The sequence below is a fragment of the Lutra lutra genome, chromosome 7 (genome assembly GCF_902655055.1).
Source record: "Lutra lutra chromosome 7, mLutLut1.2, whole genome shotgun sequence".
Taxonomy (NCBI): domain Eukaryota; kingdom Metazoa; phylum Chordata; class Mammalia; order Carnivora; family Mustelidae; genus Lutra; species Lutra lutra.
Genome location: NC_062284.1, coordinates 55,123,953 through 55,268,131, shown reverse-complemented (window position 1 = coordinate 55,268,131; position 144,179 = coordinate 55,123,953). Strand labels below are relative to the sequence as shown.

The following is a 144,179-nucleotide window of genomic DNA, read 5'->3' as shown; positions in this document are numbered from 1 at the left end:
CAACAGAGACCCAGACTTGGAGGGTTCTCCATGCTAGATGTCTTGCAGACTGACCAAGAGTTGATCATTGGTCTATTGAACTCCTCTCTAGAAGGGTATATATTTATTATTGGTTAGGACCAAGTAGACAATTTACATTAGTATAATTTTAATGTAATAATAGCTTAACACAGCCAGATGTTTAGAAAATGTGTTTACTTTGGATATAAGAAATAAATTTTTAGCAGAGTAACCTTTTTTCCCTAAATATATTTCTTATCAAAAAAGTATTTTTTTATGAAAATGTGTTTTGAGATTGTATGAACATTTAGATATTTGTACTGGTAATTCCTTTAACACTAGTACTCCTTTTAGGGCTCAGTTCTGAAAACTTCGCTGAGAAAGGAAAAAAATTGCATATATGAGGCAGCAAGAAACCTGTAATTAATCAAGTATTAGGGAAAGGAGTAGCTATGGCTAAGGCAAGGAAAAAAAAAAAAGAGTGAGCAAAGAAAATTGAACAAAATTCCCAAAAAGACAACAACGGTATGTGAGATAGGAAATAAAGAAATGTAAACTATCTCAGAAGTGAAGAAAAAATCTGACACAGAAAAATAATGTATATATGTACGAAGTTACCATCCTGACAACATGATTCCCATTAATCTCTACGCAAACACCTTTCTGCATATCTCACTGGTCATTGGTAAGCAGACAAGGCTGAGCTATCTGCCATAAGCCCTAAGGTATCACAACGTCAGCTTTTGTAGGTGAGATGCTGGAAGTAAATCCCGGAAAAATGGGAGGGGATGCAAACATAAATAAATGATAAGAAAACATATGCCACTTATCTTCTATTAAGTCAGGTTTCCCTTCATAAGAATATCTTATCCAAATAAGCAGAAAATAAGAAAAGAAAAGTAAAAATTAACAAATTACAGGGTTTATACATAAAAACCATTTAAGAGTTTGAGACTATGGAGTTTTATCATTAACATAAAAATCTATAGGCTGAGCTGTATTAGAATATCATATTTCCCTTGTCATTGTTTTTCTCGATTGCTAACCAGTAATTAACACATCTTCCTACTCATTGATGATTATCAGGTTATAGGCATGTGGGTTTTATCTTAAATTACTATCAAATTGTAAAGACCAGAAAAGGGGCAGGGAAGTGATTTTCTGTAATGCACCTGCTTTCAGTTCTTTGAAGATTAGGTTAATTTCCTGCTAATGGGTTTTAGAGCCTAGGTAAGGAACTTCCCTTACTGCCTGTGAGTAACTTACAGGATGGACATTGTTTTTCTCTTAGACAGATTTGACTTGTGTTAGGAACTTTTAATGTTAACTACATGAGAATGGAATAAGTTTATTTCTTTTGCCTCCTAAAACACATTCTAATTAATTAATTAGGATTATATTCACCACCACCAAAAAAAAAAAAAATTGTATCACATAAATCAAAAGTGAAAAACACCCTAACCTTCTAGTAACAAACACTATAGCATGCACAAAGGGCGGATGCATTAAGTGGCAGAGGGAGGGACGGAAGTGGATAATTATTTGTAGCAATGCTTTTACTGTTGTTTGAATGAGACAGACTAACAGTGGCAGCAGTCATTTTGCTGAATCAAAGTCCATGTTAGTCGCATTATACACTGCCACAAAAGGTTGTTAAGGCTGGCATTAGCATATACCACTGAGGACATTGGAAGGACTCGATCTGTCACACTAAATCGCCTTCTTGCCCTCAACCATTGAAGTCTCCAGCTCCTCTGACATGTTCTTTCATTAATGGCCTGGCCTTGACAACTGATCCTAATTGCCTCTGAACCACACTTCATGTATTATTGGTGTCTGCCTGCCCTGGTTCATGTCAACAAGCCACAGCACGCACAGGGTGCCCAGTGCCTTCGCCGAAGCCACTCTCACATTGTCGTGTTCCTCGGAGGGGCTTGGGTCTCGCTGGGAGTAAAGCAGAAAACTAAACCTCTTCCTGTCTCTTCTTAGTAATACTCTAATGTCGATTTGTGCTGTGTACTTACGAAGCTTATATAAGGACTCCCTAGAAACATTAAACCAATTATGCAATATTCCGTTAAAGTACAGATAGAAATGCTGACTGAAATTTTAGTAACTAGGAAAATGTATGTTTATGGTAAAATCCTTTTTCAACTTTAGATAGTACAGGTTACATTCCTTTTTCCTTGATTCCGGGTAATAATTTCAATTTAATATATGATAATGGCCCAAAAAAGATCTATGGTATTATGTAGTTTCCAGGTAGAAGAACACATCAGACCAGAATTCCCCAAAAGCAAATTATTAGAGCTTTGAACAGGCTATTTTACTTCTAACACTTACCAGCAGATTTATATTTACTGCATTTTTTACAGGTAGTTAAAATAATCAATTTTAATCCATTACATGTATTTAAAAATCTTTATTTTGTTCTGACATTTCAGAAGACACTCATAATGGAGAAAACACTATAGATATGTTTTAATCTACTATAAGAAGAGCGATTTATTTACAACAAAGTATTTTAAAATCTAAAAGATAACATTAGAAATGCTCAAGATATCTACGTCTTTTTTTTTTCTTTTCAGAAGTGCCTCTGAGATTTAAAATTTACCTCATTCCTGTGACAATTTTTTACAAGCGCATCTCCGAACAATAATACAAGATTCTTTCAATCTTTTCATCCTTTTTTATTTATTGAAGGCAGTTTTCTGGTGAGCCTTTTAAGCATGCAAGTTCTACCCGTGATCATAAAAAATAAATCATAGTAGCTCTTCGGTGCTAGGTATCATTTAGCCTAATCTAGACAGTGACATTTGGGCCACTAACAGCATAATCATGGTTATTGCTACAAATTGCTCCATGTTTGAGTTTTAATGTTATAAGTAAATTATGCCACTGGATAAAATATATGTTTCTTTGGGAATTAAACATGTTTATTTCAGCAATGTGGCCATGGACTAGCACGTAGACTTTGGGCTTCTTTCATGTAGTAATACTGCCACCTTCTGAAGCACAGAGGGATTATCCTCAAGGTTCGCTCCCTCTTAAGACTTCTCAGGTGGCCATGTGCAGTGAGTGATCCAGAAGCAAAAAACTTCCAACCAAACACATTCAAGTCTGTCTGGTCATTATCATATAATGACCATATAATCAACTTGATCTCCACTCTTCATTTCAAATGGCAGAAAATGAATATGGATATCCAACAGTCAGTAGAAAATACAGTCTCCTCTTTTCATTTTACCACTGAATGCCTTTTTTATTTTCTGGACTTAAAAACCAGCTTGATCGGTGATATGTAGTTTCCTGTCAGCCAGCGCAGCTGATGTGCTGTTAATTCTGGCGTGGAAGTTACAAGAGCAGTTGCCTGGCAGAAGTGGGGCAGTGGTGGCCACAGCTGGGATTGTGAGAAGGGGATGGCAAATGTTGTTTTCCTATCATTCAATCAGACAGGATGCCCTTCAGCAGAACAGCGAGCCCTCCTGATTCTTCAGAATTAGTGAGATTAGCATGAAGCACATAATGCAGGATGATGGAATTTGTCATAATTTGCATTGTCCTGGAAAAATGTAGGTTGATAGAGCGATGTATCTTGGAGCATGTCATGTCCCACGGGCAGGTTACAGAGGAAGCTTGGCAGAAATAATTTTGTGATATGTGCATCAGTTGCAAATGCTTCGTAAACGATTTGTCAAAATAAAATAAAACAAATTAGAAGAGGTTAGGAAGGTAGAGAAAGTAGGGTCATTGCAGGAGCATCCCAAAGAATTGGATATGCCAACCTCCAGGATCAGATTTTCAGTGAGTAAAGGAAAATACATAGAATCAGTGATTTTCATTCTCCTTTTGGTTTTAAATTCCCAAAGCCTTACCAGTAAGTCTTTCCTTTTATCATGGTCTAAAAGCCAAATCTTGGAAAATACATGTGTGTTTCTGCAAAGTTTGTTTATGGAAGCCCCTTACAGAAATGATCAAATACAGCCACATTAGGATAGGTTTTCTGAGAGATTGCTTCTGACCTTGATAATGTTCCCAAACTGCAGATAGGAAAGGATAATCAGCATGTAGTTGACAAAACAAACATGACAGTGTTACTTATCTGCAGCAGCATTTCTGGAAATGGGCATGTAGAATTCAGACAGGCAAGGAGAGCATGCTTATTTAGCATAGCATTGCAAGAATGAAAGGTCCAATGTCAGGAAACGTCCATGGTTTATTTATGGAGCACCTGACAGTCATGCTGCTGTCTTTGATATTTAGGAATTTCTTCTCCCCCAAAATTATAACTAGTGTTCGCAGGTTATGTTATTTATCATTTCAATATCCGCTTCTACTTCACAAAGACATTTTGCAATGTCTCCTTTATTTGTCTTTCTTTATATGTTTCAGACAAAAGATTAATGCTGGCAGTTCAGTAACACTGATCTTTTATGACAGTTGAACATTTGTGGGTTGAGGGTCTAATAAGAAAAAAAAATTAAGGAATTTAAAGAAAATGAAAAAAAAATCATAGGATCAGGTGAGGATCAGGCTTATAATAAGAATGTTTCTTCTTCCTACAGGGTTAGATAGAAAGAATACTCATTTTCTCAGATGGTTATAATTGTAGAATTAGGTTTTATGAAAACTAAAATTACCTTAGGGCAGAGCTCAACATGAATAAATCTTTCAAAACCCAGTATCTGGAAACATGATACACACGAAACTAATACTGCCCTACAATTACAAGAAGGTCAAGAAGAACTGTGTGAAGTTTTTAAAAAAGTATTATTTATCGAGTTCTGTAACATGAAAGTGACGCCAAATAATTGTTAGTTCAGAGCATTTTAAATCATTTGTTCTTTGTAAAATAATAGCCCTCTATATAAACCTCATATGTTTTATAACTTGCCCTCCTGTCTCTATTCTTCGGAACTGATTGCTTTCAAACAAACTGTTTTACTAATCAGAGATAATAACTGCTTTATGGTGCCAATTGTCAAACACTAGGTTTTTTATGCACATTATTTCCCTAATATATCATCTCTTGACTCATAAAAAAGATTGTTTTAATGAACCCTGTTTGCTGGATTGTAACACTTCAGCCAAATTTCAGCACCGTGGCTACTAAGTGGATATCCTGTACTGTATTTGTTGCATAAAGAGTTGGGATTGCAGACCCCATTCTTATTGTCTATGCCACATTTTTTCCATTGTCTTATTTTTGATGGATACTACTATGGAAAAAAAAAAATAAGGCACCTGTTGCTTCTGTGAAATTTCTTTCCTTGCAGGAAATGTGCTTGCGTGCCAGATAGTTTGTCTTGGTTAGAATCTTTTTAGCATTTGCCCCTAAATGGCAAAGCCACAGTACTCATAGATGATCTTCAGAGGAGAAACCAACCCACAGCCTTTGTTAGCTTTCCTTGTAGAAAATGACAATGAATGATGAAAGCTTTTTCAAACAATTATACATCTCACCACCCACCTCCCAAATATTTTAATGCAATGACAGTTAAATTAAATTTTAAATTAAAATTGTATTTTTCACTCAAAGGTTTCTAAATGAAATAAAAAGAGTAATGTAGTAGATAGACCAATTTTTTAGGTGTCTTTTAACTTTATCGTTCTCTTACTCTAGCTAGCGACCACTAACCTAGCAATGCTGGTTTAACTCCTGATGTCTTACGAACTGTTTATTCAGTCAATTGTTCACTCAGTCAGTATAGGCTCCTACTGTTTATGGTGCCTCCTCTGTGTCCTGTGAGGTACACCACGTGAGAGTTTATTTCCCAGAGGGATAGAAAGTGAAGTGAGCAGAGAAGGCCCAATCAGCGAATTTAATCAAGAGGTATTTATTGGGCAAAGCGCCTCATCCAGAGTTAATGGCATTGCCACTCTGTGAATGAGCCCCAGAAAATGAAGAGGTAGCTAAAGGAATTAGCTTATTAACGTGCTATCATCACATCTGGACTGGATTCAGTTCTTGGTGCTTGCCTGGAAAACTCGTTACATTATCAAAGTACCTGGTAATCTTCATGTTAACAGAAGGATATCTGATCTGTGGTTCTTTGTCCACCTAGTTTGTGATACAACCCAAATCACCAGTTTATTTTAGAATAAACTGGTATTTTTTGCACAGTACAGATGACTTGAGGAAGCAAACTATACATGTTTTCCTTCCTGCTTTCACTAACCTGTCTTCTTTAATAAACTTAATGTCTCAAGGGCTATTAATGGTATTTGGGATTTTTTTTTAAAATTTTGCCCAACTTTAATACCTGTCTCTATTAACTCTATCATTTTAGAGTTATTCCTTAGGATTCTCTATGGTGGGCAAGTAGTCTCAAGAAAGAAGATCAAAGAAAATGTTGATTGCCAAGAGTGTCACAGAGCCAGTATACCTTAAGAAAGAATGTACCATAGGGGTGCCGGGGTGGGCCAGTCGATTAAGCGCAGACTCTTGGTTGTCAGCTCGGTCAGCTCAGGATTTCAGGGTCATGAGACCAAGCCTGAGATGGGCTGAGTCAGTTTTAAGACTCTCTTCCTCTGCCCCAGCCCTCCTTTCTCAAAGTAATGAATTGATCTTTTTTTTTTTAAACAACAACAACAAAAAAGAATGTACCATAAAGATATTTTTTGTAGATATTTCAGAGTAGACAGATAAATTCCTTGAGTAAATGAGAGTGTTAGCTAAACCACTATCCACAGAACTTAATCCTAAATATTTATTACTAAAATGAAGGAAACAGATTAAGTAATTAATATTTTAATTAATTTGAATTTTAAAGTTATTATTTTAATGAAAAACATTCAGTTACTAATATATTCTTTGAAAACTTGTTGGTAGTGGAAAATAACTAAAAAGAAATTAAGGCTAAGAATAGAATATACTTCTTTCAGATACAGTTTTCTTTTCCCTCACCAGGGTGGATGTCTCTAATAAATTTTGGAAGTTCACTCATGAATTTTTCTTTTATATCTATCATTGGTTTGCTTCTTTTTTTTTTTTTAAGATTTTTATTTATTTATTTGACAGACAGAGATCACAAGTAGACAGAGAGGCAGGCAGAGAGAGAGAGGGAAGCAGGCTCCCTGCTGAGCAGAGAGCCTGATGTGGGACTCGATCCCAGGACCCTGAGATCATGACCTGAGCCGAAGGCAGCGGCTTAACCCACTGAGCGACCCAGGCGCCCGGTTTGCTTCTTTTAATACAAAACTCATTGTACTTGTTTCTGGCTCAAATTTGCCATGGAAGCCCTGAAGCCCTTTTACCAGCACTGTGGGGGAAAGAAGGTGTACTTCCTTCATCCATTCTTTTCTAACCTCACTATCACCCCCCCCCGCAATATATTAGAGGTCCATTGGCTATTATAAAATAATTTATATATTATGTATAATTTATATTAGAAAACAATTCTATAGTGATAAAGTAAATAAATAAAACAATGAGTTCTCTCATTTTTTTCTTCTTCATTAATTTTTTTTTAAAGATTTTATTTATTTATTTGATAGAGATCACAGGTAGGCAGAGAGGCAGGCAGAGAGAGAGGAGGAAGCAGGCTCCCTGCTGAGCAGAGAGCCCGATGCAGGGCTCGATCCCAGGACCCTGGGATCATGACCTGAGCCGAAGGCAGAGGCTTTAACCCACTGAGCCACCCAGGCACCCCTTCATTAATTTTTAAACCACCATTTTTATTGCCCAGAAAATTTTTGCAGTCTATTAATCTATGATGTAGACAAGGCTCCTTGGAGAATTTCAGGATAAGAATTTAGCCAAATGATAGTCATTTTAACTTAGCCAAAAAATAGCATCACTTTCATTTCCTTCACACTCTTGGTAATTTTATTCCTCACAGATAATTCAGAGGATTTTTTTCTTGTATATATTATATGGGACATATATTAGTTGTAAATATGATCATACTGTGCACTTATGAAAGTGGGATGTCATCAAACTCAAAATTTCTGAAAGTGTGTGGCAGTTCATAAATGAAAATAGATAATGAAAGAGAAAAGGCTGTTAGTCTGTGGAGGATGATAAAATCACATTTAAAATGGAAAGCTTTCCTGTTGACAGAATAGAACTGTGTCCAGAAATGATGGTGTTTCCATGTTGTGTTGGCTCCTTGGAACTGGATTAAAAACTAATGGATTCTAAAATTTATTCCTGATGAAAGAATAAAATGTCTGAAATTACCACAGCAAAGAGATAGCCAAAAGAATCACTAATGTAACTCTCAGAGAGTCAGTTCTCCCCACCATTTATATTGCTATGGCATATTTCTCATATAGGATGTCTTTACTGCCTTCCAAAGCATTTGGAAGTTATCTGAGACCACGTGTGTGCTATCTGCCCAATGAATAAAAGTAAACAGTCTTTCTTGCTAGAAATGGTGGTCATTGTTTTTACTTTAGGTTAAAAGTGTTTTGGTGGTGATGATGCGATTCTATAGGATCTTTCCCAGAGTTAGAGGGGATGGAAGGACCATATATGTAATGAGTCATTAGGAACACCAAGACAAGTGGGGAGAGCTGGTAATAGGAAGACATAAAGCTTGCTTCTGGGGCACCTGGGTAGTTCAGTCGGTTAAGCATCTGACTCTTGGTTTTGGCTCAGGTCATGATCTCATGGGTTGTGAGATTGAGCAGTGCATCAGTTGGGAGTCTGCTTGAAGTTTCTCTTCCTCTGCCATGCCTCCCAATATCTTTCTCTCTCTCTCCTTCCCCCTGCCCTGACCCTCTAAAATAAATCTTTTTTTAAAAAAGGCTTGCTTCTGGGCAGGAAGGGGACCTAATGTGATAGAGTCAAGGTCCAGGAAAAGATGGCATTCCCTTCCACGGCCGTATGATTACAGTGCAACAACACCCAAAATGTAAATGAGAACAATAAGTGAAGATGAAGAAGCCAGGCTCCATAGAAGAGCGAGACCATTCTTAAACAAAGTCTTAGTTCAGACTTTAAAAAAAACAAAAACAAAACAAAACAAAAAACAAAAAAACTGGTCATGGGCCAGGGACAAAACCATAAAGACTGTATATTCCTCATGCTAAACTATACGTTCCTTACTTAATCCTCACAGCCATCCTTTTGGATGAATATTATTACCCCATTCTCAAGTATAGAAACTGAGCTTCAGAGAGGTTATGTAGCTTGTCCAGAAGCACATAGCTAGTACCTGCTAGAATAGGATATGAACCTTAGTTCTACCTGACTTCAAATTATATTCTTTTTATACATCATTTTTCTAGTTTAGGAAAGAAAGAACCCAGTAAAAAAAAAAAAAAGTAAAGACTAAGCTCCTTTAAAAACCTATGTGCAGAAACTAAATCGTGCCTTAGGAGTAAGAAAAGCAAGTAAAGATTTGGAATATTAGTTTTTTTACGAGGAGAAAATAGAAGACACAAGGATTGTCTTAGAGAAGCAAGGACTAATAAGATGAGTTGACTATTACTATACTCTTAAATATTATGTTGTCTAAATCATGAAACAGCTTCATGAGAATATTATTAACTGAAGACAGTATACAAGGGAATGAATTTAGGTGAAAACAAGTAAACAAGCACATAATGAAAAACCAATTTGTTGCATGTGAGAATATCTTGACCAGAGGGTACTGAAAGGCTGACATAGGCTACTGGGAGATCTACAGTAAATGTCTCAGTGACACATTTTTCCTTAACCTGTATTGGTTCTATGTGATTATTTGCTTAGAATGTTTGCCTGACACATACAAAATAATAAATAAATGTTTTAGGAATGGACAAATGACTGAATGAATGAGTACTTTTCTTAACCAGGCAGGGAATTCATGAATGCTTCCCTAAAAGAGATGACACCTGAACAGTGGGCCAATTTTTTAGAAAGACGAATGAATGTTGAGAGGTCATGACTTTCTTAAAAGCCATAGAAAAGAAAATGAGTTCCCTTCCTCCAGTAGCCTGCTCAAGTCAAAAGGCATGTCTCCTCTTGGTTGTTTTAAGTGACACTGAAAAATATATTATTGGCACATGCTGTCTCAATTAACAATTATTTGGAATCAAAATATGTCTTGGTGCATTTAATTTAAATGGCAACATTTAAATAATAGTTTTCAGGCAATGTCTTTCTTGAGTCTTTAGTTTTATGAGCTATTTGGAGAAATATACCTAATAATTTTGTTTTAGAATGGTTTGATTAAAGTTTTAAAAGGAGGTATAATGAAATTCACCCTTGAGATCCCCTATAAATAAGAGTTTGCTTGAGGGACCAAGACTTTAGATACCTTTTTGATTTTTACAGGACAGTTCACTCAGAATTGTAAATGAAGTGGTGCTAAAGGATAGATAGGCAATTATCTGTCTATTTTAATATTATGTTTGAAGAAGCTTTCATCAGTACAAGGCATAGAATCATCTAACAAAGACCTAGAAGAGCCAACAAATTTGCTGTAATATCTGAGAGAATTTACACTTTTAAAAACTGATCCAAAACAATGATAATTATAGATAACATTGAGGGAATTCATAGGATTTGGATCCTCACTGAACATAACAAAAAAGAGAAAAAAATTTTTTTACCTTACCTATTTTAACAATACTTTAGACTTATTTAACCATCCAGATATTTAAATTTGAAATTTGTACCTTTAATGTGTTTAAGATATGTTGGCAAACAGTTTTCTGTAACTATGAAAATCTAATACAGAATAATCCAAGTTTCACATGTATATTATTACTCCTGAACCTGATATGTTTACGGTTGTGACACACAATCACACAACTAACTCTATGTCATAGTCTCAGTTATCACAGCATTCTCTCTGTCCACCTTTCCAAAGTCTAGCCATTTTTAAGTTCCAGCTTAAATCCCATCTCTTCCATGAAACTTTCATCCCAGCCATGAGCTACAAGTGACTTCTGTCTACATTAACATCCAATATCGTTTATTGGTAAGACTCTTTGGTTATCAATTACAGAAACCTACTTAAGCAAATGATAAGAAATTTATGATGATTATGTTGCACTATCTCGGAACCTCAAGGTAGGAATTGTCTAGCCCTCAGGAAGTTACTAGAACTAGAACCAGGAACTAAAATCGGAACAATGATGACAGCAAAGTTTTCTGTCATGTTTATGTTGTCTGCTCAGGCCACCATAACAAAATACCAGAGACTGAGTGGCTTAAACTGCAGAAATTTGTTTCTCTCAGTTCTGGAGGCTGAGAAGTCAAGATCATGGTATCAGCCATTTAGGTTTCTGGTGAGGTCTCCCTTCCTGCCTTGAAGACAGGTGCCTTTTCCCTGTGCTTACACAGCCTTCCCTCAGTGCATGGACTTGAAAGGAGAGAGCAATCTCTCTCTCTCTTCCTCTTTTGCAAGACCATCAATCCTGTCAGACAAGTCTCCACCCTTATGGTCTCGCACGAACCTTAATTACCTGCTTAAAGCCGTACTTCCCAACACAGCCCAATGGGGGTTGAGACTTCACAAATGAATTTGGGGAGAATACAAGTCAGTCTATAGCATCATACTTCCTAGGTACCAGGCCTTAGTATTAGCACTTTTACATAGATTAAGCCATTTAATGCACACAAGCATCCTATGAAGTAAGTACCATTTTATCATCATTTCATAGATGAGGAAAAGAAAGCAGAACAAGGTTAAGTAACGTGCCCAAGGTCACACAACCTACAAATGATGCGCAGTTTAAACATAGTCTTCTGCCTGTGGAATCCATGGTCTTGAACACTGAGCTAAATTGCCTTTCCGAAAGCCAGCAGGACTCTCTATCTCTGCTTCTGTCTCAGTGTTTGCTCTATTTTGCAGCATTGCTTTCTCTGCTTCTTCAGTCCACACAGAGGCATATGTCCAGCCCTCAGCTCCAGAGTTTCCATGTTACAGTTCTTTTGGTCCCCCATCCCATATGCCCAAGCAAGAGAATTCTCTGACCAGTGTGGATTAGCTTTGCCCTGCATAGTACATAAGAGTATTGATTAAAGGAGTGGAAAAATTAGCACTGCATATTACTCTCATTGCTTATAAATCCATGTATTACTATAAATGGCCCAAACAAATGAATCATACACTCTGCATTCACTCATCTTGTTTTACTGTTGTTCTCTCCTGAAATAGCACCTTGATCCAGATGCTTTTCCATGAAGCAAGTTTAATTATTGAGTGTTTTTGTCAAATGTTTGTTTTATCTCCTTGCCTAAGGATATACTTGCAAAGGATATGTTTTTCTTCCTGCTTTACTTCAAGTTTTGAAAAGAAAGGTATCCAATTGGAAAAAGAAAAACCAGGAAGGATGAGTAATGCCTATTTGGTCTGTTTGCTTGTTTAACTCAATGGACTGCCATTTGACTCTCTATTCCTAAGGGAACTGTCTGCAGTTTTGACAGCATGGCAGCTTTGTGGGATTAGGGTTAGATTCACAATGTGAAGAAGTTTGGCTGCACTAACCCTAAGGTTTGGCTGCACGAAACATAAGGCCACTGTTGGAGGGGGAGGGGGTGGGGGCGCCTGGGTGGCTCAGTCAGTTAAGTGTCTGCCTTCAGCTCAGGTCATGATCCCAGTGTCCTATGATTGAGCCCCTCAGTGGGCTCTCTGCTCAGCAGGGAGCCTGCTTCTCCCTCTCCCTCTGCCTGCCTCTCCCTCTCCTTGTGAGCTTTCTCTCTCAAATAAATAACATCTTAAAAAAAAAAAAAAAGGAATTCTTATGTTTGGCTGCCAGTGGTTTCATAGGCATGTTCATATCCTACCTTAACTTAAACTCCTCTCCATCTGCTTCGACCAAAAACTAAAGAACAAGGTATTTATAGGTAGATAATCTTGACTTTAACCCCCACTTCTGCCATTTTACAACTGATTTGACCTTTGGCAAGTTACTAATTCTCTGAGTCTGTTTACTCAGATATAAAATGGAAATGAGGGGCGCCTGGGTGGCTCAGTGGGTTAAGCCGCTGCCTTCGGCTCAGGTCATGATCCCAGGTCCTGGGTTCAAGCCCCGCATCGGGCTTTCTGCTCAGCAGGGAGCCTGCTTCCTCCTCTCTCTCTGCCTGCCTCTCCGCCTACTTGTGATTTCTCTCTGTCAAATAAATAAATAAAATCTTAAAAAAAAATGGAAATGATCTTTTGTCATAAAGCTGCTATGAAAATTAAGTGAAAATGTATCTATGTGTCTTGCCTGTGTTAGAAACTCAACAATCTTGTCTTTGTTTCCTGGTCTCCTTATTAGAAAACATGACCATAATAAAAACATGTGGTGGGCTGGATCCTTCTAGGCAATTGCCATTCTCTGCATATGGAAGAACAGTTTGAAGGAGCATTTAGTACTTCAGGATATCCAAGGGTATTGGAGAAATAGCTTGGACTTTTCCTAGATGGCCTTAAAAAAAATAAAATAGACAAAATTCTCACTATTGTAGACCAAATGCATTAATTAAGCCCAAAGCCTTACACAGAAATAGCTATTAAAACATAGGTGCAACTGTATTATCAGCATACCAGGGCTTGAGGTAAAATTCGGGAAGGCTGGAAGAAATTTGTAACACTCACCTGGCATACTTCTGTCTCATATTTGGGAACCAAAGCCCTGATGTTTCTGCTCATCTTTGAAATGTTCTTACCTTTAACTTACTATACAAATAACAAAATAGCTAACAAGATTAGCAGAACTGGGTGTATTCTATTCACAGTATTCTTTCTCTGAAAATGACTTCCCACTGCATCGTAGCAGGCTGAGGACTATAGCAAGTACATTTCCATTGTTTCTTTTTATTTCATATTTCTTATTTTCCTTGTTCGTGCCAATGAATATTGTTCTTTTTGGTGCTAGCAGACAGCAGTTCCAATTCTATGGATTGCATCTTGTCTTTCAGTCAACATTCTAAAGAGTTTAGAAGCTTAGCCTTAATAATGTAAAAAGGAAAAATACAGAAAATGAGGCCCTGAAATTTACTGAAATAAGTTTATTCTTACTAACTGAAACTACTAAGAAGTCTAAACATTTCATTGTGTTCAAAGATTTCAGGAATTGCCTGAGTTCTCCCCATGTCTATAGTTTAAGGCAGACCCTATAGTCATATATTTTTTTTTATTTTAGGAATAATCAATACCTAATAAGTGGGACAGTTCATAAGACAGCAATGGGGGAAAAGGGCTATAGGTTGTAAGGAATTAAAATCACTTAACTTAGAAAATAATGACTTCAAAAACAATTGTTGTCTTCAAACATATGAAAGGAATTTATATAGATAGTCCTCATAAGGTGCTCTTTACTTTTACAGGTAGATCAAAATGAGTCTAAACAGCAGCAAAGAAATTGGAGATTAAAATTGAGGAGTTACTTTAAATACCCCATCAACATAATTATTTGCTTGGAGATTTATATAATCAAAAAGGTAGTTTTTGTGTTGACCACGTACATCTTGACACTTTTTTAAGGACTTTTATTTTTAAGTAATCACTATACTCAGTGTGGGTCTTGAACTCAAAACCCTGAGATCAAGAGTCACATGCTCCCCTGACCAAGCCAACCAGCGCCCCATCTTGACATTGTTTTTTTTTTTTTTTTTCAGCATAACAGTATTCATTATTTTTGCACCACACCCAGTGCTCCATGCAATCCGTGCCCTCTACAATACCCACCACCTGGTGCCCCCAACCTCCCACCCCCCACCCCTTCAAAATTCTCAGATCGTTTTTCAGAGTCCATAGTCTCTCATGGTTCACCTCCCCTTCCAATTTCCCTCAACTCCCTTCTCCTCTCCATCTCCCCTTGTCCTCCATGCTATTTGTTATGCTCCACAAATAAGTGAAACCATATGATAATTGACTCTCTCTGCTTGACTTATTTCACTCAGCATAATCTCTTCCAGTCCCGTCCATGTTGCTACAAAACATGGGGATTCATCCTTTCTTTCTTTTTTTTTTTTTACAGCTTTATAAACATATATTTTTATCCCCAGGGGTACAGGTCTGCGAATCACCAGGTTTACACACTTCACAACACTCACCATAGCACATCTTGACATTGTTTTACATGTAACATATTTAGTTTTCCTTATTTAATCATCTCTTTTACCTAGTGGCCTTCCCCAGCTTTCTTCCTACCTTGCCACCCTCACTTTTTCTATATTTTCTTCCTCATGTGCCTTAGCCAAGGTTACTTCCACAAATCCCAATTCCTGGCACTTTCTTCCTTTTTAGACCACTTATTCATTTTTTTAATGTCTTCTGTTAATTAGCCTACCTGTCCTTGTGGTTCTGTAGCATGACTTCACCTATGACCTCCTAATCTTATGTTTCAAAAAAAAAAAAATGGTGTTAGAAGGTATCCTGCAGTCACCTTACCTTCACTAAGTTTATTCTATATCCCCCTTTAAAAAAAAAAAAAAAAGAAGAAAGAAAAGAAAAGAAAAATCAGAAAAACAAAAACAAAAAGACTCTACATCCCACTCTTTCTCATTAGTGCTATAAAATCACTAATCTTCCAGACTTCCAAAATAGGAGCTCTCAAGTCACATTTGAATATTTCATCATCGCTTCTGCATTGAATTTTTCACCAAGTCCTGTCATTGTTTCTTTCACAATGCCTCTCAGATCTGTCTTTCATTATCTTTCCTATGACTGCCATCCTGCCACATTACATCTAGACAACTCTGCTTGTCGTCCATCTAATCTACCTATCTCCATCTCCCTCCTTCCGAATTCTTCCTGCAGACATGGTGACAACACTGTTTTATTATTGTTACTTGACTGCTCAAAATCCTTTGGGTTCCTTTAGTATACTGTGTCAAGTTCAAATTATTTTCCCTGCTTTCCATTAGACTATACTGGTAGCATGAGGATCCCATTAGAGCCTTGGGCTAAGGGACCCAGGAGTCCCCATATCCTGTCCTGTGATGCAGCCCTTGTTCTAATGAGGTTCTCAAGGGAAATAAATACACAAAGAGCAATGGCAAATGAGAATATGAATTATATGTAATATCAGCAGAGTGTCTGAAACCTTCAGATTATTCTAGAAAACTGATGAGCAATTGGAGGTTTAGGCCTAAAGACAACCCCCTCATCCTGCAAAGGCCAGATCATGCCATAAACAAATCACCAAGCCTGAGATAATAAGAACTCTTGGGAAGCTAAGTGCTGGTAGGAGTGGGGAAGACAGATAGAGACAGACAGACTGAGAAGCAGGCAATAAGTAGGTAAAAATAAGTACCTGCCTTGAGAAGGACTTACCTCTCAGCCTGATGGGTAAGAAGTAGCAGCAGCAGCAGAGCGAGAGCTAGTTTACCCAAAAAAGAAGGACTTAGGCCTCTTACCAATCTAGTTTCTAGAGCAGAAGAAAAGCAAGAAAGAGCATCCACCCTTGTGTGACATTTTGGCCTCCATAGTAAAAGTCCGAGTCAAGGCTCTTCTCTTCCCATTCACCAAAGCTTACAAGGCTTTTGGGAAGCAAGCAGGGGTCCTGTTAGCCTTATTTTTCACTCCTCTCAGTTTTGTTTTGTTTTGTTTTTCATGCACTTTATACTGTCCACGCACATTTCCACTTACACACTTGTAACAATTCCTTCGTCTCATCTTTCATTTGTTCAAATCCTCCCATTCTTTCAAGACCAGTTTATGACTGATATCTTCCTTGAAATCATCTTTTATTGATCCCTTCAGTGATTATAACTTCATCTGAGTATCTGTGGTTTTTATTATTTCTACCCAGTTTGACACTTAACTGTTCTCTAATCATTGTATCTATCTTAGTGAACTCCTTGAGTGCATGAACAATGTCTTTCTTTTCTTTAAGCCAAAACTCCTACTATAGTACCTATTCCATTGTAGAAAGGTAGAGCCAGGAAGGACAATGGAAAAGAATTATAAAGGATTATCAGCTGATTCAATATTATACTTTTGATTTTCAAGTTATATATATGATACTGTTAAATGCAATTATAATGAATGTAAGTAGCCTAGTCTACCTGCTTTGGATATTTGATACCAACAGGGAATAATATGCAAAACATGCACTAGTCATTATTGAATAGGCACTAACCAATCAGAATGGATGCTGACTGGCACAGTATCAAATTTATATTAATTGATTGGAAATGGGAACTTCAACTAGTGCAGAACTAAAATAAACTTAAAGTTTAATTCCTTTTTTGCCAGAGATTAACAGTAGGTGTGTAGCCATATCTTATATATCTTAACTGATTTTTTAATTAGATCTATCTATAAAACCAATAAAAGCCAATGAAACTATTATAATACTTAATCTGATCATACTTCCTCCTCCCCTCCTGCTACCATAGCTCTCCTGTATATGGAAACTATAGTGTGATTGCCTATTCCATACACTATTACAAACTTCTGTGGACCTATAAGCATTATATTTGGAGTGTCACACTCCATAGTATATAATAAGCACCTTCATTGACTATGCCCATAACTGTGCAGTTGGTACAAGAGCAAGACCCACCAAATAGCAGCCCGGGCCTTTATAATACAATGAGTCCTTTCAAGCTACTTCAGATGGAGAAATTACTTTGGGCCTAGATGTTTTTATATTACACATACTTTTACAAAAACATATTCTTTACATGTGTCCTGAAGTAGTTGTATTTGGAGCCAGCTGTTGAAAACTATAAACAAAATTGTTTGACTGTAGTCGGTACTCTTCTATCCTGTAGTCTTCTATACTCTTCATCTATACTCTTCAACATTAACAAGGCAGTTGGGGTAAAATGCTACAATGAGTCAATCACACTTCAGTGTTACTTCAAAATATGGATACTTCAAAATACTGATAATGCCACAACTGTCACATGACAGCGATATGAAAGAGAGACCATGTTGTTGTTTTTATTTGTCAGTTTACTTTTGGGGAGGGCATTTGTTTTCTGAATTGGTTCCATATTTTCCTGTCAAGTGGTGAAAATTAGTATTTCTAAACGGAGCTCTAACAGATTATGGGGATGCGTGTGTGTGCATTTAAAGACAATAGATTAGTCTCCATCCAAAAGTAAAAGCTATGTAATTAAAAAAAAAAACCAAAACAGAGCAATGTCTTGCTGGGTGCTAACACCTTCAGAAGCTATTATCACAGTGTAGCAGAGAAGGACTATCTTGCAGATGGAGAGAGTAATGTTAAGATTCCCACCAGACCTTGTCCTTCTATGCCTTTTCCCCTTGTGCAAAGGAATCTGTCAGATCTTATTCCTTTCTTTGAAGAAATGCCTAAAGAATGTCACTTCAGTCTGGCTACACTTAGGCATCATGTGGAAGACTGTGGATGCCTTCAAGAAAAAGAGACACATTCTGAAAAATGGAATTTAATTTAAGGATTATCAAAAGGAAGTTTTTTGGCTTTCTATGACTAAGTAGAAAGTTTACTCTTTTTTCATTATAATGGCTTCTTATATTTGTATTGTGGTTTTTTCCTTTCCAAAGCATTTTAGGATTAAATATCTCTTTAGATTCTACATTTAATTCATTTTACTATGTTTATAGTCAAAAACAGTACTGTTATTTTGTGTTTGCTGTCCACTAGAACCTGGAGCTTATATTTGGTTATTTTTCTAGTAGACACGATGGATTTGTTCTCACTTTGTGAACTACAGACAACATGGCTCAGTCTGGAAGGGCATAACCTTTTCTCTCAATAATAATTATGAACATTGGAGTATAATGTACTTCAATTCAATCATTTCTGAATGTCCAGGAGGATTCTCCAAATCCTGCTTTTCGTGTTATATTCTTAATCAGCCAGTAGAGGCCAAATATCTCATCAAGGAGGTTTTCCCTGACCCCCAACGGAGTTACTTTGCCTTTCTGATCCCCAAACACCTTCCTTATTGACATTGTATCCATTACAGTCTTGATGATGTCATCTTTATCTCTGTGTGCTCAGTACCTAGCTTGGCAACTGTTTGTTGAATGAATGCATGAACAATGAATATGCATGTCGTTTTTTTGTTTTATTAAACTGATACCTCATTTAAAGGCTATTCCACATGACTTGCTCAGTTGCCATCCATAGAGTCTGAGGGTAGGTTCAGCAACATGATTAGGACATGCAGGAGCTACTTCAGGCATTTCTTTATTCACTACAATTAAAATTAAAAACAGTAAGCCCTTGGTTTTCAAACAACTCTTATAGACCAGTAGTTCCAGAAGAGAAATCTAAGAATCAAAGAGAGTCCATTATGGTTTACATATGGCCACAGGATAATATGGAAGAGATATTAAAGTGCTGGGTCAAGTTAGAGTAGAAACTTTAAATGTCATTTTGAGCAAAATTTTGAACATCTTGAAGGTGAAGAGTGGCATTGCCAAAGTAGAAAAAAGAAAAATTCAGGTGAAATGAATGTCAAATAGGGTCTAATTTCTATTGAGCAGATAGTACTGAAGAAAACAAACAAAACTTTATTCTTCATTTTCATAAAGCATTTGAAAAACATACTGCATAAATTCTTCAAATAGATTTTGCCTTTGCTCTCAAAGAGAAAAGAGAACCTGTGACATTTAAGAGATACCTATTTTAATATTTGTATCCTTCCATTTATCCTGAATTTTAAAATGAGACTTGATTTAAATAAGTGAAAAGTTGGCATGGACTAGAAAAATCTCATTAAAAAGAATAGACTGTTATATTGCATTTAAAATATTTTCTTGGTAATATCCTCTTATGACTTTAGAGATAATATGGAAGGATCTTTCTAGAGATAATTTATGCTTCTAATATTCCCAAGTACCATAGTCTCCCTGGGGGCTTGAGAAGATTAATGAGATGTTTGTCTTAGGTCTCTGGATGAACTGCAATATATATAGATAAAGTATTATTATTAGTTGGTGTGATAAACTAGTGAACAAAGTATCTTCCTTAGTTATCAAAAGTAATGAGTTCAAATCCATTGAGATGTCTCTCTTCATTAGAACATTGTTAGGTCTTTTCCTCTTATCATGTCAAGCAGAGGTCTTCCTTTTGGCACTTAATTATCCATATCGAGCTAAAATCCTCCAAGACTCAAATTTTTTTTTTAAGATTTTTGTTTATTTATTTGAGAGAGAGTATGAGTGCACACGTGAATGGGGGAAGGGGCAAAGGGAGAGGGAGGACAGATTCCCTGCTGAGCAGAGAACCCAAATCCAGGCTCCATCCCAGGATCCTGAGATTATAACCTGAGCTGAAGGCAGACACTTAGCCACTTAGCCAACTGAGTCATCCAGATGCCCCTCAAGTATTTTAAAGGTATATTCCTTATTTGAGGGTAAAATTTTAATTTGGTAATGATTTGTAAGGGCAGAATTTTGCATGGTTCTCCCATTTTAGTTTTCCACTTTAAGACATGTAAGCATAAGAATAATCTGGTGGCAGACCCCTGGGAGTATCATGGTAAAGATCCCTCTACAGAGTCTGTCAAGAAAACAAAGAGATATTTATACAATTAAGAAGTAAAGAAAAGCTTCATAAATGGCTAGTCATTAAGATTTCTGAAAAAATCACTTTAAAAAACATTTTAAAGACTTAGGGAAAATTAGTTAATTAGATTAAATGTATTCTGACTCATTATTAGAATTAAAATATTTTACAAAATGTTTTTACCTTATTTTGGAAGCACTTTGGAGATTACATGAAAAAATTTTATAATAGTTTTCAAATGGGAAATTATAGGGGACTCTAGTAAGAAAACCAATTTAAATCTTTGATGTAATGGAACAAAAAAATTATATACATTTGTATATAAACTTACTGACTGCTATAGAATCTTGAGTTATAAGAAGTTTTTCTAGTATGTTCATTAGCTGTATTATGCAAAACTCCCAGGATAGTGAACACAGAGAAGAGTACAAGGGCCATACACAGCACTTCTCATGCAGATCCCCCTCTTTTTTTTTTTTTTTTTTTTGTATGTCTCCACCCTATCGCCTTTTAGATAGGTGTGTTATTCCCTTCTCCTTCACCACTATCAGTTCAGTTAAAACTGTTTTAGTCCATGCTTTGGGTCACCATAAGTTAAAATTCCCATTCCAGTCTGTAATTTCAAGGAGGAGTTTTCTTTTTTCACTAACCTTCTGGATTTATATTCCTGCTTTATCCTGAGACATCAGTTTACCTGAGCAGTTCTATTATATATGTAAAGTTCATGTCTAATAACTTGGAGAAATCAAATCTATGTTTGTGACTATATTAATGATAAAGGTGGAACTGTTAAATTATGCAGTAGCATCTCTAAAAGATAGTGAACATGAAAAACAATCATCATGAAGAGAATTAAGTTCAAGTTGAGCTAAAAGATGGAGCAAAAAAAGATCTTCAAGAGGAGGCAGGAGGGAACCCTTAAAGCCAATGAAGACCTCTAGATAATACTGGATTTCAGGTTAGCTGAATGTTTCCAGTTCTGCATGACAGCAAAGAGTGGCGTGATTATGGGTACTGTGCTCGAGGCACACTGTATTGCTGTGCTGCGTCAGGAAGGATAAAATCTCTCTATAAAAGCCAAATGAAACTGCATAAGAAATGTATCTGGGGCAACCCATTAAAGAAAAAATCTAAGTCATCTAAGGAGATGAGGCAAGAAGGACCGAGGTATGCAGAATGCATAAATGCAGAAATGACTTCCAAGAAGAAATGATTTAATAGATCGTGGGCTTTGACTTCTGGGAATTTCTTTTCAAAAATCTATAGTCGAGACATGAATAACTATAAGTATCGGTAGTTGTTAAAATGTTATATAGAAAATATGTAAGGTGAAAGGAATAACTTAGAGTTCCTCCAGAAAAATTAATGAATATCACTAAGTAACAATTGTGCTGGAATCCTCTACAGATCATATTGATGTCCTTAGGCCCAGTGCATCTGGAAACAAAGAAAAAGATACTCTGAAGGACTTGAGAGACTTTCTTAAATGTATTGCCTGAGGTCAGAGGCTAAAAAATAAGAACCAGCAGATAATACAATTGTTATAAAGGAGCTCTCCTCTTGAGATAGGGAAGGAGGAAAAAAAGGAACTAGGTAAAATACATGAAAATTAGTGTCTGAATTTTCATCAGGGCTAAAGTGAGTTGAGCAGCTGTTGTACAAAACTACTTCATTTATCCTAAATTCATAGAGGAAAAATATCTGTATACATGAAGTATTCAGACTACTTATTTTATTTCAGTATTTTGAATTTTAAAAAAGGTAAAATATATTTCACTTTTACCTGTATGTTAAAAAAAAAATACTGAAGAAGAATTTTATTTGTTCTTAAAGATTTATTTGCTCTTAAAGATTTGTTCTTTAAAGGTCATATTATGAACATTATTTTACTCTAAAGTAGTTATTCTCCCAAAGGCTACTGAGGTTAATAGGACAGTTCGAGTGTTTGGAATTGTTTTATGTAGTCCTTATGTCTCCTCCCTGGCTACTAGTTGACCAGCTGTCATTTCTTGGTATCATCCATGAGCCTGAGTCTCATGACCCCTTCCCTGACACTTTCCAATTTGTTGTATCTGACTTATTGTAGGCAGAAAAATCAGACAAGAAGCTTGGTATAACCAGAACTAAAGTCAAGTAACTTTTTAGGATATATCTGAGAAACTGCACTGAGATTGTGTGAGTTTAAGCTTAAGTTTGTGGCTCTTTCAGGATTGAGATTGGCTGCTCAGTGGCTTAATTCTGCAGAAGAAGGTGGGAAGGAGCTTGCTTCAAGGCTCTTGACTGTATTCTGGATAATAAACATCATGACATTACTTATTTCTGTGTATCAGTTAACCCATTTGAAATATCATTATCTATTTTATATTTTGAATAAATACTATCATTAATTACAGGAATGGATCTTTTCTTTCTATGATAAGTTATGTGTCAAAGACAACTTCTCCTCCTGGGAAGTAGTGTATACACACACAGCCATAGTTATCTTTGTAGCAAAAATCTCTGCTTTGAATAAGTAACAGGTAGCCAATAGATCTCTTCTTTCTGTTGCCCCATGAGATTTTGACTGAAGTGGGACAAAAAGCGTTGGTTTAAGCTTGCCTCTACAAAGATGTGATAGAAATTAGAACACATCTAATAGAATTTACGAGGAGACAGGAAGGGAGAGATGATCATATAGGACAAATCATAAGGAAAAGAGTATGAAGGGAGTATGAGGGATAGTAAATATATAAGGGAAGGAGAAAGGATTTGGAAGCTAAAGAAAATGTTGGTGTATATATCACCAATTAGTGAAAACAAAGGAGTTTTTATGAAACCATGTAAAAGATAAATGTCCAAGTATTGGCCAAAAGAAAAAGAAGAAGAAATAAAGAAAAGGGTGTGTATTTTTCAATTGAAGGGACACCTGGGTGGCTCAGTCAGTTAAGCTCCGCCTTTGGCTCAGGTCGTGAACTCAGGGTCCTGGGGTTGAGTCCTGCATCCGGCTCTCAGCTTAGTAGCCAGTCTGCTTCTCCATCTCCCACTGTGATCTCTCTTTTTCACTGTCTCTCAAATAAATAAATAAAAACTTAAAAAAAAAAATAAAAGAAAATTGAGTTCCTAACCTGATAAAGGCTTATTGCCACATTGACATATATTAAGCTTCCCGAGACAGGTGGGGGTAGAAAAAAGAACATTAATCTCTGAGCCTAGCACTGTTCTAAAGAGCCTTCCGGCCTTTAGCAGGCCCTTAATCCAGACTTGAGCTTTTGCACTCAAAATTATGAAATGAAAAGTTTATGTAATGAAAAATTATGTATTACATAATTATATATTTCATCATATATTAATATGAAAATTATTAAATGAAATTTTTAGGCCAGACAATTTCTAATATCCTTTCCAACTCTAAAATTCTGTGATTTTTCTGAGGAGCAGATTTCAGAGTATTGGTTTAGATTTTGTACAGGCAACTAGTATCACAATCAAAGCATCTCTTCTCATGTCTTACACTGGTCTTGACTAATCCTGGAGGCTGCCAGGTCCATTGTTCCCTTGTAAGAGAAACTGTCCTGACAATCTCCTATATAGAGGAAAGCAGTTCCAGGCTTCTCATTGTGCAGGGCATAACCCCACCACTCCCATCACTCACACCACCAATGGCTTTTTGTCCAGGAAAGACTTTTTGTCCAAGAAAGGACTAAGCCTTCCATCAGTCATGTAATGGCCTTTTCAAATGGCTTGACACAAACTAAAAAGCAAAAAGAATAACATCCTACCCCAAAAGATATGGGTTGGGCTATTATCATGCTGCTAAGGTAAAAACAATCCATAGAAAGATGTCATACAATAAGAGCGACCATGATGTTCCATAGGAGAGCTAACATTGTACCCACAAGAAACCAGAACCTAACAACCCTAACAAGTAGGAAGCTATATGGAGTGGTAGACTAGGTAGCCATTTTGGAGATCCTTTCATTGCTTTCCTTTATGATCTAAGGCTAACACTGGAATTGTTTAGGAGTGCCACAAGTCAAACAACAGATGTGTTGTAATTATAGAACAAGTGAGAAAACACTAACACAGGAAAAGCTAACCCCTAGAAGATCACAATAATTTCATTTGAACATTAGAATGGAGATTCCTGAGCAACTGTTACTGTGGTTGTTAAGAACCACCCTCCATCCACAAGAGTTTAGTTCCAGTGCTCACAAGGACTTTTTTTGAGGTTTTATTTCCTATCATGTCCCTTGGATTCCTACATAAATCCCCACTTCTTAAACCTCAGTTGCATATAACCCAAAGGAGCCTACTTAAAGACACTGTTATACTTTGCAAATCACTTTCACATCTACAAAGTCTCAGAACAACTTTTGAAGTAGGTCAGATCCCATTTCATGGTTATAGAAACTCAAAGAGAATGTAAAGGACTATAGGTCAGGCCCATAGGTAAAAAACCATCTAATCTGGTATATCTCTGACGAGATGCTGTACGCTGTCTGAGAAAAATCCAGCCCTATGACTTTTCTCAAAGATGTTACACATTCTTTTTTTTTTTTTTTTTTTTTTTTTGACAGAGAGAGATCACAAGCAGGCAGAGAGGCAGGCAGAGAGAGAGGAGGAAGCAGGTTCTCTGCTGAGCAGAGAACCCGATGCTGGGCTCGATCCCAGGACCCTGAGATCATGACCTGAGCCGAAGGCAGCGGCTTAACCCGCTGAGCCACCCAGGCGCCCCGATGTTACACATTCTTAAGAAAAAGTTTACATAAATATGAAAAACGAATACCTTTGGCTATTTACAGAGCATCTCCTGTTTCTCTTCCTTTCCTCATTTGCCATACTGATACCATCTTTAAGGGTGATACCTGCCGATGTCATTTCTGACACTAAATAATGGCACTAAAGTTTATTCTTTTCCCAAGTCACTAATACTCCTCCGTATCACTATCAAACCACTGACCCTCTATCAGTGCTGAGGTAGCTGGCACCACTGCCTCTAATGTCTATTAACCAACTCTATTTAATATTTCTTTATGCTCTTGACATATATTTCTTGCTTTCTAATTTGAAAATGATGTGGTCAAGATCACCACTATTCCTGTTCCCCCCCCCCCCCCGCCCTACACATAGACAAATTTGTCCAATGAACTTGAACCAGACTCAAAAAGTTTTCTCTTTTCTCTTTGGTCAGGATGTTGTCTTCTTCCACTCCTGTGTCTACCCTCCTGACCCCCTCTCTTGTGAATGCAACCCCGATGGACCCAAACTACCAGTACTGCAGACATGCCCAGACATGGCAAAAACCTACAGAGAACCCATAGCTTGACATCTGCTATGCTATTAATTAGTAACGGAACAGCTTCCTGTTATAGCCACACAACCTCCTTTGTAGATTATTACTGATGATTTAAATAACTTGCCTTTTATTTCTAAATAAACAAAATATTATATATATATATATTTTTTTTTATTTATTTATTTGACAGATAGAGATCACAGGTAGGCAGAGAGGCAGGCAGAGAGAGAGAGGAGGAAGCAGGCTCCCCGCCGAGCAGAGACCCTGATGCGGGGCTCGATCCCAGGACCCCAAGATCATGATCTGAGCTGAAGGCAGAGGCTTTAACCCACTGAGCCACCCAGGCACCCCCAAAATATTATATTTTAAGTATAGTTAATATCCTGAGAATATTCAAAGAGAAAAATATATCATGTATTGAGAATGATATTTTACTTCTGTGGTCTTCCTCCCCAAAACCCATAACCCCAGTAAAACCATGATAAAAACATCAGACCAACCTAAATCAAAGAATAATTTATAAAATACCTGACGAGTACTACTCGAAACTGTCAAGTTCATCAAAAACAAGGAAAGTTTGAGAAACTGTCACCAGTCAAAGTAGCTAAAGGAGACCGGTTGACTATATGCAGTTTCCTGGATGAGATCCTGCAGCAGAAAAAGAACATTAGCTAAAAACTAAGGAAATCCAAATAAAATATGGAGTTTACTTAATAATAATGTTATCAGTATCAGTACACTAATTGTGACAACTATACCATGATAATGTAAGATGTTAAAAATAAGGGAAACAGGATGCAGGTTATATACACTATACTATCTTATGCATCTTTTCTGTAAATCTAAAACTACTATAAAATAAAAAGTTTATTAAATATATATAGTGTGTACATATTACAATAAATATATGTATTTGCATTATATACATTTATAGGTATAAATGTAAGTAAGCATATACATTGTATATTATAGAGAATATATAAACATTTATATAAATTTATATGCTTTATACACACACATATATATTGTGTGCATATGTCATTTACTTTTATGTAGTATTTATTATCGCTTACTTGCAAAAAGATTTTAAAAATCTTAACTGATAAGATGAGTAATCCTCTAAGGATAACATTCACATGATTTAGGTGTATGTCCATTCGACCAATAAACTCATTTGGTTAATTATTTAGCAATAGGCAATGATTGGGAAAGTCAACAAAAAAAACTTAATAAATTTTTATTGAAGCTAATGAGAGTAAATTGGCCCACCCACAAGTGTGAGGACACATTCAGATTCTCCAGGACTGCTCTACAAACTTTGAGCAACCTCCAGTGGCTGGAGAAGTCATGCATAGATAATGATAAAAAATATTAGAGACAAAAGTAGTATTTACTCTGGGGGAAACAGCTTTTCAAAGAAATCAGTGTTAATTCTTCAAGAGATCATAGAAGCATTTGAAAGGAATATTTCCATGTGATAACTATTGAATTTCAGATCATTTCTCATGAAGCCTCTGTTAGCCATAATCTTTAGCACTCATTCATCTTCACTGTTACTCTACTGATTCCCAAACTGATGGATGATTGAAGATTTTGAAGTATGGTTCAGAACAGCAGGTCTCATTTAAGTAGAATTGAGGAAGCCCCAATGCAGGACTGATACATAACCTTCTTTTCATTATGTTCATGTTTCTTTGCTAAACATCTTGTCATAATGGGTCATTTGGTTGTCACCGAAGGAACTGATACCATCTTGTCTCAGATTTCTGTATTCAAAGCCCCCCAGTAAGGCAAGAACACTCGCGCATCACCTTTTACACCTGGTATTTTCTAGACTGCTGATGCTTCTGGAGTGCAACTGTAAAGCAGCTGCAAATTAGGTTGCAAACAAATGTTGCCCAAGGCGCAAACCATAAAATAAAGTAATGATCACTTCAAGATGAAACTTTTTTTCCTGTCTTTTAAAATCAGAATGAAAGTAGGTCAATGAAATTTAGGATATTTTAGAGTATGTACAGTATTGTATTGTTTGCCAGTACCTAATTTACAATTACAGAGCTCCATGAATATTGAAATGATTCAGCTTCCCATTATAAATGTATGTGGCAGTTTGGTTGTTGATCAGTTTATGAAGTTAATGCAAATGGAACTGTCTTCCTGTCAGCATTTGAAATCTATAATGCAGTCATGTTGTATATTCAGGGACAGGCCATTGACAGTCAATTAACAAGTTTGATTGGTATGTCAACTCATTCTTTTGAATTGTTAATAGTATGTTAATAGCATTCATTTCTTTGTGCAGTCCCATTTGCAGCTTCACAGTTACAGCTATTTTTTATAATTCTGAGTAACCTAAAATAGTGCCTTAATAATAGATTATTAAACACCTGTCTAGTGTAGCTTAGGGAGGTTTTTCTAGACTGGGAGTTTGCAGTGGATCCCTTTGATATTCAAATCAACAAATGATAGCCTTTTTATTCGAAACGTAAATTCTTTTGATGGTTAGCTTGTTAAGAAATATTCAGCTCTAGTCTGACCTGATCTGGTTTCCCATGGAAAAGATCTGATGCCGTTTGAAGGTTCATAAATGGGATGCCAATGACAATTTGTTGTTGACGTTCTGCCGCCTCAGCCCTCAGATGCTGCTGGTTGATGTGCTGCTTTAGCTTCGCCCAATAATCCTTGCAGGTAAATGATCTATGGATTGATCAGCTCGTTTCAAAGCAAAGAGGGCTCTGCTGTGGTCTGGATTTTTAGGCTTGGAGGGGTACTTAAAAAGATGCATCAAAGTTGACAGATGAATCTTAAGGCATAGAATGATGGGAGAAAGCAGAAATGTGGGAATTTTTTAAAGTGAGTAGCATATTACTTGGAGTTTTGAAAACCTTCAAATGTCGATCAAATCTGTTCCCCATAGCAGATTTATTTCTACCTTGGTTTTTGTTATGGTTGTTTTGTCTGTGTGCACAGGTTTACTCTCACTTTTCTGGGGAAGTTGATGAGACATTAAACGTATTATTCCCGAATGGTGCTTTGGAATAAGGTTGCGAGTTCATTTGCACAGCCATGTTTTATTCATACAGTTCCTGTACACCAGAATATAAGAATCTGCCATTTCTCTAGCCTAAAAAACTATCTCTACCAAGGAAGCAGTAAAAATTTTATTCCTTTTACCTCCTGTTCGTCACTTCTCCTGATGATGCTTTCCATGACCTACTATTTATATTTAATTTCATCGACAGAAGTTTCTTTATAATATGGGGGGAAAACTCCCACTGATGTAGTTTAGATATTTAGTTAATATTTTTCTGTTCTCTGCTTCACTGAATTTGGAGGAGCAATTTGCTTGTGTTTGACTTTTAGAATTAAGTGGTTCTTGAGAGATTGCTACTCAAATATCCTTCATATACAGATAAAGAAACTGAGGCATGGAGTAAGACCTCACAGCTAGTCAATGCAGAGCCAGGTCTCTTTATTTCTACCTTGTACACATTCTGCTTGCTGCCTTTAGAAACACATAGAAGCTCAAGGGAAGGTTGATACAATTATAATACACAATCCTCACCTAGACACAGAAAGTCACTAAAGTTTTCTAGCCATTGTATAAAAAGCTATGTACTATAGTTTAAGAACTATACTTGACACCAGTAAAGGAAATTAACTACTGTCTTTGACAGTTTATTTGTTCACCTCTGACCTTGGGCAGGACCATAGAACTTAAGATCTATCTTGGGATCAGGGAAGGAGAGGAAGAGAAAGAGACATGCAAGTATTAATTAATAACACATTTTATTGTGTCATCTTCTATAACCCTCCAGCAGTGTTTTTCAAAGTATATTTCTTAGATCACTAGTTCCACGAGATGCTTGGCCAACAAAAAAAAGGTTGTGTCTAGAGAATCAAGTCATATATGCCCTTAATCCACTTACAGTGTCACAGTGCTTGTTGGCAGAGTAAAGGCTCTATAGAGTCCTGTCCTAAAGAAACTTGTTTATCTCTACTTAACCCAGGATTTCCAAAAATACTTTGAACACAAAACCTTTTTTTTTTATATGTTTATATGTTTGTTTCTTTTAAAGCCAGTGAATATCTTTCATGGAAATCGGGGGATGCTTAAACACCTTTGGGCAAACTGTTTAATTTCTCTGTGGTTCAATTTCCTCTTCTATAAATGGAGATCATACTAGTACCATTGGCATGAGGATTAAATGAGCTAATATATGCAAAACATTTAGAGTAGTGCCTGTCACATTGTGTTATGTAACTATTTGCCATCGACATTATTTACTAATTGTAATATTGTTAGTTTTACTATTGAGACCAGTGCCAAAGTTTTATTGGCTTTGGTTTCCTGGATGTATTCATGTAGTAAACTTTATATAAGGTGTGGGGTTGGAACTAGAGATGTTATGAGTCAATAGCTTACGGTAGAAATAAGGAGAAGGAGACATGTAAGCTGGTAAGTTATGGAACAAAATGGGAAGGGCAGTTTCAAAGTTAATAACTGAAGCTCTATGGAGTGCTGATGACAGAGAGTCTCTTGCCAGCTCTAGGAAACCCCAAAGCTTTTAGTTGGTAGCTGACAAGCTACCAGATGTCTCAGAAACTGCCAGAGAAGAAGGGATATTCCAGAGAGAGAAAGAGAGACCAGTTTTACCTTCTGTGAAGGAGACTAAAGAATCTGGGGAATGAGGATAAGTATAAGATCTTGGTTGTACCAAGTGTGTGTGGCAAGCTGACAGGGTAGATTGGAGCCCAAGTATGAAGGATTTTGTATCCACACTCAGAAGTTTGAGTTGTATCCTGCAGACAACAAAGCAAATAGAGAATTTTTATGTATGAGAATGACATGATCAGCCTTGCTTTTTAGAAATGAAACTTGACAAAGAGGAGGGAGGCAGGAAAACATTGTTTGAGTCTGGACTGAGGCAGTGGCTGTGGGGATGGGGAGGACATACGGAGATGAAAGAGGCATTTCTGAGGCAGAACTGGTGAAAGTCCACGACTGATTCATTGGGAGAGAGGAACAGAAAAATAGAGGAACAAAGGATAAGACTGGTACATCTAGTTTGGGAGGTGTGAAAATCATGACTTAATTTAATTGCATAAATAGAGACTGTGTTTTTCAAAAAGAAACTTCCATTTGCCACAGCCTGCCATCAGTTTTAGAGCTCTAATCTTCTTCTCAAGGAAGACTAATTGAATACCTATGTAGATTGCTTGATACAACTCGTGAAAACTTGACTAACTCACTAACTTACTGGAGGTATATGGGAATATACACCTAAAAATTCAATGTAAAATGCCATATACAAAGTTAAAAACTATAGTGAAAAATTGCCTCCTTATCTGCATGCTCACACGGTTTTACATGTGGCTCTGCTAAAACACTTCTAATATTTTATTGTGTTTGTTATGGCAATGCTTTCCTCCTCTTTCCTCTTCTCCTTTCTCATTCTGAGTTTCTTGGATCCTGGAGCTTGTCTCTCTATATTTCCAGACTCTTCCCGACTTCTGATGCATAGTAAGTGCCTAGTGAATGGTGAAGATATATAATATCTTCATATTATATATATTATACATATATATACATATTATATATATACATATATATATTATACATACACATATATACATATTATATATATATAAAGATATATAATATATAATACATGAGACACCATTCCTCTAACTTCATTCTGAAAATAGAAATTCAAACAATATTCATCATTGTTAGTTATAAAATGCCATATAAGAACTTTTGCATAATATGTTACTTGTACCTTTAAAACATTGAGATTGTATTGGCCTCCCAAATGAATTTGAACTGCCATGTTACAAACTTAGTGGAAGAATAAGCCCAAACTTTTAGTTTGATGATTATCAAATGTCACTTTCTCTGATATTCACAACACCTCACATTGTGGTGAGGGTATTTGAGACCTTGTGTTTTAACCATAAGCCTCTTTTCCCTTTTATGGAACTGCTTTTTGGCCTGGCCTTCTGTTTCAAGACCCAGGAGTCCTGTTCATCGCCTTCTGGCGAAGTTAAGCCACTAGATTATATCTTACACAATTTTATCAGACATTGGTTGACTGTTCTTCCTATTACCTCATGTTCTGCTTATAAGTATTCCAATCTAATTTTATGTTATGCCAGTTTTCCCCATTCCCTAGCATATCACACAAATGTAAGTGATAGCAGAAAGGACATTATCAGCTCCAAATTCAGAGCTAATATGCTATTTTTTAAAGTTGTTCTTAACTCCCAAATTGGAGCAGCATATTACTTTCTCCTCTCTACTCTATTTAAGCAATACCAAGATTATAAATCTGTCCTGCAAAGAGACAAGAAGTAAAAAATAACCAATATAAAGACTGTGGAAAGTCTTAAAAGTTTTAATAATTATTCATTCCACTATAAAGAATTTTACATAAAATAATTTATCCATGCCTTTGTTACCCCCAGGAATGAAGATTTATACCATGTATTTTTTCACGTATTTCTAAGATTTCATTTTTTTTTTTTTAGGAAAGGAATTTATGCTTTCAAAAGGGAAGGTGACCATGAAAACTCTCTCATTCCTAAACCTGTTCTAATCTAAATATCTAACTTTTTCAATCTAGATATTTTTTTCTGTTCAAATTTTTTTCTTTCATCACCAGTTTTTTTTCCTAATTCCCTGTAATATGCCAAGTAGTCTCCAAATTGCAGATTAATTTTATCCACAGGAATGAATATAGTTCATAAAAGGCTGCTTTCTCAAGGAACAAGTTGAGGGATTATAGTCCCTGAAAATACATAGGCCATCTCATTTTTCAATAAAATCCTAATTTGTTCAGCCTTATATTAGACTTTTTTAAATATGGACCACTTTTTCTCCAAGTAATTACAAAATATCCCAAAGGTCTGGAATTTTGTAATTTAATTCTGCAGTTTCCTCTAGTTCTGTAAGCTTGCCATCTTTATTCATTGTTAACTCTGATACTTGAGACATATTTTCATTTGATATTATTAGAGTACAGAAGAAAAACTATAATGCATAAAGCTTTAAGTACTACTTCTCCTTTAATTATATAACCATTATTGGGAATTATATCCATAGCTCCTCCTGACTGGTGAAATTCTAATTTCATTGGTATATATTGTCTGTGTTACAAAATTCTTGCCATTTAAATAAATCAGAAATAGTTTGTCACTTGCATGGTATATGCCTTTAGTTACACATGGATTTCTAATTTTTTTTGTACATAAGGATTGCATCATGGACAAACTGACATGTTAGCAGGTCCTATGCACCATTTACCATTGATTTTATACTGTCATCCACACCTTTCCCCTTAAAAATCAGTACAATTTAACTCTCAGATAGGTTTGGCTCTATGAATGTATGACAGCTAAAGCCAAATGGTGCCTACAATAATCAAATCTGGCCACTTTGACATCTACCTGGTTTTATTTCGGTTTTTTGATGCACAGTTTTTTTGCTTTTACCATTACTATTTTTTAAACTAGCACAGTGAAACCAGCAGAAAGCACCAAAAACAATATGTCAAGGAGGCAAAGAGATACAGTCAAGACTTGGAAATTGTACTCATGTTACTGTATCTTTGGCATGGGGATAATTGCAAGCTAGAGAAATAGTTACAGACCCCCATTCAGGTATTTCCCCTCCTCTCCCAAATGAAGCAGATCTATAGTCCTCAAATTCCTATTAATTACCTGGGGCTAAAGAGATTCAATTTCAGTAAGTTGAGAAATCCAGATTTATTCTGTAACTCAGTAGAAGTTACTTGGTGGCGAGAAAGTGAATTCCAGTAATGAAAGCTGGCAGGCCAGGATTTGTGCTCCACTCTGTTGGTGTATGAAATTACAGCACATCATTCAAACAAAATCAATAATCCAACTTTTATGTCCTTTGCTAGGTACAGTGAAAATTTTATTATTCTGCTATTATTTTATTCTTCCTGGATTAGGTCATGTGCTGTAGCAGTAAGAAACAGCTCAAGTGGGTAGAATTTGCAAGATCAAAACTTGTGTTTTTACCCACGTACCGTAATGATCAGATAATATTCAAGGTACAATGCTATAAAAGTCAGATTCTTATTTCTTCAAATCATCCCTATAATATCCTGAATGATATGTGGTGTTTCAGTTTACCTAAAGAACAGAATTTTTCCCCTCAGTGTGGAAAGAGTTTTATAAGCAGTGGTATTCCTTAATCGAGGCAAACAAAACAGCAAGAGACAGTTTGTCTCAACATCAAATTTTCTCTACATGAACAAGGAGGGGAAATCTGATCCTATTCTTTCATCCTTTGATTTAGCTTCTTCTGTGTCACTCCTTTTCTATGGAACAAGAGTATTTTTATAGAAAAGACAGATTGTTCTTAGGGAAGGTCTACACAGCCATAAAAGCCAGGTAATAAATTTACTTTAAAGCATCAGCTCCTAAAGTATGTTTGCATAGTAAAGTATGGACCAGGCCAAAATCCAGGCTTAAACATTTTCTCCTTGTTATCACCTCGTTAAGCTCCCCGCGTCTAAGCCATGCCTCCTACAGTCACAGGTATGGTGCCACTAATTAAGAAGAAGGGGATCATTACAAATTCTCATTAACATCAATTGGAGTTTTAAAGCCAAATCCCTGGACTGAAAATTTACCCCCTTAATGTTCAACACAGGTGAACGAATAAAATCGTTTAAATGCCTGTATCATGGGGTAGTGCAAATGTGCTCTCCAAGGATGAACGAATTGCTTACTGCGGTCTGGCAGTAATCCCATTGCTCAGTAAAAGGCAGACAGGGCTTTGAAGAAAAATACTATTCAAAAGGGAGACACTGACAGAGAAGCGGGTTGGGTAGCGGTAGCTGGTATCACAAAGTACAAATTATCATCTACGTTTCATCTTTGGAAAGGATATATAGATGAACGAAATAAACAAAAGATTGCACCTGACAATTAACTGCTCAACCAATATCATCTGAATTAATGAATGAATAAAAGTTCACCACTGTGGTTTGACCTGCTAATGAAACTTATCTCTCAAATGCTTTTAGTATTTGCTTCAGAATGTCCTGCATTATATTCCTTAAATCTTCTGTGATTATAATTTCTTACAGATAACACTGTAAATTATGTTGTTGTGGGAGACTCTTGGGTTAAGACATTTCAAAATGCTTAATTTCATGAAAGTTAAAACGTATTGATTTGGTTGATTTGAAAGGACTGTTTTGCAGTTCACTGAAGTGATAAGCCATATGGAAATAAGTCTTCTTGGAAAATAAAAGCAACCTTATCTTGTACAGATAAGGCTTTCTCTCTTTTGTAAACCCAAAGGCTAACCAATTTTTAAACTAAATTTCTGCTTTCCCTCACAATCCCTCTTCTTTACCCCAGGATAAAAACAGTTACCCAGAAATGTTTACAAGATTACTGTGTGTTCCTAAACTATGTGTGGATTGGGGAATTTTTTCTGGTTTTATACAATCTTGAGTTGTATGATGGATTCTTTTATAAATTGTTCATATTCCTCCAGAGTGGGCATGTTGTTCATATTTAAATCACATTAACAGTATGTACCATGATTAGCCTCACCCAGAAAGTGTAATGACTGTGGTTTAAATTTCTCCTGAGTGTCAGATTTCTTCATGATGTCACTACCTGTCAGTGGCGGTTACAGAATCATTGCACACTGTAACTAGAAGAAGCCTTCAAAGCTCCAAGCTCTAGTTCATTCTTCACATTGTATAGATAAGGGAGCTGAACTCCAAGAAGTATAATTGACGTTCCCAAACTCACAAGCAATGATGGGCCCCCAACTGGAATTTTGATCTTCTGATCCCTCTTTTAGCCCTGGTGTTAGTAGCCAACTCAGCCCAAGTATGTAGCAGAAGTTGAGAATTTCACCCCTCCTTCCCAAAGTTGTTCTAAATTTGTAGCTGATCAGAGTGAAAGAAACCCTTCAGAAAATACTCTTCTAGATATATGGGAAGATAGATATTTTACTTAAGACAGGCCTGCTTTATAAGCCTTATAACCTTATAAGTGTTAACTTTTCCTCTTTTCACCTGCTTAAAAATTGAAAGACAGTGATAATGGATGCATAAATGCATCATGGGATGAATAAATTGTGTGAGTTAGAGAAGAGAAAATGAATGTGTTCGTGAAAGAGCGAGCACATCAATCAGTGGTTGCATGGTGTTTGCACCAGTGTGTCCAGGGGACACCTCACCAATCAATCATTCAAGAAGCTCCCTCCAGCTTTCAGAAGGAGAAAAAGATTTCACACTGAAGTGCAATAGAGAAAGCTTAGCATTTAAAGAGGTCATTCCAGGGGTTCTTCTAGTTCCCAGAGGGGAGGGAAAAATGGAAAGGGGGCAAATGCCATAGAAAGCAGATAGTTTGGAATTTTTTTAAAAATGTTGATTGCACTGTGCATCATTCTCATTTTATATTGATTCAAGAATCATTAATTAAGCATCATTTGTTATATCCCACTCTTATCTGAACATAAAAATATTTGACATTTGTTTATAGCTTCTGCCTTCGAGGAGCTTAAAGCTAAAAAGCGTTTACTCTTTAAAGCTTCCATCACTGAGCCGAATTATAATCCAGTACTGCTTGGGGTTTTGTTTTGTTTTGTTTTTGAGCATCAAGCATTCACTGGAAATGTTTCAGTTTTATGAATCATTCATCCAATAATTATTGGTCATGTGCAAGATACTACTCTAACTGCTGTATTGAAGTAGCTTCTACACTGGTAAGTCAAATAAAATTATTATGTAAGTAATGATGCAAGATAGAAAGGAATTAAATGACAGAACTGGATAGGCAACATCATCTGTTCCCAAATACCCAAGGAGATAAAGAAAACCACAGAAATATGACTAAGTTTGTCCAAAATACTCTCATTACTGAGTTGCAGATCTGGGAATATGTTCCCCAAATGGCTCAGTTTTCAGTAATATCTGCTGCTGAAGGTGGTGTCTCATTTGCATAGCTAATTATTGAAATGTCTTAATAAAGTGTTTCCCAGTAGTGAAGAGAGGCAGCTACTGACAATGAAATGATTTTGTAAGCGGTAAGTTATTCTTGGCACACACTCCTGACAGCAGGATTTCATTTACCACTTATGGTCACTCTTTCTTTGCTGGCTTTTCCAGTCAAGAAATGGAGAAAATCTCAGTTAGGATTATCATCAAAGTGGGATTGTATAGAAAAACCCCAGCAGCCAAACGACAACTGAGTGTATCCATTCCACCCTAAGAAAATCGGTATCAGTTGCGGTATACAATATGAAAACTGCAGCATCTAAGACAGTCTAAGACAGTACATGGTGGTTAGCATAGAATTTGAAAGCATCAGTGTGGGGATTGGGTGCATAGGGTTTGAGTGCTGCCTTTGCCATTTGTTAGCTACATGACCAAAGATTTCCCTTTCTCATATGTATTAATGTTATAATAAAAGATGGTAGTGGTTGCAATTTTCCTCCCTTTTCCTCCTCTGTCACTCTTAAAACAGGTAACAGCCCTTTCTTTAAAATCCTGAAACTCTTATCACATTTTGTCTTACAGGGTGCCATAGGCTCATCTGTTGCCCCACTTGCTTATAAACTATTTGGAGACAATAATCTCTTGAATTCTCTTAGTGCCTAAACAATACCATATACATAACAGGCACTGAAAATTACTATTGATTTGAATGTTATGGATGATGACAAAGAAGCCAACTGTGTTGAAGGCCATATGAACAATTCATAAATCCTTACCAACCATCCCAGTTTGATTAGTATCACTACGGATTGAAAGTAGGATTCAACCCATAAGTAATTTTCTGATCTTGGGAGTTTTCTGCTACTAACAACAATGATAGCTATCATTTATTGAGGGCTAATTATAAATCTGGTATTTTCCATGCATTAACTCACATAGGCCTCACAATCAGCCTCCACAAGAGTTATTTTAATTCCCATTTTAAAAATAACACCAAAATAGGGAAAACTGGTGGGTTCAGTCTTTTAAGCATCCAAATCTTGATTTTGGCTCAGCTCGTGATCTTGGGGTCCTGGCACTGAGCCCCGCAGTGGGCTCTGGGCTCAGTGGCAAGTCTGCTTGAGCTTTCTCTCTCCCTCAACCTCTGCTCCTCATCATGATTCAGTTTTCTCTCTCTTTCTCCCAAATAAATAAATAAGTAAATCTTAAAAAAAAAAATAAAACAACATCAAAATAAGACTTAGGAGGCTGTTATGTAGGTAGTCCCAGCTCATACAGCTTAAAAGTAGAAAGCAAAATCTAGATTTTAATTCAGGGCTAACCCCAAAGGCCCATGTCATTGTTGTGCTTTCTCTTATTATTCATTATGGGCCCTAAATCCAAAATTTGCCTAATTCCATTTTTTTAAGTGGAAGTATGATCTCTAGTAGTGAAATTCAGAGGTGAGTAAAACACACTTACACTTACTTATAAATAGAATTTCATTTAAATCTCCATAAGACTTTCTTAGCCCCTTAACCATTAATTTCAGAATTCTCAGGTCCAGTGTCCTCAACAACTCACCAGATGATACAATTTGTGTAAGCCACTTATTACCTACCCATCAGTTTTGTCCACTGTGAACTACAGATGGTGTTTATCAGAATACATTAAGTGTGTCACAGAAAGCAGTACGTACGAATCTGGGTCAGGAAGCTACTTAGTAACTAAATGACTTCCAGATTATATTTTTAAATTATATTTTAATTATATTTAATTTTATGTTTTTTAATTAAAACAACAATTCTTAACTACTGGTTACTATCTAAACTTGTCAAATTACACCAGCTTATAAGTAGTGATGGTCTACAGAAAGGACATCAAAATCCAGGGAAGATAACCCTTAGAATACATAAGAATCATAGATACCCGAATATCAACAACACTCAAGGTTTCCTAACATATGATTATACTAAGGCAAATTCCTTTAAGAGATTACATGGCCTATAATTACTGGTTTTTAACTACCCCAAATTATCCCTGTTTGAAAAATGTCACCAAAATCCAGTGTGAAACCTCTGACTTCTTGTCCACTTATCTTGACCTATAAGTCAACTTTATAAAATGAAATGATTATTTCTCCATGAATACTAAAATGCTGACTTAATATGTCAGATAAGTGACATTTCATATATATATATGTATGTGTATATATACATATGCACACACACACACACACACACACACACATAATGAGACTAAGAACATAAAACTTAGAGCCAGAAATCTGTGTGGTTCTATATAAATAGTAGATTAGAAAGCACTTAGTTCTTTGATGCCCTCTAATCACACATTAAAATAAGCATATGTAATGGTGGTATTTCAGTATGCTATTAGTCACAGTGTTTTTTTGGTTGTTTCTTTTTTAACTAAGAAAGTATTCATACCACAAATTAGACTTTGAAGGAACCATCAGTAGTTTCTAAGCTGAGTATCCTGTGATAGCAGTATATTTTCCTACAGCCCAGACAACAGATATAGCACACTGTGGGAAAGAGTAATGTTGTAAGCAGATACCTCAGTACAAGGAATTCAAATATTTGAAAAATAATTCTCCATTCTAAAAGCTAAGACCTGGAATTCTAGGTTTTTATGAATTTGAAGTTTTAAAACATTGTATATCCTGGTGAACATACACACTCAAAACTACATCTGTGATTGAAGTGTCTGTGAAATTGCCCTGCAGATGGCTCTCTCTGTTCTCTCTGGAGCCAGTGCAAATTGGGCAAGAGAAACTTCTCTTCTCCTAGTTCTCATATTTGGACCTCTTCTGCCAACGATTGACCCTTGCACACCCATTGAGAGGGCACTGTCTTAGAATAGACCCTGAATGATGATCTGCGTGCAAGTGATTTGGGAGAACTGGGCAGGACAGGAAACAAAGGAAGCCTGGCATGGGGCAGACTCAGGCAGATATCCAGCATGCGGACACTGGAGTACACATCATGCCATAGGGTTGTCCCAACCCAGGCAAGGGAACTGGACTTCCTGACCCCTGAACTAGGAAGTCAGTGGAAACTCCCAGGCTGTCTGTTACTTGTGGGCCAAATGGTTCCTGTGGCCCAGGAAGATGTGGCTGTCACACCAGAGGGACATGAGTGCATAGAAATAGAAAGTAAAAGGGCTTCTGGGCAGAGTACTGACATTGTTTGCAACAGGTTGTATCCCAGATACCAGAGATAGAAATAGAGCCCAATTTCAGATCTACATTTTCCTTGGTATCTGTTATGAATATTTTGATTTTAGGATACAGAAATTGAGCAGCTCTTACTTCAGATGTAGTCTGCTCTGGTATTCACACGATACCATCAGGTTCCATTTCTCAGCTCTACTTCCTATGGGTTTACTCCATTGTGATATGACCTCCTACCAGTTCCAGTTTCTCTCCTTATTCCTTTGCAGTTCAAGCTTTCTATTTCCATACACTGGTCACAAATAGATATGAGGGAATCCATATCTCAATTCCCACAGCAAAAATACTGGATTATTTGCATTGATCCAGTTTAGATCATATGCTCAATCCTACTTCAGTTGATAAGACCATAGAAATGCAATGTGTTTATTGGCTTAAGCCTGTGTTGCATGGCCATTACTAAATTTGGCTTAAATCCATGAGTGGAGTCAATATTATTCAAATGTCAGAGTTTGGACATTCAGAATAATATTAGGAAGGAAAAAAGGTGCATGTTAGGAAAGAAATTAATAGTTAACTACTAATCTCCTGTTCTTACTATAAATTTAGATTGGCGATGAGTCCTCTGTGCCTGTCTTTAAGGGCAGCTCGTGTTCAGCTGGAGATGAACTTCGAATTGCTACTGTCTTAATTCTCCAACTCAGGTTCTTAAGTCTTTGGAGTATTCCACGGAACCCTGATGAAGTCTAATACTATTTCTTGATTTTGTATTATAATAACTCTACTTTTTATTTTAGAACCCGTACAAGCTTATAAAATCCAAAAAATTTTTAACTGCTTTCAACAACAAAAAGGACTTATTTTGTGCATACCATTTTATATCTTCCCCTCCCCCTGCCACTTAATGAGGTACCATGGACATGGTTTCATGTCTGTACATGTACCACCCTCTTCACTCTTTTTCATGGTTGTATGATTTTTCATTGGCGAGTTTATGATAATTTATTGTACCAATTATTTATGGACACTTAGGTTATTTACAAGTTATTTGCTATTGTAAAAATTTTTTCAGTTGAACATTCTTGTACAAAAGTCTTTGTATTCTTCTGCAACAATTTATGTAGGACAAATTCCCCATAATGAAATTGCTGAGTGACTGTATGAGAATACAGATAAATATTGCCAGACTGACTAGGAAAATATTGTTCCATGCTCTTCCACACTGGCTCAACACTGGACCTGTCAATATTTTTCATCTTTGCAAATCCATAGAAGAAAAATATCGTAGAAGTTCTTATTTTAGTCATCTACATATCCTCAGATTATTTCTCCTCATTCCTTATAGTACACACTTCAGCTTCTCTGTCAGCTCTTGGTGATTACAATATCCTTTCAAAATAGTCAAGGTAGTCCTTTCAATACCTACCTACTCTTCATCCACAGACACCAAGACTCATAGTCATACACTGAGGCTTGTTATTTTACTAATAACAGCAAGCCCTCCATTTTCTTGTTTCCAGCAACTTACTCTTTGTTTGCCACCTCCTACCTGTCTAGTTAATTTCCTGTAGTTCTCTGATTCCACTAGGACCTATAATCATTAAACCTACCATCTCATAATGCTTCTTAGTCCTTTGTCCTCCCTTCTTAGCTCCCTGTTGTCTTTCCTATCTTTGTTTCCCTAGGTAGATGTAATGGCCCATCATTATGATCACTCCATGCATTCACCCTCATCTTCCTTGCTCCTTTCTCTCCCCTTCCCTCCATTATACTCACCTGACATAAACCCAACCCCAGTGAAATCCTGTTGACTGCACACTCTTTACCTGCACCTGGGCACCTAAACATGGCTAAAGAAAAAACACTGTTATACTGTCTACTTTAAATCCATGAGCATGTACCCCAACTGAGCCCTTTGTGCTAATGCAGCAATCTTACTATATTCTCTAATCCATTCACTCCCCAACACTCCTTGATAACTAGTTCACAGTGTCTCCTCTCATCACCAGACCTCCAACAACTCTTCCTACCTCTTGACTCCTGATGATGACCTTAATTCTCCAAGATAATGGAGGCAATCAGAGCAAAATTTCTACAACCTCCCACTCCACACTCAATATTCTATCTGCCTTCCTCCTGTTACTGCAAATGAACAGTCTGTGTACATATCTAAGGCCAATTTTGAGGCAAGGAAACTTGAAGTCTTAAATAGGAATACAGCCTATGGGGTAAATTAATTTTTGCTTATGGTCTAGGCAAGGTAAGAGTACACCAATTTGTTATTCAGCTCTTTGTTTATATGTTGACTTCATAGTGAACATACTCTGTTCATGTCATCGTGGAAATGAACAGGACCCTGTTAGTCATTTAACTATCCCCTCATTTTACAAGTTGAGACTAAAGAGGTCAAATGACTTTCCCAAGATACATGTGTGTGTGTGTGTGTGTGTGTGTGTGTGTGGGTGTGCGTGTGTGCACGTGCATGTGTGTTTTAAATGGGCAATTAGAGGAAAAATGGCAGGCAACATAGGGGAAGTTGCACAAATTTTTTTTCTGTGGAACTCACCAAAAATTAACAAATGAAGCAAAAACAAAAATAGAAAAATGAATGAATGCTATATGCTATAACTAGGAAAGAATCAAATGAGTTATCTAAATATAAAATTATTTAAATCAAATTAGGATAAGATGGTAGGAATCTACACAGAACTCCTTTTCTAGAGAATAATGTAATGAGGAGAAACATATTTGTGCATAGAATTATTAAAAAAAAAAAAGCCTCACTGATATTCTCCCAATTTTATCCTAGATTTAGAGGAATAGAAATTGGGGATAAAATGAGGCACATAAAAATATGTTGACTGTTTCTTTTAGGAGTAGCTATCCTTTATTGTTTCAGTATGATAATCTGGAGTCCTAACTTGAAGAACCACTGAGCTTGGTCATTTCTCTTCTGGGTCCAGGAGGAAAGAAGAGAGAAAAGGGGAATAATTTCTGTGGATAAATGTGCTTCATCAAGAATGGCAAGCAGCAGCCAACAAAGTCAGGGAGGCAAGGGGAAAAAAAAAAGTGTGGTCAAACCATATGAACCACACAGGAAAGTATCTGGGTTATGCTAACAGGATCACAAGGTGAAGCACAGAGTACTTACCCACCTCTGAATTCTGATGTATGAGGAGACTGAATGAAGTGCTGTCAAAAAAAGGATTTCCTCACTCTTTTCCCCAGCCCCTCGGATATCTGAGACACAAAACAAATAATACTGACCATTGGCATATGTCCACTATATATGTTTGAATAGAAAACTGAGTGCTTGGGCATTAAGAAAGGAAAAGCAATGGGACTACACCCATACTATTTTGGAATAAGATAGGCTTGAATTGAAGGACCCTCTTTAGAAATGAGAGCTATCAAATAAATTCTGTTCCCACTAAAATGAGAAAAAAAGGAAGCAACAAAATAGAACATATAAAATTCAGATAGAGGGAATACTTTGGAAGAAAATGCATTTCAAAAATGGTATCAAAATTTTGCAACTACTTTGCACACTCAAAAAAATTGAATTTTATGAAATAATAGATCCAATATGGGATAATACAGGAATAATATATGGAATCAGTGAAAAAGAAGCTGTTGGAACAAAAGAAAGAAATTGAGAGGAAAATAACACCACAAGAAAAAAAAATGTAATGTATTAAAAACAGAAAAGAAGAGACTCAGTAGTGTAGAAAACCCAGACAGGATTGAGGACAGGGTTGTGAAAAGTCACACAAAAATAAGAAGTCATGAAGAGTTAAGCACTTAAAAATACCAAAGTAGATGTGAAGAAAAATGGAAAGCTAACATATGGTTATTATATGCTGGCAGGGGTAAGGGGGTAGGGTACAGAATAAATAAAACCCACAAAAATTCAAAAAAATAGTCTCCAAAAGAAGAAAAATCCTCTCTATAGATCAAAAATATTCAGTTTGCTTTAGAAAATGCTTTTAAGAATCGCCAATATCAAGATATATATTTTAAACCTCAGGGATAAAAAAAAAAAAAACATTTAGAAAGAAGATCACTTAAAAAGTGCAAGGAAATGGGAATGCTTAGGGATTTTAGGGTTTTTCAAATTACAGATGTAAAGACAATGGAATATTGGTTTTAGAATTTTCAGGTTAAAACTGTATGTATCAGCCAAATTGATACATTTAAGAAAATCATATTCTCAAATGTATATGTATATATGTCTCCCATGTTTAATTCTCTCAAATTTAATTTAATGTACTTAAAACATAACCCAAACTTCCATTTCCAGCAAGATTGTGGATTAGAGTCTAGAGTTGTCAGATACAGCAAATAAAAATACAGAATGTTCGGGGCACCTAAGTGGCTCAGTGGGTTAAAGCCTCTGTCTTCAGCTCAGGTCATGATCCCGGGGTCCTGGGATCGAGCCCCACATTGGACTCTCTGCTCAGTGGGGAGCCTGCTTCCCCCTCTCTCTCTGCCTACCTCTCTGCCTACTTGGGATCTCTGTCTGTCAGATAAATAAATAAAATCTTTAAAAAAAAATACAGAATATCCAATCAAATTTAAATTTCAGATTAACAATGAATAATCTTTTAGTATAGGTGTGGTCCTTACAATGTTTGGGATAAACTTAGACTAACAGAGTATTCCTTGTGTATCTGAAATCCACACTTAACTATACATCCTAAATTTCTTGCAACCATAGGTAGTCTGAAAAAAAAAACCCATTTTTTTTTAACGAGATATGCCATATTAAAAAAGAAAGAAAGAAAAGATATCCTTTACATTGTGTGACGGAGCTCATAAGACAGTAAAAGAAACCTCTAGGGTTACAACTAGAAAGGAAATTGATTAACTGAAGCCAAAACAATGGGAATTATTTGCTAATTATAGTGACCAAAACACTTGTGTTTGGCCATTTAGGAACAGAAGACAGTGCTTTGGAACTATATAAAGTAGAGAGTAAGAACTGAGGCCTATCTGCGAGCACCAGAGATCAAGCGCCGCGTCAGGCTTCAAGCTCAGTGTTGAGTCTGCTGGAGACTCTCTCTCCTGCCCCTCCCCACTGAGGGCATTCTCAATCTCTCTCTCTCTCAAGTAAATAAATGTTTAAAGAAAAAAAAAAAAAAAAGGAACTGAGGCTATTTATAAACCAACACTCTCAAAGGGCTATAATCTCCATGAAAGGGATGAACTAAAAAAATATGCTCACCAACAAAAGGAGACAGCAAGGAATTGTCTATCTTGCCTTAGCCTCTGAGGAGAAAACAAAACATATTCCCCTGGAAATACAAACGCATAGATTTTTCCTCAAACAAATTTAGTGTTGAAACTGTATGATCAGTGTGTTCCTAGAAACCCTCAGCAGATAAGTTAACTTTAGGTAGTCCTGGATTAGTAAATTGGTAGTGTGGAGCAACTGGCAGAACTAAACACAAATTCCTCTGAAGAAATGCACACTGATCCCAGGCTTTATGGGAACTCTACAAATAAAGTCAAGCCAAACATGAGTCCATCATCCGAAATAACAGACTACCTCAAGAAATAAGCAACTGCAGAGAAGAGTCATCAGAGTCATTAGGACAATAAATGAACAAACAAAAAATAAATACCAAAAATGTAGCAACTAATCTTCGACAAAGCAGGGAAGGATATCCAATGGAAAAGGTAGTCTCAACAAATGGTGTTGGGAAAATTGGACAGCCGCATGCAGAAGAATGAAGCTGGACCATTTCCTTATACCATACACAAAAAGACTCAAAATGGTTGAAAGACCTCAACATGAGACAGGAATCCATCAAAATCCTTGAGGAGAGCACAGGCAGCAACCTCTTCAACCTCAGCTGCAGCAACTTCTTGCTAGACATGTCTCCAAAGGCAAGGGAAACAAAGGCAAAAATGAACTATTGGGATCTCATCAAGAAAAAAAGCTTTTGCACAGCAAAGGAAGTAGTCGACAAAACCAAAAGACAACTAACAGAATGGGAAAAGATATTTGCAAATTATATATCAGATCATGGGCTAGTATCCAAAATCTATAAAGAACTCATCAAACTCAACACCCAAGAACAAATAATCCAATCAAGAGTGGACAGAAGGGGCGCCTGGGTGGCGCAGTGGGTTAAGCCGCTGCCTTCAGCTCAGGTCATGATCTCAGAGTCCTGGGATCGAGCCCCGCATCGGGCTCTCTGCTCAGCAGGGAGCCTGCTTCCTCCTCTCTCTCTGCCTGCCTCTCTGCCTGCTTGTGATCTCTCTGTCAAATAAAAAAATAAAATCTTTAAAGAGTGGACAGAAGACATGAACAGACATTTCTCCAAAAAGACATCCAAATGGCCAACAGACACATGAAAAAGTGCTCAACATCACCCGGCATCAGGGAAATACAAATCAAAACCACAATGAGATACCACTCACATCAGTCAGAACAGCTAAAATTAACAAGTCAGGAAATGACAGATGCTGGTGAGGATGCAAAGAAAGGGGAACATTCCTTCACTGTTAGTGGGAATGTAATCTGGTGCAGCCACTGTGGAAAACAGTGTGGAGGTTCCTCAAAAAGTTGAATATAGAGCTACCCTATGATCCACCAGTTGCTCTACTCAGTAGTTATCCAAAGGATACAAACATAGTGATATTAAGAGCACATACACCCCAGTGTTTATAGCAACAATGTCCACAATAGTCAAACTATGGAAAGAGTTGAGATGTCCATTAACAGATGAATGGATAAAGAAGATGTGATGTATGTATATGTATATATGTATCTATGTATATGCAGAATGGAATATTACACAACCATCAAAAGAATGAAATCTGATATTTGCAATGATGTGGATAGAACTAGAAGGTATTATGCTAACCAAAATAAATCAATTAGGGAAAGACAATTATCATATGATCTCACTGATACGTGGAATTTAAGAAATAAGGCAAGGAATCATAGGGGAAGAGAGGGGAAAAAAGAAGCAAGATGAAATCAGAGAGAGAGACAAACCATAAGAGACTCTTAGTCATGGGAAACACACTGAGGGTGGCTGGAGGAAAGGGGGGAGGAGGGATGGGGTAACTAGGTGATTGGCATTAGAGAGGACATGTGTTGTAATGAGCACTGGGTATTATATAAGACTGATCAATCACAGACCTGTTCCTCTAAAACAAATAATACATTATATGTTAATTAATTGAATTTAAATTTAAAAAAGAAAAATAAATAAAAATAAATTTTTTAAAAAAGAGAGGAAAAAAAGAAAATAACAGCATTAGAACCCTAGGAACTTTCTATGTTCAAATTATAGATACAAAATATGAGGTATTTGAAAAAACAGGAGACTACAAAAGTAAGCAGATTTTTTAAAAAAAATTGAACATTTAAGACATAGAAATTATGATTATTGAAATTAAAAATTCTGGGAATGGATCAAGCAGATTAGACAAAATTCAAACAGAGAATGAGTAAACCAGAACATAGAGCTAATGTGATTTTCCAGAATGCAGCCCAGCAAGACAAAGATAAAATTAATCTGCTTAGGGTTTCCAGGACCACACCAATCATTTTCAGCTCCAGATTTATGTGAGGGAAAACTAGTGTTTTTGAATTCCCAGGGAAAGTGTTTTGTTTTCCACTCAGTCATGGATCATATGAAACAGTTAAAAAACATGAAAGATAGAAAGAGGTGTCCATTCGTGCTCTGAAAGAAGAGAATGAGGGAATGGGAAGATGGATACTCACAGAGATCATGAGTGAGGAGGTTCCAGAGCTGAGGAAAGACTTCTCATGCAGGACAAGTAAGAAATCCTCACTTAAGCATAGGGTGTTTTAACTCCGGAACAGAGATAACAAGATCGTAAGAGAGTAGTCTGTTGATGAGAGTGTGCATTGATCAATCTTTCCAAAGGAGAGTTTAGCAATATTTATCCATGATTAATATCCGTATTCTTTTGCTCTCTGATCCTACTCATAGGAGTTTATCCTAAGGTGATAATCTGACAGAGACCAATAAGGACATTTGGTCTCTATATAATTTTTTTAACAATACATTTGGATGCAATTTAAATATATGACAGTATGATAGTTAAGAAATAAGTCATAGAGGGGCACCTGGGTGGCTCAGTCAGTTAAGCATCCAACTTTGGCTCAGGTCATGATCCTGAGGTCCTGGGGCTTAGTCGGAGCCCTCACTGGGCTCTCCACTCAGCAGGGAGTCTGCTTCTCTCTCACTCTCTCTCTGTCCCTCCCTCTGCTCATGCTCACTCTCTCTCATTCCTCTCTCTCCCTCAACTAAATAAAATCTTAAAAAAAAAAGAAAAAGAAAAAAATCATTGCATAATAGTACCTTGTCATTTTATACAAAATTAAAATGGCTGATATATGTATATATCCCCATTTATTGATAAGGACAGACTTCCATTCTTACCAATAAATAAAGCTTACAGTAGAACAGCATATATCATATGGTCCCATTCATGTAAAGTTACATATATATTTGTTTATATTTACAATGTCTTAGAATATTATGCAATATGGGTGAATATAAATAAAAAGAGGGCAATGGAATGGTCTGAAAGATTCGAAGTGGTGATCTGTGAGTATTGGGATTACAGGAAATTTTCCTTGCTCTGTATTTCTACAACATTTGGGTGTTTTTTCTTCTAAACAGAAGCATGTTAAATACATCCACACATATACATAAGGAATATCTTACATTTTTTGATTCCCTGGACAGTTTTCTTTTCACTAAACGTAAGACCATTTTGCTAATCTATCACTTTGGTGCTGTTAGGGCTATTTGTACAACTATAATTGAAGTACGCTTTTCTTTACCTTTTTAAGTGTATATAGGAACCTTCACTATCACTCCCAAATATCAGGTGGGACTAGTGAATGAATTCATTTTGGTTACCTTATGCATGTAAAGACTGAGGAATGGTATTCATAAGTACAGGGGGAGAGAAGTACAGAGAAATACCAAGGGACCATATTTTAGCTAAAAGCCAAAGCAGCTACTACCACACCACACAAAGACATCTCATATGTCTTGTCCAGACAGCATAAAACTGAACAGATACATGAGTATTTATAACTATTCCTGATGTTTCTGTCATTTTTTAAAATAAATCAGTTTTCATAAAGGTCTAAATAGGGCTGAGAAAAGTCATAAATAAAAATATTATTGAAGGTAGTATTTTTTTTCTAAGACATTAGATAAACTAGAACAACTAATGGTAGTTTTCTCCTTAACTTTCTCAGGTACTTAAATTTAAGGAGAGTTGAATTTTCAATTGCGTCTCCTCGTATTGTATTCTTAGTTAAAAAATAAAAAAATCATTGGGGCACCTGGGTGGCTCAGTGGGTTAAAGCCTCTGCCTTCGGTCCAGGTCATGATCTCAGGGTCCTGGGATCGAGCCCCGCATTGGGCTTTCTGCTCAGCAGGGATCCTGCTTCCCCCTCTCTCTCTGCCTGCCTCTCTGGCTACCTGTGATCTCTGTCTGTCAAATAAATAATAAAATCTTTTTTAAAAAAAAGTCATTGTGGTAACATCCCAGTGAAAGTGATGACATGGCACCTAGATCTTAGTTTTTAAATGTCATTCTCCAATAAAAAGAATCAGGATTCCATGAAGAAATAACTGAATCTCTGGCTAAGGCAGGAGGATCCAAGGTGACCCTGGAGTGTCTAATACTCTCAGAAAGCAAGGAAGCGTTCAAAAAACAAAAGGATGGGGACCTAATAAGTAGACAAAGGAACCATCAGAAACAAGCCCCCAGTGGCCAAACCTGGACAAATTATAGCAACAAAACCCCAAGTATAAAATAAATATCCATGAGTCCATACTGCTATAAATAATTCCCTACCTTCAAGAATATACTGGTCTTAGTGACACCCTTCCAAAAAATAGTGGGACAGGGTGAAGAGTAACTCTACAATGAATAAATCTGACAAACACTACCTCACTCAAATGATCAAGGAACATCACCTTTGCTAAGCTGTGTTCACTGCATGTAGTCCATCATGTGATAAAATGAGAAGGACACTTCGTCTCTGGGGCATTCTTCAAAAATAACATTAACCCTTCCCCCTCGGGAAAGGCATGAATATGAGATGGAGGTGAAGCACAGGGGATTTCTAGGTCAGTGAAACTATTCTGTAAGATACTGTAATGGTGGCTCAGTCATTATACACTTGTCAAAACCTACAGAAGGTGCAGCAAGGGTAAACTCTAATGTAAACTATAGACTTCAGTCAATAATAATATATCATTATTGGTCCATCAATTGTAACAAGTATACTACACTAATCCACAATGTTAATAACAAAAACAAAGGAAAAGGGCTTGAGGGCTATGTGGGAATTCCCTAAACTTACACAATTTTTAAACTGCCTCCCCCAAATGAGGTATATTAAAAAAAAAAACAAAAGCAGTCAAAATCTAAAAGAAAAAAATTGGTGGTAAGATGGAAAGATATATGACACAGCGAGTGTAGTAAAACATTAACAGTGGTAGGCATAGATATTCACTTTATGACTCTACTTTTCTCTGTTGGACATTTTTCATAATAAATGTGGGGGAAAAGTCATTGTGGGTAATACTGGGAGAAAGCTTAGTATAGTAACCTCCCCCAAATGAGGTATATTTAAAAAAAAACAAAAGCAGTCAAAATCTAAAAGAAAAAAATTGGTGGTAAGATGGAAAGATATATGACACAGCGAGTGTAGTAAAACATTAACAGTGGTAAGCATAGATATTCACTTTATGACATTACTTTTCTCTGTTGGACATTTTTCATAATAAATGTGGGGGAAAAGTCATTGTGGGTAATACTGGGAGAAAGCTTAGTATAGTAAGTCAAAATGAGCCTGTGACAGTTAATCTGGGTACTATCATCAGTTACCATATGTGTGGGGAAGTTGAGGCAAAGAGAATTGTTGGGGAACTAGACAAAGGGACAAAGGAACAAGTACATGGAGGATAAGAATTTGAACAAGGCTGTGTGCTTATGGGGCTTTTGCTCTTAACCCCCAAGGCTGGACAGTAGCTTCCCATGAAACTAAAAAGCCTAAACAGTGATGATTTGGAGATAGGATCTATCATTGACAATCTTTTCCCATTTTGTGAGGGATGGTGAAGATAGTCGTTTCTTGAATATGTGGCCAAGTTTGCCCCACATTCATTTTATCATGGCTTCATCAGTATGCAACATGTCCAACATGGAAAGACAGGATGAGGGAAAACAACCATAAAAAATAAAAGCAAAACTTAAAGTAAAAAAAAAAAAATGAGCCTGTGGGATTTCATTGAAACTCTGGGATGGATTTCTCATATTTTTCTGTACAAAATACATAATTTGATTTAACGACCTAAATTACTAATCTAAATTTTTGAAACTTAATGAGACTTGCCTTCAAAACCCAGAGTCTAGGTTAAATTGCCTTGTTAGTTGGTAAATACAACTAGATATCAACCAGTTCATATTATTTGAGAAATACAGCTAGCTAATCTGTGTGGTTTCTCATCGGTAGAGGAATATGAGTGTGCTTTGTAGTTTTTCCAACAATACTGAGGACATGGTAGTAGGTCTACACATCTACCATCCTGGACTTTGTCAGTGTTCTGGTGATGACTTAGCACTGTTTTATTTACCATCCCAAACCATATTTTTTTATTACTTGCTACAACATGACAATAACTCTAGTTTTGAATGGTGCATATTTCTCATTATGAATCTAACTACACAGAATGTTTGTTGTTTTCAGTCACTACACTGTGTAAAATGGTGCATTAAAAATAGTATGACATATTTGCATATTTATCTGTATTAAAAGCCTCAAGTTATTGCAGATACACAGCTGTTTCTTTTTCACCATTTTTAAGGGAACTGTATCCCTCTCCTATATAAATTACATACATTTTCAAATGTATCATCTGAGCCAAAAGAGCTGCAAAGCTTTAAACAGGAAAGCTGATTCTCGGAGGAGAACGATGTTAAAGGAGAGGAATTGTAAATTTTTAGTCATTGTGTCCAAATGATACATTTTTAACCGAAAATGATAAATGTGTTCCTTTGCCAACTCAGATATTATACATTATAAACAGAAAGTAATTCTGGATGCTCTTACAAATTACAGCCTCATTTCAGCAGAGAAACTGTTTATCTAACGTAGAGAGCATTTAAGGAGATGCTGCTTTAGAGCCATCAGGTTACAGAAGACTCCACTTTGTGCCTTCAAAGTGACAATTTCTGTTGTAAAGAAATTTTTCTTATAGGAGCATTTCCATACCTTCATGAAAGCCAATAGTAATGTTTTTCTTTTTAATTGAAAAGGATACTCTACGTACCTGAAATGCTAGCTACTATCATCTTCGGAGTTCCCAGAAAAGTCCCAAATTGAGTAAAACAATTCTATAACGTTTCATTGTTTTCTCTAGAACCTTAATACAGACTCTTTCATTTTTTAAGAAAATACGTGTGTTTTTTCTACTCTATGACCATGGTCAGTTGATTAATATATAATTCAGATGCATACCAGAAGTTATGGTTTTAATATCTGAACTACAGTTTGTTTATTTTGTAAGAAGGCTATTACACATAAATCATTGAATCAAAGATTTCACATTTCAGAATTCAATCTCACCCTGTTAGCTAAATGAGAGGGGTCCTGAGAAGAGAGGATTATCGTATATTAAAAGTTTGCCATTTTGCAGCTCTAATCCTGTTGAAAAAAGATGATTTCTGTCTTACTTATTCAGCAAGAGGTCTTTATTGCCTTAAGTGTTAATTGATTAGGTTCTCATTAAGGTCAAAAGTACACTTGGCTGACCAGAGGCAGCCAATTAGCACATTGTCAGTCATGCTTATTTACATTGACTGAGCATAATGGTAGTTATTTGACTGTCAAGTCACAAGGTCGCAGAATCTTTTGTGCACTTTGCCCTCTGAAAGGGCAATAATCATTCAGACACCAAAAAGCATTCATAACAAAGATTGAGTTTATTCCTTATTGACTTAAATCACTCTTAGAAACAGGTGTTTCATTCTCTTTGGACAAATTATACATCATTCTTTGTGAAATACTTGAGGTCTGGTTGAAATTCTGTGGCTGATTGTGTCTGAGGATTTTTGTTCAGCAAGCAGCTTGCACTTCAAACTCTAAATAGCTTTTTAAAGAGCAGACCAATCCAGTGACTATATCCCTTTTGCAATAGACACTTTTCTCTTGCGAAGAGATTGCAGCAAGTTACAACTAGTTGGGCACACTTGTGCTGAATTGGCCCTGGGACACCAGTCTCTAAGCGGAGGGTTGAAAGCACATTTGAGTCTCACCTTAGTGAGGAGATTGGTATGCCTTTTAAATACACTGCTGCTGACCTGGGACATTGGATCTTTGCTGTAAAACAAAAGAAAAACAAAAATTCAGGGTTATTCATGAAACCAGTAATCTAAAATTTCTGCCTGTAGTTCCAGTGGTTTTTATCATCATAAATCATTATACCGAATTTATATGGTGGTCATGGAACTAGTTGCATTTGTTAACATTCCGTTTTATTTTTTTCTACGGGTCCTCTTCTCCTTAAATTTAACATCATTATTGCTTCCATTTCCTGTTATTGATTCAAATATCACTGATGATTCCATGAGTTACATTTTAAGGAGAACATTTTGTTTAATGCATCACTTTTACAACTTGTGACTCTAAATAGAACTGAATCCCGCAAGCAGCTTAGATTTTTTTCCTTCACATCCTGCCCTCCCTAAATATGCATCTCACTAAACATCACGTTCCATCCGTTCTAGTTACTGAATATCATCAATAAATATAAGTACTCTCCATTTCAACTCGCTGCCACTGCCCCAGTTCAGCAATTTGTTTCTTGATTAAACTTGCAATGCTTTTTTACTGGTCTTCTCAATGATTCGGCGGCCCTCTGTTGGCATAACTATCTTCCCACTCCCGTGTGGTTCCTTCAGAGTAGAGTGATATATTTTTATATCGCATCCCCAGCAAAGTTAGTGTTTGGTACATACAGGCATTCAGTAAAACTTTACTGAATAAATAAATAAATGGCTGTAATTAACTTTGTGCTACATATAAATGTAAACCTTGATAGAATAATAATGTTATGATTTAAGAACTCATTAAATCAAATTTTTCACTACTATTAAATTATTAGTTAATACTTTCTCAGACTGTTATAAGAAGCAATAAGTTGTAATTCATCCATGTGACTAAACCGACAGCATTGACTATGAAGATAGAGAGTCCAAATCAAAGGAAAAAATGACTACCATAATTCTTAAGTAATTAAGCTACCAAGTATATATAGAAACAATTGCATATACTACCAAAACATTTGCTTTGTGAGATCATACGATTTTCTGATGATTCAACATTAAATTAATAGTTACTATTTATATTTTGTCTACCCAGTACTGAGAATTCCACATACATTATCTACCATCCTCTCAAGAACCAGAATTGTTATTTTATGGATAGGAAAACTGGTTTCACATGGTAACTTATCCAAACGCACATAACCTAGGTCTCCAAAGTCTAAAGTCTATCTACCACACGAATCTGACCCTAGTAAGTCTGCATCCTTCTCTCAAACTTTGGACCATCTATTTAACATTATTCTGAAACTTCACTGGAAGATAGAAAGTGAACAATAAAAGGAAAAAATGATTAGAAATCTTGTTGGGTAAATTGAGGGATGCGTCATCTCCCACTTGATCTTGAGCCTATTACCCTACTGGTTGAAAGAAAATATGGTTTTATCATTTAAGTTTTCAGAAGAGCAAGCTGGCCAATTCTCACTGTTTTATTGCCTTTACTTATATATGAGACAGGCAGATACAACAGATATTTTATTGTCTTTCCCCCTGTACCGAGATGATATTGGAAGCTCTACAGTAAACACAGAGACAGAAGGAACAAGGGGAATTAATGATACTGAGAAAGTATGTTGATTTGTGCATTCTCTATTAGTTAAAAAGCATTTACTGCATACCTTTTAGGTGTCACAGCCCCCGTGCTAGGTGTTGGGGATAATGTCCCAGATTCTACAGAACTCATTTTCACTCAAACTAGATAGAAGTGAAACACTGATTTATACTCTTAAGATAAAGTTTAGAAATTTTAAATAAAATTTACCTATTAGTATCAGGTTAAACTCTTATTCAACTGTCCTTGGGATGATCACAGTTGACACTTAATATTTGGTATGTAATCTTTAATTAAATTTTCATATTTTACTGTTTTTACCATGCCCAGGTCAATCCCTTATTGATCACACAATTAGTTATTCTAATAATAAACGGCTCTTATTCTATAATAACAACTATAGTGTTTTGCTAGTTGTTACCTATTTTCTGTGCTCATCTAAAATAAAGCATGAGATTATGGATTTCCTTTTTCCTTAATCTTTTGCTTTATTTCAAATGAAGGAGTTGTATAAGTTGATTGGAAGTAGAGGGATATTCCTATTCTTTGTTCAGATTTTACAGTGTTTCCCATGATTTTCAGTATTTGTTCTTGGCAAATTGCCCTCCTTTATCATTCGCTTCTGAAAGGGATTTTTTTAAGCAAATATTTGTCAAACACTCCTAACTATATACTGGGTTCTCATGGAACTTACATGCTAAAGGGAAAGACAAAAAAGTAGACTGGATAAGGGAGACGGAGAATGGAGGTAAGGATCTGGGGAGAGGGGGATGTTACATTAAATAGGGTACTCACAGATGGGCCCATTGAGAAGGCATCAGTTGAGCAAAGACCTGAAGGAGCTAAATGATTTAACAAAGCAGGTCACCAGCATAGGGCACTCCAGGCCAAGGAGACAGCCAGTGGGAATGTGATAAAATAGAAGTTTTCAAGTTTCAGGCTTGTTTGAGAAGTACCGAGGAAATTAATGTTACCACAGCAAAGTCAATTTATAAGAGAAGGCTAGAAGCCAAGGCCAGAGAGGTCAAAGGAGATGGCCAGGAATTGTGCCAGGCCTTATAGACATGGGGAAGGAATTTGGCTTTTACTCTAAGTAAAATAGGAAGCCAAGAGGGTTTTAAGCAGAGCACTGACCGGATGTGACTTGTATGTTCAGAGTATCACTTGGGCACTGGCTTGAGCATGGACTTTCCCAAGGGTAGAAGCAGATGGACCAATTAAGAAATTATCTCACTAATCTATATGAAAAATGATAGTGACTTGGATCAGGATGGTAACAAGGAACTTGGTAAGAAGTTGTTGGATTCTGGATATATTTTGAAGGTATAACTGACAGGATTTCCTGGCAGATAGAAAGTGAGCAGTAAATGAAAAAAGAATTCAAGAAAGATTTCAAGTTTTAGGGCCTAAGCAACAGAACGTGAGAAGGTAAAAATCCTTTCCTACACACTTCTTGCTCCTAATGATTCTATATGTCAACTCTATTTATAAAAGTGGTTTGAATTCTATTTTACCCTCATATACTTAGAAGGTAGAAACCCAGCCAACTCAAAAGTTCTAATAGCACTCTTGGTGAATTTACAGTGTCCCTATGTAAACTGGTGTGCTAGTTGTCACTTCTGAGGATAAAACCCCCACTAGAATTTACTTGAATAACATAACATCAACATGAGGATACTTGGAACATGCAAGAGAATTAGATGACACACCCTTTGTCTTCTTCAAGCATGTTGTCTGTCTTACCATCTAGGTAAGCAGAGATCCAAGTCAGCCTAGTTTTGGATCTCAGGCACAAGGAAGGCTGAGGTAGAGAGGTGGATGTTTCAGTTAGCCTTGGATCTCTGTGTGACATAAAGGGAGGTCCAAGTGAGAAGTTCTAGGTGAGATGGCTTTGGGGAAACGAGACCTAGTATGAAATGCTAAGTCTAAAGGCAAGGGGTCAAGCCAACCCTAACGATCAATCATGAGGAAAAGACCCACCCCAGAGCACTGTGTATATTTTTCCAGTTAACTCAGAAGGCATTTTCATATCTCTTTTTTTCCTAAGTATTTAAGAAAGTTCTTGCTGTACCCTTCACACACTAACAACAGGTGTGCTGTGGAGGTGGAGGGAAAGATGAATACATATGAAGAGAAATATGAATAAATATACACAAGCATAAAAATGTGTGGTATCGTAAAAATTCATGTCCACAATGAATTGTCTTTATTATGCATCTTCCTTTTTTTATTTTATGGACTTACTTTATTGTCATTTTAGGCAACTACTATTAGCAGCATTTCATTTGATAATGACAAATTTGTTGACATCTCTCTTCTTTCTAGATTTAGTTGAATTCCAGAGAAACCTTTGAAATGCAAATAATTAATCATTTCTCATACCTCTAAGAAGGTTTGGAACATGGCAAACCTTAAATGTGTCTTGGAAAGTATTATCTACTTCCAGGAAAGTGTAGGAATCCATATCTAATTCTCAGACAGATAAGGACTGAGTGAACATGAAATACAGACTGTGGTCAACTTTAATTCTTTCCCACATCAGATTTTCATGAAACATTGTCTTTTCTTTGAGTGAGACAAATGAATTTCTCTAATACTTTATACATCCATTGGTAAAATTCAATTCAAAAACAACTCTAAGGTCAAATATAAATTATTTTGTTGTTATATCTAATTTTGGATTATATAGGATCCAAATTTTATATAAAAACAATTCTCTTGTCTTTTCTTTGCCATTAGAACAAATTACAATTGGTGAAGTCCCAAGATTATAAAGCACTATTTAAGCATTCATGTTAGGTGTGAGGATTAGAGGAGAATACAAAGACTACTGTGTTAAAGGATAAAGTTTCTGAGACCAGATGGGGCAACTTACATGGGTTTTAAGGAGAAAATACAATACTCAGTTTTAGAAGGAATGGAGGGGAGACAGTATGTTTTGGCAGTACCTCAGGTTCTTAATACAGAAGATATTATTTTAATCATCTTCATAATTGCATCTAATAATATGCTTTCCCTGTAACAGAAAATTATATTTCCTCTATCTCTGTGGGTACACTTCTATGAGTTTAAGAAGACTATTTGTAAAATGAGAATTAAAGAAGGATCATATTCTTTTAAATGACTTTCCTCAGCCTTTGCATCTGAGAGTCTGAGGCAGCCTTGGGCACTGAGCACTGGGTCAGACCCAACCTGCTTGTACCTCTTTTGCTGCAGAGCCCAGACCCATACTACTGGGTCAGACATGTTGGAGTCTTATTCCTCTATCAACTCTGGTTAACCTCTAACAAAATTCTAACTGCTTTTCTCTCCCTTTGTCTCTGAAGAGAGTTTTTATTTTATACTCTTCCAATTTAACAGAGGGAAAGGGTTAAAAAGAAAATGAAACACCCCCTTCAAAAAACAAAACAAAACAAAAAAGTAGTCCACAGTCTCCCCCTGTATTGGAGCCAAGAACTCTGCCAATTTTGCTCTCATATCTCTGAGTTGCACCCTGACCCTTTATATGACCAGTGGGGCTTGTTGCATAAGATCTATCTGGGCGCCTGTCTCAAAGTGCTATCTTTGTCCATATTTCAAAACACTCACAGATATTTTATCATTAATTAGTATTCATATTATGTCTCAAACAATCTGTTCAAGAATAAGGGGAAGTGAACTAGTTGGACAGCTCTTCTGTTTGCCTAGTGATTAACATGGGTAATGTATGGAGAAGCCTAAGACTTATAAAGGGAGAAGGCGGTCAAATGTTGGGTAGGTAACTCCTGGAACATCTAGAAGCTCACCTACTTTGGAGGTTGGACTTCTCCAGAAAAACTATACTTGGCAAACAGGGTGGGGAGACACAGACCTCTTTAAAAATAGACCCATGCCTTTTTGATTCACAGCATCCTGGATTGCTTTTCATCATGTTATCATGCCACTTGGGAGCTGGCTGGACTCCCTTGTTCAGTGACATATACTTCATAGTGTGTGTGCGTGTGTGTGTGTGTGTTTAAAAAAAAAAACCATTTGTTCTTTCAACCACAACATGCTTTGCATTTCTCTTTCAAATTTGAGGGTGTATATATAGATTGATCAAAATAATATTTTTAACATTCCAAACAATTTAGAAAGATAGTGGATGGGTGTCAGTTAATCTATTATGTTCCTCTCTTCCTCCTCCCCCTCTTCAGCTGCTAATCTTAGAACTTGTGTGCCAAATTGTGTAAGATATTCTTCCAATAGCTACATGTGTGACTCTTTTGTGAGCTCTACAGACAGTTATGAGGACAGATTTGGAGTTGCATATGGGACTGTCACATGATTTGATTGCCTTGTCTTCCAGGCACTGAGATTTCTTTTCACTGAGCTTTAATACTGAGGAATTTTTAGTTGTGATGGAAGTTCAGCAAAGTCTCTATTAAAGAAATTACACACCCCAGGAATGGGGAAGAAAAAAAAAGTTTTTACTCAACACCACTCTGCATTTGGCATCTCTATATACTGAACAGTTCATATGTTTACTTTTTCCAGTAGTGAAAAAAATTCACAGAATTTTTATGAAAATCAGAGAGTTAAGAGCCTTTATTATCCTCCTTGCTCTTTTGGAGCAAGATCTAGTAGATGTCTCGACAGAAAAAGGAAGCAGATGCTTTGTAAAAAGGTCTCATATAATTCATGTCCAATTATAGAGAATGATCTACAGAAAAAAAAATGTTATCTATCAACTGTTAGGAGCCAAAAATACTGTGCCTTTAGTCTCTGAAACAGAAAGGTGCAAATCCATTTTCAACTTTACAGAGACATATTGAAAACCCTCTTTCAGGACCCAAACACCACAGCCCCTCATCCCACTGAACCACAGTACCACCCTTGAGGGACACACAACATTAAAACAAGGTCTTTCTCTTAATCTTATTTCAGATGTTTCTCAAGAATAAATAATACCCTGGGGGGGATTAAAAAAAAAGAATAAATAATACCCTAATAATATCTGTGTCCAGGGCATTAAGACATATAATATTTTAAAAGTGTTAATCACATATACCCAAAGAGCTTTTTTTTTCTTTTAATGCACAGTGTGTGAGATTACTTATCCTCATGTTATTTTCACTCTGCAAAACAAATACAATGGTTAATTCCTGAGAGCTACACCTATTAGGTTTGAAGTCTTAATTTAGAAATAATAACAATGGCTGGCATATATCCATTGCCACTCTGAACCTAAACTATAGAGTTTAAAATAAATATTTTTTATACATTACTTCTAATCCTCAGAATAACTCACCAGAATGAGTATTATTATTATTATTTTCTTTTTCCTTGTTGAGTAAAAAGTCAGAAATAGCTTGAATGAGGAGAGAAGTGTATTTTGTTGTTTCAGACCTTAATTTCCTTCTCCTGTTTACGTTGGAGAAGTCTCATACTTTGTGAGGGAAATTGCACTAACACCTTGCACAGTGAAACTTATGAGTGGTAGAACACAAGCAGAAGCTTCCATGTCCTTAAACCACACCCTGAAAATTCTGGAGGCCACGCATAGAGGCTCTGGACCTCACCACATTCTTGTGGCTCACTGTTACATAACAAGCAGCAAGTTCTTTGCAACTGCTCTGGATTCCTGGCAGGAGAACTTAAGGACATATAAAAAGGTACCTACGGTATCTATTTTATTGCTAGTCTGCAAAAGAGCAATTTATGAAAAGGTTTGCTTCAGACAATACCAGGTCTTTCTCTGTGCATTTCATAACGCTTTGAACTAAATAATAAGATTTGATTGAACTGTTATGTTCTGCTGCGTAAGTGGCTGTGCACAATTGAGAAAGGAAATTGCTTAATAGAAAGTTATAGTCATCACTAACTTTATCTTAATTCTCCAAAGCAATAAGTTAAGACTAATTCAAGAGCAGCTTAGAGCTCTGAGAAAATGTTGAAAAATATTCTGTTTAGAGACATTTCTGCCCATGTGGTATACTGTACTTTCTGGAAATGGGGGTTTATCTCTGATATTTTGTTCACTTGGGGTATATTTTATCTTATTTCTCCAAAGACATTTGAACAGGGCCTTTTCTACCCACTCTTCTAAAATATTTAACAGAGATGATGTTTTTCAGCATGAGATCTGTACCTTAGTTTGAGGTTGTAACTCCTAGTTATCCCATAGACATCAAAAGCCATTTCTGAAATATACTGAATTTAGAATGTACCATTATTTATACTATTATATCATCAGAAAGTAATGGGTACTTAAAATAAATAATAGATTAAGCTGATGATTGGAATTTATTCTAGAAAGAACTTACAAGAATTTGTTCTCTGTTAATATTAAAAATTATATTGCAATGCCATCATTATTTGCAGTGGCATTAATATCTACCTAATAAATCTATGAGACGTGAATAACCAGTTAAACTAGCAGGAGTTTTAGTAAGTTTAGAGCTTCATAACATTGCTAGTTGCAAAGGAAATATGAAAAAATCTTCTAAATATCAGCAGTAACCAATTTAAAAAGATAATGGAGGAAAAAGACAACATGCACAGTAGCATCAAAAAAACTGTAAGAAATTTCAGGACCTCTGTGAAAAAACCATAAATACTTATGGTTGGTGAAGCTTTAAAAAATTGAAAGGATAACACCATGTTTCTGAATGGAAGTGATTTAAAGATACATGGTTTTAAATAGTTTTGATCCTTAATTTTATTAAAATCAAGTCTTAAAGGGAATGCACTTAACACAATGATTCTGAAGTAGATATGGAACCAAGCAGGCAAAAATAGCCTGGAAGAAGCTGAAAAGAAGAAACTAGAGGAGATAGATGGATACAGGGAAGGAGAGGGCGAAGAATAAGAAGCCTCATACCACCAGATACTAAACTAGAACGCAGAGATACAATTCAAATCATGTGGCATTGGTACAGCAACAGATAATAATCCCAAATTTGAAATTTCTCTTAAAATTACGTGCTTTCATACTTGCAGAGGTGGCTGTGTTGCCTTAGATGCTGCCTGTTACTGATGTGGCAAACTTTGCTTTGGAGATGCCTTGTCTTCCATGAAGGAGCGGGCTCACTTCTACAGCTGATAACAAGGTGCAGTTTGCCGACAGGCAGCACGAGCTGCCTCTTACTTTGGTTATTACAAAGTAATAAATATTGTTTCTCTGAATCCAACAGTCTCTAAAGCTCCAATATCTGAGCTTCCAATTGATAGGGAAAATATTTCCTGGATTTGTACTTTATTTTTGCTGTGGCTGACATGTTTGAATTTGAGCTATTTCACAGATTTCCCACCCCGCACCAAGCCCCTAGGGACTTCATTTGGTATTCAATGCAAGCTAAAAATAAGATGATATCACAATTTAAATTATATAAGCCAAACTTGAGTTTTAATGTAGAATAAAAATATTTATTCATTATGTATTTCTTCTCACTTATCCACAGATGTTAAGTCCCAATTTTCAAAAAGTTTCACCAAGGAAAGATTGTACGGTATTTTCGGTGAGGCTAAGGGGCAAAGTAAATACTGGTCATCTTTATAGATCTTGAAAAATAAAGGTAATCTCTAAGCATGCCAACCATACCCACTCTATAACTAAAGGTAATGCAAATTACCGTATCAGACTGAAAGTCTGAATATTGCAGTTAGTGGTATTTAGTTTCCTGCTTAGTTAATGTCAGTTTAGGTACTGCTTACAGTAATTTGCTACAGAATCATCGTAATTACTTTGCTGTTGTAAGAGAATGCATTTATAGCTAAGGAGAAAATGAGTTGGGGAAAGATCATTTTTCAGAGTTGAAGTTTATGGCCAGTATTCTAAAATATAAGGAATGTATCTAGTTTTTGCTTTAAAAATGACTTGCTATCAGAAGCTAAATGAACATTTTATAATTTTCTATACAGCAAAAGAAAAGTGTTTTTAACTTAATTACCTATGCCTGAAAAGATATTTGAATATATTCTTACTAGAATAATTAGTAATATGAACATATCATAATAAGCTATTATACTCTTTCCAGAAATTTTTTGGTTCTTTGGTTTTCTTCGAAGGTGCTAGGAGAGTACAGACTGACATAATATTATTCAACATGCTGATCCTTTTTAGGATCATAATGTTGGTTGTTAAAACTTCACTAAATTGACTTGACAGTTTCAAATTAAGTATCATCTTGTGTTTTCCTTTCCCCATATCTTTTTAATGACAGTGTCATATAATATGATGGTTTTATGAGTGGTTTTGCTATCTCATTCATCAGAGTAATCAATGGGGAAAGGAGCCATATGGGTTGTAGTCCATTTGTATTGGATAGGACAGATGGCATTATTGATAGATGGAAATATTCCAAATATTTATCGTATAATGATATCACAGGAACTCTGACTTTTTAATTTTAATACTTTAATTTCTACAGTAATGGGAAAATTAAGTAACTTATTCAGTTATCATGTATCCATTTAATTATATCAATGTGTGAATGGTAGCATTAATTACCTTTCAGTTAATAGTTTATTTTACATGATGGACATTTTTCTAAGTCTTTGTTTTACTTACCTGATTTCTGACCAAGCCATCAGTTCAGTCTTGTGGATTTTAAGGTGAAAACAGTTTTTAGAGCAGACAGTAAGTTAAAGATAGGATCCCAGAAGTGAATGAAGTAAAGATTCCATAAGAGTTCTTCCCCAATATCACCTCCTGTAGGGGGCAGAGAGGGAAGGGGTAGTCTTAAAGATTCTATACATTTGCCTCTTGCATAAATTTCTACCCCCAATAGATTTGCTAAAATTATGTTCTAATATAAGTGTGAACATAAGGACAGAACGATATGATTCAAGTTCTAGTTATATTTCATTTTCTCAATTTGAAATTGAGTCATTTGAGGAAGGGTTACTGCTGTGTAGTAAAGTCAATGCACTGTCCTCACAAATGTTTAACACCATCCCAAAATCACATTTGCAGTAGTAGAAATAAATGAATTCCAGTGGGAAGGAGGTCTTCACTATTTACTCTGTATACTTTTGTATTGTTTAAATGCTTACTGAATGCATATAGCCACGCTTTGCTTTTGCAATTGCAAAGTAAAAAAATGATAGTTTGAGTCATTTCCAAACTTCTCTTGCCATTGTTTTATTTTTAAAATGGTATCAAGCCCTACTATTGAAAGCTTCCTATGTATAAATACTATGTATTAAAACTCTTTGATAGTACCTCCAGGTAACTTTCTATTTTATTTAGAAGTAGTGTAAATTCTTTAAAAATAGTGACCATTTTTTGCAAACTATAATTTAGGACACATTGTCTAACAACATTGTTGTTGTTGTTAATTTGTGAATTTGTTACTGTGAAAAAATTACAAAAGCATAAAAACTAAAAGCTTTTACATTTAGTTATAAATGTATCAATCTGTAACTGACTGACACCACTAAATTCCCAGTATCTAGCTAATTGCCTTAAACATATAGAGAGCTCAATGTTTGTTGGTTGATAAACAAGGAAGGATGCTATACACCAAAAACATCTGGAAACATAGAGGTTAGTTCAGTATTTTCAAAGTTATAGTGTGATCCCATGAACCAAATAGAAACTTTATGCTAAAGTTTTGATAAGATCACTTTTTTAAAAAAGTTTATAGATACAGATTATGTAATCATATTGAAAGGAGAAGCCAACCAAGCTTTACTTAGTCACAACTGTCCAATAGCTTCAGTGAGCCAGGAAGAGGACATGGTAAGTTAGACCTATCCTGTTCAAGATAGACTGTTGACCATGTATGACTTAGAGCAAAACAACACTGTTTGTATTCCTACTGCCCTGGCAAATACAAATGAATCAAGTATACCCTGACGGTTCCAGATTTCTCCAACACAGGAGACAGTTTCAGAAGTGATGATGAAATTGATGTAGACAATATTCTGATAGAAATCTTAGGACCAGTCATAAGCCAGGAAAAAGACTAGCACCAAGAGAAGTGATACGGAATTTGAAACATTCTACACATATTTCCTGTTTCTTTAAAAACCATCAAAGTCTCAGGAGTATAAAAGGCACAGGGTTTCGTATCGTTTTGTTTTGTTTTATTTTGTTTCTGGCCATTAAAGCCTTTTATTTCCTTCAATTATGGAATCACATATATAAGTGCTTTCCAATGAAGTTTGGGAATAATTTTTCTCTGAACCTTGTATCTACATTTGCAGCCTTTACCCTTACCCAGTCTGTTCTAATTTTCTCATTATTGATGTTTGTCTCTCCTGCTCTCTCCTCCTCCTTTGGTGCTCTTTCACACATTGAGGGACAGAAACAAAGTCGTACCAGCTACTCGTTTGGATCATCAAACAGGAAACTTTTCAGGCAACACTGCAGTGTAGTTACATTGTTATGTGATTCTCGTTGTTTTAAGAAGATTTTATTTTTCCTTTCTTATTTCAATTTTGTGTATTTGGAGAAGATTTCTTATATCTTCCCACTGATAGAAAGAAGAGAAAATATCTAGAACTGAGCAAATATCTAAAAATATTCAAACACATGTATAGCAAATGAATGACTCTTTTCACTGTATTTTGTTAAAGGTTTTTCTCTTTAAAGTTCTTATCTACAGTTTTGAGCATGACCCTTCCTCTCTCCCTGAAAAAAGACCATACATTCCTAAAAATAAAGCATGAAGACTAAACTTCAGAATTTAATTTGTCCTAAGAATTTCAGTATGGCCCCAAATTATCTAAAAACAAACAGTATTAAATTTGTGTTTTAAACAAGCAAGACCTGTATGGAAACAAATTTTCTTTATGATATTTTAAGAACACTGGAATAATTATTCAACTAATCTTCTTTTTAAGATGTAATACTCAGGGCGCCTGGGTGGCTCAGTGGGTTAATGCCTCTGCCTTCAGCTCAGGTCATGATCCCAGGATCCTGGGATCGAGCCCCGCATAGAGCCCCGCATCGGGCTCTCTGCTCAGCGGGGAGCCTGCTTCCCTTCCTCTCTCTCTGCCTGCCTCTCTGCCTACTTGTGATCTCTGTCTGTCAAATAAATAAAATCTTAAAAAAAAAAAAGATGTAATACTCTTACAGAAAGAAACAATATAAAGTGCTTAATAATAAATTTCTGAATTTAGTCTCTAGTCATTTGGACTTTGATGTAATCATATTTGTCAGGGAAAAAAATTGTTTTCAGGCTACCTACTTAATTTCTGAAGATGAGATGATAGTAACTGATCATGCTGTGAATAAAGAAACAAATTTTGGCATACTAAGGTAGTATATAAGCTGAAGTTCTTGAACAAAAGCAGCCTGTCAACTATGGTGCATTTAAGTACAGGAAAGATTGATGTTTGCCAAATGTCAAATCAGAGAGAAGAAAAATGTTTTCAAGCTTAGGGGATTGCCAACAATAAAAGGGAAAATAAATAAAAATTTAGATGTGCAATATTGTTATACCTTGTCAAGGAAATGTTAATTGAAATCAGGTCTCCTTTTTGAAAACATAATGTAAAATTTCCACCAAGAGATTACTCAAGAGTCTGACAACACAAAAGTAGAATTTTAAAAGATACAAAGAGATGGCTGACATTAACAAAAATTGTGCTGTTAGATAATCAAAAAGCTATGCCCTAGATTTCATTGTCAATAAACTCCTACCAATTAATTAATATAATTGGTTATGTTACTGAGAGAAAGCTAAGAGTTTTGAAAATTATCGACATGAACCATGTGGGACTCCATCCTGAATTCAATAGTTAAAATATGCAGGTTTCTGTTTATTTATTCTGCATTATCAGGTTTATGACATTTATTTGGTAGCTAGATATTGTTGTGAATGTGCAATGATTTGAGTTATTAAAATACAGTTTGCTTATGATCCATGTTAAGAACATGCAGTGCATTCAAATAACTAGGTAACATTAGGCCTTTCATCTCAGAACAGTATGTTTCATTTCCCTAAGGTTGGGATTAAATTGAGATTTGGTATTCATTTGAAGTAATTGTAATGAGAATATTTAACATGGGTCAAATGGAGAATAGTGGCACCCTGGAAGTGCTTAGAAATAATTTGCCTTTTTTATACATTTTTCCACAGTGGGATTGAAAAAGATTACCACGCCTTGTTTAACGATGTTATATTGTTCTATTTGTGAATCTAATGAAATCTTTGTCAGGAAAGAGCACAAATTGCTTAAATGAATTTAAGAAAGAAAATAAGAAGGCATCTGAATCAAATAATTATACATTTGAAGCACATGAGATACTATTAACAATCTTTCCTTACAGAAAATCAGAGATATGTATTTTTTTTTAATTTTTTTATTTTTTCAGCATAACAGTATTCATTGTTTTTGCACCACACCCAGTGCTCCATGCAATCCGTGCCCTCTACAATACCCACCACCTGGTGCCCCCAACCTCCCACCCCCCACCCCTTCAAAATTAGAGATATGTTTTTTTTTTTTAAAAAAACCTCTTAATATTTCCTTTTTAGTCTCATAATGGAAAGTAGAGGAAAATTGTATTTTATTTGCCCACAGACTTGGGAAAGAATTGCTCAGCAGAGCTATGTACCCAGAACAGATTTTTCCAGATGCCTTTTTCCCCCTGAAGCAGTCTTTTTATTTGAGCCCATAAGTGATTTTCCATCTTTCTCACTGAAGTGCTCAGGTATATTATCACCGTGCTCTCTCAGGACATTGACTTTGTTAAAGCCAGAGGAAATAAATTATTTCTTTGTGCTGGTTGTTTGTGATTGCTAAACTGGATCAGCCTGTGAGTAAAAACTGGCCTGTCACTGAATGACCAGTTATTGAAAATCATGTAAAAATTATATTAGAGTGAATGGTATCATGTGATCTTAGAGAAAGTTTCTTTACCAAAGAATGTAAATACTGATAAAATTCATTGAGCTCTAAATGATATTCAGAAATTGTTTTAGTGCTAAAACACATCCAGTGATTGCTTAAGGCTAGATTATACTGTCTCAAGAGAATATGTAAGTTAGGTCATGTAACAGGCTAAAATAATACATTTTCCAAAAGAGTTACAGGCTTTTGCCCTAAGTAAAAATGTATTTTTGTGGAGCCCATTCTAGCATGGAAGCTTGTTTGAACGTTCTGATAAATCCAGACATTACTTCGGGAAACAAAGAGGTGTCTTCCCAGTACCATTAGGAGTTAATGTATTACTACAGCTACTGTGCATTGTTTATGCTTGATGAAGGCCTTTCAAATATGCCTGGAAAACAGCTACTATGTTGTACATAGCAGACACAGTCCACATTAATATCTGCAACAAGTCAAACATGCCTAGCAATAGCACTACAATTTAAGATTACTCTGGAAGTTCTCGACAATTCAGTCAGGCACTGAACTGCTAAGATTTATTAGGAAAAAGGAGAGCAAATTATCATTTTCATGAAATATATAATCGCATACAATATAATTTAGGTAAAATATACCTAAAATTGCCCAGGGCTTACTCATTCTGTTTCAAAAGAATATAATGAATTGGAATAATGGGAATGGCCTTATATAATATGACTTTTTCTAATACATTTGCAGACTCTTGCCTTAAGTAAGGGTTTGTGTTGAGCACATTCTCACATGGAGAATCCAAGTGAATCAACCGGGAAAATTACTTGAACTAAAAAGAGAATTAACTAAGATTGCAGGATATAAAATAAATAATATATTTTTAAATTTTTCATCCACCAATACTGTCTTGATTTGGGGGTGGGGAAGAGAGGAAATGAGGTCATACAACAATCACAGTTATAAGATAATTGGTTATATTCTTAAAAATTGCACAAAAACCCTGTCTGGAAGGAATTACAAAATTTTCCTGTGTAACATACAAGATGATAGCTTCTGAATGGGAATATTGTAAAGAGGGGATTTAACATACAGGTATAACCTTAGCACATCAGTCAGAATTCTAGTGGGATTATTTTAGGAACATGAAGAAATTATTCTAAAATGTTTAGAAATAGTAGAGGACAATTTTCAAAATATTAGTAAGAAGTGATACGACCTACTAAATATGAAAATATTTTTCTAACACTACAGTGTTTAAGATGGCATGGTACAACTGCAGCCAGATTCGTAAAATGGAGGAGATCAACACAAAATTAACCCTACATTTCTATGAACCAAATAGGACAGAAACTCCTAATAATGTAGATAGGATGGATTATTCAGTGAATGATAGAGATTTGGCTAGAATTTGGAAAGAAAAACAGAGTAATACAATAGAATTCAGACATCAAATATAATTTTTAAGAAATTTTAATTACATAGAAATGATCATAGAATAGAAAAAATTTGGGGCATCTCAGTGGCTCAGTCATTTAGGCATCCAAGTCTTGATCTTAGCTCGGGTCTTGAGATCAGGGTTGTGAGTTCAAGCCCCATGTTGAGCTCCACCCTAGGCATGGAGCCTACTTAAAAATATAAGAAAAATTTGAAAATATTTATACATTATGAGTTTAATCATGTAAAATACATATGCATGTATGTATATGTAAAATAAACTGGTAGGATTTATACCAGAATGATATAAATAGTAAAAAAAAGGGGGGGGAGTATTGGTATGATTTCAGTGATTTTAAATTTCTTCTTTATACTTTTTATAATTTCTAGCTTCTTTCTTCAATTATAGCATATTATATAATCAGAAAAATAAAAAATTTTGTCTTTGGATTTTAAAACATGGAGTGCCTGGGTGGCTCAGTGGTTGGGGGCTTGATTCTTAATTTAAGCTGGGTTTGTGATCTTGGGGGGGTGGTGGGCTCAAGCCCCAAGTTGGGTTCCTCTTGGCTGGAGTCTGCTTGTCCCTCTGTCTCCTCTCTTCCCTTCCCCAACTCACTTGCATGTGCACTCTCTCTCAAATAAATGAATGATAAAGCAGTCATCATGTTATCCTAGTATGTAACAAATATTATACATTCCCCACCATAAAACAATGACAGCCTTGCCTCAAGAAGATGCAGTTTTGTTGTTGTTGTTTTTCTTTTCCTTTTGCAATGTACAGTTAGAATACTATCTATAACTGGGGGAGCATACCACAGTGCTCACCATTATATTTGCAACATTTTAGATAATTTTTTTTTAAAGATTTTATTTATTTATTTGACAGAGAGAGATCACAAGTAGGCAGAGAGGCAGGCAGAGAGAGAGAGGAGGAAGCAGGCTCCCCGCAGAGCAGAGAGCCCGATGCGGGGCTCCATCCCAGGACCCTGGGATCATGACCTGAGCCGAAGGCAGAGGCTTTAACCCACTGAGCCACCCAGGCGCCCCTAATTTTTTTTTTAAAGTAATCTCTACACCTAATGTGGGACTCGAACTTAGGACCCAAGTGTCACATGCTCTCTAATTGAGCCAGCCATGTGATCCAGCAAAATGCTTGATACATAGTAGGCATGCAATAAATATTTGACTAAAGAAATACCTAATTAATCCATACAAAACTCATCTATTTGCAAAAATATTAATGGATTGATTCTTTCGAATATTTTTTTCACATTAGTCATTTTTCAAGGGAACGATCTGATCAATAAATGCCAATTCTTTGATTATCTAGTATCTAATTTGAACTAATTAAAAATGATCCTCTTGTAATTTAACCGAGGTAGATGTAGGCTAGTACACAAGGCAAGAACTAAGAACACTAAAAAACATCTTGCTGCCTTCTATTTTGCCATGCTAGCCCTAGAATTCTGTCATCTTCCTGGTCTTGGAAACCTAACCAACCCCTCAGACTATACCACCATGACACCTATTACTCAAAACCTCTCTTCTCTATCCTTTATTTCTTTGTTTTCTAGAGAATCTCTGGGCATTTGGCTTAAGTTCGCCATTGCTTGGAATCTAGTTTATTTCCTTAAGGAGGCCAATACTTCTCAATGGGGAAAGAGAAACCACTCTGCTGCACCTCCCCTTTGAAAAGCCCAGCCTTTAATTCTTAGGGAATCATTTTGCATTAAACTAACTGCCTGGAGTCTACATTGTAATAGCATTGCAATGTCAAACTGTTACCCTTCTTGTTACCCTTCTTCAAGCCCTGGTGCCTTCATTTAATAAGATGTATTTTTTTTTCTCTTTCTTCTTTCATATATCCATTCGCCTCTTGCATCCCACCCAACATTTTCCTGTTCTATTCAAAGAGGATCTTTTCCCCTGGCGTCATTTATATTAAGCCATTTTTCTGAATTATATTCAGCCAATGTGTTGTAATTATTCCATTCTTTTTTATGGCACAGGATAAAAGCTTGGTAATCTGTCATCCCTAAATTACATTAGAAAAAAAGAAATAATGACATGAAAAATAATTGATCTAGAAGTCAAGAAATTTGGGTTCTGGTCCTTATTGTTTTTCTCTCAGCCACAAGTTAAAATGAATGACAGTTAATTCAACTATGACCTCAATTTTCTTACAAAATAATATTCCCTTCTATCTCAACATTGCCTTTGACCATTTCATTCATTTATTTATTCAACCAATTCCATTTATCGAATTCTTACTGGTTTTTCCAGCACTGTGTCAGGTATTCAGTTAGGATACAGAAATTATTAAGAGATAGTTCTCACCTCCATGATATAAGTTGCATTGCTTTCTGCATGAAACTCTGAAGGAGCTGATTATTTTATAACTGAAACGTTGAATCTTAACTTCTGACAGAGCTTCCTAGGCAGGGTCTTTTAAAAGTAGAGCATTAAATTTTGTAATATCATGCTATCAAAAAGACAATAAAATATTTTTAAGTAATTTCTATATTTAGATGCATTTGGAATATTATTTTTTTAAATAATGCATTTATATTTTTATAATCACTTCCCAATTGTACTTATGGTAGTATGTTACCTATGTTCAATTTTAAAGAATTTTGAGTAGACAACTTTCTTCCAGGGTGACTTTTCAGATAAAGATTTCTGGTCCTGTTATGCTTTCTGTTAATTTCACAATATAGGAAGGTGCATCTTTGGTGTCCTTCAAGAAAAACTTAACACATTTCATATTTGCTCACCTGAGGAAACTGCTTTTAAAAGAAAGAGTAGATAGTTTTCCAAGATGAATAGTTCTTCCTGACTTATACTTGACTCAAAGGATAGAATAAATGAATAATTTTGTATGCAAGTTTCTTGGTTTGCTTACAACTTTCTGCTAAGACTCCAGAGACCTTTAAGCAAAGGATTCCACCCAGTACATTTGTTGTATGTGTATGTGTGTGTACATTTTTTTTCCAGAAAGCATATGTTAGAAGGGCTATTAAGCAATTAGCTTCATGCATATAGATAGTTCATTTTGCACCAAACCATATGATGTGATTGGAATTTATAGAAAACCATCTTTCTTGCCAGGAATTGAGGCAAGTTAATTCTCTAGTTTGGAGAAGTGTGGTCTTATGGCTGCAATCTGTACCCTTAAAAATTAGGAGCCTAGTATTCTATATTCGATATAAGAAAGTATATAAAATATGAAAAATTATCTTTATTAAATATATAAATTGAAAAATGGAAAAGAAAACTCAAGTAGAGTACCTGGTTCATTTTTCATGCTCACTAAATGTTTGTTAACTTACAATAAAATGAGACCAGCAGGGGTTGAGATTAGTTTTGTTCTGATTTGTTGTTGTTGTTGTTGTTGTTGTTGTTTATAAAAAATATGTGCTATAAAGTTTTGTGTCATTGTCAGATTTGGCTCAGAGCTTTCTAGCAGTCTATGCAAAAAAGGAGAACGCAATCAGTGAAAGAAACTGTCATGTCAATGAGATGAAAACAAACTGGCTACTCAGGTGAAGCCCAATCTCTATTTTTAAATCTCTACTTTTAGAGATTTAATAACTCATTCCAGAATGAATGAATGATGCTGAAAGGTTTCTTCCATTTGCATTTTTAGGAGGTCCCTTGGCTCTTCACTGTCTTGACAGTAAACAGCAAAGAACTTCCTGTCGCTATTTCTCAGGTCAGTGGTCAAGGAAAACTGCTTTCAGGGGGACAACACACCACCACTGCTTGATAGGATAATGCATCTTAATTCAAAAAATATTCTGAAATACCTAGAAATCCTGAAGCACAGATAGATCAATTGCATATACTTCAGGCATGTATACATTTTCCACGTGTAAAATAAGATTCATTGCCACCTTTTAAAGTTTTCGTTTTGCTTTACAATGGGAGTGTGTTACCATCTTGTCTCATTTTTATGGTACTCATGTCCCTGGCCACAACCATTAATCAAGATTTTTTTTTCCTCTTTTTTGAGGGGTGGAGATTATGTTAAAAATCCATGGAATGTCTCCTACAAGAGGTAAAATTCTACATGATTGGCCTTTTGTAAATATTAAGCAAAACCAGTAAATCAAAATGATCAGATTAACATTTTAACAGAAGCATCCATATGAAAGGAAATGTTGACTTTCTTTATGAAAGCTGCTTTTTCCCTTTACTGCTGCCATTTTTATTGTGAATTTCCCTGTTCAGCACTTAGTTCCAATTTTTTAAATGATCCATTTCAACACTAGACAGCAATATTCTTCCAGTCATATGAGTTTTTGGTTGCATTTTATTACACTAAAGATTGCAGAGCTCTACTGTAAATTATAGTATTAACATTTCTTGTATTTTAGAGGACTGTGTTCAGAAGAATTCATGTGACTGAGTCCAGGAATTCTTTGTTTGGGCCTTTGAAGAGTGAAGTCCAATGTAACTTAATCTTGAGTAGTAACTGGATCAGGAGTTGTTCATCATATAATTTCAAAAAATTCAAAAGTACAAAAGAACAAAAGTACAAAAGTACAAAAGTACAAATTCAAAAGTACAAAAGTACAAAAGGACAAAAGTAGATAATTCATTCAAGAATCCCAAGAGGTGTTTGATTTAAAGTTGACTTATTCAGGAAAAAAAATTAAAAATAAAAAATAAAGTTGACTTACTCAGTTGAAGATGATAATACTTTCAAGTAGTAATCTGAATGTAGTAGGTACCTGAATACAGTTTTTTTCCCACAACTTTGCTTATTACTTGGTTGCCTAAGCTCAAAATGCAGTTTTCTTAGAAACAACACGTGCATTCAAGTCCATCCAATGGATACTTAAGTGCCAATGCTATCACAACCCTTAAGAACTTACTTGCTGGTGGTGTGGAAAAAAAGGCAAGGACACAAATAACTCAGCAAACCTCTTTTCAACACATTGTCAAGTGCCTTATAAAGCAAGCTCAAACATGGCAGGGAGCCACCACTGAATTTCAGAGTCAAAAAATGCATAAATTGTTACAAGCTTATTCTATAGATCAGCTACTCAGAATTTGGGAGGTTTGTGCTAATACCTTACTCTCAGCTGATTGTCATTTCTTTTCCCTCTAAATAAGTACCCTGCTACACAGCTACTCCCCCCAAATTGCATGTGGTGATATAAAGCTATTCTGGCAAAACTTTACTTAACTTAAGAACTTTACCCTCTTTTTATTAAGCTTAAAATCTCTACCAAGGAGTTTCTTATCACTTAGGTATACAATTAATATCGACACCCTCCCCCCACAAAAAATAACAAATTGACAAAGCATTTTTATCTCTTTTATCTCTTCACCAGAAATGGCAGAGTTTCTGACACCATAGTCTATTTTCTCTTTTGGTGAATTTATTTTATGATCTCTTTAGCATGGCACAGTATTCTTGTTAGTATTTTTGAGAGTTATTTATACTGTTTTACCTTGGATTTCATGTTTGCATTTGGAAGCAAGTTTTTTCTTTTTCCTGTGGATCTCATTACAAATGTGATTGAGAATCCTATTCTATTAAACGATAAATACCTCATTTTATCAACACTTGCAGTTCTCACCTAATCTCCCAATCGGAGATGTTATTTAAAATATTTAACATCTACTGTAGTACCCACTCTTGACCCACCAGCCAGCCCACCTTTCCAGGTTCTTTTGTCTCTCCTTAGCTCCTTCAGAGCCAAATTCCCATGGAGACTGAAGTTCTCACAGCTTCAGAAGAGACAAGGACCAGCCAATCTGTAGGCATTCCTGTAGGAGCCACTGGCCATACCCCAGAGAGAAGTCTTAAAGAGATTGACTGGTGCAGGCATCAACTAGTCAGAGGAAGTTTCTGCAAAGCAGAGCATGAACTCTTTACTGGCTGTACAAGGGCATCCTGGATGAGAAGCCAGCATGGCCAGGGCACTCTTACTAACCTGTGGGGGAGTTTTAAAATATTTTAATAATCTCTGGAGCCTTACCTGTAAACACTATTATTTTTAATAACCCATTATAAGAAACTGGATCTAAAGACTTAAGGCAGTTGTGTGTGGATAAAAGGGCATTTCAGCCTCCTGTCTTAATGTTTCTTTGTCTCCCATACTTGAATCTAACTTTCTTCTGCTTCGAATGTGGGTTCAGTGCCTGCAAGACTTTTGGTATCTGTTTAATCAATTGCCTCTTTCCTTCCTAAGCCTTAGCTTCCTCTTCTGTTAAATGGTTTATGTTATTAGTGTTTCAATATATGGTCACTGTGAGGTTTAGATGAAATAATACATGTGAAACCCTTAGTACAATGGTCTGGAATAGCACTAGCCTCTATCACCTTTTCACAGGATCTGCAGTTAACAGATCTTATAATCCTATATGCAGGTACATAGCTGATTGGTACATTTAACTACATGAACACATACTGTGCATTGTGTTAGGACAGAAAGATGACCAGAAAAGTAGGTTATTATTGGGTATGAGAAGTTTTCCTGCTTTCAGACCCTATAGGGCTATTGTGGACTTTGATAACTTGAAGAAGCCTGGGGTTGCAGGGGCTGATGTCAGCGCATGACTTCTGGGCTTGTATTCCTAATGAGAAAGAGGTATTCTTGCTCTCTAGACAGAGGGAGATCCTTTGTCAAGCTTCAGGTCTCCCTGTACTCATATATTATCTTTTCCTTTGACTTTTGCTCTAAACCAGAGAATAGAGCATATCTTAAAGCACTAACGTCAGGAAACCCCAGGCTCTTTCATTTCTGGGCAACATGAATGAGAAGACTGTCATAAAAGATAGGGAATCTTCGAAGGAAATAAATAAAAATGAAACCTAGAGGGCAGCATAAAAAAAGTGTAGAGAAAAACTCTCTTAACAAGTAAATGAGTATTTTTAACAAGGGTTTCTTGTCATCCCCTCTGACTGGCATCAGAGTCTTCATTTGAACCATGTTATCTTAGGTGCTCTGAGCACATGTCAGTTATAATCAACTCTCCTGATGAAGACTAAACATCAAAATAAGAGCGTGAAGGAAGCGGCGTGCCCCACCATTTGCTGAGAACTTCTTCAAGCCATGTCTGTTTCCTCTTTGCTCTCGGTGGTTTCATTATATTCGTGATACGCTTTTTTGTGTGTTCTGACTTTCCTTCTTGAAAGTCTTATTCACAAATAGGTGTTGTTGTCCCAGTCACATATTGGTTTGGCATTGACTAATCACTTAACCTTTCTTGATGTTTTCTTCACCATGCATGAGGTGGGAAATATTCCTCAGGTGCATTTTGAAACCTCCCAGCGAATTCTCGAGTTGGGATTTCTAAACCAAAACTGTTTGTATTATTCTAACTCTAAAGTTTCTTAGTTTGAAAAATATTGTTTCTTTATATTCTTTGAAAGGGTCTTATTTAAAACATTTTCCTCCTGTTCTTCCCATGCAACTACCTTCATTACTTCCCATGAACACTGCCATGTCCATCTAGATTAATAAATGAAAGCCAAAAATAAAAGGGAGAGAAAAATGTGCAGCTGATTTTATATATGAGAAAGTATTAAACAGTAACTGCAAAAGTTAAACAGTACCCAAATTTTAATCATTTATCTTTGGTTTGCATGTCTGTTGATATGATTTTCTTTGCTAAAGAAAAAAAAAAATCCCTTTTTTATGTTAAATGAAAAAAGTCCTTTTTCATGAAGTTGGGATCTTTAGCAAAGCCAGATTTAGTGAGTGTCCCAATGTCTCTGTCTTTGCATTGTTTTTACAAAGGGGAAATCTCTGAAAACTTTTTACTTCAATGATACTATTTCATGAAAATACTAGTCAGATATTAATCATAGGTATTATAAATTTAGTTTCTTTTTTTAAAAGATTTGATTTATTTATTTGAGAGAGAGACAGTGAGAGAGATCATGAGAGGGGAGAAGGTCAGAGGGAGAAGCAGACTCGCCATGGAGCTGGGAACCCGATGTGGGACTCCATCCTGGTACTCCAGGATCATGACCTGAGCTGAAGGCAGTCGCTTTACCAACTGAGCCACCCAGGCGCCCATAAATTTAGTTTCTTAACACATACATTGTATTTACACTTGTTATTAATATTACTTTTGAGATGGAAGATAAGAATTAAGGGTTATAAGTATATGAAAAATTCTCTTCGATCTATTAGATCTTTTAATATTCTTCAATATAACACATATCATTTTGAGTTATAAGCATTAACTTACACCTCTGTCTTTTTCCTCCTTTCAAGATTGGCAGTTTCTAGAAAGCAACAACCTTGCGTGCCTTATGTTCATTTCTTATCAACCCATAGGTTCTTGGCATGGTGCCTGGCAAATGGTGGATGTTTAAAAATGCTATGTAAATAAATAAATGAATGATATTGATATTACAGATGCACACAAATTGTGTAGGGTTGCTATAAGGGTACAGATTCAATAGTCTTATAAAATAATGTCAATTAATTATCTGTATCTTAACATACATCAAGAAGCAGCAAAGAGCCCTATAAAGATCAATAATCAAGCTTAACCCCAAGTAGGTATATAACTCCATCTTGTGTCGCAAAATGGATATGGTCACTCAAGGCCTTTTTTAAAGCTTGGGGTGGCATCTATAGTTGTTCACACATGGGGCAATAATGGTTTAACTTGACAGTAATGATCAGGAGAAGAAAATAGAGCTATTTTGCTTTCCAATGGGACTACCCCCTAAAGAGAGGCAAGTTGTTCTCAAAAGATAGGGTAGAATCAGGAGGGAACTGAGTTTATGGTCTCTACTTGTACCAGCCACCAACCCAGGAGCGCTACCATTGCTTCCTTCAGTTTTTACAGCAGCGCTAAGAGTTAGGCAGTGTTACTCCCCTTTACTAATGAGGAATCAAGTTTCTCTCAGCTATCAAGTAGGGGTCCTGGGATTTAAACAGCAGCTGGAGAATACAAACCCCATTCTTTCGTGCAGAGAACATGTGTTTTACCCGTCTTGAGTCCTTTCTAAAATGAGGCAGGGCATAAATCAGTGATACAAATTATTCCCATCAGTCTTATCAGAAGTCAGATCCATCTCAACAGTGGGGAGAGTATCAGGGAAGGTCTTCATAGTGGAAGAGCACAGACTTTGACTTGAGATTAACTGTGATCCATATTCCTGTTCTGCATCATGGTGATCTTGTGCAAGTTACTTACTCATGCTAATCTTAATCATTTATAAGATGAAGATGGTGATAGAGTTTCCAAATGATAAGAACAAGCAATGCCTGAAACAGAGAAGGCCTTCAAAATTGGTGATTACTTGAATCACCATTTACATAGAATGATGCTTCATTCTTTCTGGGTATGCTACTTAAAGAAAGACTTGGCTGTTGGATCACAAGAGAAAAAGAAAAACATTGTCTCTAGGGAGAGCTTAGTTGATTTTATAACAAGGGTATATACCTCAAGGTACAAGTCAGTTTGATAGAAAATGCCTTTGAATCACAATGAAATACAGCCCATTACGCTAAATTTATATTTTTGCTTGTTATTTGCTTCATTATAAAGTGATTGATAATACATCTTGAAATTCATCAAAATTTCAAACAAACGGGGCACCTGGGTGGCTCAGTGGATTAAGCCGCTGCCTTCGGCTCAGGTCGTGATCTCAGGGTCCTGGGATCGAGTCCCGCATCGGGCTCTCTGCTCAGTGGGGTGCCTGCTTCCCTCTCTCTCTCTCTGCCTGCCTCTCCGTCTACTTGTGATCTCTCTCTGTCAAATAAATAAATAAAATCTTTAAAAAAAAAAATTTTCAAACAAACTACTTTTTGAGAAAAAAAATTACAAAAGTGCCTTCAAGGAATTTGCAGACATACTATAAATTATAATCAGTGCCATAACAAATGCAATGGAAAAGTCAAACAGGGAGAGATAATTTCAAGTTTAGCAGATAATTCCAGTGTTCAGGTTTGCCTGGCTCTTAAATTATGGAACTGGCTCTCTGAAGCAAAAGGAATATGAGAAAAATGGAAAAAGGGACACCAAGGCCAGTACCTCTGTGGTACCAATATGAGAATAGTGACAGAAAAAGTAAAGCTGGTGGCAATTCTAAAACACCTAATCATGACAAGTCATTTACATACTACCTTTACAGTAAGAATTCGAGCAAAGAAGTGATCATCTCATTGCTTGGGAAGCCTACCATGAAGTTACAAGTTTAAAGAAAAAGTCACCCATGTTGTCTTTCTATTCTGTTTCTGTCCAGTCCAGCCGCAACAATGCTTCTCCAACTAGAAAGGCAGAACAATAACAACGCTAACAATAGTACTTTGTTACTGACACCAAGCTTTTAATGCTTCTTCATATCCCAGGGCAATAGTCCTCCGGAAACCAGAGTGCACAGAAATCATGAATTCTAACTGGTGGAAAGTAGGACTGTGCCCTTGCCACTCCCTTCTCTTAAACTTCTAATTAAATTACTTTGTAAGACTACTTCTTAAATTATAAAATATAATAAATCAAAAATATAATAAAAGAAGCAGACCCAAGAAGTATCCAGACAACCTAATTATTGCCCCCAACCCTCCTACCAGGAAAAAAAAAAAAAAAAAAAAAAACAGCTAGACATAAACACTAATGAAATTTAAACCAAGGCATCTTGCAGCTCTTCCCCAGTTTATAAGTGGGTACCACTCAGCAATTCTGTCTACATCATTTTCAGCATTTACATCCATTCATTCAGCTATTGATGGTGTATTTGCAACTCAACCTGGCTAAGTCCTCCAGACTGGAATCCTACTCAAAATTAGACCATAATGAAGCAGCATCCTGCAGTGGAAAGAGCACAGGCTTTAGACAGATGGGGATTTTTAGGCAGGCTCTCCAAATCATTAGCTGTGTAATTATAAAATGGGGATAATAGTACCCACTTGTCAGTTGTCATTGTGATTCAATGCTGTGATATATTTGAGGAAACTGATATTTATTGAGCACCTACCATGAGTCAGGTAGCCTACCATTTAATCTTCTAGGCAACTTAATTGGGTGGATTGGGTTCAGGCTTTGAACCCCAGTTTTAGTCCAAATTTCACACACCTTCCATACCACATAGTAAGATGTCAGACATGGTACTTAGTGCAAAGCAAGCCCTCAAGAGATAGTTACTGAACGGAATAAAAGGACTGATTATAGTGGAAGTGACCAAATCATCAAATCTATTCTTTAAAGTTTAGGCCAAAATCACCTTTGATGCATTGTAAGGGAAAATTTGGGGATATCTCAACTAATGAGTTAGGCACAGGACTTCTACTTAAGCTATTTGAGTAAGTCATTTAAACTAGAAAATCAGGGGTGTCTGGGTGGTTCAGTGGGTTAAAGCCTCTGCCTTCGGCTCGGGTCATGATCCCAGGGTCCTAGGATCGAGCTCCGAATCTGGCTCTCTGCTCAGAAGGGAGCCTGCTTCCCTTCCTCTCTCTCTGCCTGCCTCTCTGTCTACTTGTAATCTCTGTCAAATAAATAAATAAAATCTTAAAAAAAAATAAATTAAATAAACTAAAAGATCATTAAGAAATGAACTACATGGGGCACCTGAGTGGCTCAGTTGGTTAGGCGACTGCCTTCAGCTCAGGTCATGATCCCAGAGTCCTGGAATCAAGTCCAGCATTGGGTTCCCAACTCAGTGGGGAGCCTGCTTCTCCCTCTGACTCTCTCCCCTTTCATGCTATTTCTCTTTCTTTCTCTCTCTCTCTCTCAAATAAATAAATAAATAAAATCTTAAAAAAAAAAAAGAAATGAACTACACATGTCCTAAAACATTTAAATTAAAACAAATAAAGGTACATTAATTCACTAGCCTTTTGGTGTAGGGCCTAAATCTTGTCCTGGCATGTCCTATTTATATTGAATATTTGTTGCATAAATTCTGCTCATAATACATTACCTGAAATTTCTATTTTCTTTTTCTATAAAATGGACCAACAAATTAAAAACACTTCTGAAGTAATCTGAGTGAAACACATTTCCAGAATTTAACAGTTTTTCTAATCTTTTGCACCCAAATTAATAGCTTTTTTGTGGTTAAAAAAAAAAAAAAAACCACGAGGAGATCTACTCTCTTAAATGTTTAAGGATATGTTGCAATATTGTTAACTCTAAGCACAATGTTATACATCCGATCTGTAGGACTTTTTCATCTTGCATAACTGAAACTTTATACCCATTAAACAGCAACTTCCCACTTTCTGCCTTTCCCTAGTCCTTGGCAAACACCATTCTACTTTTTGCTTCTATGAGTAGGTCTACTTCAGACACCTCATATAAGTGGAATCATGCAGTATTTGTTTTTCTGTAACTGGCTTATTTCACTATGCATGATGTCTTCAAGGGTTTTGAGTGGGTTTTTTAAAAATCTTTTAAAAAATTTAAATTCAATTAATTAACATATAGTATATTATTAGTTTCAGAGGTAGAGCTCAGTGCTATATAATTTTGTATAATACCCAGTATATAATACCCAATGCTCATTAAATCATGTGCCCTCTGCAATGTCTATCACCCAGCTACCCCATCCTCCCACCCCCATCCCTCTAGCAACCCTCATTTTGTTTTCTATGATTAAGAGTCTCTTATGCATGGTTGAATTTCCTTCTTTTCTGTGGCCGAATAATATTCCATTGTAGGTGTATACTGCATTTTATTTATCCATTAGTTTCTCAATGGACACTTAGGTTGTTTCCACCTGTTATTGGCAATTGTGAATAAATGCTACAATGAACATGAAAATGCACATATCTGTTTGAGATCCTGATTTCAGTTCTTTTGGATAAATACCCAAAAGGGGGATTTCTAAATCATATGGTACTTCTATGTTTAATTTTTTCAGGAACCTTCATACAGTTCTCCGTAGCAGCTACACCATTTTACATTCTCACCAACAGTGAAAAAGAGTTCCAATTTCTCTATATTCTCACCAACACTGACAACATGTTTTTAGTAACAGTTCACTTTTGTAAAGCCTGTCCAACAATATTCAACTTAAGTTTTGTAGAACCAGCTCTACTTTGTTTCACATCCATATTGCATAGAATAATGTAATACTTAATTGAAAGTACATAGTGTCAACAGCAAATGCAACTAGCATATTCAAGTTCAGAATAAAGACAACTGATAATTTGTAACTGCACAATTCAACTGGTAGGAGCAAAGTGTAGGAATTCTGGAGAAGAGTTAGTAGCCCAAATTATTCATCCTGCCCTGAGTATCAGTGAATGCATTTGTAGAGAGAGTAGAAAGGGCTACTTATGTGGAAATGAGTGAAGAGAGCTCCCACTTTTTGAAATGGAAGGGTTGGACAAGGTGACCCATGAGATCAAAATAGGCCTTTGTGGCAGACTAAAAATCACCAAGCTGGATTAGAAATTCAAAGACATCATCAGGGTCTTATATTTAAAATCCCTTGAAGGGGGCGCCTGGGTGGCTCAGTTGGTTAAGCGACTGCCTTCGGCTCAGGTCATGATCCTGGAGTCCGGGGATCGAGTCCCGCATCAGGCTCCCAGCTCCATGGGGAGTCTGCTTCTCCCTCTGACCTTCTCCTCGCTCATGCTCTCTCTCACTGTCTCTCTCTCAAATAAATAAATAAAATGTTTAAAAAAAAATAAAATAAAAAAAATAAAATCCCTTGAAGGTTTTAATTGAATGCACAGATTTCACACCTTGCATACATACCCCTCCCCAAATTTTCTTTGAAGGTATAAATGAATTGGTACAGGCTTTCTTCTAATTTAAGAGGTTTGCCTTTATTTTAAAGTGGATGCTTCTAATACACTGTGAGTAGGGTGGGTGGCTAGACCAGGCATCCAGAGACGTGGATTCAGCTGCTAACTCTCTAACTGGTGAGCAAGGAGGACCTTAGAGGATTGAACGGATGTAGACAATCTGTCCAATCTTACAACTTTATAATTCCATAGAGAGTTTATAATTCTTTAATATTTTCTCCACTCCGACATTTTCATGTGAAAATTGTCATGTTATATGGCAGTAGCTTCTACCTGAAATGGTCATCACTATTGGCAACTCTACCTTCTAGGCAGTAATCAGCCTGACGGGTTTTTTTTTGTTGTTTTTCTGTTTTTTCCCTACCAAAAACAACTCTATTCCTTGTAGCTGCATACCAGGTTGTTCTGTCACCTAATGTCGTCGTCATCCACAGTTAATTCCATATTGCTCTAGGCTCTGCTTCGGCAGTAATTTAAAGCATTTCTATGCCCTCACTGTTTGGAAATACCACACTTCAGAACACTATACTCCAGTTTGTTGAGTATCCTGCTGCTGTCTCGTCCTCGTACACGACCAGTAGGCAGAGTTGCGTTTTGATGAGCATCCCTTCAGTCCTGTTGGTCCGGTTGTTTTCAAGGACTTTATAGTTTCTACTCTTTTCTTGTCACTTGATTTTCAGGTTGGATGACAGGTAACCCAGATGAAATCATTCCAAAAGGTAGATATCATGTCAGCAATTGTCCATGGTTTCTATGCCTGTAAAATATTAGAGAGCACTATTTTTTTAGTAGTTTTTTGTGGATGGGTTTTACTACCACATTAAAGATGTGTTTTCTGCCTGTTTTTCTATATATGTGTCCTTGCTTCCAGTTTGATTCCATTTTTCTTAATCCATTTCTAATAAAACCTAAAAGCAGAATTCCCTTGAAGTTTTCAGTTCCATATTTCCATACGTAAACTGTCTGTAGGATCTATGCTGGAGATTGCTAAGGGAGCTCAGTTGTTTTTAGTTATGGAAACTGCACAGTGAAATGCTGATACCACAAAGTGACCCACTGTCTTGTGTACATACCTTCAAGGATACACAAATCCTAGGTCACTATTGCCATGACTTCCAGCATTACCCACAATCTACTGAGTTTGAAGAATTAACCCAACTTTTGAAATGCATGATCCAATTGATATAAATTGTTAGGACCTACTTGAGTGTGAAGATACTTAAAATGTTTGCATTATAGGAGAAGTGTCAGGAAACCCACTTATCCTCTTACCGCGGAATATGGGTCAAGCAATTCAAAGGACTCAATATCAACCTTAGTATATAGGTGACTTTTTAAGGTCAACTTCTTCCTACTTAATGATCCTCTTGACCTTGCCATGTGAATTTTCACGAAATGGGTAAGTTTAACTCCTACTTGTAGGTTTAGATTCTGCACCAGGTTTTGAAACCAATACTATTACTTTTCAGAGGAAAGATTACAAGTTTATTTTAGTAGCCTAGGAGACTCAGAATATGCATTCCCTCTCTCCCAGTAATTACATTTCTAAGTTTCTTTTTTCTTTCTTTGAAAGATTTAGAGTAGCTTTCCTGGAACACTGTTAATGTCATCCTCTTAAAAGCATCTTGTCTATCAGACTTGGCTGAATGAATCCGTTGCAAAAACTAAACCCACACAAACACAGCAAACAAACACACAGCATCAGCTTTTCAAGTAATGTATGGAGTTGTAAGACTACGCAGATAAAGTTATTGATTGTTACATTTAGATCTGTTGCAGTTTGATTTATTGGAAATTCCATGAATTGGATTCTACAGTGTATTTTCACTTATCTTTAAAAAAATAAGGCTTTATTTAAAAAAATATCTGCTGGAAATTAGAATACATTCCGGGAACTATAAGTAATACTTACATGTGCAAACACATCATTAATAAGAAATCACCTTCTGAATGTCCAGGATGGATTGTTAGGAGATAGATTATATATATATATAAACTGTCCAACAATGTTTTGCACATCTAATTATTATGTATAGTCCCAGGAATGTATTCTAATTTCTAGGAGAGATTTTCTTTTTAAATAAAGGCTTGTTAATATTCACATCTATAACCACCTCATTTTGGTTGATAATGTTGTTTCCTAAGAGAAGGTTCTATTTTAACAGGTTTTTTAAGCAAGAAATCCTTGAGTTCAATAATCTGAGAGAGATTGTGTCTTTTCTCACAGAAATCATGTGCATTTATTTTGTATTGTGATCAGTGTATTGTTTTGGTCCATCACAGCTTTCTTCTATTGGATGTGCAACAGTCATTATAATGAACGTCAGATATGGCATGAGATTTCAAGGAAGTTTAACTTGAGCAATTACGATTTCATCCAGACTCCAGAGCCTCTGTTGTCAAGAAGGTAATATTTTTAAAAGGATAAAATGCCTTTATAATCTATAATTATTTTCTTATCCATTACATTGTTATAGTCTCCTGATTAGCCGGCACTTGGTGCTTAACTTTACATTTTAGCTCTGCGGGGTCCTTTTAGACATTATTATGGCAAAGAAAAATCAAAAATCAAAGTGAATTCTTAGGCTTATACTCGAAGCCATAGAGGTACAATTGCTGCGGCTGCAGCCAAGCATTGTGCTGTGGAACTAACTCCCAGCGTGGCGCCCAGTCCCTGCTGAGAAGGCAATATAGGGGAACTGGCAGAGTTTTACTACATCTGCTCCCTGCTGCTAATGAGCTTAAACCTGTTTCATTCTTATTATGCTTACTGTTTAGATATTTTGCTTGCAAAATTAATTCTTTCGCTGGGAGAATACATGAAAGAAGAGATGATTTGTAAAGTTGGGCTGTTTAAAAATTAAAAGGTATCAGCAAGGGAGATTAAAGGCTATAATGAGCGATATGGTTACTTAATATCAATTCAAGGGCAGACACTCAGGTGGTAAAGCTGGAGTTGTTTCTCAGCTTCAGTTCGTTCTGTAATGGGGACTCCAGCTTCCCAGAGGAAGCGGGCATCTACACCAATGTACTCTGTATTTATCAAAGAGATGTAATGGTATTTTTTGCTTTGAAAGCTTCCCTGGTACTCTAAAAGGTGCCAAAGTTTTCGTGGTGTGTAGCCTCTGAAAACAATCAGGTTTCAGCAGCTGCACTTTGTGATAGCCAAGAACTGATGTGCTACCTATTCCCAACTGCTTACAACCTACTCCTGATTGCCTAAACAGGAAGAAAAAGAAGAACTCAAAGAGTAAATAGGCCCTGAGATGATTCTTAATGAAATAATAATGATGCCATTTGGGTAGCCGTAGAATCTTTCTATTTAAATTACTTTCACATGATCCTTTGTTCCTCACCTTAACTTTTTTTTTTTTAAAGATTTTATTTATTTATTTGACAGAGAGAAATCACAAGTAGGCAGAGAAGCAGGCAGAGAGAGAGGAGGAAGCAGGCTCCCTGCTGAGCAGAAAGCCCGATGTGGGGCTCAAACCCAGGACCTGGGATCATGACCTGAGCCGAAGGCAGCGGCTTAACCCACTGAGCCACCCAGGCGCCCCTATCTTTTGAAGATAATCATATAGGTATTGTCCATTTCGTAGAGGTAAGAATGGAAATTTGCAAATGCATGTCATTTATCATAACTGGATGAAAATTGTCCATGGGTCAGTATAAATCAGTGCACAGTCTGTTGATGGGGAGTGGGACCCTCATCTGTAGATTTGCAGAATCATCCTCACCACTCTCATTGTCGTCTTTGTCAGGATAAGCCCACAAGGCTATCAACTTCCTGAATAGGAGCCGATAAATGTATTAGATTTTCAGCCAAAATTGCATGTTACTTTTGGTAATGATATGGTTTGAAACATTCTGCAAAGAAAAGGAAGTTACTCTACTACAGCATTTCTCAAACTTTTTACTCTTGAAAATGAGAAAAAAAAATGTTTGCAGATGTCCAGTTTAGGTCTGCACTATTTTTAGTATAACCTTACCTGCCCATATAAAATTACCCACGAATTCCTTGCCTATAGCTTTTATCAATTATACAACCAAAACAAATGGAAAGATTAAATAAAACTAAACCCACAAAGCCAATACAACTATAACTGGAAGCATCACTTTATCGTGACACATAACTGTAATTTTAGTCATAAGTATATACATCTTTATTTAGAAGGACAGTCATTTTAATGATCCTAACACAGATTAATAAAGAAATATTATGAAATAAAGATATCCTACGTCTTATTATTTACTACTTCACACTGCTAATGAGCTACTACAAAATAATACTCGAGAAGTAGGACTCATGTAATGTATCTCCTAAACAAACAAATGCCGGCCCCTTGGGTATGACTCCTTTTCTGGCTGGCATAGCTGTACTGCAGTTTGACACAGAGTGACTCATTTCTCCCACTATTTCTCTCTATGAAGAAATTGAACCATTGTAAAATCTTCTTTTGAGCAGAATGTCATATCATTTGGCCTCTACTTGGCACAAGGGCATCATTTATACATTAAGTCCATCTAAGTTCTCTCCCTGTTAGTGTAAGACAGTTAAAGTAGTACATTACTCCACTGCAATATAATTTTCTGATGTCAAATCATAATCTCAATTTATTACATAAGTTAAGAAACTCAAGTCTTACTCTATTAAAATATCTTTCATGGTGAATTTTTACTACAAAGCCGAGTTTTGTCTTTAGAGCTAACAATAGACTCCGAGGGCAGTAATAGTGAATGCAAGAACAACTGCAGTATTTAGTGTCCACTTTGCATACAGTGGTGCCAAATGAACACTGTAACCAGTGGGTGCGCTGCAGGATCACTGGAATCAGCACGATATCAGCATGCTCGGAAATACTGGTGGCAGGACCCAAATCAAAGGTGACCATCTAAACAAATCTAAAAATGTTTTGTATTATTCTCATGACAACCTTGAGAGAGGAATTGGTGTTATCCCATTTTACAGGATAGGAAACTGGGAATCAAATGTCTGCCCTAAGATGGCACAGCCAATAAGTGGTGCAGCCGGGAATCAAGCCCTAGTTGCCTGGCAATGTGATCTTATCATCAGAAGTGACAGTTGGGAGAACAATAATGTCAAGACAACTCCATTCACTAGTTGCTTAAATGCTTAAATAGGCTTATTTTGCTGGATTCCCTTTTTCAATGGAAAACATATAGGAATGGAATTTTTAAAATTCCTTTCATTGTCTACTTGATTGTAGGCACAAGTGACATATATATATGTGTGTGTGTGTGTATAAATTTATTACTAAAATATTGATTTGAAAGGATAAAATTATTGTTTACAAGAAAAATAGTAGGCAAATGTATTACTTGACTACTCGGGCATTATAAAACTCATTAAGCAAAAACATATATATTGTGTGTGTGCAAATTCTAAAACCAAGTGTCCTATTTCAGAGGGTAACCAAAAACTGAAAGGAGGCTCTGAGGTTTCGTACAGTCACTGTAAATTACAGGAGTTTTCTTTTGAATATATTTTGAAGTCTTTCTCACAGCTACCACTCTTTTTTTTTTTTAAAGATTTTTATTTATTTATTTGACAGACAGAGATCACAAGTAGGCAGAGAGGCAGGCAGAGAGAGAGGAGGAAGCAGGCTCCCCCGCTGAGCAGAGAGCCCGATGTGGGGCTCGATCCCAGGACCCTGAGATCATGACCTGAGCCGAAGGCAGAGGGTTAACCCACTGAGCCACCCAGGTGCCCCCAGTTATCACTCTTTAAATTCATTCATTCATGACTAATTTATTCATTCATGTGACATCAGTTTATTTTTTAAATAACTTTTTTCTTATTATAATGGTAATATGCATTACAATAATAATATAATACATGAGCAATATACATTAATTCATTACAGAAATCTGAGAAACTTATTACAATTCGAAGAAGGGAATGAAAAGCTCCTTCTTCTCTCTCTACGCAGTTCTAAGGACTGGCTAATACTTTGGTGCATTGCTTTTTAACGATATCCTGGATGTGGTCAGCTCTTTAGGCAGCCTTGCTATTTGCCCCTGAGTGGGAGTCAATACTTGGTCACCTCCCCTCAAAGCAAACTTACCTGCTTTATAGGTAAAAGAAAAAACAAGATTTTCTGAAGTTTTCAGGAGGAGGCAAAGGTGAAGGATACAGTATATATTGCACAGAAAAACTGAATTTAAAAAAAAAAAAATCTCCATTAGACATCTGGGTTCTTTGCCGAGGCCCTAATTCCTGTTAACTGCCAACTGCCTCAACTCCTTGTCCATCACCAGCCCTGCCAGGCTGCACAGGGCTGGCCCTGCCCTTGGCTCTGGCCTTTCTTCACTCTGGCTCCTCACCTGGAGCTGTTCACTCAGTAAATAAAGGGCCCATCCTAGCATCCTCCATCTTTATAAGCCAGCAGGGGCTTAACAAGAAACATGTGGGGTTTTTTCTGTGTATAATTTTTTTCTGTCTCATTCAGATATGTATGCATGTATATGTATGTATTTATATGCACACATATATTACATAGGCACTTTATTAATATCATACCTACTAGTCTTTGAACTCTCTTTCTCCCACAAAATATATTTTATTTTCCCTTAAATGTTCAAACACAGTTTGTCATAGTTGTGTAATATTTCATTATGTGATATACTGCAGTGTGTTTGACTAATAATCTATTTTTTGATATTTTGATTGTATGTAGTTTTTGCTTTACATATAACACTTTGATAAATACCCTGTATAACTCCAGTTATTTTCTTTGTGAACATCTCTAATTATTTTCTTAGAATAAATTTCTAAACTTAGAATTTTAGGGCCAAATTGAATGAACATTTCAGAATTTGATATAAATAGCCCGTCAGAAAAATGTTAGCATGAAAACTCTCTTGACCACTTACTGGGTACCAGGCTCTGTGCTACCTGTGGAGATTTTAAAAATCTGTAAGATTCTAAAGAGCTTATAGTTAGGTATTTGCTTTAATTAGATGGTAGGCCCTCACTACTTTCCCTATAAATTATATTTAAATTTGCACTCAGTGGTATGGTTGAAAAGTTGCTAGCTCTGACCTGAATTTATTTTTTAAATATATATTACAAAAAAAAAAATGCTCTCTAAATTTTAAAGCCAACTAAAAACTTCCATCTAAAATATTTGTCGGCATATTAAACTGTGGGCATATTCATTAGTTCTCATTTTACACCCAAAATGTGTTTTTTAAGAAAAATATAATTACCTCATATTTATGGATTGAAAGTTATTTTAATTTGGTCTTGAAGAAGAAACTGCTGTTTTGTTCATATAAATGTTATATATCAAAACTACCATTTCAAAACTTGATGACAAATGAACGTCCGTTATACCCATGACTTTGAAGTCTCAGCAGAAAGCTACTTAACGCTTCTTTTTTCCTTCTGTATGGCCACAGTCAACATTTATAGGCTATTTTCAGGATTACCAGAACTTGAAGGATAGGCGGTGGGGTGGATGGAAATGCATTAACCTTCTGGGAAAGGCTGAATGACAGGGATGTCCCAGATTAGTAGAATAGCAACCTAAATACAACAAATACAAATACATTCAACCCTATGAACAGGACGTTAAGCCAAATAGCCCTCATCACCACCATTGTTAGGCATAATCACATACTATATGTTGTTGTCTATAATCGTGTGTCTTGCAAATACAGAGGGACAGTAGCCACTTTTCCATTTCACATGTTCCCTGAAGAACATTATGGCTTGAACTTGGTAGTTGAAACAGTCTAGTGTTTGCAGTTAAGGCTTCTGAACAATACAAATGACAACAGACTCCTTAAAGGACCTTAAAACCATAGAAATACGTATGATAAAGAACTCTGAAAGGCTGGGGCAGCTGGACCATGACAACGATAGGCCTAGCAATCGCCAAGCGTGTAGATGCCCCTCCTCCTCCTTTGTTTCCCCATTTTAGATGACTACATAGTCCTCATTTCTCCAAGGGTAACAGCACTTCTCTTAGGCCTACATAGGAGACGGTTATTTTTAATATGCCTAAGACACGTGGTAGTAAGAGTATGGATAAACACGCATTTAATTTCAACAACTCTATCATGATGATTGTACACAATACCTGACTTTTAAAAAAAATGTGGGTGCTGTGTGTATAGTGGTTTACACATAAGGATTATCATTTGCTTTCTGGAAATGAACTCCATCTTGGCCTTAAATCCTTATATTTCTACACAGAGTTGAAATGCCAGTTGAAAGCATACAGAAATTTAAAGTAACTGATTTAACAACTCAGACAAAGAGAACATGTCTGAAAGTTTGTCTCAATGTTTGACTTGACCTACGAGAGTTTCTCTGGGACTTATTTTCTTAACAGTACCCTGGCACCTTGGACCAGCAAAATGGCCTTTAAGCTTGAATGAACAGGGTATTCTTTTTCCTCTAGTGCAAGGCTTCACTATTTCATCTTTTCAAACTCTTTTACTGCACTCAGTAAGGAATTATATTGACAAGGGTAGAATTTATCTCCTAGAGGAGAATGCTATGCTTCTGTTAAGTGCTAATATAACATTTATGTGTTGGTGCCTTAATAACAGCCCCAGCTTACCTAATGAAAGTTGAAAGCAAACAGTACTCTCAGAGATTTTATTATGACTGAAGTGACTGCAATTTGAGGCAAATTATCCCTATTTTTGTTCCCATATCAAAAACAGAAATGCTAAAGCAATTGCTACATGTTTGGTATGGAATTAGGTTCCACTCTCATTAATCTACAAGGAAGAGCATTTTTCATGTAAACAGCTCACGAGGGTCAGAGAGAAGAGCTGTTTCTGTGAAAAATGCTTGTCAATAACTTTGTGAGTGAATTTTGAAATAAAGTGCCTGTAACCTGTCATTATTCCTTCCTCTCAAAGTCGAGAGTGAGTGGATGAAAATTGAGTATGTGAATTGAAAGCAGGTTGAGTGTTATGGCCTTATCGACTTCAGGTAAAATGACTGTTTTAACTTGTTATTATTTTTCCATTCAGAGGTCAGGCAATGTACAGTATTACCAACAGAGACTGCAGTGTAAGCAAATTGGTATACAAAAAGGCTATTACCCATACTCACAAAGCACAGGAAAGTATAAGTCACTAATATCAAGTGGACTCATGATCTCTACAAAAACAAAACAAGCAACAGTGTTTGGAAGAACAGCATAGGCATATAAATATAAAGCACCCAGGAGGCAGAAAATATAAGCCTGTTTAATAAAGGTGCATATGTTTAGAAGGTGCCTATGCAGATAAGAAATATACATGTTAGTGACCATTTTTAAAAATCACATATTAATCATATTTGTTTTGCAAAGGAATTATGGGACCTGAACACTAAATGTTAGCTAACACAACTCTACGTGTCACCTTAAATTTTTCCCTGCCTAAGATCATCTTTAAAGTATTTAGCTTCTGATTTTTCAAGTCCATCCAATATATTCTTAGCAAAAGCAAAACACTGCTGTGGTCTTCCTTTTCGCTTTAGAAAAAGAAAATCGATGAGGCTTCAAACATCAAAAACCCTTTTCTTCTCTTCTAGATTTTTATTTCTAATTCTGAAGGACAGATTAAGAGTTTAGTGTGGCTGCTTTAGGTTTGCCAAAAAAATATCTATGTTTTCACCTCAGGCCCACTGAAAGCATATATTTAATACTATTGTTCAAACAGTTGATTCTCTTTCAGAAGTCTAGTGTCTTTATCTTTGATACTCATTGTCATACACTCCATTATAGACTGTGTTGGTCAGAAAATGAGCAGATTGATCTAGATATTAGAAGAGATTTAGGACTCAAAAAGCAAGATGGGGGGAAAGGGTTATATAAGAGTTTGAAGACATGTCTCTGTGTCTGCTCATTAAATCACCATGTCATGTAAAAAGGTTTGGGTTCTTTTACTTCCAAAAAATTTTTTTTGGCTTCCCAGTAACTATAATGACCTAAGATAAAAGAAAAATATTGGCATTTCTTTGCTTCACATTTGCGAGTCTATCCGTGTCTTTAAACATTTACTGATTGGACACTGCCAATCATAATAATACAAAAACTGCAGGGGAGCCCTTCTTCATCTCCTGAGGAAGAGAATCAGGAGACAGTAAGCTAAGTCGCAGTGCTAATGCTGGGAGAAGGAAAGCTCCGTGGGGACAAAGATCTTTTCTGTTTGTGATCAGCAACATTGCCTGCCTCCGAAAATACTACGTAGCATCCAGCGGGCACCTGACAGATACTTGCTGGATGTTGAATGGATACGACTGGGCATGCACGGTGCGTTTAAGAGACTGTGGGAAATTCAGGGAAGACTTTCCCAGCAAAAGATAGGTGTAAACTCAGGAACAATGAAACCAGACAGAGTTGGAGCAAGCCTTCTGTATCAAGGGAGTAGACACTTCCAAAAATGAAGTGGAAATCGAGAGTTGGATAAATAGCTGTTAATTGTACATGGTCCCAGCTGAGTGAGGGGTGGGCATGTACAGTTGAGATCAGATCCTGAAGGACCTTGTAATCCATGCTAAGAGACTTGAATATTAGATCAAAAGCCACTGAGTGATATAACATTCAGGGGCTTAAAAAAAAAAAAAGGGCAGATATGTCTTAGAAAAATTACATGGGCTGAAGTGTGGCAGATGGATTGAAGACTGAGAACAGGTAGGGAGACCCATTAGGAGGCTTTACAGAAATCTAAGCAATATAAATGACAGTGGCCTAAATTAAGGTAAACATAAAGAGACAGAATGAATGGGCATATTTAAGTGCTTTTAAGGGGCTGGAAATGACAAGACTTGGTGGCTGCTTGGAATGAGACTGGGAGAAGTTTCTAAGGAAGACAGAGAGACAAGGACGAGGTACAGTTCTCCAGCCTTGGGAACTGAGCAGATAGATACCATTTCCCAAAATGAGGAAGTGGTGTTGGGTAGAGAAAGGGGCCAGTTTATTTTGGATTATGCAGAGTTGTTTAAAGCATCATGTCATCAGAGCCCAGGATGTTTACCTCTCCCCTCCTTGTAGCCTCAGCCTAGATTTACACAAATCCATTACAAATGCATGAAACACATCCAAGTACCTATCATACTAGTTATGAGCATACTTTTCTTACTTACACAACAAATTGCATTTTTCAGTATAAAAATATTCTTCTTTCCTCATAAAAGTCTTCGTGAAATGTAAAGGTATACAAAAAGCAAACTGTTCCTCAGAGTTAAGTTATTGTCATGACCCTGAATTGTGACTAGTCAATGAAAAGCATGACACCACACATTAAGTCACCACAGATGATGTGCTGTGCTCTTATGAGTTAAGTATGAGTATATCTGCATAGATAAATACACTTCAGTATTTTTGCATTTACAGTTGGATGACATACTAAAGTAATGCATTGAATTGAATGTGTATGCCCACACATGTTTTTAAATGTAATATAATTTTTTCCTTCTCTCTCTTGGTTCTACCAAACACATTAAACTAAAGATACAGCTATTCAGAATGCAAACATACATAATAAGGCTTCTAGTTTATATTGATAATCATGGGCAACACTTATTAATTAATTAATTAAGAGCTAGTAAGCTGAAACACCTTATATATTCCCTGTATTCCAATCTAGTCCCATTTATTACATAATTACTTAATTTGCTAAAAATTTACTGACGTGTGTATACAGAAACCGAATAAGGTTTCTGAAATACTAGCAGATCCATTCTAACATTAACATCCTGCTTGCTTTCTTGCTTTCTTCTATTCCTGGAAGAACATGAGTGTCATGGCAATGCCGATAATGACTCAGGTCATATCCTGGCGGTCATGGTAGTTCTCCCTCCCCCCAGAGAGGCTGCCATTAAGTGGCATGTCATTGCAGCCACCAACGAACCATTCAGAAGGAAGCATTCTACTTTGAAGAAGGTATCTGAGGGTTTTCAAGTTGAATGTGAAGCTGTGGCACCCAGTTTGGTGTCCAGGACACCAATGTCCATTTCCTTAAAATGGACACCACCTTCTATTTCCTCATCTGATCTAAACAGGATTCTAGAAGACCTGATGACTGTGTTCCCACAAGCAAGAAGACTCTGAAGACAGCCAAGCCACACTACTGTGTTTTAGAAGATTCTACAAAAAAGACAGCCTTCCTGATGAAGTACCAGAGGCAGGTAAGGGAGCTATTAGAAAGCTGAACGGAAGTGCAGACTGTGAAATCCCATTGTCAGTGGCTGTCAGAGAGAGAGGGACAGCAACCTGAGCAGTGTGGGAGGCTTGGCCCAGACCAGTCTACTGAGAGAGTGGGGGATTGGAGTCCACTATTTCCTCCGCTCATCTCACCTCTCCTACACCTTTCCTGTGAACCTTCACTACCCTGTGAGTGATTTGAAGTCTTTAAAGAAATTTATTCTTTTCCATTATATAGCCCTCTATTACATTCCAAACCATATTAGTGAAGAGGTTTGTGTACACAATACCGTGAACACTACACTTTAGATGTAGTAGATGAACACTAGTAGTAGAACACTACACTTGAGATGTGTAGACCAGCCCAAAGTAAACCTGACTCCATGGAACACACATGTAATGGAGAGCCAAAATCTCCCCCCAGACCAGCTCTGACTCAAACGGGAGCTCTACTCCTCATGTTCCCAAAGCATTTTACTAAAAGGGCTTTGATCCATCCTCCCAGGAGAGAAATGCAGCAATGCACACTTGGCGTCTTTCACTTTGTGTCAGGCTACTAAAGCAAGGGGGTCGAACCAAAAGGCACGTTTCATTCTCCTGAAGCAAGTCATGCTCAAGAGTCAAAATTCAAAGCCTAGCAACTGGCTTGTTTCCTGTTTGAATGGCAATGGGAAGTTCTCGGTCTTTCTAGGCAGGTGGAAGTTTTGGTTTTCATTGGACCAGCCTCATGTAAATAGGACTGACTAAATCTGATTCAGAACAATCAATCCCAATTTGATGTATTATTCCTGTATCGTGTTAGTCTAAATTGTGTACAAAGCCCCTTGGTGGGTTTTAAAATGCAGCAGTACCTCGGGCCTTGCTATAGGTGTATTTTAATTTAATATTTGCAAATTGAATTGTGCTTTGAACACTTTATGGAAGTGAGCTTTTAAAATGCATCATTTCCTATATCAGATATTTCTAAAGTAAAGTGAATAACTACCTCTTCATTTATCTTTTGTTTAAATGCAAATTTTAATATACCGAATCTGTCTAAAGCCAGAACCTTCCAGTAGCTCTCTTCTTCTCTTTAGGTCTATTGGTGATTTGTTTTGTTTTGTATTGTTTTTGTTTTTTGCAGACTAAACAATTTTGCCAACCCTGTGGTGTTATTAAGAGAGCAAAACACAGATGGCACCGGTCACCATCCAATGTTAGGTCACCTGGCCCCTGAGTGGACAGTTAGGTATAAAATCCTTGTTATCTGAGTTCTGGTTCAGTGTCCCTTTCACTGTTACAGTGTCTGCTGCCAAGAAGAAAAGGAAAACATATGAAAAATATGAATATTATATTCATATATTATATGAAAAATAGAGAATAGGCTACTCAATGTCATTAGGAGGCTTATCGATGGCTTTGAAATTGGCTCATAAAGAGAAAAACAGAGACTGAACTAATCAACTCAGTGCCTAATGAGCATAACTAAATCTTTTTGCAGACTTGGGATTTTCTATAGTTTAATCTTGTGTGAAATAAAATACACCATAATGGCCATAACATACCACCTTGTGACAACTTTACTTTTGAGAAAATATTACATATGTCTTTATAAAAACAATTCCGGAATATCTCTTTGTACCCGTGTACCAGTATTAAAGGTCAGGGTCTATACATTCACTTTTTTATGAATATAAATATGAAATATTAATTGATCTGTATTCATTTAATAATGCAAAAGGTAATGCTCTAAGATCCCCACTTTTTCCCCTACTTAACCTGAAGCAATAGTAGAAGGAAATTTGACATGACATTCTTTAATATATTTAAAACATAAAATAAAGAAGGCAATGAAAATGTAGGAAAGAGTAATCTCCTTTCATTTAGCCTGATAGAATCCAGTGGTGGTTCAATGAGGACTAGTTTTAGAAAAGAAAAAAAAAAAAATCAACCTGGTAAAACATATTTACTTTTTGCAACATGGCTACTCGATTGCTGACTTTCCACAATCTTATGATATTCTTTGAATAAATTATACTCATTCTGTTTGAAAAAGAAATGTAACGTGTACTTAAATAGTGCCGTATTGTGAGGGAGAGGAACTGTGCCCATGTGTGTTAAGTTAATGGCACTGGGTGCAGAATGAGTCATCATGGTTTTTATTTATTCATTCATCCTTAGATCCTTTTAAAAGTCTCAAAGGCCCTAATGACCATCATCATTATCATCAGTAAAAACTGCTTTCTGGTGAAAAGGCAATAGGCATTCAATTTAGAGGCAGCATTAAATTATCAGTAAAGAGGACTTGAAATAGTACTATACACACATCCCTAGACACAAGATGCCGGAAATTCATATAGTGCGAGTCAGGTGATCTTCTTCATGAAGTTTCTGACCGAGACGTACTCTTTTCCTTTACAAGACAGCATCATTTAGCTCAGGAGAAAATAAAGTATAGGCCAGTGTTCACACTCCAGTGTTAAACATTGGAAGTCAAAGATATCAGTCATAAGGTTCTCAATTATAAGTAAAATTTTAAGAATTATCAGTATCAAAACTTTATTGCAAGGGATGTATGGGTGGCTCAGTTGGTTAGGCAACTGCCTTCGGCTTGGGTCATGATCCTGGAGTCCAGAGATTGAGGCCCGAATCGGACTCCCTGCATCAGGCTCCCTGCTCAGCAGGGAGTCTGCTTCTCCCTCTGCTGTTCCCCCTGCTTGCGCTTTCTCTCTCTCTCTCTGACAAATAAATAAATAAAATCTTTTTAAAAAGGAAAAAAAAAACTTTATTCCAAGCATTTCTCCTACCTTACATTTCCTTGCAGGTAATGAATAAAGACTGTCGAGTGACTCGGTGAAAAAAGATCAGTGAGAACTTCTTTGAACTAGACCCTATGAAAGCCTGTCTCAGAGCTATTTTATGAATACCCCATTGTCACTCAGCAAACACAGCAGGGGCTTTACTTCTCTGCATCACCTCTAGAAACAGAGTTAGAACTAGCTTTGGAAGGCCACATTCCACTCCTCCAGGAATAGACGTAGTGCAGCATCTGAAAGTATGAGAGAGGTAGAGAGGTGGTACCTTGCGACCCATCGGAAGGGTCCGTACACCTGGCAGTTCCCATCTCCTTCCCTGACCCAAAGTTCCCTTGAAGTCGGACAGTTTGTGCAGTTGGGAGTTATCAGGAAGCCAGCAGAACAGGCAAGATGACTTCTTTTCTCGGGGGAAACTATCAGTGCAACATGTTCAGAACACTTGTCTGCTAAAAAATTATCCATTCCCTTCAACTTTCAGAGCTTAGGTGCAGCCGGATTTCTGATTTTGAAGCTGTTGGTCAGGTATTCGAACTTTCTGCTTTGTAAAAACGAGAACAACAGCAGTCATAAAATCCCATCATAGGGGCACCTGGGTGGCTCAGCAGGGTTAAGCCTCTGCCTTCAGCTCAGGTCATGATCCCAGGGTCCTAGGATCGAGCCTCGAATCGGGCTCTCTGCTCAGCGGGGAGCCTGCTTCCCTCTCTCTCTGCCTGCCTATCTGCCTACTTGTGATCTGTCTGTCAAATAAATAAATAAAATCTTAAAAAAAAAATCCCATCATAGAACAGAAGGCATACCCTACAATGTAAAATGTAGCTTTTAGTACAGGTTGTTGTTGACAAACTTTCCAATTCTGTGAATGTGGTTCTTTTTTCATGTGGTCAGACTTCTCTTTCTCAAGAGTGACCTATCTTTTTTTAAAACAACTATGAATTTCTTCAAAGCGTCAGTGTCCTTTTCTGTAAAACAGAAATGCCAACTAGCCTTGTCCACATATAGGGTGCTGCTGGTCCTCAATGGAGACAACATATGTGGAAGTGCTTTTGTTCATTGCCAAGTGTTATACCAATGCAAGGTGTTGCTTTTGGGTTTGCTGTTATTCTTCTGAGGCTGTGAGTGGCTTTAAAAAGGGTAGCACAGGGATGCCTGGGTGGCTCACTGGGTTAAAGCCTCTGCCTTCAGCTCAGGTCATGATCTCAGGGTCCTGGGATAGAGCCCCACATCAGACTCTGCTCACCGGGGAGCCTGCTTCCTCCTGTCTGCCTCTCTGCCTGTCTGTCTGCCTACTTGTAATCTCTGTCAAATAAATAAATAAAATCTTAAAAAAAGAGGGGGTAGGTAGCACATTGAGGTTTCCTCTTATCACACCATATAATAAATAGGCTTTTGCTTGCTTCACAATTTAAAAGCCAGGTTTAAAGATATGTCTAGTTTTAGCATTGATCTTTATAAATAGATTTCCCTAAGGCAGGCGTATGCCAAAATAGAAAGGGAATTCACTTCTATGGTCACTCTTCATTTTTCCACCTCCTTAGTACTTCTAAAACAACAGAAAATGTTTCCTTCCCTGATCAGAATCTCCCTTCTGTCGCCTTTTGCAAAATGCTTATTTCCCTTGAGTTCCTCTCCCCTGGTGCTTGAGTGACCGGGTTTTCAACCACCAGGATCCTCCCTCCCTTCACAGAGCAGGTTGACCAGGTCCTCCTCCAGCTGGGAGACTTCTGATGGGGTCCCCTCAGCGAAAAGAGTTCTACGTCTTGACACTTTCCAATATTCTTTTTGTTGTGATTCTTAGCATCAGAATCTAAGCAATACTTAAAAAAAAAAAAAAAAAGAACTGTAAAAAAGTGTAGGTGGGGTTTCTTCCCGCATTCTCTTGCACTGTGGCATCCTTACCATCCTGTGCGTGTGCATGTTGTGTTCTGGTTGGTTGGGGTTCTTTTGGTACCAACCCTGGGAATGAACCATTGTCATGTTTCTAACTCTTATAAAATGGTAACGGAGGCCGAGGTAAGATGTTGTATTTCTGAGATTAATGGTTTTGAACTGGAAAGATCATTCTTAATTATCGGTTTCCAAAGTGAAATAATGCTCTGCCTTGTTATCAGTTTTAGCATGTATATTAAGAAACCCAGGATATAGAAATTCTTTTAATGATGTTTTGATAATAATTTGATTGTTTTTGTTACTACAAGACTGCAAATTATTTGAGATGAGATGTATAATCGTTGAACTTCATAGACACAGAGCTATACTGATCTGTGGGGAGTTTCTGGACAATTCAAAGCTTTCCCAATCTTGTGTACTCTACAGAGTTCTGAAGTGAAGTTGCAGTCCTAAGATTTAGGTTAAAGATTATAGACTAAGATTAGGGGGCTAAGTAGACTCAGGTTTTCTAATTACTGATCACAATGACTTAGCTAAACATGTTTAAGCTAATTAAAGGTTTAAGCACTATTTGTAGTTAAAATAACTTCTGGGCAATTGCTCTATTTCACTGTTCTAGAAGCAAAAGCTTCTACTCCTCAAAACAGACTAAGTTGAGTGCTGGCAAATTCAATTCCATAGCATCCATTAGTATATTTATACAGAACGGGAATTAATTATGTAGAAGAATTTGAGCTTCAATATCTGTAGTTATGAAACTTGGAATGGTAAAAATCAAGAAGTCTTTATTTTTACTGATATACTTGAAAGCAAGTATCCTCCCCTCCTTGACAAACTTTTATGTATTTTTGAAATCCTTTTTCGTATAATCAATTTTCATTTCCTACAAGTAAATCAAAGGGTGTTTTCTGCCAGAGTGACCATATAATATGAAGTATGGTTTCAGCTGCACAAAACTGAGAATTCAATTTTATAAATATTTATTGAGGTACAAAGACTCATAAGACAAAATCCCTGCCCACTAACAGTATGTCTTAAAATAACGAAGGGGTATGTAATGAAGGCATTAGACTCAGGACTCAAGTCAGTTTGTGTGGCTTAATTTGGGTGATCCTCATAATCTCAACTATTAATCCAGAAGAAGGCCTGTAGAGCATTTCTGTATCACCCATTCTTTTACCCCCAGTCAGGATAGACCCCCACTTGGGAGAAAATCTTAGGTATGGAAACTTACCAAACAGGTAAATTTGGGGGAAAGGGATAGACTTATTCCACCATAAAAATGGGGAGCGGGGGACAGGCTCTTTTCTAAAAGATTCACTGTTAAGGTCATTTAAATAGCAAATGCCTATAGTGACACTATCGCAGAATTAATTTTGCAACAATTCAATTTAATTCAGTTTTCCAAAAGTGATAGCCCCTAGACCAAAGCCTAGGATGGGGATGGCTACAGAGTGAACATTTTGTAATAAGAGGACATCTTTCAAAGGTTGATGTATTTGGTTGGCGTTATTAGCTGTTAAACTGACAATACACTCTATCATCTCAGCCAAGGCCAAAGGATGGATGTGAGGCACAGGGTGAAAATATGGCATATGACCCTTCTAAAATTTGGCTTTTCTCCCTGCCCACAAAAATACTACATTATGATTGAAAACAGAATACAGGCAATGAACCATTTTTATATCAAACTGTTAATTTAAGATGAATACGTTAAAAAAAAAACTGGGAAACAGTTGCTGACAGCATAGGGGAGGAAATTTCACTGCTGATTCTTACAGTTTTTTGTTAAGAAAGCAATGATTTTGCCAAGTTTCATAGTTCGGGCATCAGAACTCTGCTGCTGTTCCAAAAAATAAAAATAAATAATAACTAGTTAAATTAGTGTTTGGGGAAATGAATTAGATTGTAATGTATGCAAGCAATTAAGCAACACTGAACTTGATTCACCGTGATGTCGAAAATGGCATTTTAAAAAATGAAAGTAGCTAAATTTGGCCCTGATAAAATATATAGCAGCAATGGGTTAGGAATTCTGCAGTTTTGCCCAAAGAGTCCAATCAAACAACCCATATATTAGGTGGCTGTTAACATGCTGGCAGCTGAATTTTTTACATCAGTTTCCAAGGTTGCACAGTAATTACATCTACTGTGAGTCATTTTTGCAGCATATTTTATAAAACTTTTACAGGTTTGCTGGGAAGGGATTATTCAAAGTCACCTTTTATAGATTCCGCCATGAATATTAGACAGCTCTTTGAAAATGTTAGTGTTTACCACTTACATTGCTTCTAGTTTAAGTGTAGTTGGCATTTGAGGGTTTAGTATAGTATATGAGTAGAGCTTCCTTTTCTGTGTAGACCTTCTGTTCCCTAGCATTGCTAGTTTATGTTCCCGCTGAGATGCTGCCAGAACAAAATAAATCCAGTTGCCTTTTGCTGCTCAAGGCCAACCTAGCAACCATGGAAAAAAATTAGGCGTTCTGAGCATTTGTCCTAGGATGTCATTGACGGGTGGTGATGTGCAGTTTCATGACCAATATGGTCCACAAAGGGTTTGTTCATTTGAACGGCTGACTAATTTAGATTTAATATTTTGGTGCTTGCTACTTATTCTTATTCCCAATTATATCCAGGCAGTGCCCAGAGATGTACTGAAGACTGTGATTGGGTAAACTGCTCAGCATAACTTGTAGATCCACGGCTTATTAAATCAAGTGCACTTTAGTTTATTCTATTTGCATCAGGACATTTTCACACCTGAGTGGAAAGTCCTGGCTGTTTCTTCAAATTAATATTTTAAACCCATCTTATTATTTTACTTCAGAGATGGTGTTGTATTCATTCTAGAATGTCAAGCCTGGTTAAGAATGGAGGATGAGAGATTACAATTTGGGGATGTTGCATGAGCTTCCTGAGGGGTGACGTCAGTGCTGGAATTGAGGTTGGAGGAAGATCAATGGCAGTGAAGCTGGTGTCCTCTGGAAAGCTAAAAGCCAAGAGAAAGGGAGAAGACCGGTCTTCTCTGCTGGAGTCATTAGCAGCCTCAGTCGTCTTCAGGAAAGCCCAAGTACGACGTTCTAACTATGGTTCCAAAGGCACAGAGGTGAGAAGATTATGGTTGGCACAGTAGAACTGAGCCCTTCCACTCTGCTTCTCACTCAAGGATCCAAAAAAGCACGTGTAATTTTGTTTTCTCTGCTCACTTCATCACCACTGCTGTAAGCCTGGTCGTAAGCTCGTCTGGTACCTCCAAACTGTGCCACTTCGAAATCTTGATTTACAAAGAACTAACCCTGATGATTGTACCCCTTGTTCAGGGCTGGGTTTGGTTTTGTTTTTCCCTTCTCCTCATTCAAAGAACACATTATCGAAAACAGATTTCAGAACTTAAAATTTATAAACATATAAATGTATCTTAAATCTTATTCAAGATTTAAGTATCTTAAATCTTATTTTGAAACTTCATTCATTCAACACATACATTTATTCATTCAAAACGTATGTACTGAGTATCTGCTCTTTAGTGGAGGTTTTTCTGAGCATTGGGGGTCCAGTGGGAAACAAGACAAAGATCTTGGAGCTTACATTCTGATGAAAGAGAAAGGTGATAAAGCAATAAATTATTGTAAGTGCAATAGAGACAAATAGAGCAGGGCAAGGGAGAAAGACAGGGTAGTGGCTATTTTATTTTGTTTTGTTTTGTTTTGTTTTGTTTTTACATAGTTTTTATTTTAGAAGTAAAATATGTGTATTCACTGCAATATTGGAAAAATTCAAAATAAATTTCAATTACACTGAACATTCTACTTTCTAACCTCATTGTTTTCGCTTACCATTTCATGAACACTTCCCCAGGACATGAACTATTGTACACTTCCTTTTTAATGGGCTGAATGCATAGTGTTCTATCATATGCATATAGCAAAGTGCATTGAACCAAATCTTTACTATTGGAAAATTAGGTCAGTCCCAGTTTTTTGTTGTTGTAAATAGTGATGCGGTGAACATCCTTATCTGTAGTTTTTTGCACCTATCTGATTATTTTCTTTTTATAAATTTCTCTAAATGGAACATCTTGGTCAAAGAATGAAAACTGTTTAAAGAATTTTTATATATACCACTAAATTTCCATTCTGATTATATACTCTCTCCAGCTGTGAAGGAGATGCTAGGCTTACTGGTTTTTCAAAATTCTTTGCCAGTTTGATAGGCAAGAAATGGTACCTTATTTTAAATTTTTAAATTTTTTCTGATTAGTGGGGAGGATAAACACCTCTGAGGTCTAGTTGTCATTTTCCCCTCTTTTTTACAATTTGCTTTTCCATGTAGAAATTTCATGTAATTTCCATAAAGTTAGGCAACTTTTTTGGTATGTTCTGCTTATCCTTAACACCCAGCAGGAACAATAGTAGGATTTTAATTGAGTTTTTTTTTAATGAATATATTTTCTAACTGGGTGTACATCTTTTAAAACATTTGATTTACAAAATCTGCAAACGAAGTGATATGAATTCTTCATCTGGCAAATACATTACCTAACTTGGGTAGTGACTATTTTAGATACAATGCTCAAGGGAAACCTTTGCGAAGAGGTGCCATTTGAACAAAAACCTGGATGAAGTGAGGGAGTGAACATTGCTACGCTCTGGGAGAAGAGTCTTTCAGAAGAAACAACTGCTCCAAAGGCCCCAAGGTAAGACCAAGAGTGGTATATTTAGAACCAGCCAATATAGCCAGAGCAAAGCAAATAAACACAAAATTGGACAGGAAATAGGGTGGAGATACAAACAGTGGCTGGATTATGGAGGACCTTTATTCACACTTAGATCATTGGACTTCATTCTGAACGTCCTGGGGAACCACAGAAGTTTCAAAGCAGAGGAAGTGACATTTTCTGACTTTTCTTTCTAAAAGATATCTCTGGCTGCTGTATAGAGAATATTGGGTTGAAGCTAGGGATGGGGGTATGGAAGAGTAGAAAACAGGAAGACGCATTAGAAAGCTTTGCAAAAGTATGTGAGAGAAATGTAAGTGCCTTGGGCAACTTATCAGCTGACGTGCTGAGAAGTATCAAAATTCAGGATACATTTCAAAGGAAGAAAGAGTTGATAGGATTGGTTAGTGAGGAATGTGGAATCCTGATAGGATTTGGATGGGGAATGTGGGGAAAGAAAGAGTCAAGCATGCTCCTGGCTGTCAGTATAAGCAAGTGGATACATACTAATGCCACTTATCAAATGGGGTAGCCTGAGGAGGAGCAGGTTAGAAGGCAAGGCTGTGTTAATCCGCTCAGTCTGCCCTAAGAAAATACTAGGACTGGGCTTAAACTTAAAAACTTCTAGAGACTGGGAAGTCTAAGATCAAAGTGCCAGCTGATTTTCTTTCTGGAGACAGCCCTCTTCCTGGCTCAGAGATGGCTGTCTTCTCACTGTGTCCTCACATGGTGGAGAGAGAAGAAGCATTCTAGTGTCTCTTAAAAGGACACCAATGCCGTCAGACCAAGGCCCCACCCTCATAATGTCATCGAACCGTAATTACCTTCAAAAAGACCTTCTCCAAACGTTACCAAACTGGGGTTTAAGGGTTCAATGTATTAATTTCATGGGGAAGGACACAAACATTTAATCCCCAAAAAGGAAGTATGGTTTTGGCTATTTTTCTGCTTTCCTTTACTGCAGATGTTGATATCTCTGTCAATCATTCACGTGATGTTGAGCAGACAGACACATGAGTGTAGACCTCAGGAAGGGTGTGAAGACAGAGGATAAAAATTGGGAAGGCATACAGCATTTAGATTTTAAACCACAAAAGAGATGAAAACACATAGAGAGTTGAAGGCAAAGAAAAAACGTTAAGGACTGGGACCTCCTTTAGAAATGAAAAAGTTGTCAGATTCAGCAAAGGAGACTAGGGAGAGGTCTCTGAGGTAACAGCAATGCTAACAGAACATGGTATGTCAGAAACCAAAGAAAGAACATGTTTCAAGAAAGGGAGACAGCTTACCTGTGTCAAATTCTGTTGGTTAGTCAAGTAAAATGAAAACAAAGAACCAACCACTGGATTTAGCTGGATGGAGAATTCTGGGAATCCAAACCAGAATGGATTCTGTGGAGCAATGGAGAAAACAGCCCAAATGGAGTGGTTAGGAATAAAAAGGCAGTGAAGAGGTGAATATGGAAAGACACAGACCCTTTCAAAGGTTTAACTGTAAAACAAAACAAAGTAATGGGACAACAGACAGTGGGGATGTACGGTCTAGAGAGAAGTATTTTATTGATGGGAGATATTACAGTTTGTATGTATGTTGATTGGGAATGATTGAGTAGAAAATAGAAACTTAAGATACAAGAGAAAGGTAAGATAATTGTACAGTGAAATCCTGGAAAGGTCGGGAAGAAATGGGATCCTTGTGCAAGTAAAAAGGTCAGCCTTCCATGGGACCAGGTTCCCCAGTGTAAAGGAAGAGAAGGCAGGGTGGATACACAGAGGCAGATTTTGTAGCGGGAAGATAAAGTGATTCTCTTCTGCTTTCTCAAGTTTGAATGTAAGAGGCAAGATTATTAGCTGGGAGTGAAGAGGAGGGGGAAGTATTAGCAGTTAGAGGACAAAGAAAACAGTGTGAGTGTGAACATGTTAGCTTAGAAAATAGAAGAACAAATGACTAGGTCGATGTACTAGGATTCTTGAAGGCCCATTTAAGGCCAGGAAATATAAAGCTAAGATGTGAGCAGTGAGCATTTCTCTATTAAAATGAAGTCAGCCAGTGTGTTTTCCCAACCACCATTCCTGTTTGGTGTGGGCAGCAAGTAGGTGGAGTTGGACTTGAAGAGGGTGAGGGTTTGGCTTGGTGAATCACATAGAAGTAGAGAAAAAGGATTTTTAAAAAATCATTTCCAGTCGTCTTTTGCTAAAACCAATTTCCCTCACAGAAACCCATTGTGTATGCTGGTACGTAGGCGTTCAACTTTTTTCTCCATCGTGCCGTAACTAAAAACTCAACAGCTGAAAAATAGCTTTCCCAACATAAGTACTATAATTTTTTCTATCTCTCACTTATTTAATTCAAGTTGAGGACTCTATTTTTTAAATTCTTTTTACCAGTTTTTCTTACAGAATACATAACAGCATAAGTTGTAGAGAAATAATTATGGATGTTATTAACATTGGTACTTTTGAGTTTCAAAACAACCTTTTATAAGAATGTTCAGAAAAATATGCTATTCATACAAGGAGGTTTATTTTAAATGATTCAGGTTATATTTGGTGCATGCATAGAACTCCATAATTCCATGAAACCACAAGTAAATTCAGTTTTATTGAGACCATGGTAAAGGTAGCAATTCAAATACCAATCAAACATATCCAAGAAAAAAAACAACACATATACTGTCCAATCAAGATATAAAAATTAGAGATCTGAAATGTGGCCTTTTGGTCTCACCACTCTTTTAAAAAAAATTCTGCCCTTCTATCTCCTATAGAGAGGAGTCAGGATGCAAACTGGAAACATACAAATAAAGAATTGGATACTTTAGAAATACAGAAAACAAGCAGGTGTCACAGTTGGTCTTCAGGCAACGTCAAATATTCTCTTCTCTTCCTGCCTGGTTGGAAGATGGTGGTATTTAATTATTACCTAGGGATCCTAAGACTTAAAGTGAAAGTTTTTTGGTTTTGTTTTTGCTTTTTAATAGGAAAAGCAAAGAGATTATAAATTATTATAAACCCCCGATAAGGGGTTTTTTTGCTGGATGGATGTGGAATCCTTCTCAAAAGGTCCTTTTGAGTACTTAGCCCTGTACCTCCACGTCAAGGCCTAAAATTCAGGAAACTGGCTTGCTCTAGGCTCTTAGTTTAAAGACGAGAGTGAAGAAGAAAACTTTTTAATTCCGTTATTCACTGTCTAACTAGTTCACAAGAGCAGGAATAGCAACTAAGATTCAGGATGGATGCCTTATTCATAATTAAGAAGCAGGCATTCGGTAGAAGCATCCTTCCCTTAGGTCTTCTCATTAACTTGATTGTGCATGCCTAGGGGTCTAAGACCAAGAGTGAACCCCCACGCCTAAGCATATTGCACAGGATTGAAAGAAGACGCAGGAAATAATGGAAATGAGTACTAAAGCATGGTGTCTAAAACCTTCTGTTTTAAGTCTCATATAACTTGTCTGCTTATTTATTATCAATGGTTCTTAACTTTGAGGGGGTAGGAGTGGTCATGGATTTCTTCTAGAAGCTAATGAAAGCTATGGTAGACACACACACACACACACACACAATTTTATATACATACATACAATTTTGAAAAGAAAGTTCATGCACCTAAGATAAGAAATCACTGCATTATATCATCTTAAAAATGTAAACAGCCAATAAGATATTTATGGTGTGAAGTTCTGACTTTAACGTAGGGTGTAATGGTGCCTTGGGCACATGTTTTTTGTAAATCACTTTGGTCTTCTTCATTAATTTGGAAGATTTACATGTTGAAACAGGAAAATTAGAAGCACCATTATCTGAAAAGTTAATAGCATGGTAAATTAATACCATCAGAAACATTCCCAGATATGTTTAAGGCCTAACGATGTGTACTCACCCTTCTTGCCTCAGTCCCATATCATGCCATAGAATCTTTTTTTCTGGAACAGATTGTGTAATGATTCTGGGTAATCAAGATCCATCCAAAATTACAGTGTCTCTGTCAAATGCTTCAGAAGATAATGTTTTGAAATCACCGAAATATGGTTAAAAGATGTGTTTTCTCCAGTAAAATATACCTAATCAGGTCCTATAAACTGGGCATTAATTCTAAGCTGTGATGCTTAGAAAGCTTTAACTCTGTGATACACATCTCTCTTATATATGTCTAGGTGATCACCCATTTTCCACAAACATAGAGCACCTACAATATTGCGTTTCTTTATCCATGGCCCACTGGGGCTTCCCTGGGCATCAGATTTTAAATAGCAGTAGGGCAAAAGGCAAAAAGAATAATCAGATCAAGGCAAATAATCCAGGAATCCAATCAAAACAATGGTAGCAACAGAGCCTTTCTCAACCAGCTTGAATGAATTTGCATTCCCTCGTCTTTATTTCTTCCTCTGTATCTCACTCAATAACATGTGCCCCATTCTGCCCTGTTCTGCCTATGCCCCAGTCACACACAGACAGACCCACATGCACACACAGGCTGAAAGTTCAATGGAGATGTTTTAACCTTAAACTACAAAAGAAGATAATATTACAACTCTTCTCACATGTCATACTACTTCAAATAAGAGGATTTAAATGATAAAATTCCAGATGTTTTTAAAAAGGAAACATATAGCTTATGCTTTCAAATGTTTCTTATCCTCTAAAAATAGCTTCCCCAAACCATTTCAATTTGGTCATTCATATGTTCTACTTCCTTTTGTACAACATATGACAGAAACAGGTCTGAAACTTGAGCCCCTCAAATCTGTGTGTGTGTGTGTGTGTGTTTAAAGAAATCTTGACTACATTTCATATTTAATATGACAGAAGGGTTATGGTTTCCTTAAATCTGGGCTGGGTTTGTATAAGAGAGAATCCAAGAATTAGTAAGCATTCAGGATTCCCTTCATTTCTCCAATGTGAATGTCATCGGTCCTGAAGGAAGACAAAATGATTTCAGTGTTAGCCTGTCGCAGAGACCTTGGTCAGACACCAGTTTGCTCCGTCTCTCTCAAAAAAGAGAGATGGTTCTAGAATATAAGAATTTTCAAGGTAAGTTTTATTTGAGATACTTCAAACTATGCCCAGAAAGTATAAACATTTAAAAACTGGTACACGTCCTATTTATCTTTGGTGAAACAAATATGATGTGATGTAAAGTAATAGTCATGCCTCATAAAATAGCTCCTTTCCCATGGAAGAATGCCTGATTCAAGCAAGATTAAATTCCATGTGTGCTTGCCTCCTTTATGCACGTCACCTAGCCTCCTCCAGCGGAGTGTCGCCTTTACACACACGTTCAAACGTGACAAATGTCATCTCAGCATGTGTTTCACATAAGGAAGACCAAGCCCTTGGCTGGCACCACACATGGACTGGAGCTGCATTGTCTCCCTTACCCCAGAGACACGTGGCCCGTGGCAACAAGAGCAGCAGACTGAGAATACACAGACCCAGTCCCATCTCTGGCACGCTCTAACCAGGCAATCTCTCAGAGTTTCAATATGCTCCTCCATAAAAATGGAGGGCAATTATGCCTGCTTGCCTCGTAGGGTTGTTAGGAGAATCAAATGAGGTAACGTAAGTGAACATGCTGCAAAAACCGCACTACACACACACACCGTAAGAGAAAATCTGGATTCAAATTTTATAGTTTTCTGGCTCTTGTTTGAATTATGAGGAGTTTCATAAATCCAGTCCTTTTTTATGGTTAGCACTAATACTTTATAATGATGCAAAAAGGGATGGGAATGTGCACTGTAATCATGCAAGAGAAGATCGGGTATTTTTTCTTTTCCATCTCAATTAACCCCTGCTGAAGGTCATAGACAGGCCAGAACTGAAGGTCCATTTGCCATTTTGATCTTGGCACGCCTTCACATGGAAAAGGAAGAAGCAGCCAGTGGTAGATGATTCAGTTTTCTGAAATACTCTGAGGAAAAAAGAACATTTTCCTCATGTGGCTCCCTTATTCACATTTTTCAAAAGTGAATAGATTTTTTTTTTCCTGCTGTCTTCTTTGCCTCTTTGTCTCAATCAAACTTGTGAGTGTCTGATTATAATCACCAATGGTCTGTGATGTTTCTGCACGATATCTTACAACAGTGTAGGGCCAATGTGTCTCCAGGGCCTCATAGGTTTGATAATGTTAAGGCTACTGTAAGTAAAAGGAGCTTACTACTATAATAATCCCAATTTCATAACAGTTCAGGCAATTTGTCTGATTGGTGTTCCTTTCAGTCATAATCAAAATGTAAAAGCACAGCACTTTTTAAAGGTATACCTTGTTTCACACCTTCGTCACGGAGGGAAAATATTTCTATTTTATATGCAACAAATATTGTGTGAGCACCTACTATGTGCTTGAGAGGGGGCTGAAAATGATGACATAAAAATAATGGTAGCAGTCATACTACCTGCCAGATATAGGGCTACAAGCTTCATATGAATAATCTCATTTAAGCCTCACAGAAGTACCGAGAAGTAAGTTCCTTGGCTCCATTCACCACCCGAAAGTAGGAAACTGAACAAAGTTAAATAACTAGGACAAGCTCACCATTCAACAAATATTTTTTGATTATTCAAGTCAGATACCAGTCGCATATTTCTTCTTCTGGAGAGCTAGGTAACATTGTCTTGAACCACTCAATTATACACCTTCGACATCCCAGTGCCTTCTCAAATTTTTCTGTTAATTCCCCTGTCTTTCTTTGTCTCTTAGATTCCAGCTCTGCCTCACCTAAACTGAAAACCTCAGTTTCACTCTTTCCAGGTTTTCATAATCAGATCCCCTGCATCAAGCATTCATGTAATCTGCAGATTTTTTGAAGGTTTGAGGGCCCCTCTAAAGGGGCTCACATTAAGCTACTCATAATCTTCCATTATTCATATTCTCTCTCCATCTCTCTCTCTCTCTCTCTTTCCCACTCTCTTCCCTCCAGTACTGCCGACATTTTTCTTCCTCTCTCTTACAGAGCTCTTCTGCTCTCCCCAGTTCCTATTATGATGCTCTGCAGAACCAGAGGTCTTCCATTTCACCAGCTCTATACTTCTTAGAAGGATGCTGCAATGACATCAACAGTGTGGTTCCCAATATAAATTCATATTTGGTATTAAACCACGAGAAATAGTTATAAGTGCAAATACCAGCTCTGCCTTTGGTGGGTTTTTGGTTTTGTTTTTTAGTTTAAAGACATTACTAAACAAAAGATAGATACTACTTCTACTGATGCTTAGACAACAAACTATTTCCAATTTTAAATGTTGGAAGACAGGAGAAAAATAATACATCAAATACCCATGTGCCTTCTACCCTTAGCTCTTTTTAAACCCATGTTCTTTAGGTCTGTCACGGCGGGGGCTGGCAGATCTTTTCTGTAGAGAACTGAATAGCTAATATCTTACTTGGCAGGCCATGTGGTCTCAGCTGCAATGACTTACCCTTCTTTCATATAATGACAGCAGCTGTACTCAACATGAACGGATGGGCAGGACAAACTTTACTTGTGGACATTGAAATTTGAATTTCACATAATGTTTACATCATGAAATATGCTACTTCTTTTAGGTTTTCTCAACTATTTGAAACATTAAAAAATAATCATAAAATCTATTCTTAGCTCCTTACGTCAACTGGCCATGAGGGCCATGGTGGCCAACTCCTCTATTGGAATATCTTTTATAATTGTGAAAGAAACATACTAGTCATGGCTGCATTTTTTTCTGCCCTGCCAAAGCCAACTCTTAGAAGAGTTAATGTACTTTTTAGAAAAACAAATGATACTCTTCTCACTACATACAACTAAGCCCATCATTTCTTACTCCTTCCTCTCACCTCAAAAATGCAGTATCATGATTTCTCTGAGGAGTTAGATTTTGGAGTAATAAGTTAAGAAGGCTGCACTCTTCTTTGGACAGGTGTCTCCTAAAGTGTGTATCCCCAAAAGTGAAACTCCCCTAGATTTTAATATGCTACCAAAAAAGAAAGTGGAAGGAGAAATTTTATGGTATTTTTCCACTTAAGTCATTCACTGGGATAAAGCTAAACATATTTTCTTTCCACAGAATCTTGAGTTTTCAGAGCTCTTAATATGCTAATGTAAACTGTGACTCTCCAAGAGGATGGGATAGTATGCACTGATTCTTATTAGCCACCAAACTCTTCTTTCTTGAAGTATTTCAAAGAACTAACTCTCAAATCTAGATGCCTGCTACTCCAGATGTGGTCCACAGACCACCAGTAGCAGCTGTACTGGGGAACTTATTAAAAATAAAGACTCAGGGAGTGCCTGGGTGGCTCAGTTGTTAAGCATCTGACTTCAGCTCAAGTCGTGATCCCAGGGCTCTGGGCTCCAGCCCAATATCAGGCTCCCTGCTTAATGGGGAGCCTGCTTCTCCCTCTCCTGATCCCCCTGCTTGTGTTCCCTCTCTCTCTGTGTCTCTCTCTGTCAAATAAATGAAGAAAATCTTAAAAATAAAATAAAAATACTCACGCCACACCCCAGACCTACTGAATCAGAATTTTCAATTTAATATAATTCCAGGTGTTTTAAATGCCCATTACATTTTTTTTAAACACTGCGACAGACCATAGTTTTGTAGATAATCCTTTAATTTAAGCTAAAGGAGCATCATAGATCCAGAAGCTCAAAGCAATCATAACATGAATTACTAGAAATATTGGTTACTAGGAAGTAAAATCCATTCCCATGGGTTAAAGTTGAGTAACTCAAGCTAATCATCTACATTTTTTACCTCTCTTTTTCTCATTACATTCTGATGTTTGACTGTATTTCTCTTTTGCTTTCATGGTCTTAGGAGAGCAGGAGAGAGACAAGGCAATCAAACACTAAACTTACAAAAGATGTAGTAATTGACACAATGTTCTGAATATCTTCAAAGCCTTAAAAAAGAAATCATCATTTTGGAGCCAGAAATGTAAACTAGAAAAAAAAAGAAGCCTCTGTTTTCTTTCTGACTCTTAACAGAAACAGTAATCTTCATAATCCTCATCTTTTAATAAATCACAGTTTTCTCAAGGAGCATCCAAACCTTTGTTATTATTTTTGTTCTTTTGAGTGAATACAATGATGTCCCAGGTACCAGCCCTAGGACATATTCATTAGTACAAGCTTGTATATTTAGGTAGGAATGACAGCTACATTTGACTGCTGTTTACTGTAAGAAGATATCTAAGGGTGTTGTATAAAACTTACAACACATCCTCTGCCTTCCAGACATTATATTAGTTTAAAACTGCCACGATCCGTGAGCAAATAGTTTTCTAAAGTTTGTAAGTGTTTATTAGGAATAACCACTGTGAAGTTGTTCTGTACTTCGCTATTGGCAGATACTGTTTGGAAACCAAATGAGATTCTTAAAAGGGTTCATACACATTTTCATTGCATACCACTAGTTCAAATAGCTAAGGAAATTTTCTCTTATTGCTCTTCTCAAGCCTACCTTTTGTTTTTACTGTTATTAAGTTGCACCATATGATACCAAAAAATGTTCCTGATTTTATTCTCCAGTTATAATTCTGAATCTATCATGCTCTCTGACACCTCAAAAAGAATAATCTGATTTTAAAAGGCATAATGGGGCACAAACGAAAATAACATTCACATTGTCTCTCTCTGCAAAAATTTTTCCAGTTTCCAATTTGCTGATCCCTTTTGTAAAACAGTTCATCATATAAGATTAAAAAGTCCTAAGACTCCCAGTGGACCAGATCCTCATTCTCCTCAAAGAAAGCCGTCGAGAATATTCTTCATTAAAGAGATGTGTGGGCCATGGAGCAGAACAAGCATCTGGGCCACATATGTAGTGAACATGGATGGATATGCATAATAAAAGTATTTCTGCACTTACCATGCGGTAGCGGCACTGAAAAGACCCTAACCACCTCAATAATTATTTTACACAGTCTGGTGCAATGCTAGCCTGTGGACAGTTGACCATCACCGTGGTCTAGCGCAGACTACTAAAGCGGTGCTCCTTGTGGACGTTCCCTGACGTTCAAGCTTTCAGCAGCTACAAAACTCACCTGCTCGAATATGCCAGCCTTAGGTTCCTATAAAACTGAAATCTCTGGGTGATGTTTGACCATTCCAAACTAGTCACTCGCTAGCTATCTCATTCAGGCCTCTTAAGTATAAGATCACAACACTGAATTAGATCTCAAGTTCTTAAATGGCTATTATAGGACCCAGGCTGATTGAATTAGGATTGATACAGTCTTTTCACCCTATTTCTGCTCACCTTCCATCTTTCTGGGTCTACCTCAGATTCTGCTGCTGCCATTAAATCATTTATTTCCCCTACCATATATTTCTTCCTCTTTTGAATCTCTGAAGTATGTTGTGGTTCCCATAGGGCACAGATGATGCTGTTCGGCCTCCTCTGGGGCTTATGTTCACATGGAGGTAATAATAGCACCTACTTTGTATAGTTGTTATGAAGGTTATATCAGTAAATACATGGGAAGCTCTTAGAACAGTGTCTCACACATAGTACACGCTGTAGAAGTGCTAGCTGCTAACATCATCATCACTTGCAATATTTAGAAGGCCTTTCACACTTCACATTTATAAAGGAATTTGTGTTTTCTTCTAGAACTTTCATGGTTTGGGGTTTTTTAACATTTAAAGATTTGATCCATCTGGTGTTTTAGTCTGATAAACAGGGTGAAGTATAGAACTCTTTATTTCTCCACATGGCTACTCTCATTTATTAAGTCTTACATTAATTAGTGAATGAAATTAACAATTACATTATTAAGTACTCCCATTGATTTGAGGTGCTACTTTTATCACACACTAAATTCCTGTAGGTATTTTGAGTCTCTTTTATATGGCAGAATGACACAACTCTTAAAGCTTTAAAGTTTGTTTCAGTATCTGATAGGGATAGCCTCCCCCCACACGGATCTCCTCTGGTGACCCTTGCTTCTTTGTTTTCCTAAATGAACTTTAGAATTAGTACATATAATCTGGGGGAGTGGGAAAAACCAACAAAAACCCTGGGATGCTGTTACCTTTATGAACATCTACCTGTTCTTGAACTTTCCCAAGCACATACTTTGTCTTTACATTTGTTCCAAGTGTACTTTTCTGTGTACCAGGAGTATTTGTTCATATGGGTCTCTCACATTTTCTTGTTGAGTTTATTTCAAAATATTTTACCTTTTTTGCTGCTATTTTAATAAGTCTTTTCCTCAATTATATCTTTTGTTTGTATACATGAATACTGCATTTCTTTTTTAGCATAGTATGTTAACATCAGCTATCTTCCTAAACTATCTTACTGTATATTGTAGTTTTTCAGCTGAATTTCTTGGGTTTTCTAGGCATTTAATCGTATTATCTGCAAATAATATAGTTCTGCATTCTCCTTTACAATTTTTATACCTACCTCTTATACAATCTTATGTCTTTCTCTTATACAATTCAATTATGTAATTTCTTATGTAACATATAACTATTGTAATCTTATATAACCACTTTCTCTTATATAATTGGGTTGTATAATATCCCAAGCCATTGAGTATGATGGTGGGAATCTTTGTCTTGGCATCTGACTTTAGGAAATATCTCCAAATCTCCCAATTAAGTTAGACGTTGCCTTTCAGGCTGAGATAGATCTATTTTATTAAGTTAATGAAGTTTCTCTTGATTCCTTTTGTATTACATATTTTTAAAAGAATAGGTGTTTAATTTTGTCAACTGACTTTTCAGAGTCTATGGAGAGGATCATTATTTTTCTCCTTAGATTTATAATATGATGAAAAATACTAACCTCATCCTAATATTGAACCATTCTTGCATTTCTGGCATAAATCTTCTATAGACATACATGATTCTTTAACAGTGGGATTCTGTTTGCTAATATTTTATTATTTTTTGCACTAGTAAGTGAGCTCCTTCTGTAGATTTTTTTTGCACAATCTTTTCCTAGATGCATTATTTCATAAAGTGATAGCAAAACAATAATGATACTATAATTCTGCCACTTATTTATAGAAGCAATATGGGATGCTTCTGTAAGGAGAAACATTTTTTCATCGACTGTTTGGTTATACTGAGGTCTAGCTTGTACTGAAAAGGCAGGTTAAATGCTTCATGTACTATTTTTTAAAATAAAGAGTTGCTTTCCCAGTATTCTTCAAAGAAAATCAGTGAGGTTTTGAGGATTTCCTTTGGTATTTCTATGAACTCATGGACTTTTTACTTGATGTGTTTTAGTCATTGCCAGTATTTTTTTTTTTTTTAAAGATTTTATTTATTTGACAGAGAGAGAGGGCTCAAGCAGGGGGAGTGACAGGCAGGGGGAGAGGGAGCCCAATGCGGGACTCAATCCCAGGACCCCAGGATTATGACTGAGCCAAAGGCAGACACTTAACTGTCTGTTCCACCCAGGCATCCCCACCATTATTATTCTTATTGATGCTCTACTTGTCCCATTTTTGGCCAGTGAAAGTCGCTTAGCTTGGCATCAAAGTCTTTGATGCTATTCCTTCTTTTTTGTGGATCAAGGTTTCCAGATTCATCTTGCATAACTTACTTTCTCCTCTGGCCAGAACAGTCAGATCTTTATATTCACCCCCGCTCAGCCATTAGATTTTGTCCCACGAGAAAATGCATAACCTTGACCTTGGCAAGGCAACTCATCTGAGGCTGAACTGGCAGAACCAGTGATTGGAGACTCTATATTGACTGTACTCACCAGAGCTGGGTCTTCAGTCCTTCCTGGAAGGAGAGCTGAGTAAAGTTTCCCTCTACTCACCGTACATGTAAATGTTTAGACACGTGAGTGGGGTCCCCAGGAAGACCGCTGTAATATTTAGCCAACATTTATTATTTGTTGTAGCAGTATTGAAAGGGTAAGCAGAAGAGCCCACAAAGGGAATGGGGAAAAAAGACCAAACAGGTTGAAAGAAAACCAGGAAACCAATGTATTACCCAAATCTATTTCTTCAAATTTTCCTCACCACTGTGTCTCCTTTGCACCTACTACAGTGCCTGGCCCATAGAAAGAACTGAATAATGATTTAGTAAATAAATAAATGGTCAACCATATTGAATTCCAAAGACGGAGCTTAATCATGGAAAAATATTCATTTGTTCTGTTGAAACAGAGGTGATGGTAATCATGGTGCAAGAAGGGCAGAAGCTACAATGGGTTGAGAAGTACAAGGTGGTCAGGTGGTAAAGAAAGCCCATGCACTGGTTTGCCCTGGAAGTAGCTTGGCTAAAGAAGAGTGGCTTCACATTGTTTAGAAAGGAGGGGAAGGGGGGCAAGGAAATTTTGTTAGTTTAGGGGTTTTGTTGGTTTCATTCGTTTTTGTTTGTTTTGCTCTGCTTCTTGAATTGGAAGAGACCTAAGAATATTTACAGGCTAATGGAAAAAAAGCAAGTGGAGGGGGTAAGGGCAGTGTTTCATAGTGAAGAGGAAGGGTAAGATTTTAAATTGTTATTTTATTTTATTATTTTTTAAAATAAGCCGTATGTGAAATGTGGGGCTTGAACTCACAACCCCAAGATCAAGAGTCACATACTCTACCAACTGAATCAGCCAGGCACTCTGAAACATCAAGATTTTTGAAGCAAGACTCCTGAGGAGGCAAAAGCAGTTAAGAACGCTAGCACAGGCTGAGAGATCAAACTGAGCAGAAGGAGGGCCAAAGTTTCTATTGAGATAGGAGGAAAAAGAAAGCAACATGGCATACATTTACCTAGTTCTTCCATAAAGCATAAGAATGATAAATCTAGAGCTAGGTGTCATAGGTAATATTAGTAGTCTTCAATGTATACTAATACTAGCTCTCCTTTTTTTGTAATGTGTATAGGGAATGTTTTTTCTAATAGTTTGTTACATTAGTATATATTAATATTTTGTTGAGACAGATTAGAACTAAAACAAAGCCCCTTCTCTAAAACTGTCATAGTAGATCAGAGAGACGGCCCTACCAGGACTCGGAAGACCCAGGTTCTGGTCTCAGCAAGATGATATATGGCTCTGGGTCCACAGAAATAATTAGCCTTTATGAACTGGACACCTTTATAAGATATTTAAGAGATATAAAAAGAACATATGTTGATTAGCTATTAAGTGGGAAGTGAGAGGAAAAATTAAGAATGACTCCAAGTTTCTAATTTTATTTTATTTTTTATTTTTGAGAGAGTGCTACGGAGGAGCAGAGAGAGAGGAAGAGAGAGATTCTTTAAGCAGATTCCATGCTCAGAGCATGGAACCCAGTGCAGGGCTCAATTTCACGTCTCTGAGATCATGACCTGAGCCAAAATCAAGACTCAGATGCTGCTTAACCGACTGAGCCACCCAAGCACCCCAGCCAACTTTCTAATTTTCAATAACTGGATGGATGGTAGAAATACTAGAGAGAAAATAATTATGAATTATTAGATATATTGAGATAATTTATATATTCAATCTACCTGTGAATTAAACACATTATATAAAAGACATTAATATTAGGAAACTGATACTGAAAATATGGAATGTATAGATTAAATGATAATTAGCTATAATGGGAAGCCAAACTACAGTACAGTTTAATAGCAAGTAAGGTAAATAGTAGAAAAATAAAATAATCTTATGGTGAAGTTAAGAGAAATGGCAGGAGTAGATATAGAGGACTCTTAAAGATTTAAATTTTCCTATATTCTTATTTATCCCAAGGTGCTTCTGGTCTTGTTATTTAACTCACTCATTATTTCTTCTGAAACAATTGCATTACAGTAAGAGTAGATAAATATAACCCTGAAGTACTATAGATCACTAAAACATTGGTTGTTTTAAAAAAAAGAAGTATCAAATCAAGTTAGTTTCTAGATTGCTGTTCTCCTGGGCACTGGTTCATCATTCGGAACTGTCAAAGGGTCTAGTCACTCGTAAGCTCCTATGACACGCGGGACTAATTGTTTGCAGCCCAAGGCATTGCATGGCCCACTTGTTAAGGCATCAAGACAAGCATCTTCTGAATTATCTGATCACTCTAATTCTCCCTATTAATGGCACAATAATGGTGTTTTAAATTCCTTTGTTTTATGTAAGTAATTCTCACTCACCTGCTGGGTTCTAATCAAGTACTCACTTTACCAACAGATGATTCAAACTATTTTTAGACCATCTGTCTTAGTGATTTTCTGATGCATTTTTAAGCTATTCACATTTTTTATAACATTCAATAAAAAGCATAAAAAGCATCTTGACCTTTGATCCAAACATCTCAAAACTCCATAAACTTGAAGTCTTTCCCAAATTTCCCCACCTGTAGTGACCTGGGCACCTTCAAAACCCTCAAGAGCTCTTCTGAATGGGTCCTTTATCACAGGTTCCACTGCCTGGAATGATCTTCAGTTTTCCATTGTTTACCTTGTCTTTCTAACTAGCTTGAAGACCTCTAAGGGCACAAACTGTCTTATACCTTTTCTTAAATTTTTTTTTATTTTTAACATTCCTGGTGCATAGCATAATACTCTGCATATTTTTTCAAATGTGATCAAACACTCACTGATACTATAACAAGGTGGGATGGCATTAGGGTTAAGAGAAGAGCCTCTGGAAGTATGCTGCTTGGCGTGAAATGCCAGGTCTCCTCTGTAGGAGCCCTGTGACTTTGGACAAGTTCTCTAATCAGCCTACTCCTCGGTTTTCTCAACTGTTAAATAGGGATAATGTGGTACCCATTCAATGAATTGTTAGAGGAAGAAAGAAACAGGTTAATATATGGCAATAATTTAGATCAAATGCTTGCCATACAGAAAGTACCATGTAAATGTTTGCTTGACAATGACAATGACCTTTCTTCAGCCCTTTTGAGCTTAATTTATTCAATAATACAACATTCTTGTACATAATATATATTAACCAGTGTTTCCTCCAGGAAAAAAAAAAAAATCAGGAGCATCTTCTCCACTTTTATTTTTCAAGAGTTAGCTACAACTGACCCCAAGACATCTATGAACAGACTAACGTTAATGCTAGATCGGCAGGAGAGTCTGATCAGCTACTTGGTGACTTGTTGAAATGTAAAGTAATAGTGGACATTTGCCAAATGAATACCTTTTTTTTAATTAACATATAATGTATTATTAGCCCCAGGGGTACAGGTCTGTGAATTGCCAGGTTTGCACACTTCATAGCACTCACCATAGCCCATACCCTCCCCAATGTCCATAACCCCACCACCCTCTCCCTACCCCCTTCTCCCCGGCAACCCACAGTTTGTTTTGTGAGATGAAGAGTCTCTTATGGGGGGCGCCTGGGTGGCTCAGTGGGTTAAAGCCTCTGCCTTAGGCTCAGGTCATGATCCCAGGGTCCTGGGATCAAGCCCCGCATCGGGCTCTCGGCTCAGCACGGAGCCTGCTTCCCCCCGTCCCCGCCTGCCTCTCTGCCTACTTGTGATCTGTCTCTTTGTCAAATAAATAAATAAAATCTTTTAAAAAAAAAAAGTCTCTTATGGTTTGTCTCCCTCCCAATCCCATCTTGTTTCATTTATTCGTTTCCTACCCCCCCAACGCCCCCATGTTGCATCTCCACTTCCTCATATCAGGGAGATCATATGATAGCTGTCTTTCTCTGATTGACTTATTTCTCTAAGCATAATACCCTCTAGTTTCATCCACATCATCCCAAATGCAAGATTTCATTTCTTTTCATGGCTGCATAGTATTCCATTGTATATATATACCACATCTTCTTTATCCATTCATCTGTTGATGGACATCTAGGTTCTTTCCATAGTTTGGCTATTGTAGACATTGCTGCTATAAACATTTGGGTGCAGTGCCCTTTTGGATCACTACATTTGTATCTTTAGGGTAAATACCCAGTATTGCGATTGCTGGGTCATAAGGTAGCTCTATTTTCAACTTTTTGAGGAACCTCCATGCTGTTTTCCAGAGTGGTTGCACCAGCTTGCATTCCCACCAACAGTGTAGGAGGGTTCCCCTTTCCCCACATCCTCGCCAGCATCTGTCTTTTCCTGACTTGTTAATTTTAGCCATTCTGACTGGTGTGAGGTGGTAACTCATTGTGGTTTTGATTTGTATTTCCCTGATGCCAAGTGATGTGGAGCACTTCTTCATGTGTCTGTTGGCCATCTGGATGTCTTCTTTGCAGAAATGTCTGTTCATGTCCTCTGCCCATTTCTTGATTGGATTATTTGTTCTTTGGGTGTTGAGTTTGATAAGTTCTTTACAGATTTTGGATACTAGCCCTTTCTCTGATACGTCATTGGCAAATATCTTCTCCCATTCTGACAGTTGTGTTTTGGTTTTGTTAACTGTTCCCTTGGCTGTGCAAAAGCTTTTGATCTTGATGAAATCCCAATAGTTCATTTTTGCACTTGCTTCCCTTGCTTTTGGCAATGATCCTAGGAAGAATTTGCTGTGGCTGAGGTCGAAGATTTGCTGCCTGTGTTCTCCTCAAGGATTTTGATGGATTCCTTTCTCACATTGAGGTCCTTCATCCATTTTGAGTCTATTTTTGTGTGTGGTGTAAGGAAATGGTCCAGTTTCATTTTTCTGCATGTGGCTGTCCAATTTTCCCAACACCATTTGTTGAAGAGACTGTCTTTATTCCATTGGACATTCGTTCCTGCTTTGTTGAAGATTAGTTGACCATAGAGTTGAGGGTCTATTTCTGGGCTCTCTCTTCTGTTCCATTGATCTATGTGTCTGTTTTTGTGCCAGTACCATACTGTCTTGATGATGACAGCTTTGTAATAGAACTTGAAGTCTGCAATTGGGATGCCACCAACTTTGGCTTGCTTTTTCAACATTCCTCTGGCTATTCGAAGTCTTTTCTGGTTCCATATAAATTTCAGGATTATTTGTTCCATTTCTTTGGAAAAAATGGATGGTATTTTGATAGGGATTTCATTAAATGTGTAGATTGCTTTAGGTAGCATAGACATTTTCACAATATTTGTTCTTCCAATCCATGAGCATGGAACATTTTTCCATTTCTTTGTGTCTTCCTCAATTTCTTTCATGAGTACTTTATAGTTTTCTGAATACAGATTCTTTGCCTCATTGGTTAGGTTTATTCCTAGGTATCTTACAGTTTTGGGTGCAATTGTAAATGGGACTGACTCCTTAATTTCTCTTTCTTCTATCTTGTTCTTGGTGTATAGAAATGCAACTGATTTCTGTGCATTGGTTTTATATCCTGACACTTCACTGAATTCCTTGTACAAGTTCTAGCAGATTTGGAGTGGAGTCTTTTAGGTTTTCCACATAAGGTATCATATCATCTGCAAAGAGTGATAGTTTGACTTCTTCTTTGCCGATTTGGATGCCTTTAATTTCTTTTTGTTTTCTGATTGCTGAGGCTAGGACTTCTAGTACTATGTTAAATAGCAATGGTGATAATGGACATCCCTGCCGTGTTCTGACCTTAGCAGAAAAGCTCTCAGTTTTTCTCCATTGAGAATGATATTTGTGGTGGGTTTTTCATAGATGGCATTGATAATATTGAGGTATGTGCCCTCTATCCCTACACTTTGCAGAGTTGTGATCAGGAAAGGATGCTGTACTTTGTCAAATGCTTTTTCAGCATCTATTGAGAGTATCATATGATTCTTGTTCTTTCTTTTATCAATGTATTGTATCACAGTGATTGATTTGCGGATGTTGAACCAACTTTGCAGCCCTGGAATAAATCCCACTTGGTTGTGGTGAATAACCCTTTTAATGTACTGTTGGATCCTATTGGCTAGTATTTTGGTGAGAATTTTTGCATCTGTGTTCATCAAGGATATTGGTCTATAATTCTCTTTTTTGATGGGATCCTTGGTTTTGGGATCAAGGTAATGCTGGCCTGATAAAATGAGTTTGGAAGTTTTCCTCCCATTTCTATTTTTTGGAACAGTTTCAGGAGAATAGGAATTAATTCTTCTTTAAATGTTTGGTAGAATTCCCCTGGGAAGCCGTCTGGCCCTGGGCTCTTGTTTTTTTGGGAGATTTTTGATGACTGTTACAATCTCCTTACTGGTTATGGGTCTGTTCAGGTTTTTTATTTCTTCCTGGTTCAGTTGTGGTATTTTGTATGTCTCTAGGAATGCATCCATTTCTTCCAGATTATTAAATTTGCTGGTGTATAGTTGCTCATAATATGTTCTTATAATTGTTTGTATTTCTTTGGTGTTGGTTGTGATCTCTCCTCTTTCATTCATGATTTTATTTATTTGGGTCCTTTCTCTTTTCTTTTTCATAAGTCTGGCCAGGAGTTTATCAATCTTATTAATTCTTTCAAAGAACCATTTCCTAGTTTCGTTGATTTTTTCTATTGTTTTTTTTTTAATTTCTATTTCATTGATTTCTGCTCTGATCTTTACGATTTCTCTTCTCCTGCTGGGTTTAGGCTTTCTTTCTTCTTCTTTCTCCAGCTCCTGTAAGTGTAGGGTTAGGTTGTATATTTGAGACCTTTCTTGTTTCTTGAGAAAGGCTTGTACCGCTATATATTTTCCTCTCAGGACTGCCTTTGCTGTGTCCCACAGATTTTGAACAGTTGTGTTTTCATTATCATTCGTTTCCATGAATTTTTTCAAGTCTTCTTTAATTTCCTGGTTGACCCATTCATTCTTTAGAAGGATGCTGTTTAGTCTCCATGTATTTGGATTCTTTCCAAATTTCCTCCTGTGATTGAGTTCTAGCTTCAGAGCATTATGGTCTGAAAATATGCAGGGAATGATCCCAATCGTTTGATACCAGTTGAGACCTGATTTATGACCCAGGATGTGGTCTATTCTGGAGAATGTTCCATGTGCACTAGAGAAGAATGTCTATTCTGTTGCTTTGGGATGGAATGTTCTGAATATATCTGTGATATCCATCTGGTCCAATGTTCATTTAAGGCCTTTATTTCCTTGTTGATCTTTTGCTTGGATGATCTGTCCATTTCAGTGAGGGGAGTGTTAAAGTCCCCTACTATTATGGTATTGTCAATGTGTTTCTTTGATTTTGTTATTAATTGGTTTATATAGTTGGCTGCTCCCATGTTAGGGGCATAGATATTTAATATTGTTAGATCTTCTTTTGGACAGAATCTTTGAGTATGATATAGTGTCCTTCCTCATCTCATATTATAGTCTTTTGGCTTAAAATCTAATTGATCTGACATAAGGATTGCCACCCCAGCTTTCTTTTGATGTCCATTAGCATAGTATATTGTTTTCCACCCCTCACTTTAAATCTGGAGGTGTCTTCAGGTCTAAAATGAGTTTCTTGTAGGCAGCATATTGATGGGTTTTGTTTTTCTATCCATTCTGAGACCCTGTGTCTTTTGATTGGGGCATTTAGCCCATTAACATTCAGGGTAACTATTAAGAGATATGAATTTAGTGACATTGTATTGCCTGTAAGGTGACTGTTACTCTAAATTGTCTCTGTTCCTTTCTGATCTACTACTTTTAGGCTCTCTCTTTGCTTAGAGGATCCCTTTCAATATTTCCTGTAGAGCTGGTTTGGTGTTTGCAAATTCTTTCAGTTTTTGTTTGTCCTGGAAGGTTTTTATCTCTCCTTCTATTTTCAATGATAACCTAGCTGGATATAGTATTCTTGGCTGCATTTTTTTCTCGTTTAGTGCTCTGAATATATCATGCCAGCTCTTTCTGGCCTGCCAGGTCTCTGTGGATAAGTCTGCTGCCAATTTAATATTTTTATATTTTTACCATTGTATGTTATAGATTCTTGTCCTGGGCTCCTTTCAGGATTTTCTCTTTGTCGCTAAGGCTTGTAAATTTTACAATTAGATGACAGGATGTGGACCTATTCGTATTGATTTTGAGGGGGGGTTCTCTGTGCCTTCTGGATTTTGATGCTTGTTCCCTTTGCCATATTAGGGAAATTCTCTACGATAATTCTCTCCAATATACTTTCTGTTCCCCTCTCTCTTTTTTCTCCTTCTGGAATCCCAGTTATTCTAATGTTGTTTTGTCTTATGGTATCACTTATTTCTCGAATTCTCCCCTCATGGTCCAGTAGTTGTTTGTCTCTCTTTTGCTCAGCTTCTTTATTTTCTGTCATTTGGTCTTCTATATCACTAATTCTCTCTTCTGCCTCATTTATCCTAGCAGTAAAAGCCTCCATTTTTTATTACCCCTCATTCATAGCTTTTTTTAATTTCAACTTGGTTAGATTTTTAACTCTTTTATTTCTCCAGAAAGGGCTTTTATTTCTCCAGACAGGGTTTCTCTAATACCTTCCATGCCTTTTTCGAGCCCGGCTAGCACCTTGAGAATCATCATTCTGAACTTTAGATCTGACATATTACCAATGTCCATATTGATTAGGTCCCTGGCCTTTGGTACTGCCTCTTGTTCTTTTTTTCTGGTGAGTTTTTCCGCCTTGTCATTTTATCCAGATAAGAACATATGAAGGAGCGAATAAAATACTAAAAGGGTGGCAAAGACCCCAGGAAAATGCGCTTTAACCAAATCAGAAGAGACGCCAAATCGTGGGGGGAAGAAAGGAGGTAACAAGAAGTTCAGAAAAAAAGAAATTTTTAAAGAACAAATATATAAAAAGAATATATATTCCTTTTTATATTTTTATAATTTTTTATATTATATATATATATATATATATATATATACACACATATATATATATATATTAGACTGGTGAATAGAACAGGGTCACCCACTTAATTTTGGGAGTATTTTGGTCTCTTAGAAGAAACTATCTCCCAAAATTTTAAAGAATGAAAAACATATAAGGGTAAACACGATGAAGGGATGGAATATGACTATAAAGATGAAAAAAAAATTTTTTTTTTAATTTCTAAAAAGGGAGTTAAGTTGGTTGGGAGAATAAAGAAAAAGAAAGTGGAGAGAATTTTCTCAGGCTGGAGGCTAGAACAAAGCCCTGTGCTAGATTTAGGGTATAATTTGATCTATTAGAAGAAGTTATATCCCAAATTTTTTTAGAAGAAAAAACCCTATGTGTATACAAAAAATAAAGTTAGATACAATGAAGGATAAAATATGACTATAATAATGAAGGTTCAAAAAAGTTCTTTTTTGGAAAGGTATTGTTAAGATAAACTTTCAGAAAGTGGTTGATTTTCTGTTTCTAGAATTGCTGCTCTTCTTCTCTTCGATCTCCTGTTGGATTTGTAGGTGCTCAGAATGGTTTGATAAGCTATCTAGCTGATCTCCTGCTACCTGATGTTGTCTCAGCCTGCTACTTCTCTGCCATCTTGATTCCTACCCCCCCCCCACCTTTTTTTTAATTTAGAGTAGGCTCCACACCAGCATAGAACCCAGTGTGGCGCTTGAACTCACAACCCTGAGATCAAAACTTCAGCTGAGGTCAAGAGTCAGACACTTAACCGACTGAGCCACCCAGGCACCCCAGATGAATACCATTTTAAACAAAGGAACCTAACCAATATAGAGGCTTAATATACTATTAAAATACAGACCAAAGCAGTGTAAAACACTATGATAAAAAAATACTGTAAAGTCTTTCAAGCCCACCTTTAGCAGCAGTTAGTAGTACTTCTGGAATATGGTGGATCAAAATTATATTGTAAGAAAGAGAGGAAAAGGGTCAGGAAGAAAAGTGAAAGAAGATACAGAGGGCAAAGAATGGTCCCAAATACTGTAAAAGATCACATTGAAATAATGTAGAGATAAAAACAAAGTATTAGTTTTCATCTCTTACTCCCCATCTTAAAAGATACTCCCCATAATCTTACTCCCCATAATTTTCTTAAAAGAAAAGATAATGTTTAGAGATATGAATATGAGAGTATTCAAGAAGAAAATAAGGAAAAATTATAAATGAGAAAAGAAAATATTGAAATAGACATGAGGCACTAATATCATTTAAGCAAAGAGATAGCCTTGACAGTCTTAAGTTTTGATACCACATTTTCTGAAACATTCTGTGGTCAAATATATTTTTAAGAACTAGAAACAGAAGATTATTGCAGTAGGAACTTTTAAAATTATTCCTCAACTTCCTTTGTTTTGTCTATCACAAAAGTGATATATATTCAGTGAATAAAACTTGAAATAAGTGCTCAGGCACATACGTACGCATGTATATACATGCATGCTCACACACACATACAAAAAAAACTATAAGCCCTTTACATTTAACCTTTATATACACTATGGTGTTTGCCTTTCAGTGTTTGGTGTTTTATTTGTTTATTTTTATTTAGGCACGCATCAATGAAATATTACACAAATACTATTGCAAAGTGGGTTTAAATGTTTCATTATCCTTTTTATCTTTAAATCATTCCTTATTATAGAAATGAAACTATTTAGAGGCACCTTGGTGACTCAGTCAGCTAAGCATCTGACTCTTGGTTTCAGTTCAGGTCCTGAGCTCAGGGTCAGGAGATGGAGCCCTGCAGTTGGGTTCTGCACTCAGTAGGCAGTCTGCTTCTCTCCTTCTCCCTCTGCCCCTCCTCCCACTCACACCTGCTCTCTCACGCTCTCTAAAATAAATAAATAAATAAATAAATAAATATTTTTTAAAAATGAAACTGTAGGAGAGGTGTTTTTGTGCCTCAAGATAGATAAATGGATGTTCAGATAGAAATACCTCCAGCCACCTTTTTCATGGTGCATAAATAAAATTGTTTTTTGATTGCTGGCTAAGGTCACTACTTCAGAACTTGGAGCTATTTTCATCTCTGTGTGTTCCGGTGAAGTCAATCATTATGCATTAAGTATTCAGGACTATACTGCAGCAAAGGGAGAAATGGCAGAAGAATTTTGACAAATTGAAGGGATCTGCCACACCCAGACAGGAATAGGGAATGTGTATTTCTGAGCAAGTGCCTTCTGAGCAAGAGCTCCCAAAATGTGTGTTCACCTTCTCACTCCTCTAATGGACAGTCACTGCCAGTCGCTGGTTTTCCTCATTCCAGGCCAGTGTGATTAACATACAGAGGACCTTCAGCTAAAGGACACTAGGAAAACAAAACAAACAAACAAAAGAAAAACAGAAGTCATTGTGAGTGCCAAACATACAAAACATAGCACCCCCTTGCTATGAAATCTAAACTCTGTCACCATGAAATGCATGTGTGTACACAAAAGGCCAAAAGAAAATTTACCAAAAAAAAAAATGTTAAAAGAGGTTATCTCTACATAAAGATAGATTTATAGGTGATTTCGGTTTTCTTCTTTATAAATTTCTGATATTGCAGAAAGAGAATATTATAAGAAGACAGAATAATAATTATTTTAATAGCCTAGGAAAGAAAGGAGATTAAGGTAAAATTAGTCATAAAATTAGTGTTACTATAATTAGAGCTTAACAGAAACCTTTGTCTCACAGTCCTTAAAATTCAAAGTTCTTACCAAGAAAAGAAAAAAGGACAAACTCAAAATTCATTAAAAATAATTCACTGTAAGGGTGCCTGGATGGCTCAGTCAGTTAAGTGTCTGCCTTTGGCCCAGATCATGATCTCAGGGTCCTGGAATCCAGCCATGCATAGGGGTTCACTGCTCAGCGGGGAATCTGCCTCTTCCTCTCACTCTCCCTCTGTGCTCTCATACTCTCTCAAATAAAAAACTCTTAAAAAAAAATTCATTATAGAAAAAGCCTTTCAGTGTTTTTGTTTTATTTATGTTAACATTTGTCAGGTTCTAACTAGGCCAATAACTCAATTCCTAAAGTTCTTGGTTTATCAGTATGCTTCAGTTAGCCCAGATTAACAATTGTGAAAGATTCCTATTTATTAGCACTAGTTTGAAAATAACTTGAGTCGGGTTTTGAGAGAAAGGAGACAGAGAAGAAAAGTCTAATTCCCAGGACTGATGAAAAAGATATCTAGACAAAGATAGCTTTCTGATAAAATACTATGCATTTAGGAAGTGATAGAACGTAAGGTTTTTTTTTGAGAAATGACCCCTAAAATAAGAAAATAATTAAATTAATGTTTAACAATTAAAATTTTAAAACTAAATTCAGGAACCCTAAGACAACTTCTATCCTGAAAAATCATTAGGAAGTTAATAGCTTGATAAAATTATCATTAATAAAATAGATTCAATTCTTTCTGAATTCTTTATATTTTGTTAAATAGAATCATATATGCTATTTACCATAATTTCCAACTACATTAAGTCTTAAAGTCATCTGTGTTTGGGGGCTTTTCTTTTTTATGTTGTTTTTTATTATTGTAGCTCTTTGTTTAGTTTTTTTGTTCCATTTATACCAAATTTAAGTTCAATTATTTCTTCAGTGGTTCTCACAATGAGCCTTCTTCAGGGAAGAATGAGAGTGAGACCTAATCACATTCTCCTTGCATTGCCACGATGAGGTTTATATTTAGACCAGGTATATTTTCAGTCTTGTTTCCTTTAAAGTTGAATGTGGATAGGTCTAGCAGGCCATGAATCAACTCTGGGAGCCTTCCTTTTGACTTTTCATTTACATCCCCTGTTTTGCCTGTGAAATGTCCTGGTAAGAAACACAGCCCAAGCCTCATACCAACAAAGGGAGGATGGTGAGGAGAGAAGACCCAGTTTGGAGGTCTTACGCCGGGGGCAGGTGAGGGCCCTATCTGCTGTTTGTGTCGCCTTAAATCTCAGCAATTAGAATTTCCTCCATTTTTTGAGGGATTTTTAGAGTATAAATTATGGCCTAGATTAAATGGTTACTCTAATTCTTATAAGGATCACATCTTTGAGAAAAGAAGGAAAACTGAATGGTGCTAGAGTTGCTATGAAACGCTGACTAGAAAAGTTTGTCCTGAGGTCTCTGAAATATTTGCTTCACGAATTTACCCAACATTGCCTTCGTGTGTCCTTGGTCCTCTTTGCATTTTTGCCCGGAGTCTAATTCCCACATCAATAAGAGATTGCCAGCCTGGGGTCTCATGTTAAAGACAAGTTGTGTACACACGTGCCCCACAGCCCAAAGCAGGACCCTTCCATCTGGGCCTCCCCTGAGGAGGGCTGGCCAGCTGGACCATGGACACATCCCCCAACACTGTACTACATCATCTGACCCGGTTTCCCTCCTTGCTTCAGATTTCAGGCATCTCTGCCTGGGCCCCAGTCTGTTTAAACTCACACTAGCACTTCAACAAAACCGTCATATCTTTATAACACTTTTCAAATGTAAAGTTTTCAAGGATTTTTTTTTTTTTCCTTAGAGGAGTACATATATTGAAATAGCCATATAGCTTTGCCCAGTAATAAATAACTCCTTGGAAAAAAAGAAGTGCTTAAGATGGATATTCTGCAAAACTCCAGAATTATTTTGAAATCACATTTTTATCTACCATTTTTAGAGCCCATTTGATTTATCCCAGCTTGGCATATTAGAATAGACATGGGGATACAAACAGCCTGATAGTTAAAATTTTGTCTGCATATGAATCTCCTCTGGCTTCCTCCTCTGCCAGGAAAATTTTTCCTGTTGTCAGTCAACTGATCCTAATATCTTCTTGGAACAGAGCAAACATTTTAAAGTGCAAAGCAAAAGTCCTCCCCCAGCCCTGGAGAGAAAACTTTTTTTTTTTCCTTGAGCTGTTGCTGTCTTTAAGAGAAATGACTTTAGCTGGTTCAGTCAGATGATAGCGGACACACTCAGCTCCATATAAAGGAAAATATTTGAACACCAGTACCATTGATTTCCAAGAAGGTTTATTTGGATAACATTTGTTTAAGAAGATAATCTGAGTCATAAATTGCATAGTGGATAAATCCCTCTTAAGCAACAGCAGAAGCATAGTTTTGTTATTTTGAACTTTATATCTTTACTCTGAAAAAGTCCTATGTTATTATGCATTTTGAAATATTTTATAAACTTCAGAATTCAGGCCTCTCAATCATAGACTACATTGCTTTAATTAACTGATTACTTCCAATTCTTTTTAGAATTTTGGTCAAAATTAGTTACTCTGAACCTAAAGAAGAAAATGAAGACACGACTGTATCTTAAACCTTAGTAGAGGGTTTTAAGGTAGACAAAGCAAGTCTTCTGCACAGCCTTATGGTTAATGATCTAGAGTCTGTAATCAACTAGTATCCCTATACACATTATTTTAACTGTTGGCTAAACATAAATTGGTAGAAAATAGTCACAAGCAAGAATAGAAACATAGTAGCAATGGTCACTGAAAAGAGATTTAAGCCAAAAAAGCAAATAAACCCAAAAACTATGACAGAATGTCGATAGAACTCTTCATTGATATTGTATTTTAGAAAAATGAAGTGTGTGTGTGTTAGGGATGATTCATGGTCTGGATAGGAAAGTAGTTGGAGGCTGGTTTAGGATGGGGAAAGAAACACAGGAAACAGCAATACTGGATAGAAAGAATAGGTTCTTGTGAGCTTTTCAAATTTTCATGATCAATTTGGCCTTAAAAGGAATAAAATATTTTGGCTCAATTTAAATAAAGCAAGTGATAGGTGCCCAAAATGAGACTATAGAATTACTTCAGAATTAACCAAGTATTATTTGAAGGATGTTTGGGCAATAATAGTTATATTATGAAGTGTTCTCCTGAGGAACAAACCCAATAGGAGATATAGCTATCATCTCTCTATCTCTCTATCTATCTATCAAGAGATTTTAAGAAACTGACTTATACAATTGTAGGGGTTAGAAAGTCTGAAATCCACAGGGGAGGCCAACAGGCTAGAAATTCAGGGACGAATTGAAGTTGCAGTCTTATGGGTCCGAAATCTGTAATGTACACCAACAGCTGGGAAGCTCAGGCAATGTTTCCATGTTGCAATATTGAGGCCAAATTGCTTTTTCTTCAGGAAACTTCATAGAGCCTTTAACTGACTCAGTGAGGCCCACCCACATTATGAAGGGCAATCTCCTTTATTTAAAGTCTACTGATTATAAATGTTAACCATACCTTAAAAACTACTTTTGTAACAACATCTAGACTGGTGTTTAAGTAACTGGGCACTATAGCCCAGCCAAGTTTACACATCACAATAGTTTTAGCAACTATCCTTAACTTTGTAAATTTTAGTTTCTTATTGTGTCTAAGAAGAATGAGATGAAGTGTTAAATACTAAGTAGAATGTTAAATAGTATTGGATTTTCCTGTGCCTCTTGGTATGTGTGTGTGTGTAAGTTTGTGCAATAATAAGTTAATATAGCTATTATTGCCCAAACATCCTTCAAATAATACTTGATTAATTCTGAAGTAATTCTATTATGCAATGCACAGTATTACTGGTGTGTGTTTCTAACTTACTCTGGTAAAATAAGTATATGCTGCCAGAGCATTTCTCCTGCAACCTTCCAAAGGAATATAATCTGTATGTCTCAAACACAACAGATGGATATACCTTCAATGATAACATTTAAACAACTCCACTCCAGATTCTGAATAATATGGCTAATATCTTTGAAGGGAAAGGACTTAAACATAAAAGAATGAAATGATCCATTAGGCTATATGACTTCGGTAACCTAGGCATTGATCTTTTGTCCTTTGTTTTAATACCAGCAAGATAAAAATAATATATTAGAAATTTCATTCATGCCATTGGCATCGATTTTCAAAAGTGACTGCTTATAAACTTTAAATGCTTTGTTTTTCTTTTTTTATTTTTTATTTTTGCTCATGTTTATGTTTGAAGAGTGAGTCATTCAGTTGGGTGAGTGGTTGATTTTTGAATTCTAATACCTGATTTACCAAGACTCAGGGAAAAAAAGCACCTACAAATATAAATGGGAATTTAGAGAATGATTTTGAAGAAATTGATCATAGATTTTAGTTGATTTTATTGAAAGTCCCATATCTTAATAAGGATAAACAATTTCACTGGCTTCTATAAAATAATGCAGTGTGGTTTTTTTCTCTTCAATATTCACCTGTGTATTGCAATTAGATGGTAAATAGCATGGTTCTTACAGGTGAGAGTTCTGAAATGGGTCTCACAAGGCTAAAATCAAGGTGTCAACAAACCTGCATTCCTTCCAGAGGCTCTGAGGGAAAATCTGTTTCCTCATCTTTTCCAGCTTCCAGAAGCCACCAGCATTCCCTGGCTGAGGGCCCTTCTCTCCAACTGCATCCAGAAGCAACATCAAGCCAAGCCCTTCTCACATGGCCCTCTCTGGGTCCCTCTCCTCTGCGTTTCTCTTGCACTACCACCAATATGAGTTACAAAATAATACATTTGTGTTGTTTTAAGCCACTAAGTTTGTGGTAATTTTTTGTAGCAGCTCTAAAGAAATTTCTATAAAAGAAAAAAAAGAGAGAGAGAGAGAGAGACCGTTAAAGTATGAAGAGGATAAAATAATCCTTAAGGATAAAGCTAGAAATTTCTTTGTATGTATTTTCAAGTAAAACAAGTTATTTGACAAAATGAATAAAAAATAAAAATAAATTTTAAATAAATTTAAAACCCCAAATAAGTCATTTGCTAGCTTAGCAAAGAAAAAACAATGCTCTTATTCATGTGCTTTGACTATAATAGGGATAGATGTCACTCTGAATACCTATAAAAAGAGATTTAAATATATGCTACCAAATTTAAATATTTAAATTGCTAATATGATTCTCTAGGTGGGAGCAATCGAATCACACATGTCTCCCCATCTCGAGGTCAGATGATTAGCAACTTTAATTCCATCTGCAAACATAATTCCTACTTACTTATGTAACCTCACAGATTCACAAGTTGTAAGGTTTAGGACATAGACATCTTTGCAGAGACCATTATTCTAACCTGTGAGTTAATAATTTTTGAAGCTAAGTGATGGGCACATAGGAGTCATTATACTAATCTATCAATTTTTATAGGTTTTAACTTCTCCAAACTAAAAAGGTAAAACAAATAAATTTAGAACCTTATATTATCCAAGGAATTGTGTCTAGAAGAGGATTCCAAATTCAGTTAGAACCTCATTAGTATTCAGCCTCTTGGGAAATTTCCATATTTATTTCCAGTGAGCTATCTGAGAAAGGATAAAATAGTGCAACAATTTGAAAACTTAAAAGTATAAAAATATAGGCATACATTTTGCTTCCAGAAAACAGCCCTTCCCCAGATTTAATCTCTCCCTCCCACCCAGAAAAAAAGCTTTAAAATAATTTTTAGAAATACTGATTACTCATTACAGATTCTTAGATTCCTAGGTTTGGAGAGCTCTTTCTTATCATCTGGTTCAGGTGCTCTCTGAATAGAGCTTTCTGCCAAGTAATTATCCACATATTTATTGAACATCTCCAGGGTGGGGTATGGGAGTCATACCCTCCAAACTAGTTTGCTTCATCTTTGGACAACTACCATTATTAAGATTTTGTGCCACCGATAGCAGCTATAGAGAATAAGTCTAATACTACTTCCACATAATAGTCTAGAGATGTTTGAAAGTAGCTCAGATGTCACCCCAAGGCTGAATACCTTTAGTTCTTCTGGACATCCATGGCAATCCAAAATAGCTAAAGAATAAAGACTGTGTCCCTGTGGAATATTTTATTGGAAGTAAACTTGTCACTTTAAGTGAAAATTCCCTAACAACTCATTTATCTATCAGTTGAATCATAATACATGGGGAAAATCTAGAGAAGATTTTACCCATGGCTCTACTCCAAAACCCAGCCTCAGATTTTTCTGGGACTCTTACCTTCCATAGATAGGCTATTTCAGCTGGTGGTAAATAACCATTTTTGTCCTGGCATAGTTCTAGACATAACTACCTGCATATCTATGAGCTGTGAGCACAGATAACTAGATTAGAGGAGATCAGAGGATCTCAAAGTGCAGCAGCTGAAGTTTCAATCTTCCCTGAAGACCTTTCATTGTGTAAGGCCAGTTGAATCTCTGTTCTGTAACTTGAGAGAGGCTGATCTCCTTCCACGTGTTAGCAGATTTTAAGACCAATTTTACCTTAAAATAAAATTCCACAGAAATTACAGATTCCACTTTTCATTTTTCTAGTACCTGGTTTGATGAGATTTGCTGAAAAGCTTAAAGTAACACAATTAAACAAGAGGCATGGCCTTAAGATTTAAAGCTTTTAAGTTTATTATCTCGGGAAAGTCTTGGTTCTAATAAGACTTTTGGAGGACCAGAGCCATGCCACTAGATATCATTAGACGAAAAGAATAGATTCAAAACAGTTAACATGGATATGAAATAGAATTGTCCAACTGACTGAGGGGGCACATTTCTCACCACCTTATAACACAGTTAACTGTCTCAACTTTTGTCAGGCAAGCACTCAACTGTATGGGTGATTGAAAATAGAAACCCATAAAGGCCCTAGTTGAGACAGTTTACCCTGAAAGCTAATCAGCAACTTTTCTGAGCTGAGATCTTTTCTCCTTAATGGCTTGTTTTACAGTTTTGTTGACTCTGGGCATAGTAGCTCCTGGTGGGAATCCATTGTGTATTCCATTTTCAGAAAGGATCACCTCTGTTCGCCCAAATTAGAGACTTACAAAACCACTTGACTGTTGACCTGAATCATACACGTGCCTGACCAATTACTTAGTTACTCAGGACATTGTGAGAAACTGGTGACCTTTAGATGTAGTCTACTGAACTATAAGCTGCCACCACACTGTCATGTTTTCTATCATTTCATAGATCTCTACCAGGAATACTTTCAGATTATGTACATTTTTTATTAACTTTTGCCTCTGAGGACAGGACTCAGTTATGGGCCAAGAAACACAAACTCCACACAGACTACTCTCATCCTATCTCTCTAATGTTTACACAAAAATAGAGTCAGATGACTGACATTAGAATTAGCTTTGGTCAGGATGATCTTTTAACATAGCAGTTAATGTTTTCATAGTTTGTGTTCTGTCCCCTCTTCTTATGAACTTGCTGCTAAACAATCTTAGAAGCAGGTCTGCATATACTCAGTTAAAGCTCCTTTATGATAGAGAGTATTTGGCTGATGGAGTTTGGATCTTGCAAACTCAGAATAGCCAACACAGGCAATTCCTCCTGCTAACTACTCACTGTCAAAAGGAAGAGCTACATGTCAACCATCCTAAAACCAAACTTAGTGTATTCCTTAGAAGAATGCATCTTTTACTTGGCTTAAAAATAACAAGCCAAGCAACAAGTTAAATTATTTCTTTGGATTAGTACAGAAGTCATGAATAAGTCATTTTAGCAAATATCTGGGCAATAGAATTATTAGAGACAGACATTCCTTGAGTGCTTTATTAAGACTGTGTTTGATGGAGGAGGCATTTGGTTATACCTCCTTTAAAAATTATTTTCAAGTTGGGGCACTTGGGTGGCTCAGTACCTTAAGCACTGACTCTTGATTTCGATTCAGGTCATGATCTCAGAGTCGTGAGATCGAGCCCTATGTCAGGCTCCATGCTGAGTGTGAAGACTGCTTGAGATCTTCTTTCTCTCTCTCTCTCTCTGCTCTTCCCTGTCCCCTGCTCACTCTCCCTCTCCAAAAAAAGAAAAAAATTTTCAAGTGAAAAGCTTACCAACTATGCTATAAGAAATAGGATATCATGACATCTATCATCCATCTGTCCATCTGAATAAATGACTTCAGAAATAATTATTTTGAAAGATTCTGGCCCAGTGGGTACAATTTCAGCTTACTCAGCATAGGTTGCCATTCTCTCCTCAATTTGTTTGTTAACTTCCACACAATGATAAGTTTACTACATCCTTTCCCTCATCTTTTCTCATCTTTCACCCTCAATTTTATTCATTCTCTATATACTGTTTAAAATTCCGTATGTAACTATATCTAATAAATGAGTGAATGGACAGAGGGATGGACAAGTTTGTCCTACTTAAGAATGAACCTAAGCCCTTTTCTACAGTACAACTTAGTGCTTATTAACACACACTCCTGATGCTCTTTCCAGCCTCATCTCTTGACATTTCTCGCTACCCACCCCCCACACATACACCAACACATTGAAGTGGTTATACCTCCAAAAACTTACCAGTTCCTCTTTGGGACACATTTGTTTACCATTTGGAACCTCATATTCTTATCGGGAAAATGGGAATAATACCTATCTTATAGAGCAGCTGTAAGAATTAAAGGCATTAATTTACGAAAAGCTCATAACATGGCATCTGGCACATAGTAAGTACACAGTAAAGGTTATTTGTTATTGTGATTGCCACAGTAGTGATGATCATGTCTTCCCCCAAATCCATGGCTTTACTCATTTTTTTTTTCTTCTGCCTAAAATACTGCCATGTCCACCTGGCAAATTCATTTTAACCCCTATAAGAAAAGTTGGGCTCTTCCTCGTCTGTAGGTTAAAACATTTTCATAGACCTTCTGATGTCTTCATGTATTTCTTTTCCCCACTAGATTCTTAAGGTGGGGGACAGGATTTCCTCAAGGATGTCTCTGATACTTGGCATGGAATAGATCATCAATATATGGGAAAGAAAAAAGGGAGGGAGGGAGAGTGAGAAAGAAAGGGGGGAGGGGAGGGAAAGGAAGGGAGAAAAGAAGGAGAGGAATGAAGGAAAGAAGAAAGGAAGGAGCAAGCAAATGAATGAATCCAGTCCTCTGGCAGCCATCCTGTCCTCCATCATTCCTGGAAGATCCCCAACAGTGATGCATTGATCTCATTTACAAATTCTGTCAGTGTGCTGATTAACAGTTCCCAAGTTTATCACTCAGGGCATAAATAACTCTGGTTCTGGAAGATATTAATTCATTTGCAGTGACTAATTTGCCTCCTATTTGATGATAATGCCAACTATTGACTAAGGCAAAATCCCTCAGCTTGCCAACCAAAAAAAATCACTTATTCAGAAAATGGCTCATATAGGAAAGAAGCAGCTGCTTTTGCAATTGACACAAATAAGCCAAAATTTGTTTCTCTAGAAAAAAATTCATTCCAGTGATTCATTTAGCTTCAGTGGTGAGGTTTTGGTGAAGACAAGAGAAGTAGAAAATGAAGGATAAGGGAGTACCAAGAAGGTAAGCATATCGATTTTCTTCATTTGCTTTCTCTTTGATGATTTTCCCTGTCTAGATTTCCTAAGTTATAGATGCAGAGTTCTTATTGATCTACCCTGTTATACTGGAGAAAGAAAATTCGGTGAGGAAAAATAAAATTAATTGTAAATTGGAAACATTTTATCATAAAGAGCAACAGTTTTTCTCCCCTAATGTGACAAAAATCTTCCTTATAAATATCCTGTTTTGAAGATACTGTTCATTGACAATAGAACTCATAAAAGTGAGGAAAAGTTTCTCATTTTACCAAACAATATTTCAAGCTCTGGAAATGCTACAATTTTAAGTTTCATTAGATAACCTGTTAGATGATCCCAATAGTAATAGGTTTGTCAATTTTTTTTTTTATGGCAAAAAAATGTGTGGTAACTAAAATGTAGATGAGGTTCCTATTCACACACACACACACACACACACACACACACACACACACACACACACACCAATTCTCTTGCCACCAGTGAAGGGAATGTCCAGATGTAGATCAAAAGCTCTGCTTTCTCTCTTCAACCCAAGTGCTTTCCCACACCAGTGTGTTTGTGGGACCCAACCATGACTGAAGAATTCCTCCCTCTGGAGCAGATTTAGCCCTTCTCTCAGGAGCTGGTTGCATTCTCTCCCTACTACTACTACTGCTACATCTCCTCTTCTCAAAATTACCAACCAAGAAACCATCTATGATTAACCCTACTCCACTCTTAATTTTGTTTACATCTTAAAATAAATGCATTTTCTGTTTGTTTGACCTCTTTCCCAACTCTCTTTGGCTCTTTTATAATTATTCTTGTCACTTCTGACTCTTTGTCTCATATCTAACTGCCCCCCCACCATTCTTACTCCCCAAATCCTACTGCAGGCATGCACTTTCTACCCCTTCCAGCTTATCCTACACATCAATGTATATTTCCTAAAGTCACAATTCAGAAAAAGGTTGAGTTTCTAATCTCTTAAACCCTTTGCAGTCTGGAAATGGCAATCTAGCTTTTCAGCCACATCAGCCCCATTTGGACATTTGGTTATCATCTCCCTCACCCCAACCTTTTCTAGATCAATAAAGGATATGACCAGCCAGCCAGTTACTCAAGTAAAAACTCTAGGAATTATTTTTGAGTCCTCCCTTGCACAGCCCACATTCAGTCCACCACCAAGCCCCTTGACATTACTTCCATAACATCTGCCCAGACTGTCCGTTTGAATTAATACTTGTCTGAACCACCAATATCATTCAGTTGAGCAACTGCAGTACATCCCATTTGATCTCTTCTTGCCTCTCTACAATATAGTTTCCACACATCGGAAGAGTGCTACGTTAAAATCTAAATCAGATCACATCAGACCCTGTTTAAAACTGTCCAGTGACATTTCATTCTACCTAGAATAAAATTCCTTCTTCTGCCCTGATGTCATCTGGCTCATGTGGGCCTGTTTGACTCCAGCCTTTACCACTTTAGCATCTCCCACCATGCACCAGACACACTGGTCTTCCTTATATTCTTCTTACATACATTTTCACTGAGAGCCTTCACTAGCTTCTTCCATCTCCCAGTAATGCTTTCCCCCCTAAATTTTGCATGGCCACTATCTTTGTCATTGACCTCTCAGCTTAATATATCCAATATCAAGTAGCTGCTAGGACACTGTCACCACACCCTGCATAGCACTTATCTGATATTTTCTCCTGGTTTTTTTGTTTGTATGTTTAGTTTCTATCTTGTTCACTGCTGAATTCCCCCATATCTACAACATTGCTTGGCTCTCAATAAGTATATGTAATGGATAGATGAACTTTACTTTCCCATCTCTCTGCCCTGTCTACAACACTGGACAGTATTCCTGATGGGGAATGATAGAATCAATGACTAGAGGTAGATTGGGTTGATATGGAGACAGGAAGGCTGAAGAACAGTAAGAGAGAATGACTTGATTACAGGGGACCATCTTTATTGAATGATAGTTAAGAAACAAGCTCACTTAAGATCTTCAACATCAAACTAAGAAGGTTTGGGTCAAATCTGATATGTTATAGAGGCCCCTTCTTTAACCTACATAAACATAGACTGTGAATTCCATGAAGTCAATGATGTTTGCTTTGGTCACTACTATAAACCCAATGCTTAGAACATACTGCGTACTCAATAAATCATTGAAGGTCCAAATGAATGAGTGGATGAACATGGTATAATCTTTAGGATTCTTTGTTTGGAAATAGTTTATAAGACCTGATAGAGATAAGAAGATTACAGAGCAGAATTTCTTAAAATCTGGACAAGAGATTATATGTAAATGATTTATTAAAATGCAGTTTCCTGTGCCTTTCTTAAGACCACCAAATCACTGGAGATTGGGGTCAAGAATCTGATTGTTATGAGTTTCCTTTGTTTCTCCTATGCACACTAAAGTTGGAATGTCTGCCCTAGAAGGGTGAGATGATGACAGGCCCTAAAGTAGGATCTGTATTTGAGGGAATTCGTGAATGAGGACAAGTTGCCAGAATTTTGCAAAGTATAGGATAGAGTCAGAATGACTGTTTCCAACCTAGCAGGCAGAGAGAATGACACCATTGTGATGGAATACAGGAGACTTGTGCATCAGTATGAAAAGGGCTCCTCTTTTGAAAACATGGAAGGTAATAGCTTTTTACCTTTCGGGAAATGAGACAAAGTCATGTGTAAGGTGAAATGTTAGACTAAGCTAAGAAAATTATGTGTTCCCAAAACCTTGGAAGGTACTACACCATGGTATAATAAATACCAAAGGTATTTCCCCTGCATTCCATAGTGTGAGAGTGCTGAAGACAAGTATGTCTTGTTTCTTCTTGTTAAAACGTATATTAAAGGCATGCTACTCCTGTTTATTTCATAGTGAAAGTGTTGCATATGTCTCAGTAAATAGCTCTTTGTGCAATAAATCCGTGAATTGGCTTCCTCCCAGCCATGAACAGATATAACATTGGAGCAATGCTAGAAAGCAAGGAAGCAATGCCAGAGATCTAATTTGAGGAAAGATCTGAATGCAAATGTCTCCAGCAAATAGTAACATTTTAGGAAGTTGTTCAGTTTTCCATAGTTCAGATTTTATTCATTATTCTTAGGCTTTAGAATCTAGAATCCATACTTTAGAATAAGTTTTTTGTTTTTGTTTTTGTTTTGATATACAGATGGACTGAGGCCAGTGAATGCTACTCATGAGAAGAAATCTTAAAACATGGAACTACTTTGGGCACCTGATAGTCTCTGTATTTTTGTGTTATGGGAAACTGGACATTTAGAATATCCAGTGAGTTAAATACCTAAAAGTAAATCAGCCCTTCCCAGCGTGATGGATAAATGTTTAATATAAGCGAGTAGACTAGTCATCATAAAACCCCAAGTTCCTCTTGTCAGTTTCCAGTTAATCACTATCACATGAGAGAAGTGAAGTTAAGGAAGGTCAGCTGACAGAAGTGAGTATTGGGACATGCCGACAACTATACCCATAAGACTGCTTGCTTCACTGTAACTATCCTGGAAGCTCTGATTTTTTTATTTGAGTTTGTTGCAAAAGTAAAGATAATATAGTGGGAGATTCTATGTGAATTGTTTTACCAGATAAGACCTTTCTATTTTTTCTCTAAGCAGAATAAGAAGTAAGGTTGATGCCAATTAAAAAAAAAGGGGGGGGGCAAAAAAAAAATAAAACTACTGGTTGAAAATGTATGCCATAAAATTTGGGTCACACATCAGTGAGGTAGGAGCACAATAACTAATCCCTTCACTATTCCTGTTAAGGGACCTGTGACTGTTTTGCCAAAGAAAAGGCCAAAACCTAATTAAGGCAGTATACTTGACAGTAACAACTTCCTCACCACCTCCGCCCATCCTCCCCCTACCCCCCCACGCCCGTCAAAAGTCTGGTGAGATCAACACATCAATGAAGAGAACACATTTCAACATAAAAAAGGATCATAATTTGCTTCATAAAGTTCTTTTCTTCATAGATGACCATTCCTGGGGCATCTTCATATAGGAACTCTAGGTCAACAAACTGACACCTAATGAGAGAAGTACTTTAAACTTTTTAAAACATGCTAATAATTCCTCCTGAGTCACCTCAGTTCAAATACTGAAAGAAAGATCTTGAAGTTATATATGCATTCAGTCAATAAATACTGCCGTACAACTTTATATCTGCATGATACGTTTCAATGCCAACTATCAGAACCAGGCTCAGCTTGATCCAGCAACAAGAAGGGAGCTGAGTGACTGCCCCCGAAGATCCTCAGACCATCCAAAGCCTTAGAGCGTACAGCCAGCGGCTTCTTTTGCTTGGTCCTCTCACCATCCAGGCCCTCTAGATAGGGCACGTGCAATGCAAAAGCAGAGGAAAAGGAAAAAAGTGATCTTTATCCAAGGCTCAGAGCTCTGGACATAAATGCTAAGTCAAATATCCCAAAAGAGAAAGAGCCCTTCTGTGTCCTTGGCTTCTTGTGAAACAGCGAACTTTAAAAATATGAAGACCCTCTTTCTTCATCTTAATACTGTAATACTATCATTTTTATCGCTTTCCCCAACACAGATAAAGATCTAGTCATACACTAGAAGGAAAAACTGTTTTCTTTCTGCAAAGAGATATGTTTTTGTGGTTTTCTGTATGTCAAGGACAACTGAGCTCAGAAGGCATAAATTAGATTTATTTAGGGTCTGAATTTATACAAGACAAAATTGTGACATTTTATTTTCATTCAAGTTTGGCCTTAAAACCATGTCACTTTGTTCTGAAGGTGTATTTTTATTTTGGTAGATATTAGATTTATAGACCTTTTGCGAAAGATAATATTAAGTATAGGTGTGGTTTGGTTTTTTTTTTTTTCTCTAAGATTTTATTTATTTATTTGACAGACAGAGATCACAAGTAGGCAGAGAGGCAGGCAGAGACAGAGGGGAAAGCAGGCTCCCCGCTGAGCAGAGAGCCCGATGTGGGGCTCGATCCCAGGATCCTGAGATCATGACCTGAGCCGAAGGCAGAGGCTTAAACCACTGAGCCACCCAGGCGCCCAGTATAGGTGTGTTTTAATCAATTAGCAAAGTGCTGATAATCAATTGCATTTAGCAAATTAATGTTTTTAAAAAAACTTCAAAATTCACGTTCTCGAACATACTGTTACTATTTTATTATTCGTTGCGTGATGCCACTGTAATTCCCTGGAAACAAATAGCCCCTGACTAGCATTGCCCCAGGTCTGGTCCTCCTTTCAACAATAGCTAATTAAATGTGTTTAAAAAGCTAAGATTCAAAGTAAATTTCATCCATTGTAGTCAAAAAGGACAAAATGGTTTGTTTTGTTTTGTTTTGTTTTGTTTTGTTTCAGATTAGACTCCTTTCTATCAGGCATAAAAAACCATAGCACCAGAAACATAAACACAAGTGAAGTAAGTCACTTTCAATAATTTAGCTTAAAAACATGTAACTGGGTCATTTCTCAAAGTCCATCTTCTATGTCAGGAAAACAGAGTAATTTAGAGATGCAGAATACCTTTTCCTAAATATTTCCGATCCAGGGCCTCCATCTGGATTATAAATAGGTGAAGAAAGAATTGTGTAGCAACAGCTCAAGTGCTCCCAAGCTGTTAACACTCATCTTGCAAACATCAAAAACTCGTGAGTAAAGGGATGCACACTTTCTTCACACTGCTGCTACAAGCTGATCTGTGTCAGTCACAGAAACTTTCTAGCTCTATTTCTCTTCTCTATCCCTCCCACTCTTAGTCTTTTTTTTTTTTAAGATTTTTTATTTTTTAGTAATCTCAGCACCCCAGGTGGGATCTGAACTTCCAACCCTGACATCAGGAGACCCATGCTCTATGGACCAAGCCCACCAGGGACGGCGCCTCCCATTCTCAGTCTTTAGATTGTGCACAAACCACACAGAGCAGGCTAGCAGGCTTCTCTGAGATTGGGAGGGACTCAGATCCCTTCCATTTTTTGAGGCT

At 36.7% G+C, this 144,179-nt stretch overlaps 3 long non-coding RNA genes across 3 annotated transcripts; 1 reads left to right on the top strand and 2 right to left on the bottom strand.

Moving 5' to 3' along the window:
• Positions 1-31,089: 31,089 nt before the first annotated feature.
• On the bottom strand, positions 31,090-39,150 carry LOC125103844 (uncharacterized). Its single transcript, XR_007128510.1, has 4 exons — positions 39,075-39,150; positions 33,377-33,508; positions 31,327-31,353; positions 31,090-31,213 (listed from the first exon to the last, which is right to left on the bottom strand). It is a non-coding gene; the product is annotated as an uncharacterized LOC125103844 (long non-coding RNA).
• A 13,998-nt stretch (positions 39,151-53,148) lies between these two features.
• LOC125104206 (uncharacterized) lies at positions 53,149-60,217 on the bottom strand. Its single transcript, XR_007128616.1, has 3 exons — positions 60,138-60,217; positions 57,015-57,118; positions 53,149-53,216 (listed from the first exon to the last, which is right to left on the bottom strand). It is a non-coding gene; the product is annotated as an uncharacterized LOC125104206 (long non-coding RNA).
• A 12,405-nt stretch (positions 60,218-72,622) lies between these two features.
• On the top strand, positions 72,623-141,767 carry LOC125105637 (uncharacterized). The gene is made up of 7 exons (XR_007128968.1): positions 72,623-72,690; positions 84,992-85,115; positions 94,740-94,865; positions 96,005-96,109; positions 102,390-102,668; positions 104,126-104,258; positions 141,368-141,767. It is a non-coding gene; the product is annotated as an uncharacterized LOC125105637 (long non-coding RNA).
• The last annotated feature ends 2,412 nt before the right edge of the window (positions 141,768-144,179 follow it).